This window comes from Somniosus microcephalus, chromosome 20, assembly GCF_052327205.1.
Source record: "Somniosus microcephalus isolate GS21.2 chromosome 20, FLI_Smic_1.0, whole genome shotgun sequence".
Taxonomy (NCBI): Eukaryota; Metazoa; Chordata; class Chondrichthyes; order Squaliformes; family Somniosidae; genus Somniosus; species Somniosus microcephalus.
The window spans coordinates 78,205,369-78,349,547 of NC_141006.1; the positions used below are offsets into that span (position 1 = coordinate 78,205,369).

Sequence of the window (144,179 nt, forward strand, 5' to 3'; positions counted from 1 at the left end):
GACTTCCGCCCCCTGCATCAGCGCTGGTCGAAAACACCGACAGCTGCAGGAGGCAAGCGCCGGGTGGGCGGCCGCTTCAGGGGCGATGATTAAAGGCGAGGCAGCCGAGGTAAGTGGAAAAATAACTTACCTTTCCTGTTGCAGTTTTTTCGCAGGTTGCTGCCTGCGATCGATCAGCCCAGCACGCTGCTTGAGAGCCGGGCTGATCGCGCAGGATCGCGGCTGCCTTGGTGGTCCAGGTAGGTACTTGTTAAATTGCAGAGCCTGCAGTGATGGCCCTTCCCTTTAAGGGAGGGAAGGAACCGTTGAACGTGGCAGCGCAGCACGGCCCAGTGAACAGTGCTGCTGAAGTCTCCGCCCCGCTCTCTGACGTTAGCGCCCTAAGAAGGAAGTGGCGTGCCTGATTTAGTCTCCACTTCCCTCTTGGGGCGCTAAAACTCAATTTTGCAGTCGCCGGTGCTAATAGCGCCGGGCACTAAAGTTAGCGCCCAGGCAATGATAGAGCCCCAAAATGGTCGATACCAAATTTTTCCCCCCAATTCCCACAAGATTCCACTTCCAATTAACCCATATCTTAAAACATTCCCTTCAGCCTGAATTAATGAGCCTCTCTATTGTGGATCTAATCTCACTTGATGACCTTTAACTTCACAATCTCATTAGTGTCTCGTAGAATCAACAGTGATGATGGATTATCATGAGATCACTCAAATAGTTAAGTATTCTTTCTCATCAAATGGATTGAAGCAGGTATGGATTTGCTTCTCTGTAAGGAGGTGGAGTGGGGTCCTGGTTTGGGAAGAATTACTTTAAAGCCTGCTTAGCTTCCGAAGTCAGATGTGGAATCCTAAGCCTGCCTTTCAGAAGTTGAGTTTCTTTGATGATTTGCCATTATAAGGAAATCAATGTTTATCTTCTAAATTCAACTTAAGATGCACTTTTTTGCCAATATTCACCTCTCTTCCTCATCTCCTGAAGGCACTGACTGCTGATGTCTGTTTCCATGGGCACCACTCGTCATACAGCACCTCGCCCTAGTGCCAACTCTTCATACCTGAGCCTGCAGAGCGAGCCTTGGGAAGCTGTTTGCCGAGCCCAGTTCTGCCTCCACCCAATATCCACCCATCCACACTTTTCAGGAGGGAGTCACTGCATGTAGTGATCAGAATCCTGACCGATTATTCCCTGCATAGCCCAGAGACGCAAAGACACTACTACAACCATGAATCGATCCGGGGATGATCCGTACTGTAAGGCTCAGCCTTCACCGAGTCATTAAGAAGGGGAAGTAGTCTGTGGTTTAGAAGTATTATAGTTTACTAGTCAGCATTGCTTCACACATTTGTCTGAATTTCCTCTCCATTCTTCCAGCAGAGGTATTAACCCATTCATTTTAAACAAGTTAACCAAGGTAGAAGAGAGAGGAATTTCAGACAGTGAACATATACAACCAGCCAGATCTTCCTGGAAAAATAATGCTGTGTAAAAAAAAAAAAAAATTCTTACTTTTCAATTGTCTCCTTTTCGCTCTCTCTCTCTTAATCCAGTCTTTCATTCCCTTCACTTTATTTCTCTTTCTGTGCCTGATTTGACTCTAATTCACCCGATTTCCTTCTCTGTCGTTCCTCTGTTTCTTTCTCAATCCTTAAATCTCGCTGGTTAAGGAGATAGACTGTCGGTCCCGCCGTTCAGCAGGTCCCAGATGCCGCGTTACTCTCGCCGCGCCGTTATCAGCTCGCGCTCCCGGCACGTTACAGCACAAAACAAGTTTGAGCTGATGAACCTGTAGAAAACACTGGTTCGGCCTCAACTGGAGTATTGTGTCCAATTCTGGGCACTGCACTTTAGGAAGGATGTGAAGGCCTTAGAGAGGGTGCAGAAAAGATTTACGAGAATGATTCCAGGGATGAGGGACTTCAGTCACATGGATAGGCTGGAGAAGCTGGGGTTGTTCTCTTTGGAGCAGATTCGGTTGAGAGGAGATTTGACAGGTGTTCAAAATCATGAGGATTTGGACAGGGTAGATAGAGGTAAACTGTTCCCATTGGTGGAAGGGTCGAAAACCAGAGGACACAAATTTAAGGTGATTGGCAAAAGAACCAAAGGCGACATGAGGAAAAAAATATTTACGCAGCGAAGGCATACGGGATACTTGCCTTTATTAGCCGAGGCATAGAATATAAGAGCAGGAAGGTTATGCTTTTTGTGATATATATCAATGATTTGGACTTGGATGTAGGAAGTATGATTAAGAAGTTGCAGTTGATACAACAATTGGCCGTGTGGTTCATAATGAAGGTCAGGTGGGTAGAACAATGGCAAATGGAATTCAATCTGGAGAAGTGTGAGGTAATGCATTTGGGGAGGGCTAACAAGGCAAGGGAATACACTATGGCCCAGAAATTGGTGTCGGGGGCTTCCCGCGGGTGCAAGCCCCCGACCTACACTTACATAGTGCGCCGACAGTTGAAACCTGGCCCTGCGTGGATTTCCTGTCAGTGGTCCGGTTCAGCTCCCGGCGCGCTGTGCTTGCGTGATCCAGCGGCGTAGTTAGTTCGATGAACCGGCTGGGATCACGTGAGCACTGGGCAACCAATCGGAGGTTGCAAAAGTTCATTCATGAGTTTGATAGTAAGAACTGCCAAACTCATGAAAACTGCGGGAGCCCAAAACAGTACTTAAACTTCAAATAAAAGTTTTTTTAAATCCCACTAATTAAATGAACTATTAATAACTGTAAAAAACTAATTTAAACAATTATTCAAATTTTTGAAAAAAATAATTTTTTAACAAATCGGGTCTAAAAATACTTACCTTACTGTAAAGTCTTTAAAAATAATAAACCTGTGGAAAAAAATTTCTAACTTTAATTATTAGACCACTTACCTTTTAAAACTAAGTCCTTACGTCTGCTTTCTTCATTCGTAAAAAGTTGAGGCCTTCACGCACGGACAAACCTGTCAAAAAAAAGGAGTTTCAGCGCACACGCGCAGACTCCTGCGCACACGTGCAGACTCCTGCGCACACGCGTTCGACCTCTGAACCCCTTGGTTCAGAGGAAAGGAAATGCCGGTTTCCCGCGCATGCGCTGCGCATGCTGAAAACTGACACTTCCATCGGGCCCACGCGTGAGTACCCCGTCCATACTCACGTGTTGGGACCCGAATTACTGGGCCAATAAGTGGTAGGACACTGAGAAGTGCAGAAGATCAGAGGGAACTTGGAGTGTATTTCCACAGATCCATGAAGGTAGCAGGACAGTTAGATAAGGTGGTTAAGAAGGCATATGGGATACTTGCCTTTATTAGCCGAGGCATAGAATATAAGAGCGGGGAGGTTATGCTTTTACTGTAGTTAGGCCGCTGCTAGAATACTGCGTGCAGTTCTGGTCACCACATTACAGGAAGGATGTGATTGCACTAGAGGGTACAGAGGAGATTCACGAGGATGTTGCCAGGACTGAAGAATTTTAGCTATGAGGAAAGATTGGAGAGGCTGGGGTTGTTTTCTTTGGAACAGAGGAGACTGAGGGGAGACTTGATTGGAAGATCTAAAATTATGAGGGACCGAGATAGAGTGGATAGGAAGGACCTATTTCCCTTAGCAGAGAGGCCAATAACCAGGGGGCAGAGATTTAAAGTAATTGGTAGAAGGATTAGAGGGGAGTTGAGGAGAACTTTTTTCACCCAGAGGGTGGTGGGGGTCTGGAACTCACTGCCTGAAAGGGTGGTCGAGGCAGAAACCCTCATCACATTTAAAAAGTACTTGGATATGCACTTGAAGTGCCAGAACCTACAGGGCTACGGACCAAGAGCTGGAAAGTGGGATTAGGGTGGATAGCTCTTTCTCGGCCAGCACAGCGAAACATAGAAACATAGAAGATAGGAGCAGGAGTAGGCCATTCAGCCCCTCGAGCCTGTTTCGCCATTCAATGAGATCATGGCTGATCATCCAAACTCAGTACCCTGTCCCTGCCTTCTCCCCATATCCCTTGACCCCTTTAGCCTTAAGAAATATATCTAACTCCTTCTTGAATATATTTAATGAATTGGCCTCAACTGCCTTCTGTGGTAGAGAATTCCACAGGTTCACCACTCTCTGGGTGAAGAAATTCCTCCTCATCTCAGTCCTAAATGGCTTACCCCTTATCCTTAGACCATGGAATTTGCTAGCCCAGAGAGCTGTGGAAGCTGCAACATTAAATAAATTTTAAATGGAGGTAGACATTTTCCCAGCAGATAAGGGAATTAGGGGTTACGGGGAGAGGGCAGGGAAGTGGACGTGAGTCTAGGTTCAGATCAGCCATGATCCTATTGAATGGCGGAGCAGGCCCGAGGGGCCGTATGGCCTACTCCTGCTCCTATTTCTTATGTTCTTATGACCCCTGGTTCTGGACTCCTCCACCATCGGGAACATCCTTCCTGCATCTAGTCTGTCTAGTCCTGTTAGAATTTTATAAGTTTCAATGAGATCCCCTCTCAATCTTCTAAACTCTAGCGACTATAAGCCTAATTGACCCAATCTCTCCTCATACATCATTCCTGCCATCCCAGGTATCAGTCTGGTGAATTTTCGCTGCACTCCCTCCATGGCAAGAACATCCTTCCTCAGATAAGGCAACCAAAACTGCACACAATACTCAAGGTGTGGTCTCACCAAGGCCCTGTACAACTGCAGCAAGACATCCTTGCTCCTGTACTCGAATCCTCTCGCTATGAAGGCCAACATGCCATTTGCCTTCTTAAACGCCTGCTGCACCTGCATGCTTACCTTCAGTGACTGGTGCACAAGGACACCCAGGTCTCGTTGTACTTCCCCTTTTCCCAATCTATTGCCATTCAGATAATAATCTGTCTTCCTGTTTTTGCCACCAAAGTGGATAACCTCGCATTTATCCACATTATACTGCATCTGCCATGCATCTGCCCAATCACCCAACCTGTCCAAATCATCCTGGAGTTTCTCTGCATCCTCCTCACAGCACACACGCCCACCCAGTTTTGTGTCATCTGCAAACTTGGAGATATTACATCTAGTTCCCTCGTCTAGATCATTAATATATATTGTGAATAGCTGTGGTCCTAGCACCGATTCCTGCGGTACTCCACTAGTCACTGCCTGCCACTCGGAAAAAGACCCGTTTATTCCAACTCTTTGCTTCCTGTCTGCCAACCAGTTCTCTATACAAGACAGTATCTTACCCCCAATCCCATGTGCTTTAACTTTGCACGCTAATCTCTTATGCGGGACCTTATCGAAAGCTTTCTGAAAGTCCAAATACACCACATCCACTGGTTCTCCCTTATCTATTCTACCAGTTACATCCTCAAAAAATTCCAGTGGATTAGTCAAGCATGATTTACCTTTTGTAAATCCATGTTGACTTTGTCGGATCCTGTCACTGTTTTCCAAGTGCTCTGCTATTACATCTTTTATCATGGACTCTAGCATTTTCCCCACTACCGATGTCAGGCTTACCGGTCTATAATTCCCCGCTTTTTCTCTCGACCACCTTTTTTGAATAGTGGGGTTACATTAGCTATCCTCCAATCCATGGGAACTGTGCCAGAGTCTATAGAATTTTGGAAGATGACCAGCAATGCATCTACTATTTCTAGAGCCACTTCCTTAAGTACCCAAGGATGTAGATTATCAGGCCCTGGGGATTTATCGGCCTTCAATCCCGTCAATTTCCCTAACACCATTTCCCTACAAATACTGATTTCAAGATGGGCCGAATGGCCTCCTTTTGTGCCGTAAATTTCTATGATTCTATGAGGGGTTAGGATCTGGAATGCACTGTCAGAAAGGGTGGTGGAGGCAGACTCAATCATGGCTTTCAAAAGGGAGTTGGATAAGTATCTGAAGGAAAAAAAATTGCAGGGCTACGGGGAAAGGGCAGGGGAGTGGGACTAGCTGAAGTGCTCTTGCACAGGCTCGATGGGCCGAATGGCTTCCTACGATGATGTAACCATTCTATGATTCTATGAAGGGTGCAGGAAAAAGCCTAACTAACATTGCACGCTGCGCGATGCCCCACTCCAGCAAGATCCAGCCCAGCATTTCATTAATAGTTTCTTGCCAAACCCACAGTGATAGAGCCCCTCTAGATTGATTGGGCTTGGTCTATTTTCTCTATTAGGAGAGCCTCTGGATGTTTTAAATGGAGTTTCTGCAAACCTCTATTCTTAATGTACCTCATTATTCCTACTGATGTGACTTTTTAGAAAAAAAAATTCTCAAAATGACTTTCATTCTGATTAATACGTCAGCCTGAGCGCAAACTGACACAAATATCAATAAAGATAATACAATCAATTGCACTTTAGTTAAAGCTTGATAACCGAATTTAACAGGCTAACAGCACAGCGGTGAAAAGGTTCACTCCGCCCACACATGTGATGGATTTTCCAGGTTTTCAGCCAGGCTGCTCCACGGGATGTCCTCTGAGGCGTAACATCCTACCTCAAGATAACAGCAACGTTTTATCTTACTCTGGAGCCATCAGTCCTCCTGCCAGCAAAGGATATTGGAGTCAGAGGTTATAAAAGAGCCTTGCCCAACCTACCTGCTGAAGGCACCTACTTGGAAGTGAGTGATTGTGCTTGCGAGGCGACAGATAGAAGGAAACCCAGTTAAAAATAAACCAAATACTGAGGGAAGAATTTTAACCTAAAGAAAAGGTGGGTTTGGAGCGTGAGGGTAGTTAAATTATTAAAAATGGGATTCCTGACCTGATCCCGCCTCCAGCCCGCCCACTTCCGGGACAACCAACCTGCTTCCAGGGGGCAGAACGTCAATTTAAATATTATAATGAGGCTGAAAGCCTCCTTTTTAACTTCCATTCTGTTTTTAACTGCATGTGGTTGGGTTTTACACAATTCGTCAAACCTGGCAGTTACAGCAAGACTTGGACTGCTGGATCCAGGAGGTAAGTGGCTTTATACCGACCTCCTGGATCCAGGGTCCCTGCCTAACCCACCCCCCCCGCGAACGGAGACCCCCCCCGCCCCACATGGGACCTTTGATCCCCCCCGGGCCTCCCCCTCGCTCCCGGGCCTCCCTGCTCCTACCCCACCGATGATGCTGAGATCGGTCACGATCCTCCGGTGGGCAGCCCCGATCTTCTCTTCACCCACCCCGATCATCCAGCCCCGATCCTCTCTCCCCACCCCACCCCCCCCCCCCCCGCACCCCCCCACCCCCCGGCAATCCTCTGCCCGGCCCCTGATCCCCAGTCCTCTCTTCCTCCCCCTCCCCCACCCCGATCCTTTTAACGAACGTTAAAGTCAGCAGGGCCTGTGGGAAATTCGGCCACCCCCAACCCACCTCCCTCCATTGTCCACGTGCACACAATTTCCAAAAACAGGCCGCCGGATAGCAGCCAAGAGCACGATCGCTGCAGGAATTACAGACTTGCATATTGACTCATCCCAGGCAGCACTCACTGACATTGGTGGTTTAGCAGAGGAGTGAAAGAATAGCTGGAATTCGCAGTCACCTGTGAAAAGCTGTTTCTATTCTGCAACAGTGAACGAGCCCACAGCGCCTAGCACAGCTTCTAAGGCCGATTTCATTAAAGTAATAATGCTTTCGACTTGCCAACTGTTAAGTGATAATTGGCAGATGTGTATTAGTTCTACCTTTCCCCAGTGTGAATCATCACTCCACTGGGCAATGAAGATTTGGTTCGCATCCACAGTAAATCATGTGAGTGACTCGCAGCACAGATGACATGTTTCTGTTCATTTTCAACAGTCACGAGTTACATTCAGCGCTGCTGTGATATTAAAATTTACTATTAAACAAAATTAATAGGGTATTGCAAATATTGGATGAGGTTTAACATCTAGCACAATTCACAGAACAAGTCTAGCTTCAACATGGCTGGGGAATATATTGGTAGAAAGATTTCGACTGTGTTATTTTCAGAACTCCTGTGCTGATATTAGCATTAAGAAATGAAACTGACAGAACTATGCACAAGTGCAGTATTTACCCAATGATATTAAGGCTGAAAGTCTCACAGTAACATAGTAACATAGAAGATAGGAGCAGGAGTCGGCCATTCGGCCCCTCGAGCTTGCTCCGCCATTTAATGCGATCATGGCTGATCATCCAAATTCAGTACCCTGTCCCTGCTTTCTCCCCATATCCATTGATCCCTTTAGCCTTAAGAAATATATCTAACTCCTTCTTGAATATATTTAATGAATTGGCCTCAACTGTCTTCTGTGGTAGAGAATTCCACAGGTTCACCACTCTCTGGGTGAAGAAATTCCTCCTCATCTCTGACATAAAAGGCTTATCTTTAGACTGTGACCTCTGGTTCTGGACTCCCCCGCCATTGGGAACATCCTTCCTGCATCTAGTCTGTCTAGTCCAGTTAGAATTTTATAAGTTTCAATGAGATCCCCTCTCATTCTTCTAAACTCCAGCGAATATAAGCCCAATTGACCCAATCTCTCCTCATACATCATTCCTGCCATCCCAGGTATCAGTCTGGTGAATCTTTACTGCACTCCCTCCATGGCAAGAACATCCTTCCTCAGATAAAGCGACCAAAACTGCACACAATACTCAAGGTGTGGTCTCACCAAGGCCATGTACAACTGTGGTGTGGAGATGCCGGTGTTGGACTGGGGTGGACAAATGTAAGAAATCACACAACACCAGGTTACAGTTGTAAGCTGTTGGACTATAACCTGGTGTTTCTTACATCTGTACAACTGCAGCAAGATATCCTTGCTCCTGTACTTGAATCCTCTCGCTATGAAGGCCAACATACCATTTGCCTTCTTTAACGCCTGCTGCACCTGCATGCTTACCTTCAGCGACTGGTGCACAAGGACATCCAGGTCTCATTGCACTTCCCCTTCTCCCAATCTATTGCCATTCAGATAATAATCTGCCTTCCTGTTTTTGCCACCAAAGTGGATAACCTCGCATTCATTCACATTATACTGCATCTGCCATGCATCTGCCCAATCACCCAACCTGTCCAAATCATACTGGAGTTTCTCGGCATCCTCCTCACAGCACACACGCCCACCCAGATTTGTGTCATCTGCAAACTTGGAGATATTACATCTAGTTCCCTCGTCTAGATCATTAATATATATTGTGAATAGCTGGGGTCCTAGCACCGATCCCTGCGGTATCCCACTAGTCACTGCCTGCCGCTTGGAAAAAGACCCGTTTATTCCAACTCTTTGCTTCCTGTCTGCCAACCAGTTCTCTATCCAAGTCAGTACCTTACCCCCAATCCATGTGCTTTAACTTTACACGCTAATCTCTTATGCGGGACCTTATCGAAAGCCTTCTGAAAGTCCAAATACACCACATCCACAGGTTCTCCCTTATTTATTCCACCAGTTACATCCTCAAAAAATTCCAGTAGATTAGTCAAACATGATTTACCTTTTGTAAATCTTTGTTGACTTTGTCCGATCCTGTCACTGCTCTGCTATTACATCATTTATAATGGACTCTAACATTTTCCCCACTACTAATGTCAGGCTTACCGGTCTATAATTCCCCGTTTTCTCTCTACCGCCTTTTTTAAATAGTGGGTTTACATTAGCTACCCTCCAATCCATGGGAACTGTGCCAGAATCTATAGAATTTTGGAAGATGACCAGCAATGCATCTACTATTTCTAGAGCCACTTCCTTAAGTACCCTAAGATGTAAATTATCAGGCCCTGGGGATTTATCGGCCTTCAATCCCATCAATTTCCCTACACCATTTCCCTACAAATACTGATTTCATTCAGTTCCTCCCTCTCATTAGATCGTATGTTCCCCGACATCTCTGAGAGGTTATTTGTGTCCTCCTTTGTGAAGATAGAATCAATGTATGTATTTAATTGGTCAGCCATTTCTTTGTTCCCCATTATAAATTCCCCTGATTCTGACTGCAAGGGACCTATCCTTGACTTCACCAATCTTTTTCTCTTCACATATCTATAGAAGCTTTTACTGTCAGTTTTTATGTTCCCTGCGAGCTTACTCTCATACTCTATTTTCCGCCTCTTAATTAATCCTTTTGTCCTCCTTTGCTGAATCCTAAACTGCTCCCAATCCTCAGGTTTGCTGCTTTTTCTGGCCAATTTATATGTCCTCTCCTTGGATCTTATGCTATCCCTAATTTCCCTTGTTAGCCACGGTTGCACCACCATTTTTGTTTAATTTTTATGCCGGACAGGGATGAACAAATTCTGTAGTTCATCCATGCGATCTTTAAATGTTTGCCATTGCCTATCCACCATCAGCCCGTTAAGTAACGTTCCCCAATCCATCCAAGCCAACTCGCGCCTCATACCATCGTAGTTTCCTTTATTTAAATTCAGGACCCATGTCTCTGAGTCAACTACTTCACTCTCCATCTTAATGGATATGGTGAAGGAGATGGAGGAGGAAGAGAATGATCCCACAGTCCCAATATGTTGGTGAGGAGGGAACAAGTCCCAACAAAGATTGGGGGTGGAGGGGGTTGGGGGGAACAGGCAAATACAATGACGCAGAAGATGAGGGAAGGGAAAAGAGATATTACCCCACTGCCTCAACACCCTAACTAAGGATTGGGTTGAGGAAGATGAGGAGTGAGACCCACCACTTCTCTGATTTGCTCATTCATGTTATGGTATATGGTACAAGTATCATTCAACACAGTTGGTAAAAGTATAAAAAGAAAGAAAGAGTTAGAACATAAGACGTTGGAGAAGGAGTCGGTCATTTGGCCCCTCGAGCCTGCTCCGTCATTCAATAAGATCATGGCTGATCTGATCTTGGCCTCAACTCCACTTCCCTGCCTGCTCCCCATAACTCTCGATAAGACTTGCATTTCTATAGCGCCTTTCATGACCACCGGATGTCCGAAATTGCTTTACAACCAATGAAGTACTTTTTGAAGTGTAGTCACTGTTGTAATGTAGGAAACACGGCAGCCAAATTGTGCATAGCAAGCTCCCACAAACAGCAATGTGATAATGACCAGATAATCTGTTTTAGTGATGTTGATTGAGGGATAAATATTGGCCAGGACACCGGGGATAACTCCCTCGCTCTTTTTCAAAATAGCGCCATGGGATCTTTTATGTCGACCTGAGGGAGCAGACGGGGCCTCGGTTTAATGTCTCATCCAAAAGACGGCACCTCCGACAGTGCGGCACTCCCTCAGCACTGCACTGGGAGTATCAGCCTAGATTTTTGTGCTCAAGTCTCTGGAGTGGGATCCACAACCTTCTGGCTCAGAGGCGAGGGTGCTACCTGTTAAGTCCGTGAATGATTGAGACACGGACTAGCAGGAGAAAAACAAACAGAACTTTACTGGTGAAAGGCATAAACGAATCTAACAAAACAGAGGCTCTCTAGCGCCGTTTATACAGGGGTGGTCACTGCCGGTACTGCAGTCTGAGACCAGTTATTCTCTTAACGGTACATACACAACAATTCCTCCCCTTTTAGATAGACAGTACATAACATTCATTTAACAACTAATGATAACGAATTACAATCACAATTACTGTTGCTAGATACATTGGTTAAGTTTAAGCAATTATAAGTTCAGTCTTTGAGGAGACTTCCTGATTCTGTCTGGATAACGCCTCTTTGGGGTATCAGGTTCTTCTGGCAATGTTGAGTCGGAATCAATGTCATTGTTTGGTTCACCTGCTTCCAATATTACCGGGTCTGCGGTAGCTGCAATTGGAACGTCGATTTCATTACCAGGTGTATCAGATCGTGGTGTGGAGTTGACGTTTTCCAGTGACTCTAGAATCTGGTCAGCATGTGGTCTTACAATGCTCTCCCCAATGTCCACGGTATACGTGAGAGGTCCTTGTCATGTACAAATCGTTCCTGGCTGCCATTTCTCAGTGCGGTAGTCCCGGGCCAAAACTGGTTGACCTATCTTAAAACTCCTGGTCGGCCTTTCATTCATATTCTGAAACTGCCTGTTCTCCACATCTCTTCGGACGTTTGGCTTAACCAAATCCAAGCGGTATCGTAGTCTTCGATTGAAGAACATCATGGCTGGAGCTTGGTTGGTAACCGCATGTGTCGCATTCTGCTAGGCAAACAAGAAGTTGTCCACCTTGTGTTGTAGGGGTATATCTTCATTACACATTGCCTTGATAGCCTTCTTGAATGTTTGGACAAACCTCTTGGCCAATCCATTAGTGGCTGGATGATATGGGGCAGATGTGTAATGCTTAACACCATCGTTCTTTAAGAACCTCCGGAACTCTTCAGACACAAACTGTGGTCCATTGTCAGAGCAAATCTGTTCAGGCAGCCCATTCCTGGCGAATATGGTTCGTAAAACTGTGATAGTTTTTTCCGTGGTGGTTGAGGACATTTTTATTACCTCTGGCCACTTTGAATGTGCATCCACCGCAATTAAAAACATCGAGTCCATGAAGGGACCAGCAAAATCAATGTGCACCCTTTGCCATGGAGATGAGGGCCACTCCCATGGATGCAGAGGAGCTTGTGGTGGGGCGTTTTGGACCTTCTGGCATCCTGCACAGCTCTTGGTCATCTCTTCGATTTCTCTATCGATTCCCGGCCACCACACAAACGCTCTGGCTAAGCTCTTCATTTTTACCCCACCCAGATGACCCTCATGAAGCTCATTGAGCACTCTATCCGTCAACTTAGGTGGAATTACTACTCTGGATCCACACATCAAGGTTCCTCTGCACACTGACAGCTGTTCTCTTCTCGGCGAGAATGCTGGCAGCAGTGGTTCGCCATGTGCTGGCCATCCCTTCACCGTTAAATCATAGACCCGTGATAGTGTCGGGTCATTCCGTGTTTCCTTTTCTATGTTTGCATTCGTCACAGGGAGACATTCGACTATGGTCGAGTGGAATAACTCCATTGGATCCACTGCAAGGTCTTCTTCTTCCACCGTCGGCAACGGTAGACGTGACAATCCATCAGCATTTCCATGCTGTTTAGTTCCTTTGTACTCGATGCCATATTGGTGTGCCCCTAGGAAAAGGGACCATCTCTGCAGCCGTTGTGCCGTCATTATCGGTACGCCCTTCTGAGGGTTGAAAATGGAGACAAGAGGTTGATGAGCGGTTAGTAGAGTAAATTTTTGACCGTGCAGATAGTGATTGAACTTCTTCACCCCCCACACTAGGCTGAGGGCCTCTCTGTCATTCTGGGCGTAGTTACGCTCGGCAGAAGTTAACGAGCGTGACGCAAAAGCTATCGGCCTCTCCGAACCATCAAGGAATTTATGTGACAGTACCGCCCCAATGCCGTAGGGAGACGCATCACACGCCAGCCTGATTGGCAGTGCTGGGTTGTAGTGAGCCAATACTTCCTTTGAAGTGATTAAGTCCTTACTCTTCTGAAAAGCACGCTTACAATCATCGCTCCATTTCCATGCTACCCCCGTTTGTAGCAGGGCATTTAGTGGGTGCAGAATTGTCAACAAATTCGGCAAAAACTTATGATAGTAATTCACCAACCTGAGGAATGACCTCAGCTGCGACACATTTTCAGGCGCTGGGGCCTTAACAACCGCTTCAATTTTGTCAGGGGACTTATGTAACCCCTCTTCATCAATCACGTGGCCACAATACGATATCTGTTTCTTAAAAAATTCGCACTTGGGGCGGTTGGCTCGCAGCCCATGTTCCCGTAGTCTAGTGAGCACCTGTTCTAGGTTGTTAAGGTGTTCACTGTCATCTTCACCTGTTACAAGGATGTCGTCCAAGTAACACTGAGTCCCCGGAATCCCTTGCAGGACTTGTTCCATCGCTCTTTGCCATATCGCCGGAGCCGATGCTACTCCGAATACCAGTCGATGATACTGGTAAAGACCTTTGTGAGTGTTTATCGTGAGATACTTCCTAGAGGACTCTTCAACCTCCATCTGCAAATATGCTTGTGCTAGGTCAATTTTTGTAAAACGCTTCCCTCCAGACAGCGAGGCGAAGATGTCTTCTATCCTTGGAAGAGGATATTGTACTGTGTGAAGGACAGGGTTCACCGTCACCTTGAAATCCCCACAGATGCGAATCTTCCTTGGCTCTCCGGACTTATTGGTTAACGTTTTCTTCATGACAGGAATGATGGGTGTCGCCCACTCGCTCCAGTCGACCTTAGACAACACGCCCGCCTTCTCCAGATTCTCCAGCTCTGCCTCGACGGCTGGGCGAATTGCATATGGTACCGGTCTCGCTTTGAAAAACTTGGGAACTGCATTCTCTTCTATTTTTATCGAGGCGGTTACGCCTTTAAGCGTGCCCAGTTCTTGTTGAAATACCTCTTTGGCGTTAGCTAAGATTGTTGACAATCGTCCAGGAGTGACGTCTTCATCTTTTTTACCGTCCACCGTCATTGTATGAATGGAATGCCAATCTAAGTTTATCTTCCTGATCCATTCCCGTCCCAATAACGGTGGTCCACCATTTGGCAGTATGTAGAGATACAATTTCTGTATTTTCTTGCCATTGTATTCGACAGGCACCCTTATTTTTCCTCTGGGGTATACTTTTTGCCCTGTATACGTCGTCAAGACGATGGATGTCTCTCTCAAGGGTATGTGTGAAAATAGCCGCTCGTAGTCTCGTCGATTCATGACGGTTAGCGCTGATCCTGTATCCAATTCCATTTTAACTTGGGACCCTGCTATCGTGAGAGTGACCCAAATGGTTCGGTGATCCTCTTTTGCGATTACATTGTGAAGTTTGAGACAGCTTAGTCTTCTGTTTCCGGATTCACTATCGATCATCTGGTCTTCGGAACTACTGTCCGTCATCTTTTGTACTTTCTTGTACGGTTCCTTAGTAGCCTTTTTGTTGTCGCTGGTCTTCTTCCCAGACCTACAAACTCGTGCAATGTGTCCAATCTTTCCGCATTATCTGCATATTTTGTCTTTGGACCAGCAGTCCTTCTGGTCATGGTTAGTTCTGCCGCAGCGATAACATTTTGCAAATCCCCATGTCATTTCGTGGGTGCCGTATTCCTGTGGTTTTTGTTGAATTTCTGCAGCTCCCCTGGCTGCTGCTTCATACGATATTGCCACGCTGAAAGCCTTGTCTAGCGTCAGCTCTTTTTCTGCGAGTAACTTCTTCTGTGTTCCTTCACTCAGGAGTCCACAGACAAATTTGTCCCGTAGGGTATCTGCCAGTCCTGCTCCGAACTGGCAGTGCTTTGATAGCTTGCGTAGTTCCGTAAGATACTCAGCATTGCTCTCATCTTTGTGCTGAGTTCTCCTGTGGAATTTAAATCTTTCTGCTATCAACAGCGGTGCAGGGTTTAAGTGCTCCTGTAGAACAGCAACAATTTCGTTAAAACTCTTCGCCTTCGGTTTGGCTGGAGTAATCAGGTCCCGCAATAGGCCATATGTTCTAGCGCCCATTAAGTTTAACAATATCGATGCCTTTTTCCCCTCCGCTATATCGTTTGCCTCGAAATATACCTCGACTCTTTCCACATACGTGGTCCAGTCCTCTAATGTATTATCAAAAGCAGTGATACAGCCAGTCTTCGGCATCTTGCAAATCTAAAATGGCGCCTCCCGCGCTTTGCCTTCTTCTCCGATTTAACAAAATGGCGCCTCCCGCGCTTTTCCTTCTTCCCCGCTGTTGTTAGCGCTGCTTTCCACGGTTTCCTGCACGTTAAATATTAATTCGTTTTCTTTTATTATCTTCCCGTCATGGAGCGGACCCTCTGGGACACTTCCCTCCCTCTTCTGAGGTCCGAACGCTGCCCAGCTTCGAAACACCGGCCGCGCCCTGTATGCTCCACCCTCTCTCTCTCCTTGCTTCCCGACTCGCTGCCCGGCCCCGTTGCAGCCCAGGAAGGATCAGAGCACTACCTGCCACCAGCCCGATTAGCTGGGAAACCACGGACCGAGGAACCCAGCCTGGCTCTGGACAGTCTCTCCTGCAAGTTTTGAAATCGATGATTGACGGTCGACGCCCGTTTCTCGAGTTTCAATGGCCTATTTTTTTTTTTTTCTTCTGGCTCCGACCTTCAACACGTCGTCGGAGCTGCTGCTGAGTTGCAGGTAAGTTCGTTTCTAACTCGTCGCCAGTGTTATGTCCATGAATGATTGAGACACGGACTAGCAGGAGAGAAACAAACAGAACTTTACTGGTGAAAGGCATAAACGAATCTAACAAAACAGAGGCTCTCTAGCGCCTTTTACACAGGGGTGGTCACTGCCGGTACTGCAGTCTGAGACCAGTTATTCTCTTAAAGGTACATACACAACACTACCCACTGAGCCACAGCTGATTTAGACCCAATAGTGAAGTAAATATTTCCCATTGGATGTGAATATTATCTGCTTCTGCTAAGTAAAGAATACTTTGTATAAAGCAGGGTTATTGGACTGGATTCACATGTAACCTACCACTCCCAGGGCTATATGTTCTTTATCATCACCGGTAGCTGGTACACGAAGTGTCGGTTGTCTGGTCAGTGTTGCTAGCAATTGATCACACAAAACATATGAATAGATTTGCAGCATAGATTCTGTCTCCGCAAAACCTGTTTGTGAAAATTAATGAGCAAAGAAGCCAAATGGTTCAATATTTTAGAGAAATGCCAGGGTGCCACCAACTCACAAGATACATCACTGTGAATTAATAGGTCTGTCAAAAGTATCAGGCACACAACGAAAAATATCACATTTTCTAGGAACTAGTCATCTCTTATAAATGAATTTTTCTGGCAGAAGTGAGCTACCGCATGCCACCACTCACCCTTCACAGTCTAGAGCAAGATGGGTGGAGGCAAGTGCTGGCTGCCTGTAAGCAGTTATGTTGTCAGGAATCTGTCCTGTGTGCCACATAGAATTAAATAGAATCTACAGCACAGAAACAGGCCATTCGGCCCCTCTGGTCCAATCTGGTGTTTATGCTCCACACGAGCCTCCTCCCACCCTACTTTATCCGACCCCATCAACATAACCTTCTATTCCTTTCTCCCTCATGTACTTATTTAGCTTCCATTTAAATGCATCTATACTATTCGCCTCAACCACTCCCTGTGGTAGCAAGTTCCACATTCTCACCACTCTCTGGGTAAATTGGTACTAATAATACTAATATTGGTTACATAGAAACATAGAAGATAGGAGCAGGAGTAGGCCATTCGGCCCCTCGAGCCTGCTCCGCCATTCAATGAGATCATGGCTGATCATTCAAATTCAGTACCCTGTCCCTGCCTTCTCCCCATATCCCTTGATCCCTTTAGCCTTAAGAAATATATCCAACTCCTTCTTGAATATATTTAATGAATTGGCCTCCACTGCCCTCTGTGGTAGAGAATTCCACAGGTTCACCACTCTCTGGGTGAAGAAATTCCTCCTCATCTCTGTCCTAAATGGCTTACCCCTTATCCTTAGACTGTGTGACCCCTGGTTCTGGACTCCCCGACCATCGGGAACATCCTTCCTGCATCTAGTCTGTCTAGTCCTGTTAGAATTTTATAAGTTTCAATGAGATCCCCTCTCATTCTTCTAAACTCCAGCGAGTATAAGCCCAATCGACCCAATTTCTCCTCATACGTCATTCCTGCCATCCCAAGTATCAGCCTGGTGAATCTTCGCTGCACTCCCTCCATGGCAAGAACATCCTTCCTCAGATAAGGTTGGGTTAAGGATATCAACAATGGCAGCAGCCATTTGTCTGTTCTGCAGTTCTGGAATGGAATAGATCTTTACATAAAAGCAACAATTCATAAAGAATGTTTTTGTTATATGTAAAAATACTGTCAGAGATTTGGACATCTTCATGATATTGAACCATACAGAACAGGAAGGTCCCACATTCCTGTCCCTGGTCTCTGCTTAGGTAGCTGTTGTCAGGCAAGGTGCTCATTGAAACTGGCCTTAACATCAGCAACTGGGGAGGAATAAAGGAAAACTCAGCTCAGAAGCTTCTCCTCTCAGATAGCCTGGAGACGCTCGCTCTTCAAAGCTCACACATCAGGGATGGCCACTTGGATGAGGTCCCAGTGCCTGTGCAACCATAAGCCAGCTGTGGACTCTCTGCCTCCAGGAGAGGAAGAACAAGGAGAGAAAGTCAGAGGAAAACCTGGAGGAGAATAAAAGAAAGCGGGGTGGGGTGGGGTAAAGAGCGGATGAAAACCTAAGTAGCTCCTTATCGCTCATTCCAAAAATCAGCCTAAAAGTCAATGTTTGATTATCCTGTCTGTAGCTTGTTGAAAAATAAAAATGATTTGAAGAGTATTGTATTCAAGGTTTTATTATTGAGGAGCCCGACGGTGCTAATAACCTTTGCTTTACAACAACACGTCTATTGGCTGCAGGCTGCTTAGCATTCCCGGAGGCAGGAAGTTCAGTTTGTTTGATTTATTAATGATATAAAGCATCTGTGTTATCTGTTATTCAGAAGTGACCGAGGGAGTTATTATTTAAAAACATAATTCAGGGATTTCCCGCCCACCTCCCCACCCCCACTGAGCTCTCCAAAGATATCTTAACAGAATCAAACCTGAACATTTCTGCCTGTGGTAAAATTTAATGTTCAGTAACAGTAACACAACACACCAAAAACCATAGCAGTGACTAAGTGAGATCTCACTTGTAGCAATAATGGCTTTTGAAATTACCACTTTAGCTATGAGGAAAGATTGGATCGGCTGGGGTTGTTTTCTTTGGAACAGAGGAGGCTGAGGGGAGATCTGATTGAGGTGTATAAAATTATGAGGGGCCTAGATAGAGTGGATAGGAAGGACCTATTTCCCTTAGCAGGGAGGTCAATAACCAGGGGGCATAGATTTAAAGTAATTGGTAGAAGGATTAGAGGGGAGTTGAGGAGAACTTTCTTCACCCAGAGGGTGGTGGGGGTCTGGAACTCACTGCCTGAAAGGGTGGGAGAGGCAGAAACCTTCATCACATTTAAAAAGTACTTGGATGTGCACTTGAAGTGCCGTAACCTACAGGGCTACGGACCAAGAGCCGGAAAGAGAGATTAGGCTGGATTTGCTTTTTTTCGGCCGGCAGACACGATGGGCCGAATGGCCTCCTTCTGTGCCGTAAATTTCTATGACTCTATGCTTGGAGATATTAGCGTATCAGTACTTGATGCAGCCAGATGAAATTCCTTTGCCTGCTATTTTAACAGAGGTATTAACCTATAACAAACAGGCTAATGTTAAAATAAGAAAAGGCATGTCATCTGAATATGTTAAGTGCACGTACTCTAATATCACAAGCAACGATTCCTAGGCCAAAAATACTTGCATTTATAGAATGCCTTATCACATTCCAATGGGTCAGAGCCTACCACACAATTACTTTTACAGTGCAGTGACTTGCTGTCGTGTCAGCTGTGGCTCAGTGGGCAGCACTCTCTAGGTGGGAGGGGCTAGGAGTGAGCCAGGTGTGACTGGTTGCCAAATTGCAGCTGGGTGTTGGAGGAAGTTTTGTAAAAAGTTGGTGGAGGGTTTTGGGGTTTTGTTTTCAGGTTTTAGGGCCTTTTTGGCCCACAAAAAACAGCCAGATGGCTGCTGAGGGGTCTGGAGTGCCGGGCCCCTCAGAGGACAATATTCCCAAGAGGAATTTTATTAGGGAAGAAATTGTGGTGGGAAGGGGGAAAAAAAGGCCCAAAGATTTGGGCCGGGACCTCAGGAGGTTTGGTAAAGAAAATACAGTGGTGGTGCAATGTGAAGAAAGGAAGATTCGAGCCTGGGATATAATCCAGGCGGTTCATGAGGACTGTGGTGAGGGAAGCTGTTTTGCCTGCCGACCAAAACCAAATGTGGGATTTGACGTGACGGTCAGTGGCCGTGAGGAGGTGGAAAAACTACTGCTCAGTCTGAAAGTTGGGGAGAAATTTTTGGAGGTGACTCTGCTATATTCAGAGGAGGTGGTGGTTTCATTTTTGAACTTGTCTGTGTACATCGAGGACGAAGTGCTGAGCAAAAAGTTGGAGTCGTGGGACATTAAAATCTGTTCCGAAATAAAGAGGAGGTACTATCCGGGAACACGGGTAGCAGATGGAACCCGATATGTAAAGGTGCAGTTCCCAGAAGGGGTGAGGTTTTTGCCTTACAGTATGAAGTTCGAGACACTGGAAGGAGAACAGTACTTTCGTGTGCTGCACGATAACCAAGTAAAGGTGTGTTACTATTGTCTGGGACATGACCATCTCGTAAGAAACTGTCCTGATTTGTATTGTTACAATTGTGGTGAGTCGGGACATATCGCACGGAGCTGCAAGGCGGAGAGCTGTGGGGTGTGTCGTAAAGGCCCCGCCCGCTGTGAGTGTGTGGCAGAAGGGAGCGAAATGAGTGATGAGGAGATGGGAGAAGGAGCAGGAGAGGAGTGTGGAACGGCCGGAGGTGCGGTGCAGTCGGAGGACACAGCCGGTAAAATGAAGGAAAAAGGAGCACAGGAAGAGGCAGAGGTTGGCGGAGCGGAGGTCGAGATGGAGATGGTGGAAAACACGGCGAGTGCTATGGAGGGGAACAAAGACAGCAGCGGTCGGCAAGGATCGGGTGCAGACTCGAGCCTTAGTGCAGTTCGGCTCCCCCTGGGGAGTCTGGTGTCTGCGGGGGGAGAGGAGGCAGGAGCGGGGTGTGTGGTGGAAGTGAGTGCTCCGGGGAAAAGCGGGGAGTCGGATATTTTGGTGAGCGGGAGGGGGCAGGGCGGGGAGAGGGTGCAAGAGGCAGGAGCCTTAAAGGGACAGCAGAATGGGATCGGCGAGATAGAGACGTCAGAAGGGAACAATTTAGGTGCGCCATTGTCCCATGGAGTGAGGGAACAAGGTGCAAGGGTCAGAGGTAGAGACGTGGTCGAAGGGGGCGGCACAGTGGGAGAAACTGCGATAGCAGGAAGACTCTCTATGGGAGATGAAGTATCTGACGGGGAACAGGATTATGTATCTGACGGGGAGCAGGCACAGGGGGTTGCAGAAGAGCTTGAGTGTGAAGAATTAGAGGGGGACAGAGACATGGAAGTCGGGGATGGGGTGGCATCATGTGGAAAGGGAAAGGTTAGTGAGGGGCAGAAGGAGGGAGAAAGGGCAGCTCCTGGGTCCAAACTTAAGGCAAGGAAGAGGCTGAAACAGCAGGGAGAGGTCAAACAGGAGGGGAAAAAGAGCCAGAGGCTGCAGGAAAAAGCAACAGCTGGGCGAAAAGTTGAGAAGGAGCATGAGAGGAGGGAAGAGCCAGAGATTAAATGATGGGGAGATTATTGGGCATACTTCCCTTCTTTGGAGCCATGATTACATTGGTCTCGATCAATGTGAACGGACTGAGGGGTGAGAAGAAATTGCAGCAGTTGTTGCAGGGTTTTAAAGGCACGGACTTGTTGTGTCTGCAAGAAACCTTTTGGGATAAGGATATTCTAGAAAGAGTTCAGAAGGTTTGGAAGGGAGAGGTGTTTGCAAGTTGTGCAAACAATAACCGTAGAGGGGTGGCTGTTTTGGTGAGTCCGTCCATAGAAGAGAATGTTGCCTTGGTGGACAAGGACACTGAGGGGAGATTTTTACGGCTATGGGTAAAATTGGAGGGATTTAATTGCAATCTTTTTAATATCTATGCACCGAACGACCATTGCAAGCGTCGCGAGTTTTTTCGGGGGTTATTCACTGAAGTGGCAGAGGTGGAAAATCCTTGTATAGTGGGGGATTTTAATGTATTTTTATCTTGGATGGACATTTCAGCCCAGATGACTTATAAAGAGGATAACTCCAGAGGGATGATTATAAAAATGATGGCAAATTTAAATTTGAGAGACTTATGGAGGGACCGGAACCCCATAAAAAGGGAGTTCTCCAGAGCAGGTTGGGTGGGTGATGTTTTAAAACAGAGCCGAATAGATTTTGTGTTAATGCGGGAAGGGTTAAGTTCGGAGGTGATGGAGATTTATTATAAAAAAGTATTTTTTAGTGGTCACTCGGCTTTGGTTCTTAGAATTAGGAACAGCAGAGTTAAGATCGGTTCAGGGATGTGGATTTTAAACAATCAATACCTGAAGGAATGTGCTTATAAAGAAGGGATTATAAATATAATAAAGAATGCTCGGAAGGAACTTTTGTTCTTGAAAGAAAGAAGAGTTTGGTGGGACAATTTCAAATATGAGGTAAAAGTTTTTTCGGTACGTTATGGGAAAAAGAGGGCGGCAGCTAACCGGCATCGAGAAGAGAATATAAACATAAGGTTTACGGATGTCTGTAAAGCAGTTGACGGAGGGGATAAGGGAGCTGAGACTAAGTTCCGGGTGCTAAAGGAAGAGTGGGAATTATTGCAAGCTGAAAAATGCAAGGGGGCCATTCTCCGTGCAAAGGCTAGAGATGCATTGGAGGGCGAAAGATGCACTAGATATTTTCTAGAGCAAGAGAAGCTGCGACAGAGATTATCGTTAATTGAGGAGTTGAAGGTTGGGGAGAAGATCATTCATGAAAGTGAGGAGATTTTGGAGGCGGCTAGCAGCTTTTATCAAGAGCTATATGTGATGAAATATATGCCTTCATCAGCCCATGTGTTTTACCTGCTTGTATTGTGTGAACCGCCCCCTTTTGTTCCTATTGTGTGTATTGGCTACGCCCCTGTCTTTTGCCATATAAAGGTCTCAAGAGCTGCATGAGTCATTCCTACCAGACAAGCCCGATGTGGGAAGACCTGTAATGCTGCAATGTTCTTAGTGATTAAAAGCCTTCAGTTGAATCCTTGTCTTTGAGTTATTGACGGCGTATCAATTTTAACCACTAAAACACCAAGATGGATCGACTCCTGAAACCAGAGCGCTTGGATCTGGACCCCCATGCCTCAGACGCAGCCACACAGTTCGGACACTGGTTCCAATGCTTCGAATTTTTCATTGCAAACTTATCCACCGCCATAGCAGCCGCAACCGCTACCGGAGACATGAAACTGGGAATCCTGCGAAACTGGGTGAGCCATCGGGTCTCCCCTCTCATCCAAGATGCCACCAGCTACGGGGATGCCTGCACCATTCTGAAGGCCCACTACGTGCGGCCAATAAACGAGGTGTACGCCAGGTATCTTCTGACTACTCGCACGCAGCGGCATGGTGAGTCACTAGAGGACTTTATACTAAGCCTAAAAGTACTGGGCAGAGACTGTAACTGTAAGGCCGTGTCTGCCATCGTGTACACGGAGGAGCTGATTCGAGACTCCCTTATTGCGGGCCTCAGTTCAAATTACATTCGGCAGAAACTGTTTGAAAAGGAGGGACTGGACTTAAAACAGGCTATAGATATAGCGCAATCGCTGGATATGGCCCAGAAGAACTCTGAATCCTGTTCCCCAGGCCACGCGGCCCACTCCGCCTCGTGCGCGCCGTGGGGGCCGCCATCTTGGAAGCCATCTTCACCTCCCAGGTGTCAGGCCAGCCCAGCACCATCGGAGCCCCAGCCTCCACCCAGGAGCCCCACTACTGCCGCGATGCAGCGGGGCCCGAAATGCTACTTCTGCGGCCAGGACAAACACTCCAGGCATCTGTGCCCAACGAAGGGCACCACCTGTTTTAAATGCGGTAAGAAAGGACATTTCAGCAAAGTCTGCAGAGGGAACCCCGCCTCCAACTCCACCACCGCCGCGTGCGAGCCGTGGGAGCGGCCATCTTGGAAGCCATCTTGTCCACCCTCATGGAGTCCACCATCTTGCCCCGACTACACGGACCTCCAGGACCCACTGGTGGCCTCGATCACAGTGGATCAATCCAGGCCGCATCCGTTGTCTAAATCGATGATGGACATAGAGGTAAACGGGAACAAGGTTAAATGCTTGTACGATAGCAAAATACTGCAGATGTTGGAAATCCGAAATAACAACAGAAAATGCTGGAAAAACTCAGCAGGTCAGGCAACATCCGTGGAGAGAAATTTGAGTTGACGTTTCGGGTTTGACCCTTCTTCAAAACTGGAGAGAAAAGGAACTAGATCGAAGGCAGGGCTGCGATCGGACAAAAGAATAAAAGAACCAAAAGAAGTAAAAGAGATTAGAAGCTAGACGAGATGGTAATATGCTGGGATTAGGTGTAAAGTGTACTGGCAGGGCAAAAGATAGCTGCCAGGTGTGAGAGAGAAACAAAAGGAAAGCGGGGGGGAGGAAAGGAGTGGAAAAATATAAGTAAAAATGAAATAGGGGCCGAGGTTATGATCTGAAATTGTTGAACTCGATATTGAGACCGGAAGGCTGCAGAGTGCCTAATCGGAAGATGAGGTGCTGTTCCTCGAGTTTACGTTGAGCTTCCGTGGAACAGTACAAGAGGCCAAGGACGGTGAGGTCCGAGTGGGAATGGAGCGGTGAATTGAAATGACAGGCGACCGGAAGCTCGGGGTCACCCTTACGGACTGAACGGAGGTGTTCCGCAAAGCGGTCACCCAATCTGCGTTTGGTCTCCCCAATGTAGAGGAGACCGCATCGTGAGCAGCGAATACAGTATACTAGATTGCGAGAAGTACAAGTAAATCGCTGTTTCACCTGGAAGGGGTGTTTGGGGCCCTGGACAGTGGGGAGGGGGGAGGTATAGGGGCAGGTGTTACATCTCCTCCGCTTGCACGGGAAGGTGCCAGGCGAAGGGGAAGGGCTGTTTGGGGTGATAGAGGAGTGGACTAGGGTGTCTCGGAGAGAGCGGTCCCTGCGGAATGCTGAAAGGGGAGGGGAGGGGAAGATACGTTTGGTGGTGGGATCACTTTGGAGGTAGCGGAAATGCCGGAGGATGATCCGTTGAATGTGGAGGCTGGTGGGGTGAAAGGTGAGGACAAGGGGAACCCTATCGTGGTTCCGGGAGGGAGGGGCAGGGGTGAGGGCAGAGGTGCGGGAGATAGAACTGACACGGTCGAGGGCAGTGTCAACCACGGTAGAGGGGAATCCTCGGTTGCGGAAAAAGGAAGACATGTCTGAAGCACTGGTGTGGAAGGTGGCATCGTCGGAGCAAATACGGCGGAGGCGGAGAAACTGGGAGAATGGAATAGAGTCCTTACAGGAAGCGGGGTGGGAGGAAGTGTAGTCCAGGTAGCTGTGGGAGTCAGTGGGCTTGTAGTAAATATTGGTCGATAACCTATCCCCAGAGATGCTTGATTGACTGCGGGAGCACCGAAAGCTTTATTCATCCTAGCCTGGTAAAACGACTTTCACTAACGATAGTCCCCACACAGGGCAAAATCGCCATGGCCGATAAGACTCATACCTCAAAAATTACAGGTTTCTGCGCGGTTATGTTGTCGGTAAAAGGCAATGATTACAGAGATTTTAAACTATTGATAATGCCAGATCTCTGTGTGAGCGTGATCTTGGGTCTGGACTTCCAGTGCCACCACCAAAGTATCACGCTTACCTACGGTGGGTCCCAGCCACCCCTCACAGTGTGCGGTCTGGCTACCCTGAAGGTCAAGCCGCCCTCTCTGTTCAACCTCGCACCCAACTGTCGACCCATAGTGACCAAGAGTAGGCGGTACAGCTGGGAGGATAGACGGTTCATTGCGTCGGAAGTAGAAAGACTCAAGCGGGAGGGTATCATCGAATGCAGTACCAGCCCGTGGCGCGCCCAGGTAGTAGTAGTTAAGGGTAGCGAAAAGAAGCGGATGGTGATAGATTATAGCCAGACGGTTAATCTATACACCCAGCTAGACGCCTACCCTCTGCCCCGCATAGCGGATATGGTTAACCAAATCGCGCAATACCGGGTGTTTTCCACCATCGACCTAAAATCGGCATACCACCAGCTCCCCATTAGGCCGGAGGACCGTCCATACACCGCCTTCGAGGTGAACGGACGTCTCTACCACTTCCTCAGAGTCCCCTTTGGGGTAACGAACGGGGTCTCGGTCTTCCAGCGGGAGATGGACCGCATGGTCGATGAGAACCAGTTAACAGCCACCTACCCATACCTAGACAATGTCACCATCTGCGGCCACGACCAGCAAGACCATGACTCGAACCTCGCGAGATTTCTGAAAATCGCCCTCATACTCAATCTCACCTACAACGAGGATAAGTGTGTCTTTAGCACCACGCGCCTCTGTATCCTGGGCTGCGTGGTGGAAAACAGGGAAATCGGTCCGGACCCCGACCGATTGCGCCCCCTACGGGAGCTACCCCTACCAAAGACTCCCAAGGCCCTGAAAAGGTGCCTGGGGTTCTTCTCCTATTATGCCCAATGGGTCCCCAATTATTCCGACAAGGCCCGACCCCTCCTGAAATCAACGTCCTTCCCGCTCACGGCCGAGGCCCATGCCGCCTTCAACAGCATTAAACACGACATTGAGAAGGCCGCGCTGCGGGCAGTGGACGAAAACATCCCTTTCCAGGTCGAAAGCGATGCGTCCGACTTCGCTTTAGCAGCCACCCTCAACCAGGATGGGCGGCCCGTAGCCTTTTTCTCAAGAACCCTCCAAGGGCCCGAGATCAGGCACTCCTCGGTAGAGAAGGAGGCCCAGGCCATAGTGGAGGCAGTGCGGCACTGGAGGCACTGCCTAGCCGGCAAACGCTTCACCCTGCTTACCGACCAGCGGTCAGTAGCCTTCATGTTTAACAACAAACAGAGGGGGAAGATCAAGAACGACAAAATTCTCAGGTGGCGGATCGAACTCTCCACGTTTGAGTACGACATAATATATAGGCCGGGGGCCCTCAACGAATCCCCCGACGCCCTATCACGAGGGATGTGTGCCAGCATCCAGGGGGACAGGCTACAGGGCCTCCACAATGGCCTCTGCCACCCGGGGGTCACCCGGCTATTCCACTTTATAAAATCCCGTAACCTGCCCTATTCCATCGAGGAGGTCCGGTCTATGACCAGGGACTGCCGCACCTGTGCGGAATGCAAGCCCCGTTTTTTTCAGGCCCGACCGAGCCCACCTGATCAAAGCTACACGGCCATTCGAGCGCCTGAGCTTAGATTTCAAGGGACCACTCCCCTCCACCGACCGCAATGTGTACTTTCTCAACATTGTGGACGAGTACTCCCGCTTCCCATTCGCCTACCCCTGCCCAGATATGACCAGTGCCACGGTCATCAAGTGCCTCGGCAACCTGTTTGGCATGCCCAACTACATCCACACTGACAGGGGGGCGTCGTTCATGAGCGACGAACTGCGCCAATACCTGCTGTCGAAGGGGATAGCCACGAGTCGGACCACTAGTTATAACCCCTGGGGTAATGGGCAAGTGGAGAGGGAGAACGCGACAGTGTGGAAGGCGGTCACCTTAGCACTAAGGTCTAAAGGCCTCCCCACCTCCCGCTGGCAGGAGGTCCTCCCAGACGTACTCTACTCGATAAGGTCGCTACTGTGTACTGCTACTAACGCCACTCCCCACGAGAATATGTTTGTTTTTCCCCGCAAATCAACCTCAGGAGTATCCCTACCCTCGTGGCTCTCCACCCCAGGGACAGTCCTGTTACGGAAGCATGTGCGGGGCCACAAAACGGATCCCCTCGTGGAGGCAGTACACCTACTCCACGCAAACCCACAGTACACGTACGTCAAGCACGCCGACGGGCGTGAAGACACCGTGTCCATAAAGGACCTCGCCTCGGCAGGAGGCGACGACGACGACCCATCACCACCACCCCCAGAAGAACCTCCACCATCCCCAGAGGTATCCTCACCGCCCCCAGAAGTACCTGCAACACCCCCAGCACATGGGTATGCCCAGGAGGGCACCACGGACTCCCAGTCGGAACCCGAGGTACTGTTGCGACGTTCAGGAAGGACTATCACACCCCCAGACAGACTAAATCTGTAGAAGGGGTGAATGTGATGAAATATATGCCTTCATCAGCCCATGTGTTTTACCTGCTTGTATTGTGTGAACCGCCCCCTTTTGTTCCTATTGTGTGTATTGGCTACGCCCCTGTCTTTTGCCATATAAAGGTCTCAAGAGCTGTATGAGTCATTCCTACCAGACGAACCCGATGTGGGAAGACCTGTAATGCTGCAATGTTCTTAGTGATTAAAAGCCTTCAGTTGAATCCTTGTCTTTGAGTTATTGACGGCGTATCACTATATACAAAAGAAGACATTTCCAATTTGGAGATGGAGAAGGTTACTGCTTTTATTGAAAAGGGTTTAAAGGAGGATGAGAGAAGCATGTGTGATAAAGAAGTAGGATTAGCGGAAATAAAAATAGCAATAAGTGGAATGAAGGGGGGGGGGGGGAAAGCCCAGGGTCCGATGGACTAAGTGCAGTATTTTATAAGGAATTTTTTGAGATTTTAAGTCCATTGCTCTTAGAAGATTTTAAGGAAATTAAAATTGAGGGAAGCCTGGCCCCATCTATGAGGAGAGGTATCATAAGCTTAGCTTATAAAAATAAAGGGGATAGACGGGATCTGAAGAATTGGAGGCCCATCACACTATTAAATGTGGATTATAAGATCTTGGCAAGGGTTATGGCAAATCGTTTGAAGGAGGTGTTACCGGAGATAGTTTGGCCCTCTCAGTCCTATGTAGTCATAGGCCGGGACATCGCAGACTCTGTGGTCTCAATCCGAGATGCGATAGAGCTCACACAGACACAGAACACACAGAAACCCCACAGTGCAGATAGAGGCCATTTCGGCCCATCGAGCCTGCACCGACACATATCCCACCCGATCCCCGTAACCCCTACACCAACACATATCCCACCCTATCCCCGTAACCCCACGTATTTAATCCCCCTAACACTAAGGGTCAATTTATCATAGCCAATCAACCTAACTCACACATCTTTGGACTGTGGGAGGAAACCGGAGCACCCGGAGGAAACCCACGCAAACACGGGGAGAATGTGCAAACTCCACACAGACAGTCGCCCGAGGCCGGATTTGAATCCGGGTCCCTGGTGCTGTGAGGCAACAGTGCTAACCACTATGCCACCATGCTGCCCTGGAAGAGAGTGGGAGGGAGGCTTATGTATTAAAGATAGATCAAGAGAAAGCCTTTGATAGGGTCTCTCATGAGTTTTTATTGAAGGTTTTGGAAGCATTTGGTTTCAAGGAAAATTTCATTCAGTGGATAAGGATTTTTTATTCAAACATATTTAGCTGTGTTAAATGTAATGGCTTTTTATCCAAGTATTTTCCAATACAGAGATCAGTGAGACAGGGATGTCCCCTGTCCCCACTGCTGTACACATTGGTAGCAGAACCATTAGGTTACATGATGCGAAAGAAACAAGATGTAGTTGGGATTGTGGTACCCAGTTCCGAGCTGGTGTCGGTGATACACCAATATGCAGATGACACAACCTTAACATTGAGAAATGGGGAGTCAGTGAGGAAAGCTATGGAGGTAGTGGAGGAATATTGTAGAGCTTCAGGTGCCAGAGTGAATTATAGTAAGTCCCAATGCCTGGTTGCAGGGAGGGGTAGGGGGGAATGGTTGGAGGAATGTCCCTTTAAGGTGGTGGAGGTTTTGGAAGTTCTGGGGGTGCATATGGGGTGCAAGAAAGACAGGGAAGAAGTGGATCGATTAAATTGGGAACCGAAGGTTATGAAAATTAAAAAGATTTTGGGAAGATGGGAAAGAAGGTGGTTGAAAGTGCAAGGAAGAGCGACAGAGGTGTCTGCTCTCCTGCTATCTAAGCTATGGTACTTATTGACGGTGGAGGATATTCCTGAGTGGGCAGAAAAGTCCATCCGAGAGGCTTGTGTGAGGTTTTTATGGGAAGGGAAACCAGCCTTGGTGGCTTACAATACCATCATTGGACGGAGAAATCAGGGAGGACTCAACTTCCCAGATATTGATTTGAAGAAAAAATCCTTTAGAATCAAATGGGTGAAGAGATTTCTTCAGAAGTCAAATTCAAGTTTTTGGAAGAGTTGTTTTGAGCATTTTTTAAAACAAAGTGGGATAGGAGGGATGGGGATATTGTATATGGAATACAATAATATGTTTTTGAAATCGATTAAGCTTCTCCCTAGGTTTTATAAGGGGGTTGTAGAGACTTGGGCTCAATTTTTAAAAAGTGTGCAGTTTATGCCCAAGGGGGCTGAGGGATTTTTAGAACAGCCTTTATTTTTGAACAGGTGGGTCAACATCGAAGGAGAGGTTTTATTTAATCAAGCTTTTATAAAAGCTGGGATTATATCGGTGAAAGATGTATTATACGAGGTGATTCCAGGTTGGTTGCCGGAAGCGATAGTGAGGGACATGGTGTGGGAGGAGGATCAGGATGTAGAAGGAAAAGCAATAGAAACCATGTATGAGAAGATTGTGAGGGCAATGCCACAGGATTGGATGGAAGAAATAAATGCGGAAATCTCCAAAGGAAGTAAAATGCGTCCTGCTTTTCCAAGCTTTGTACTGGAGAAAGGGGGCGAGTTAGTCCAATTTGACAACTGTAATACTCTAGATTTCTATGAGGTATTCAGAGAATGGAGATTCAAGACACCTGCTGGTCAGGAGTTTTGGCAGAGTATATACCCACAGCTGGACTTCAACAGGATTTGGAAGGGAGTGTGGGCGAATTTTAAATGCCCAGAATGGATTGAACTGGATTTCAAATTGACTCATAACCGGATTTTTACCATGACGGTCTTGTGTAAGATTGGACGAGTGGAGGCGGCAACTTGCCCAATGTGTGGGACACAGGATGAGACTCTGTCCCATTTACTGGTGTTATGTCCGCAGTTAAATGACTTTAAGTACTATGCTCGACAGTTGTATGAAGCTTTTTTGCTGGGTGGGGACCGAACAGCGAGAATGGGAATCTCGTGGGACTCAATTTTGAGATGGGGATTGCAGGAGAGTCTGCCCGAGTCTAGCGGAGCGGCAATTAATTTAATGTTCAGTTTGGCTAGATTCGTGATTGTGCAAAGAAGGAATGCTCTGTTTTTTAAGGGGAGGAGAATCAATCTAAGAGTATTTTAAATATAAGCTAAAAGACCATTATAAGGCTCTGTGGATGTTTTATTCAGAAAGGAATTTAAGGACAGTATTTTACAACCAATTTTTAAAGTACAATCGATTAATATATGTTACAGGTGACAAATTAAACTTCAGGTTTTGATGTTAAAATGTGGTGGCGGAATGGCTGTGCAGGGCGGTGGGATTGATTTGTATCATACAATGTAATGATCACGATGTTGTAAATGTTTTTAATGTTCAATAAAGTATTATAAAAAAAATTTTAAAAAGTGGGTAGCACTCTCACCTCTAAGTCAGAAGGTCATGGGTTCAAGTCCCCGTTCCAGAGCCTTGAGCACAAAAATTTAGTCTGACACTCCAGTGCAGTACTGAGGGAGTGCCGCACTGTCAGAGGTGCCATCTTTCGGATGAGATGTCAAACTGTCTGCCCTCTCAGGTGGATGTAAAAGATGTATTTCGTAGAAGAGCAGGGGAGTTATCCCCGGTGTCCTGGCCAATCTTTATCCCTCAATCAACATCACAAACTGGCTGCTGCGTTTCCTATATTACAACAGTGACTACACCTCAAAAAGTACTTCATTGGCTGTAAAGCGCTTTAGGACGTCCGGTGGTCGTGAAAGGTGCTATAGAAATGCAAGTCTTTTTCTTCTATGTAGGAAAATGTGGCGACCATTCCCTGTCAGCAACATCCTGCACACAGTCACAAGTTGAAAGACCAGTTAGTCTGGGTTTTTTTGGGGTGTTGATCGAGCAAGGAATGTTGGCCAGGAAACCAGGAGAACATCTTCAAATAGTGCCTTGGGATCTTTAATGGATCTCCTTAGTTCTTCAATCTTCTGTTACTGACAAGAATCCTCATTGTTTATCACTGCAACAAAATGAATGTAAATAATAGCCTCTAGGGAATGAAATGAGAGGGACCTCTGTTCTATGTAATCCTTTAGACCCCCTGTCAGGATATCTCACATACGAGATACCATGGGTAAAGGAGACAGTAATGAGGAATCAATTAATGCATACCAGAGGTTCAGACTTGAAACTGAACAACTCAAAACCTGGAAGCTCCAATTCCAGATCCCTAAACATAGAAACATAGAAGATAGGAGTAGGCCATTCGGCCCCTCGAGCCTGCTCCGCCATTCAATGCGATCATGGCTGATCATCCAAATTCAGTACCCGGTCCCTGCTTTCTCCTCATACACCTTTAGCCTTAAGAAATATATCCAACTCCTTCTTGAATATATTTAATGAATTGGCCTCTACTGCCTTCTGTGGTAGAGAATTCCATAGGTTCACCACTCTCTGGGTGAAGAAATTCCTCCTCATTTCTGTCCTAAATGGCTTACCCCTTATCCTTAGACTGTGACCCCTGGTTCTGGACTCCCCGACCATCGGGAACATCCTTCCTGCATCTAGTCTGTCCAGTCCTGTCAGAATTTTATAAGTTTCAATGAGATCCCCTCTCATTCTTCTAAACTCCAGCGAGTACAAGCCCAATCGACCCAATCTCTCCTCATATGTCATTCCTGCCATCCCAGGTATCAGCCTGGTGAATCTTCGCTGAACTCCTTCCATGGCAAGAACATCCTTCCTCAGATAAGACGACCAAAACTACACACAATACTCAAGATGTGGTCTCACCAAGGCCCTGTACAACTGTAGCAAGACATCCTTGTTCCTGTACTCAAACCCTCTCGCTACGAAGGCCAACATGCCATTTGCCTTCTTAACCGCCTGCTGCACCTGCATGCTTACCTTCAGCGACTGGTGCACAAGGACACCCAGGTCTCGTTGCACTTCCCCTTCTCCCAATCTATTGCCATTCAGATAATAATCTGCCTTCCTGTTTTTGCCACCAAAGTGGATAACCTCGCATTTATCCACGTTATACTGCATCTGCCATGCTTTTGACCAATCACCCAACCTGTCCAAATCATACTGGAGTTTCTCGGCATCCTCCTCACAGCACACACGCCTACCCAGCTTTGTGTTGTCTGCAAATTTGGAGATATTACATCTAGTTCCCTTGTCTAGATCATTGATATATATTGTAAATAGCTGGGGTCCAAGGACCGATTCCTGCGGTTCCCCACTAGTCACTGCTTGCCACTCGGAAAAAGACCCGTTTATTCCAACTCTTTGCTTTCTGTCTGCCAACCAGTTCTCTATCCAAGTCAATACCTTGCCCCCAATCCCATGTGCCTTAACTTTACACGCTAATCTCTTATGCGGTACCTTATCAAAAGCCTTCTGAAAGTCCAAATGCACCACATCCACTGGTGCTCCATTATCTCCCTTCCATTCTTATCCATCTAATTGCACCTGCAATGGCTTCTCTTCCCACTCCCACATCATTAACTCTAGTGTCCCGCAACAGTCTATCCTTGGCCCCCTCCTAATTTCTCATCTATATGCTGCCCCTTGGCGACATCATCTGAAAACACAGTGTCAGTTTCCACATGTACGCTGACGACACCCAGCTCTACCTCACCACCACTTCTCTCGACCCCTCCACAGTCTCTAAATTGTCAGACTGCTTGTCCGACAGCAAAAATTTCCTCCAACTAAATATTGGGACGACCGAAGTCATTGTCTTCGGTCCCTGCCACAAACTCCGTTCCCTAGCCACCGACTCCATCCCTCTCCGGGCAACTGTCTGAGGCTGAACCACACTGTTGGCAACCTTGGTGTCATATTTGGCCCCGAAATGAGCTTCTGACCACATATCCAAGACTGCCTATTTCCACTTCTATAACACCGCCCGTCTCCGCCCTTGCCTCAGCTCATCTGCTGCTGAAACCCTCATTCATGCCTTTGTTACTGTAATGATATCAGCAAATAGTGATGGTATTTGCCTGTTTGATTATGATGCCTTACCAGCATATTTGCCTGTTTGATTATTTATGCCTTACCAGCAGAGGGCATGTGAGAGAGGCAGAGTTTAGTTTTAGTTTTGTTTTAGATGGATCTCTAACATGGTGTCTCCTGTTTAGCTGTTAACATAGTTGAACAAACTTTAGATTAAAAGACATTGGCCTAGAAATTCAGTTGCGTGCGCCAGCCGTTAGCGCCTTAAGAGGAGTAGGCTTCGAGCGCTAGGCACTTAGCGGCCGGGCGCAGCGCGATCTGCGCCTACGCCCAACTTCAGTAGACATTTAGCACCGGCGCAAAGTGTTTGCGCGCGCTCAGCTGCGCGCGCAGCTTATGACGTCATTTCGTCGTGCAACGCCCTTTGTGCGCCCCAAACCGGAACTTCAGTCGCGCCCGTCCAATGTGGGCGTGGCGGTGCTAAGAACTGTGAAGTGGAACGCAGCAGAGGCCCTGCGGGCCTCGGGGTGCGCTAATTAAAGGGCACTTACACTGAACTATAAAGGCCAGCCAATTTGCTGCAATGACTTTTCTGCAATGGATTTCTGGACAGAGACCAAGGAAGAGACCTTACTGATTTGGCCCAACATAGGAGAGGTATTTTTGGCTTCTGGCCAGAGCTTGGAAATTTGCCTCATTGTGATTTCATTGTTTGCCAGTATATTATGGGGGCTGCATGGGGTGCCAACCCTCAGTTCCAGCATTATGTGCGAAGGGCTCGCAGACGCTGTGTGAGAGGGGCAGCCATGCCTAGACGCACAGGGGGCATCAGGCGTCGGCAACGTAGGCCTTACCCACTCAGGGAATACCGCCAGCAGGTGTCCTATCTCACCATGACTGCCGCGCAGTGTGTTAAGAGGCTGCGCTTCAGAAGGGAGGTGGTTGCAGAGATCTGCCAGCTGCTTCACAGAGATCTGCGTCCACAGCTGATGTGCAGGACGTCTCTGTCGGTGGAAGTGAAGGTCACGGTGGCTCTGAACTTTTATGCAAGCGGCTCCTTCCAAGCCGCTGCTGCGGACATAGCTAACATATCCCAGTTCGCCGTGCATCGCTGCATCCGGCAGGTCACCGATGCCCTTTTCACAAGGAGACACCAATTCATCTCCTTCCCCATGACCCTGGAGAGGCAGGAGCAGCGTGCAGTCGGATTTGCGAGGATCGCGGACTTCCCCATGGTGCAGGGCACCATTGACTGCACGCATGTGGCTTTGCGGGCACCTATCAACAATGCCGAGGATTACCGCAACCGGAAGGGCTACCATTCCCTCAATGTACAGCTGGTGTGTGACAACAGGCAGCGCATCCTAGCTGTCAATGCCCGCTTTCCAGGCAGCAGCCACGATGCATTTATCCTGCGCCAGACTACTGTGGCTGACATGTTCCAGGCACAGCCTCCCCCAAGAGGATGGCTTATCGGGGACAAAGGCTATCCTTTGTGTACATGGCTCATGACCCCGCTCCGCGCGCTCAGGACCCCTGCTGAGGAGGCATACAATGAAAGCCATCAAGCCACAAGGAACATCATAGAGCAAACGATTGGCGTCCTCAAGCAACGGTTCCGCTGCCTGGATCGCTCCGGCGGATCTCTGCAGTCTTCGCCGGATAGAGTCTCCCAGTTCGTCGTCGTTTGCTGCATGCTGCACAACCTGGCTATCCGCAGGACTCAGGCACTGCCACCTCACGTTGGACCACCACCTCAGGAGGAGGAGCAGGAGGACCATGAGGAGGAGGAGGAGGAGGAGTACCAGCCCAGGAGGGAGCCACAAGGTCCAAGGGCTGTCCGTCGGCGGCTTATTGAACGACACTTCTAGGCCCCCTGTCAGGGAATGGCTTGTGGCAATGAAGGGACATGAACGCAGCCGCTCCGCAAGCCCTCAGCCAGTTAACGCAACAACCACTTCAAACATCAAACATGGACAAGCTGAATAAAGAAAAAGCTTTATTGAACAAACTCAGGGCCCTTCCCACATGAAACCCAAAAACAGACAACACCCCCAAAAAACAGTCAAACACATGACTCACTCCCACAACCTGGGGAGGAATAACAAAACTTTTTCATCCAAATGGCCTTCATCCTCGGCCTTACCAAAACAACCACCCCCATAGACAACACAACCACACCCATATAAAAAAACATTTGGCAACACCCTCTACTTTGTGTGCCGAGAGGGCGAGTCCTTGTCCAGCCTTTTCCGGCCCCTGGCCGACCTGCTGCTCCGCCTCAACCTGGGCACTGTGGGTGCTGCAAGGCTGGGGGAAGGCTCCTGAGGGGCACATGGCGTGACGGCAGATGCCCTTGGGGGTCGGCCTAGACGAGCTCTGGCCCTCGAGGGGCCGGCTGCTGACTGCTGCAGCTGTGGCTGGGCAGCATCAGTCTCTCCAGCAGCTCGTGGCAGCTTCACTGGGGGAGTGGCAGTGGCGGCTGCAGCAATGGGGGCAAGCTGGCTGATGCCAGGCGCTCGCTGCTCGCCTGAGACACTGGCACTCGGCCGGGCTGGCACTGCAGCAAGCGCAGCAATCTGCTGAAGGCCAGACCGCTGTGCTGCTGCAGCGCGGCGGGTGCCCTGGCGATGCCTGGCTGACACAGTGAGTGTGGCAGCAGTGAGTGCCCGTACTGCCCTGGTCTGTGCCCGCATCAGACCAGCCAGTGACTGCACGGCACCACTGATCAACTGGCCACTCGCTGCCTATGCTGCCCTGAAGTCGTCCCGACTCGCGTCCTGTGCTGCCCTGAATTTGGCCCGACTCGCGTCCTGTGCTGCCCCGAATTGCTCGAAACCCCTGGCCTGTGCTGCCCCGAGTTGCTCGAAACCCCTGGCCTGTGAGGCCCCGAAATCGGACACACTATGAGCCAAGGACTCGATGGCCTCAGGCAACCGTGCCACAACCCCCATGAACTCGGTGTGCCGGCGATCCGAGTCCGCGGACATTTGATCGAGGAGGCGCACCTCCTGGGCGAGGACCGTCTCCGGACTGGAGGCCGGACTCTCCCTCTGATGAGAAGGCCGCCGAGCTGCCCGACCCTTCCCGCGTGGCTGGACGCCACTGGGCCCAGCAACTACACTCCCCTGCAACACTTCCCCCCTCTGGGGAGAAGGCCGCCGAGCTGGCCGACCCTTCCTGCATTGCTGGACGCCACTGGGCACAGGAGCTACACCCCCCTCCGACACTTCCCCCTGGCTCTCCTCCAGGGAAGACGTGTCCCCTCCATTGCCATCCCCTGGCGCGGATGAGGGTTCCCCCGATGGGCCGCCTTCCTCTTGCTCCTCCTCGTCCTCCTCTTCCGAGGGACTGTCACTGGCAGCTTCAGGGACCTCCTCCTCACCAGCTGAAAGCAGGAAGGCACAAGAGTAGCTTTAGAGTGAGGACAGGGCGTCAGCGAGGGAGGCATGAGTGGTGGCATTCAGCACATTGGTCGGACAGTGGCAAAGGATGTAGATCTGAAGCGCAAGGGGAACGAGAGAGGTCCAAAAAGTGATGTCCTTACCATTGGGGCCCAGCACAGGGTCGGCATCTCCACATGCAACGGGGCCAATCAGCCGGCCACCCATGAGTTGACCCATGCGCTCCTCCAGGTCACTGAGCTGCTGGAACTGGGGACGGCCTCCCCCGGTGTCAGTCCGGCTCCTCAGATTCTGGGCCAGCTTGGCCTGCAAGAGAAAGGACGGCCTCTAAGTACAGTGTGGTGCCCTGTTGTTGTGTGCACTGCCTCCCATGGTCGAATAGCTTGGCCAGTGTGGTGCCCTGTTGTTGTATGCACTGCCTTCCATGGTCGAATAGCTTGGCCCGTGTGGTGCCCTGTTCCTGTATGCACTGCCTCCCATGGTCGAATAGCTTGGCCAGTGTGGTGCGCTGTTGCTGTATGCACTGCCTCCCATGGTCGAATAGCTTGGCCAGTGTGTAAAGTGCAGAAAGTGCAATTGATGTTCATGCCAGTGCCATAGCTGCTGGATGAGGGCTGGCCATTAGGGCTTTGAGGTCCCTTTGCCCATAATGTGAGGTGCACATGCAAGGATGAGGAGGACACTAGAAAGGGTACTCACCCTGACAATCCGAGTGAGGTCGTTAAACTTTTTCCGGCATTGGACACCAGTCCTGGGGACATCGCAGGTGGCTGTGACCCTCTGGGCAACATCCCTCCAGGCTTTCCTGTACACCCTGGTGGCAGGCTTCTTGCCACTGTCCGGGAACAAGATATGGCGTCTCCTCCCCAAAGCCCTAACCAGCACCTTTAAATCATGGGCAGAGAAGCGCTGCGCTCGCTCACGGGCCCTCTGCATCCTTCCTGGCGCTATTTCTCTCCAGCAACAGTGTTTAGGCCTAGCTGGAGGGCTGCAGTATCCAGGGCGTGGCAGCAGACGAACTCGACCCTTCCCCCTTTAAGAGCTGGCCGGCGCCAGGGTGTCTGCTGTCAATCAAGAAATGACCGCACCTGCGCTGCACCCGGCCTCGGCGGTATCACTCTGCACCGCCGGCTTAGCGCCTAAAGATAGCCGTGCATCGCCAGTTTTAGCGCTCGAGCAAACTCTTTGGCCAAAGCTACTGAATATCGGCGAAGTGGCCTCCACTTTGCGCCGGGCGCAAACTTTAGCGGCCGCCCGACTTTACCGCCCCAAAAGTGGCTATACTGAATTTCTAGGCCATTCTCTTTCATGAATGTGTCGTCATTGAACCCACATAGAAATCAATACATGGTGTCAGAAGTGGGATTGATTGAAAGAGATGAAGAGGAAAAATCTGAAGTTAAATCAGCTCTCCACATATTAGCAAGCCAAAAGAGAACATCATTACTTACCATTGGAGAATAGCTAACAAAGTGAAAAATGGTAGGAGTACACCCACCGGCGAAGCTTCAGTTGACAGGTAATGTGGCTGAAAATTGGAGAAGGTTCAAACAACGTTTGGAGTTGTATTTAGCGGCAATCGGAGCTGACGAGAAAAGTGATAAAATGAAAGCGTCAGTGTTCTTACATGTCGTGGGTGATGAAGCGCTGGAGGTGTATAATAACCACATTCGCTGCTGATGGAGACAAAATGAAGCTGGATAAAATAATGGAACAGTTTGAGGCCTACTGCATACCTAAACGTAACGTGATGTTTGAGAGGCATAGATTTTTCACATGTGTACAGAAAACGGGAGAGACTATTGATCAGTATGTGACTGAACTGAGAAATCGAAGCAAAACGTGTGAATTTGGGGGACTGACAGACTCGCTGATAAAAGACAGACTGGTGTGTGGTATTCCAGATAATGGTCTAAGGGAAAGACTGCTAAGAGAGCAAAATCTAGACCTGGGAAAAGCCATAGCACTGTGTAGGGCTACAGAGACTGTGAAGTCACAGGCAAAGGAGCTGTTCAGTGACAGTAGCTGCAACGTGGATGCAGTGAGTAAGAACGGACACAAACCGTTTAACAAAAAGAGCGCCAATGTGAAAAAAGAGGCGTGGCCAGCGAACAAAAATGAAAGGGGCAAACGAAAGTCATGTAGTCGATGCAGTACACAGCATCCACCAAAAAAGTGTCCAGCATATGGTAAAACATGCAATAGTTGCAACAAAAACAACCATTATGCCCGTTGCTGTAAGAACCAAGCGCAACAAAGTAAGGTCCATACAGTAGATGAAAGTGACATAGAGGAGTTCTATGTGGATGTTGTGTCTGAAAACAAAAAAGAAAAAAGAGACTGGATGTTGGCACTAAAAGTGAATGACATACACATTCCATTTAAATTGGATACTGGAGCACAAGTTAATGTGATATCAGAGACTGATTTTAAGAAAATTAGACCCAGACCAAAGATACATGGAATAAAAGTGAAAGTGACAGGATACTCAGGTACTGATATACCAGTGAAACAAAAATGCATTGTCAAAGTAACACACAAGGACAGAGAGCACACGCTAGCATTAATCGTGGTGCCAAAGGATGTGCAAGCCATACTAGGTTTAATAGCCTGTGAGAGACTGAACCTGGTAAAGAGAGTCCTCGTTGTGGAAAGCGAAGGAGAGACAGTCTATGATGAACTCATGAAAGAGTACAACGACCTATTTCAGGGTCTAGGCTGCCTTCCAGGAGAACACATGATCAGAGTAGATAAAAGTATGCCAACGGTCATACATCCATGCAGAAAAGTTCCGTTTGCTCTTCAAAAGCAACTGAAGGCAGAGTTGGACAGGATGGAAAGCCTGAACGTGATTCAGAAGATAGGTGAGCCAACTGAGTGGGTGAGTTCCCTCGTCGTTGTGGACAAAAAGAATGGAAAGCTCAGAATTTGCCTGGATCCAAGAGATCTAAACAGAGCAATAAAGAGAGAGCACTTCAAGCTTCCTACACGTGAGGAAATCATGTCACAGTTTGCAAATGCAAAGTATTTCAGCAAGTTAGATGCATCATCAGGATTTTGGCAGATGAAACTGAACGAGGCAAGTTCAAGACTGTGCACGTTCAACAGTCCATTTGGCAGATACAGATTCCTAAGGTTACCATTTGGCATTGCCTCAGCTCCTGAAGTGTATCACAAAACTATCCATATGATCTATGAGCACCTGGAGGGAGTTGATACATCAATGGATGACATCATAGTATGGGGAACCATGAGAACTGAGCATGACGAGAGACTGAAAAAAGTGCTGGAAGCAACAAGGAAAACAAACCTGAAGCTGAATAGAGAGAAATGCCAGCTCGGGGTGACAGAACTGACATTCGTGGGAGATATCCTTAGCAGTGAGGGCATCAGACCAGATCCCAGAAAGGTGTCCGCCATTGAGAATATGCCAAAGCCACAGTGCAAAAAGGACGTGCAGAGGTTTAATGGAATGATCAACTACATGGGTAAATTCATATCCAACCTCTCAGAAAAGATGGCGCCACTGAGAAGACTAACTGAAAAGAACATAGAATGGGAATGGAATCATGAGCATGAGAAGTCATGGAGCGATCTAAAGAAACTGCTCACAGAGGAACCAGTTCTGAGGTTTTATGACCCAGCGAGACCCATCAAGATATCATCAGATGCATCACAGAGTGGGCTCGGTGCCGTTCTTCTGCAAAAATATGACTACTGGCAACCTATTGCATATGCATCACGCTCAATGACAGACGCGGAGACGCGATATGCTCAAATAGAAAAGGAGCTGCTCAGCATCACATACGCCTGTGAAAGATTTCACCAGTTTGTGGCAGGACAAGCAATCAGTGTAGAGACTGACCATAAGCCCTTGATTGCACTGTTCCAAAGGCCACTAAATAGCTGTCCGCTTAGAATACAAAGAATGATGATCAGGCTGCAACGCTACACACTGAATGTTGCGTACACACCGGGTAAGCTGATGTATACAGCAGACGCGTTGTCCAGAGCTGTAGACCCAAGAGAGCCCGCAAACACCAAAATGGATGAAAAAGTGAACGCCCACGTGGACATGATCACAAGTGCACTGCACATAGCAGATGCAAAAATGGAGCTCATAAAGACTGAGACAAACAAAGATGAAACAATGAGATGACTGAGGAAAAGCATCTTGGATGGATGGCCCAACATGAAGCAAGACTGCTCACCTGATATGGCAGAGTACTGGAACTGCAGGGCGGAACTATCAGTGGTCGAAGACATCATCTACAAAGGAAGTAAAATAGTTATCCCAAAGAGTCTGAGAAGAGAGATGCTAAAAAGGATCCATGGAGGACATCTGGGAATCAAAAAGTGTAAGAAAAGAGCACGAGAGGTGATGTATTGGCCACGAATCAACCAAGATGTGACAAATGAGGTGTCAAACTGCACAATATGCCTGAAATATCAAGCAAGCAATCCGGTAGAACCACTAAAGCCACACCCAGCGCCAGACAGACCTTACCAGAAGGTAGGCGCTGACCTATTCGTATGTCAAGGGAAGGACTATCTTGTAGTCACAGACTATTACTCCCTGTATCCAGAGGTGTGTAGACTGTACACCACCACTGCAGATGCTGTGATAACATGTATGAAAGCCATATTCTCCAGACATGGCATGGCAAGCGAGGTCTTCACAGACAACGGACCCCAGTTTTACAATGCAAGTTTCCGACACTTTGCCAAAGAGTGGGACTTTGTCCACACAACATCAAGTCCTCACTTTCCACAGTCCAATGGACTAGTGGAAAAATTGGTCCAGACAGTGAAAAGACTGATGTACAAGGCAATCGACAGTGGAACTGACTTCTACCAGAGCATGCTTGTATCCCGCACAACGCCGCTCGAGTGTGGTATGTCACCAGCCCAACTCCTGATGGGACGTCGGCTAAGGTCAAACCTACCCATCCCGGGGAACCTCCTGAAAACAAAAGAGGGGGAGAAAGTGAGGAAGTTCAAAGAACAACAGAAAGAAAAGCAAAAGTACTACTATGACAGAGGAACACAAAACCTATCTGAACTCCACACTGGTGACCAAGTAAGGTTCAAAGACAAAACAAACACATGGACTCAGAAGGGAACTGTCCTGAGTGAAGTCCAACCAAGATCATACACCATTCAGACAGATGAGGGTGCTGTTCTGCGAAGAAATCGTCGGGATCTTCTCATGGGACCAGCCACAGCAGGTCAAAAGACTGATACTGTTGAACAACCTGATCACACAGCAGGTCAAAAGAAATCGTCGGGATCTTCTCATGGGACCAGCCACAGCAGGTCAAAAGACTGATACTGTTGAACAACCTGATCACACAGCTGAGAAACCATCATCGGAGGCAACAACTCAGATTCAAGGACAATCAATCAGAAAATCCTCAAGACACATGAAGCCTCCTGAGAGACTCATTGAGCAAATTTAAGGACTCTTGTTATAGAAGGAAGTAATGTTATCTTATTCTTTCTTCAAGTTCTAGTGTATTTACATATTTCATGTGAACACACAAAGCAAGGTTAAAAAACCTTGATAATGTTAATGATAATGTAAGTTCATTAAGTGTTACAGTTAAAATGCAGAGTAATACAAAGAAAACATGTTGTTAGATAAAAGTAAAATACTTTTGTTTTAAGAAAGGGAGATGTAATGGTATCAGCAAATAGTGATGGTATTTGCCTGTTTGATTATGATGCCTTACCAGCATATTTGCCTGTTTGATTATTTATGCCTTACCAGCAGAGGGCATGTGAGAGAGGCAGAGTTTAGTTTTAGTTTAGTTTTAGATGGATCTCTAACATGGAGTCTCCTGTAATGCTGTTAACTGAGTTGTAATACTTTAGATTAAAAGACATTCTCTTTCATGAATGTGTCGTCATTGAACCCACATACAAATCGATACAGTTACCCCTAGACTTGACTATTCCAACACACTCCTGGCTGGCCTCCCACATTCTACCCTACGTAAACTTGAGGTCATCCAAAACCCGGCTGCCCGTGTCCTAACTCGCACCAAGGCCCGTTCGCCCACAACCCCTGTGCTCGCTGACCTACAACGGATCCCGGTTAAGCAATGCCTCAATTTTAAAATTCTCATCCTTGTTTTCAAATCCCTCCATGGCCTCGCCCCTCCCTATCTCTGTAATCTCCTTCAGCCCCACAACCCTCCGAGATCTCTGCGCTCCTCTAATTCTGGCCTCTTGCACATCCCTGGTTATAATTGCTCCACCATTGGTGGTCGTGCCTTCTGTTGCCTGGGCCCTACGCTCTGGAATTCCCTGCCTAAACCTCTCCGCCTCGCTACCTCTCTCTCCTCCTTTAAGACGTTTCTTAAAACCTACCTCTTTGACCAAGCTTTTGGTCACCTGTCCTAGTATCTCTTTATATGGCTCGGTGTCAAATTTTGTTTGATAACCGCTCCTGTGAAGCGTTTTGGGATGTTTTACTACGCTGTATAAATACATGTTGTTGTTGTTGTCGTTAGGTTTAAGATACTGATCAGCCATGATTTAATTGAATGGCAGAACAGGCTTGATGGGTTGAATGGCCTCCTCCTGTTCCTATATTCCTAAAATAGGCCAGTGACAGCAAGGAACTAATCAGCCACATGTGATAGGTGCTAGTAATTCAAAAAAAACTCATTTACACTCTAGATTTCATGTTAAAGTAAACCCAGAATTGATTTGCTCTTCTATAAAAAAAACTCTGATTTACAAACTGGCACAAACTCTTGCCTTCTCCTGAAACTTTAGGTTTTATACCAATTTCACACTTGAGCCTTAGCAATATAAACAGAGAGGAGCGCAAAGAATAACTATCCCAGCAGTCCTCAGCGTTTCTAAGCAACACCGACAGTGATGCCTGGAATTCCATTGCACATTGCATTAGGCTCCATATAAATGTCACGACACAAGTTTCATTGTCTCGTCTTTATGGCACTTGCGTGCTAACTGAATATTGACATCTTTCTCGTTAGAGCTGCCCTACTGTGACTATAGAGTCAACAGGACCGGTCTGAATCTCATCCAGGACCAGCACTCAAAGCAAACCGTTTCAGGGCCGCTCTGGGCACCAATCCAAGCAGGGTGGTGGGGATTTATACCCTGAGCTCTAAATTTGTATTTAGAATCATAGAAATTTACGGCACAGAAGGAGGCCATTTCGGCCCATCGTGTCCGCGTCGGCCAACAAAGAGCTATCCAGCCTAATCCCACTTCCCAGCTCTTGGTCCGTAGCCCTGCAGGTTACAGCATCCCAAGTGCACATCCAAGTACTTTTTAAATGTGGTTCGGGTTCCTGCCTCTACCACCCTTTCAGACAGTGAGTTCCAGACCCCCACAACCCTCTGGGTGAAGAAATTTCCCCTCAAATCCCCACTAAACCTCCGACCGATTACTTTAAATCTGTGCCCCCTGGTTTTTGACCCCTCTGCTAAAGGAAATAGGTCCTTTCTATCCACTTTATCTATGCCCCTCATAATTTTATACACCTCAATAAGGTCTCCCCTCAGCCTCCTCTGTTCCAAGGAAAACAAACCCAGCCTATCCAGTCTTTCCTCACAGCTAAGATTCTCTACTCCCAGCATCATCCTTGTAAATCTCCTCTGTACCCTCTCTAGTGCAATCACATCTTTCCTGTAATGTGGTGGCCAGAACTGCACGCAGTACTCTAGCTGAGGCCTAACTAGTGTTTTATACAGTTGAAGCATAACCCCCCTGCTCTTGTATTCTATGCCACGGCTAATAAAGGCAAGCATTCCGTATGCCTTCTTAACCACCTTATCTACCTGGCCTGCTACCTTCAGGGATCTGTGGACATGCACTCCAAGGTCCCTTTGTTCCTCTACACTACTCAGTGTCCTACCATTTAATGTGTATTCCCTTTCCTTGTTAGCCCTCCCCAAATGCATTACCTCACACTTCTCCGGATTGAATTCCATTTGCCACTGTTATGCCCACCTGACCATTTTATTGATATCTTCCTGCAGTCTACAGCTTCCTTCTTCAGTATTAACCACACAGCTGATTTTAGTATCATCTGCAAATTTCTTAATCATACCCCCAATATTCAAGTCTAGATCATTGATATATACCACAAAAAGCAAGGGACCTAGTACTGAGCCCTGCGGAACCCCACTGGAAACAGCCTTCCAGTCACAAAAACACCCATCAACCATTACCCTCTGCTTCCTGTCTCCGAGCCAGTTCTGATTCCAACTTGACACTTTGCCCTGGATCCCATGGGTTTTTAACTTTGTGACCAGTCTGCCATGTGGAACCTTATCAAAGCCTTGTTAAAGTCCATATAAACTACATCAAACACACTACCCTCATCTACCCTCCTTGTTACCTCCTCAAAAAATTCAATCAAGTTTGTCAGACACGACCTTCCCTTAACAAATCCGTGCTGACTATCCTTGATTAATCCGTGTCTTTCTAAATGAAGATTTATCCTGTCCTTCAGAACTCTTCCCAATAATTTTCCTACCTCCGAGGTTAGGCTGACTGGCCTGTAATTACTCGGTCTATCCTTTTCTCCCTTTTTAAACAAGGGTACCACATTAGCAGTCCTCCAGTCCTCTGGCACCACACCTAAAGCCAGAGAGGATTGAAAAATGATGGTCAGGGCCTCTGCTATTTCCTCTTTTGCTTCGCTTAACAGCTGGGCCTGGGGATTTATCCACTTTTAAAGCTGCTAAACCCCTGAATACTTCCTCTCTCACTATGTTTATTTCATCTAATATTTCACACTCCTCCCTCCCTGATAGCAATGTCTGCTTCGCCCCTCTCCTTTGTGAAAACAGATGCAAAGTATTCAGTAAGAACCCTACCGACATCTCCCGCCTCCACACACAGATTACCCTCATGATCTCTAATAGGACTTACCCTTTCTGTAGTTATCCTCTTACTCTTAATATATTTATAAAACATCTTTGGGTTTTCCCTGATTTTACTTGCCAAGAATTTTTCATGCTCTCTCTTTGCTTTCCTAATATCCTTTTTAATTATACCCCTGCACTTTCTGTACTCCTCTAAAGATTCTGCAGTATTTAGCCCTCGGTATCTGTCATACGCCTCCCTTTTTTCTTTACCCTACCCTGTATGTCCCTAGACATCCAGGGTGCCCTAGATTTGTTAGTCCTACCTTTTTTCTTTAAGGGCACTGTGGTGATTATTCTTTATGTTTAGTAAGAAGTATTGTGATTGGTTGTTTGTTTCCTGCCTTGGGATATATGCTGTAATCTCATTGGTAGTTGATGTCATGTGATTTGTGGTGGCCATCTTAAATTCAGTTCTTTCCAGCCTTTAGTTGGGACTGGGTGTTGAAGATGTGCTACAGGATTTTTATGTTAATAAAGCCTAGATTAGAAAGGCAAATCTATTCTTTATTTCAATTTATTAACTTTATGTCAGAATGGAGCGATATCTTCAACCAGAACGATTCAATGCTGACCCTAATTCTGCAGGAGTGGATGATAAATGGAAACACTGGTATTGTACATTTAAAAACTTATTGGGCGTGTTGGATCAAGAGTCTCTAAATAAGCTGAATATGCTGATCAACTACATTGCTCCGGATGTGTATAAGTATATTTTGGACTGTAAAACTTACGAAGTGGCTATTTCTACATTGGAAAAGATTTTTGTTAAACCAAAGAATGAGGTATTTGCACGTCACCTTCTATCTGCCCGTAGGCAGCAGGTGGGAGAATCTTTGGATACTTATTTACAAGCACTTCGGTGCCTTAGTGTTAACTGTAATTATAAGGCCGTGACGGCTGAAGAATATAAGGAAGAATCGGTACGGGATGCTTTTATTAATGGATTACTGTCTAGATCAATTCGTCAGCGGTTGTTAGAAAATAAGACTTTGGATCTTAAGAGTGCTTTTGAGCAAGCTTCTACATTGGATGTGGCTCAGAGAAGTTCGGATTCTTATGCTCTTTTTAATCGGCCTGTGACTGTGGTTTTGGCAGTTCCGGATGAAAAGGAATTATGTGGACTTAATAGGAGTGGTTTACTAGATTCTGAAACAGTTTCTACTTCAGCGGCTGTTGCCTCTAGGATTCAGAAGTGTTATTTTTGTGGGAACGTCCGGCACCCTCGTCTGAAGTGTCCTGCTCGGGAGGCTGTGTGTAGTAAATGCGGCAAGAGAGGTCATTACGCACGTGTGTGTAAATCATCAGGTTCAATTACCTCCTCTGTGACTATTCAGCTTTTAGATAGGGTGTTTATTGCATCAATTTCTGCTGCATTTGCTCATGGCCTAAACAAAGCTATAGTTACGGCCCAAGTTAATGGGTTGGAAGTGAAGGCCCTTATAGATACGGGCAGTACCGAGAGTTTTATAAGTCTTCAGTTTGCAAAGGAGAAGCATTTGAAAATTTCGCCTGTTTCCTATCAGGTGTGTATGGCTCAGTCGACTCTCACTTCACAAGTAGCTGGTTGTTGCCTTGTGAAATTGATTCTTCTAGGTAATACGTATACTGATATACGCCTATCTGTTTTGCCTAATCTCTGTGCGGATATTTTGATTGGTCATGATGTGCTTCAGTTACACGAGTCTCTCAGTCTTTCATTTGGAGGGACTAAGCCACCTTTATCTATTTGTGGATTAACCTCTTTATCCATTTCTCCATTATCACTTTTTTCCAATTTGATGCCGGATTGTAAGCCAATTGCTACCAAGTCAAGAAGGTATAGCAGTCAGGATAGAGAATGTATTAATTCTGAAGTTCAACATCTCTTATTGGAAGGAATCATTGAACCTAGTTGTTCGCCTTGGCGGGCACAGGTAGTTGTCACGACTAACGAGAGACATAAGAAACGAATGGTGATAGACTATTCCCAAACTATTAATAGGTATACTCAATTAGATGTGCACCCTTTGCCTAAGATTGATGAGCTTATCAATAAAGTATCTCAGTATAAGGTTTTTAGCACTATTGACCTAAAGAGTGCTTATCATCAGATTCCTATTGTTAAGAAGGATCAACCATATACGGCCTTTGAGGCTGGTGGAAAGCTGTATCAGTTTTGCCGAATACCATTTGGTGTTACTAATGGTTTTGCTTGTTTTCAATGGGCAATGGATGCTTTTATAAGTGATAACTCTCTCTCTGACACCTTTTCATACTTAGATGACATCACGGTGTGTGGCAAATCAAGGGTGGAGCATGATTCTAATTTAGAAAGATTCCTTCAAGCTGCGGAAAAAGTTGGTTTAACTTTCAATAAAGAGAAGTGTACCTTTTCGACCACTGAGGTAAATCTACTGGGGTACATTATCTCGGGAAACAAGATTAAACCAGACCCAGAACGTCTGCGACCATTGATTAATTTACCTTGTCCTACTAATTCTAAAGCTTTGCAACGAGTTGTTGGACTGTTTTCTTACTATTCTAATTGGATTGCAAATTTTTCACAGAAGATCCGGCCTCTTATTCGGGTTACGACATATCCTCTATCATGGGAGGCCAGGATGTGTTTTGATAATTTTAAAAAGGATATCCTTGGAGCAGTTGTGCATTCTATTGATGAGCAGGTTCCTTTTGTGATTGAGACGGACGCTTCTGATTTTGCAATTGGGGCTACTCTGAACCAAAAAGGAAGACCTGTGGCCTTTTTCTCACGTACCTTGAACAATAGTGAAAAAAGGCATTCTTCAATAGAGAAAGAGGCGTATGCAATAGTAGAAGCACTGCGTAAATGGAGACATTATTTATCGGGATGACATTTTACGTTGGTAACTGATCAAAAGTCTGTGTCCTTTATGTTTGATGTCAAACATTTTGGAAAGATTAAGAATGATAAAATAATGAGGTGGAGGATTGAGTTGGCATGTTACCATTTTGATATAGTTTATCGTCCGGGGAAAGATAATGTTGCTGCTGATGCGCTGTCGAGGGCTTATTGTTCTGTGATTCACGGAGATACGCTTATTAATCTTCACAATGCCTTATGCCATCCTGGGGTTATGAGGATGATACACTTCGTACGCAGTAAGAATTTGCCCTTTTCAGTTGAAGACGTCAAGCGGATGACTTCATCATGTTTTATCTGTGCTCGGTGTAAACCGAATTTCTTTAAGCCTCAACGAGCTCATCTTATAAAGGCTACTTCTCCTTTTGAACGTTTGAGCATCGATTTTAAGGGGCCTCTTCCTTCAACTACTCAAAACCGATATATATTTACTGTTGTGGATGAGTTTTCAAGGTTCCCTTTTGCTTTTCCTTGCGCAGATGTATCAGCTGCTACAGTTATCAAATGTCTGACTCAACTTTTTGTCATCTTTGGGATGCCTGCGTATATCCATTCGGATCAGGGAAGTTCTTTTATGTCTTCCCAGTTGAAGGAATACCTTCAGAGTCGGGGAATTTCTACTAGCAGAACTACCCCGTATAATCCCCAGGGTAATGGACAGTGCGAACGATACAATGGGGTGATCTGGAAGGCAGTTATGTTGGCTTTGACATCCCGGAACCTTAAGAATACACAGTGGGAAATGGTACTGCCTGATGCCCTGCATTCCATTAGATCATTGCTTTCAATGGCTACTAATGTGACCCCCCATGAAAGGCTCTTTAACTATCCGCGGAGATCTACTACGGGATATTCGGTACCTTCATGGCTTACTATGCAGGGACCTGTGCTGCTTCGACGCCATGTTAGATTGTCAAAATATGATCCTTTAGTGGAGGAGGTGGAGCTGTTGGAGGCAAATTCCCAATATGCTCATATTTGATTCCAAGATGGGAAAGAAAGTACCGTTTCAATTAAAGACTTGGCTCCTTGTGGTGGCCAGCCCTCTTCTGAGGATATTAACAATAGTCATGATTCAGATAATGTGGATGCTGTTACAGATACTACGAATATTTCCAATCCGACTGCAGATAATTATACTTCTATTAGTCAGCCCTCGATGGATGTTCATGACCGTCCCAGTTTACCTCCTGATGGGATTTCTAATCCGGAAACCATTGAAAATCGGGATATGGATAGCCTTCCTGCAGAAGATACTTCTGTGTCTCCTGGTGTGGGAGGGCAAGGAATTTCACCAAGGTTAAGAAGGTCGACACGAACAAGATATCCGGTCGACCGATTGAAAATGGACTTTTAAATTGATAGTAATGTTTTAAAATTGTTGAAATATTATATTATATTGTTTTAGTTGAGAGATATTTAATACTTATGTGCAATGTTACTATTTGTTGTTGCTCACTTAGTATTGTGTCATGTTGAATAGTTTTATTTTGTCTGTGCATAGTTTTAGTTGTAAATAATTAATTATAAATTGTAAAGGTTATTTAGGTTGGAGTATATTTTAAAAGGAGGGGTGAATGTGGTGATTATTCTTTATGTTTAGTAAGAAGTATTGTGATTGGTTGTTTGTTTCCTGCCTTGGGATATATGCTGTAATCTCATTGGTAGTTGATGTCATATGATTTGTGGTGGCCATCTTAAATTCAGTTCTTTCCAGCCTTTAGTTGGGACTGGGTGTTGAAGATGTGCTACAGGATTTTTAAGTTAATAAAGCCTAGATTAGACAGGCAAATCTATTCTTTATTTCAGGCAGATATTTAGTCTGAACCCTTCGGATCTCCTCCTTGAATGCCTCCCACTGCTCTGACACTGATTTACCTTCAAGTAGCTGTTTCCAGTCCACTATGGCTAAATCCCCTCTGAGCTTAGCAAAATTTGCTTTTCCCCAATTTCAAATTGTTATTCCTGGTCTATCCTTGTCCTTTTCCATAACTACCTTAAATCTAACTGAATTCTGGTCACTAGCACCAAAATGCTCCCCCTTCTTCCTTCTTGATACGCCTTCTACCTGCCCAGCTTCATTCCCTAAAACTAAGTCCAGAACTGCCCCCTCCCTTGTTGGGCTTGCTACATATTGGCTAAAAAAGTTCTCCTGGATGCATTTTAGGAATTCCGCACCCTCTATACCCTTCACACTAATTTTATCCCAGTTAATATTGAGGTAGTTGAAATCCCCTACTATTACTGCCCTATAGTTTTTCCACTTTTCAGTGCCCAAGCCATTCCTTTCACACTCATCACCATTGCTGGGGGTACCGTTACGTCTCACCATTCACTGCAACTCACTAAGCCACTTCCAAGGTGCACAGAGATCTGTCCAAGAACGCAAAGTGTTGAAAATAAAGGTTTCAATGTTTGATAGCACATTAACAGAAAATTTACATGAGCATTGCACAAAACACCCAAGTGCCTACCCTTGTGTGTGCTGTTACTTGGTATGATTGCACTAGGATGAGGGTGAGTGTGAGGGGTGGCTAGTGAGATGGGGAAGTGATAATGTAGATAGAGAGGGATGGGTGGAGGTGCAAGGTAAGTTGGTGTGAGTAAGGATGTGCAGGAGTAGGGTAGGGAAGGCAGAGTGATGAAGATATGATGAGAGGCACAGCAGGATGAGGTTGAGTGTGGCTTTGTACTAATGTTTCATAATCTATTGAGATCATTGAAAGGTTGGCGCCACTGCACCCAGGTCCTCCTAACAACATCCCTGCTTGTGCCCTTCTGTGCAATGTGCAACCAGGCTGCATTGGTCTCCTGGGGAGGTCTCTTTCGCCCATGGGAAGGGAACAGAATCACCCTGTGTGTTGTGACTCCCTCCATTAGCATCTGGAGGGAGTCATGGGAGAGCCTGGGTGTAGCCGTGCACCTCTGTGCAGTGCTCGTCAGTGTTTGCAGCACCTCAATGCTGTAGAACACAGACAGCACAACTGCCAAAATAAATTTGGACATGGCCCCTTTAAGAAAACCAGCTGATGATGCGTTATCAAATGACATCACCAGACCCCCTTCCTCTAATTAGCTGGGAAACACGCTGGGCGGGGCTTAACAAGCCCCAGCAATGGAAAGTCATTTCAGACAGCGGGCTGGAGCCAGCAACAGGGTCGGGACTCGTCACCAATATCGCCCACCACGAACCCGCCGAGGTGAGCAAAATGTCGGCCTATGGGTCAAATGGCCTCATTCTGTGCCGTAAGTTTCTAATGATACTACGATTCTACCAGTCAGCTTTTTGGGGGGCAGGGGGAGAGGGGGTGGTGTACGGAGGGTATTTATTGTGATCAGATTTCATGGTAGGGTCTGCCGCTGCACGGGCTGCAAGAAGGCGGCTCACCGCCACCTTCTCAAGGGCAACTAGGGATGGGCAATAAAAGCCGGCCTTGCCAGCGACGCCCACATTGCAAAAATGAATTTTAAAAACCTCTTCCACCTCCAAGGCTGTCTGAGGATATGAAGCTGGAGATTTGCATCAGGTTAAAGCAAATGCCTACTGATGCAAATCTCTTGATGATTTCAGCCAGAAAATCAAAAGTCAGCACATCCATCGGAAGAGATCTAGAGCAGCCATTCATTCGTATGAACCCAGAGGGAAGGAAATTATATTCGGTTCAGGACAACCTAATCCCAGCTCAAAGTAATCTTTGTGAAGTACAAAAGCAACTTAAATTTATATAACCCTTTTACCAAAGCAAAACGTCCAAAGGTGCTGCACAGGAGCAGGGGGGAAATTAGGAGAGATGGTCAAAGGAGTGATGAAAGAGGCAGGTTTAAAGGAGGCTTTAGAAAGGGGGAGGTGTCACAAGCAGAGGGATTAAGGGAGAGAGAGTTTCAGAGTGCGGAAGAAAAAAAGATGGCTGGGGGTTCTACCATTAATGGTGCAGTCCGGGGGGAGGGGAGGAGGCAGGGTTTGGAATGCACGGAATGGGGAGAGTAAAGGGTGTGAGCAGACATGTCGGGCTTGGATGTGGTTGCAGAGATAGGAAGGAGCAAAGCGATGAAGAGATTTGTAGACAAAGGCAAGGAATTTGGAGTTGATGCACTCGGGTGGAAAGTCAATAGAGACTGTGCAGCATAGACGAGCCAGAGTTTATGTAGAGTGGAGCTGGCGAGGAGGGCATTGGAAAATATAAGCCTCCGGGTAATGAAAGAGATGAAACGAGGATTTCCGCATCAGTGGGAATCAAGTAGGGAAAGAGACAGATGATATTTTGGAGGCTGAAGTAGGTGATCCTGGGAATTGAATAAGAAGCAGATACCAATTATGCGGAAACCTGATGAAGCGATATAAAGGCCCATTACAAGTTTATCAATATTGCACCAATAGCTTTTCAAACTGGGTCCATGACCCCTCAGGCATTCGCAAGGGAACCCCCAGATCATCAGACTCCTGTCCATTTCTTATCAGCTTTGTATTTGTTGATACTGGCAGGTTATTTGTGATGCTGTGTGCTACGACACTGCTGCCACTACTTTCCTTCAGGAAGTTAAGACAGGAAGACCTGGAAGTTTATCAATAACTTTACACAGAAAACTTTGAGAACCAAAGCTGTTTTCGATCGAATGGAAAACTATCACACACAAAGGAGGAAGGTTTCGTAAGAACATAAGAATTAGGAGCTGGAAGTGGCCATTCGGCCCTTCGAGTCTGCTCCGCCATTCAATAAGATCATGGCTGATCTTCTACCTCATCCTCCACTTTCCTGCACTATCCCCATATCCCTTGAGTCCCTTAGTATCCAAAAATCTATCGATCTCTGTCTTGAATATACTCAATGACTGAGCCTCCACAGCCCTCTGGGGTAGAGAATTCCAAAGATTCACAACCCTCTGAGTGAAGAAATTTCTCCTCATCTCAGTCTTAAATAGCCGACCCCTTATTCTGAGACTGTAACCCCTGGTTCTAGACTCCCCAGCCAGGGGGAAACATCCTCCCTGCATCTACCCTGTCAAGCCCTGTTTCCTCTGTACTATCCCGATTGAAGTTATAAACCTGTCTTTAAAGAATGAGTTTGCAATTTTATTACATGATTACAGATGAAACCTTTGCTCATATTGTCTTTTTTCACTTATCATAAGTGTGTGTGTGTGTTTTTGTATATACAGCAACCACATGCACGTTATATTGCCTCCCAGTCTCAGACTGGCCAACCTTTGCCACAATGATTAAGTGTAACCACAGCCATATCTAATTAGAAGATGTCCTCGTGGTCATTACAAAAAGTTCCGGACCCAGCTGATCAACACTTCAGTAGCGTCCCAAAAATAATCCAGAGAGTTTACATTATCTACATCCTGTACAGCGAGAGTACTCTACTACCCTCCGATTACTACGTTACTACTGTCAGCTCTCCCACATTTATCAGGCTGCTCGAACACCCTGCAGGGAATCAGAGCTCTGGTAATTAAAGATGGATAGAAACCCATCAAAAAAGCAGCTTATCTTCTGTACCACCAGCCATCAGAACACATCCTCCCACCTGTTAGCCGAGTCTTAATCCCACAGAATGAATTGCGCTGAATCCATAATGATGTGGACTCTTAAGTCTATTTGCCTAAATCTATTGCGGTTCCTACTGAACTATGATGCATGTGCAAGCAATACAGCTGTGCTCTCAACCATGTGGAGTAATCAGTAATGAGCAGAGACTCCAGAGCAATCGGGCAAAGTCAATGCAGCGCACACCAGAGGCCTCTTCTTAATGCATAGTCGGGGAACTGATTAAATGGAATTCTTCCTCACAGGCAAAACTGGCGCACCTTGCAGATTGAATGCGCGCTAACTCATGACTGAAGTCCGACATGCTAATCTAAACCCTCGCCCGTGTGTTTTTATAGGGAGGGAAGTATTGAAACTGCAGTGTTGTCGAGGCAAGTCAGGGAGCTGCTACTTTGTGGTTTGGTTTGGCCCTCCTTCCATTCCCCCAATGTTGGGGCGATTGTCTGTGTCTCTGGCAGATCTGTAGGTTCAGGTGGTGACGGTGAGGTGTCACTCTGTTACTGTAATCAATCTGTCGAGGCAGCTGGTGTGTCGCAACCTGCCAAAACGCACGGTTTTCCTTCAGTTTCTTTTTTACCCTTCACGTCCTGACACGAGTGTAGTGTCCGAGGATCAATAATACTCAGACTGCAGGAGAACAATAAAACAGGTATTTACTGAACAGAGAGTAATTGAAGACTGAAATACAGAAGCCTGCTATGGCTTTATATACAGGGGTGGTCACTGCCAGTACTGCAGTATAGAATCAGTTCTTCTCTTAAAGGCACATACACAACAACGAGAAGCTCAGGCTACCGTCATTTCAGCAAACTTGTCTGAATCAAGTTGTGCAGGCCAGGAAAGGCTCGGGTTTGCTCCTCTTCTCTGTTCTGAGCCAGGTGTTGATAAAGGCACCACAGTTAGCACCCGATACACTGGGCAGGATTTTCATTGGGCCGTGGAGGCGGGATTGGAGGCATGTGGGGGGTTAAAATCCCGAAATCGGGGGGGCACGAACCCATCCCACCCCCAACCCGCCTCCATGCCGCTTTCAAAGGAGGCGGGTACCCGCCCCGCACTGGGACCCGCCTCCCCGAGGTGGGAAGGGGATTAGTGCCAATTAACTGCCTGTTAACAGGTAGTTAACAGGCAGTTTTTAGCCTAATCCCTATTTTCATTGTTGAAATGTGGGATTCCCGATGGCTCCAAACCACGCCAAGTTAGCGAGGCGGGCCGTCGGGCTGAAGGGCTTGGAGGGGTCGAGATGTCCGGTGTTCAGGTGAGTGATGGGTGCATGAGTGTAGAGGTAAGTGTGTTTGGTCTGTGTAAAGTGTTTAAATAAGTTTTACTTACCTTTACTTACCTTTACAGCCTTCCTTCCTTCAGATCTCAGGAGTCCCTCATCTCACCGGCACAGAAAGCAGAATGGCCGCCAGCTGTCAAAATCTGCAGCCTCTGCTTTCTGTTCTGGGGAGATCTCTAAATCATCCTGAGAGGAAGGAATTAACCTGGAGTACAGATTGTCAGTGTTTGACAGCTTCAAACAGCTGTGAAACGCTGATATTTCATCTGTCAAAAGGTCTTGACAGATGAAATGTCAATCTGTGACGTCACCTGTTGCCGGGTGGCCCTTAATTGGCCTGCTGAGCCCGCTGGGCGGGGTCAACAAGGTCAATCAAGTGAAAATCGCGTGGGTTGGCAACAACTCGATGGAGGCGGGACTACAACCCCGAAAGTTCTAGTCCCGCCTCCTCAATGAAAATCCAGCCCAAAGAGTTAGAAAGGGGAAAATTGGCCAGAGTTAGTATTTTTGGTTCCTGTCTAGCTGAAAGTGGTAAAATAGTCTGCAAACATTCACTGTCAGTTTTTAAAGTAATTAGCCGGAGGATTAGAGGGGAGTTGAGGAGAACTTTTTTCACCCAGAGGGTGGTGGGGGTCTGGAACTCACTGCCTGAAAGGGTGGTCGAGGCAGAAACCCTCATCACAGTTAAAAAATAACAACAGAAAACGCTGGAAAAACTCAACATTTCAGGTCGAAGGGTCTGATGAAGGGTCTTTGACCTGAAACGTTGACTCTGTTTCTCTCTCCACCGATGCTGCCTGGCCTGCTGAGTTTTTCCAGCGTTTTCTGTTGTTATTTCAGATTTCCAGCATCCGCAGTATTTTGTTATTACATTTAAAAAGTACTTGGATATGCACTTGAAGTGCCGTAACCTACAGGGCTCCGAACCAAGAGCCGGAAAGCGGGATTAGGCTGGAGAGCTCTTTCTCGGCCGGCACGGACACGATGGGCCGAATGGCCTCCTTCTGTGCCGTAAATTTCTCTGATTCTCTGAGGGTTCAAGGTGGACATGTTGAACGAGGTACTGGAGAACGATCAGGGCTGGTGGAACTGTCTGTGGAATCTGCAAGGAGTCAGCACCTTGGGGAGGGAAGACAATTGTTAGAGAAGAGGAGAATCTGAATCAAATTATATCCTAATTCAGTGACGCACCATGTTAAGGGTGCAAAAATGCTTCATTAACTCCGCCTTAGAGATTCTGGCCTAGAAACCCGACTGTGCTGCACCTTTTATCAGGCGCAAAACAGATGTTTAACGATCCTACATGGTGGGCAGGGTGCATGTTCTGTACGTGCCGGAGGTGAGTCACCCGCCATATTGGTAAATTCAGAAAAAGAAGCGTTTGGGACCCGCACCGGAAACAGGCGTTCGGCCCCCTATCGGCACAGGCAAAGGCCATGACACCTGTTTGAAGCCTGCTTTGTAAAATTGGGCTGCCCAGACCCCAGGCTGGCTGTGTTCAGAAAAACATGGCCTACATGCGGCCTACCCGGGTCCACTGGAGGCCACCACCAAAAAGATCATTTGGAATAAAAAATACTCACCTGAATGTGGAGCAGGGAGACTAGGAGTGCTTCGCCCAGCACTGCCAAAGACCGTTGCCAGTCCCCAATCGTCCCCTTCCCGCTCACGATCACATTCCCCTCCCCTCCGCTCCAAGTTTGCAGACGACACAAAGCTGGGTGGGCGTGTGTGCTGTGAGGAGGATGCCGAGAAACTCCAGTATGATTTGGACAGGTTGGGTGATTGGGCAGATGCATGGCAGATGCAGTATAATGTGGATAAATGCGAGGTTATCCACTTTGGTGGCAAAAACAAGAAGGAAGATTTTTATCTGAATGGCAATAGATTGGGAGAAGGGGAAGTGCAACGAGGCCTGGGTGTCCTTGTGCACCAGTCGCTGAAGGTAAGCATGCAGGTGCAGCAGGCGGTTAAGAAGGCAAATGGTATGTTGGCCTTTGTAGCGAGAGGGTTTGAGTACAGGAACAAGGATGTCTTGCTGCAGTTGTACAGGGCCTTGGTGAGGCCACATCTTGAGTATTGTGTGCAGTTTTGGTCGCCTTATCTGAGGAAGGATGTTCTTGCCATGAGAGAGAGAGAGAGGGGGAGGAGAGAGAGAGAGAGGGGGAGGAGAGAGAGGGAGGAGAGAGAGAGAGGGAAGAGAGAGAGAGAGAGGGAGGAGAGAGAGAGAGAGGGAGGGAGAGAGAGAGAGAGAGGGAGGGGAGAGAAAGGGAAGAGAGAGAGAGGGAGGGGAGGGAGAGAGAGAGAGAGAGGGAGGAGAGAGAGGGAGGAGAGAGAGGGAGAGAGAGAGGGAGAGGGAGAGGAGAGAGAGGGAGGAGAGAGAGGGAGGAGAGAGAGGGAGGAGAGAGAGAGAGAGAGAGAGAGGGAGGAGAGAGAGAGAGAGAGAGAGGGAGGAGAGAGAGGGAGGAGAGAGGGAGAGAGGGGATGAGAGAGAGAGAGAGCTAGTTGAACATCTTACCCTGTAGAAAGGAGAAAGGATATAAAAAGACTCGTGGGTAGGAGAAATACTTGGATTGTGTTTTAAGAACAGGTACTTTCAAATGAATGAGACTCAGGGCTGGATTTTCTCAGCCCCGAGGAGGCGGGTATGGAGGCGGGACTGCCGGTAAAGTGGCAGGATTTGGGGGCGGGTGGCAAACCCGCCCCCAACCCGCCTCCGTGCCCTCGTGCCAGGAGGCGGGAAGCCGTCCTGCCCCGGGTCCCGTCTCCTCGAGGCGGGAAAGTGATTAAAGCCGATTAACTGCCTGTTAACAGGCAGAAAATAAGATTACCCCTATTGTTAGCTCCGAAGTGCAGGCTTCCTGACCTCGGGGAACCCCGCCAGGGTGTAGGAGATGTGAAGGAGGTCTGCGGGGGTCGGGGGGTCTGAAAGTGAGATGTAGAGGTGAGTGATGGGTGCAAGTGTGGAGTGGTAAGTATGTAAGGTGAGTGTTAAGTGTTATAAAATGTTCACTTACCAATTCCAATTCCAATTCCAATTCAAATGCTTTATTGGCATGAAAGTTTACAGAGAACCATATTGCCAAAGCTTACATAGCAAAAAGGTACATTTTCAAACATTCTGTAGGTGTCAATCGATTTGACATTTGTTGGGTACATACAATATTACTTTTAAACAATATTAATTTTAAACAGTCTTTGTACTTCATTTGGTACGTTCAATATTAATTTTAAACAGTCTTAATTTTAAACAGTCCTCAGGTTGTGACATGTTGTTACATATTTGGCCCCAAGGTATGGTCTGTCTCCTTCTCCCAGGACTAATCTCAATTTTGACAGGTCATCCAATTCCTTGAAGTCTGGGGTTGTTTAGCTTAGCTTGTTGAATAATATGTTTCTTGATGTGTTGAATTTTTCGCATTTGAGGAGGAAATGCATTTCTGTTTCAACCTCGCCGGCCAGACATTGATCGCATATTCTATTCTCTCTAGGCTGCCAGGATTTCTTGTATCTGCCTTTTTCAATTTCCAGTTGGTGGTCGCTTAGTCTGTACCTGGTGAGGGTCTGTCTCTGTTTTGTGTCTCTGATGGTCGTGAGGTAGTCTGCCAGTTTATATTCTCTTTTTAGGGCCCGGTAACATTCTAATCTGCTTTGGCTTTCGGTTATTTTGTTCCAATGTTCCAGGTAGGTTTCTTTGCATTGTTTAATGATTTGGTTCACTCGGATTGGTGTTTGGACGGCTGTGTTGGTCTGGGGCTGGTCAGGGTCCAGCTGAGTACTTAGTTTCAGTAGCAGCTGACTCAAGGGACTCTTTTCTGGGTTTAGCTCTTGGGTCTGAAAGGCTTTGAAATGAAGGGTGTCTGGGGAGCTAGATTTGAGGTGATTTAGGAAGTTTAGTGCTCGTTTTTGGATGTTTATTATCAGTGGGTATCTGCCTAGTTCGGCTCTGCATGCATTTGTTGGCGTTTTTCTTTGGATGCGAAGGATGCTTCGGCAGAATTCTGCATGTAGGGCTTCTATTGTGTGTTTTTCCCATTTAGTGTAGCTTTGGTGATTTAGCGGGCCCCATACTTCACTACCGTACAGTGCAATGGGCAGGATTATGCTGTCAAATATTTTGAGCCAGATTTTGATTGGGATTTGGATGTTGTAGAATTTTCTTTTTATTGCATATAGGGCTCTTCGGGCTTTTTCTTTTAGTGCATTCACTGCTATGCTGAAGCTCCCTGATGCTGTAATAGTTAGACCAAGGTAGGTGTAGCTCATAGTGTGTCCTATAGTGGTATCACTGAGGGTAAACTGGTATTTGTTTTCCTGACATCTGGGCCTTTTTTGAAAAATCATGATGTTGGTTTTCTTTAGATTTACTGTTAGAGCCCAATTTTGGCAGTATTTGTCGAGTAGGTCTAGTTGTTGCTGTAATCCCTGTTCTGTGGGAGACAGCAGAACCAGGTCGTCCGCATAGAACAGGGATTTCACTTCTCCATCCAGGAGACGGAGACCTGGTGACTCGCTTTGCTCCAGCATGTCTGCTAATTCATTTATGTATATGTTGAACAGGGTCGGGCTCAAATTGCAGCCCTGCCGGACGCCTCTTCTCTGGGTGAAGAAATCGGTGCGTTTGTCTCCAATTTTGACCCCGCATTTGTTTTTCAGATACATTGATTTAATAAGGTCATAGACTTTGCCCCCTATTCCACACTGAAGAAGTTTATAATAGAGCCCTTCGTGCCATATAGAGTCAAAGGCTTTCTTGAAGTCGATGAAACAGGCGAATATTTTCCCATTTTTTGTTTGGTGTATATGCTTTTCAATGAGGGTGTGAAGGGTATAGATATGGTCGGCGGTGCGGTGTTTTGGAAGAAAGCCTATTTGGTTTTTTCTGAGGATATTATGTTTGTTAAGAAAATCAAGTAATCTACTATTTAGAATACTGCAGAATAACTTCCCTAGACAACTGTTGACACAGATGCCGCGGTAGTTATTTGGGTCTGATTTGTTTCCACTTTTATATATGGGGGAGATTAGTCCTTGGCACCAGATATCGGGAAAACAGCCTGAACGTAATATGATGTTGAATAATTTGAGTACCGCACCCTGCATCTCCATATTCCTTTGTTTCTGCCTACAGCCTTCAGCCGCTGTGGATCCGGGGTCCTGACATCTTCATTGTAGATTTCACAGACTGGCTGTTGGATCCTCCGATCCAACAGCCAGGTGATTTCTGCAAAGTTGAAAGGTTTGATGAGTCCTGAACACAAGGGTTCATCAAACTACACAGAATGTCAGTGTTTGACAGCTTCACAGAGCTGTCAAATGCTGTCATTTCTTCTTTCAAGAAATCTTGACAGATGGCACGTCACACGTTGACGTGCTCTGTCACTGACTTCCCCCTAATTGGCCTGCTGAGCGCTTAACAAGGTCAATCAGGGGAAAATCCCACTGGTTGGCCAGAAGCTGATGGAGGCGGGATTGAAAGCCGGCAAACAGCAGTCCCGCCTCCAAAAGCTTCTCATTGACAAAATCCAGCCCTCAGCCTTTGAACCACTGCTACATGAGATTTGTTGGACTCACAGACATTGCCAGAAATTGAGAATGCCGAGGAGGAAAAATTCATGTGGCTTTTGGCACACGTTAGCGCCACGAGATGTTGACCGCTGAAACGACAGCTGATGCCGGTTCCAGCGCCGCACGCCATATCGGTCTTACCAGTAGTGCTGCCAGTAAACTCGCTCGCCAGGGACCTCACCGTCATGGAGATCGTGACGTCAGTGACTGTGCAGGAGATCGGGTGTCCAGTGTGCAACACTCACTGGACACCCGATCTCCCAACTTCCTTACAGCCAATGGACTTACCGGCTGGAGTTAACAACGACAGGTTGAGGAGACGTGCAGCGGCAGGAAGCCAGCTCCAGCGACGCTATTTCAAGGGGTCCTCACCAATCACTCGCACCTGGCGGGTTTGTGAAGTCTGAATGGCTGTGTGTTAGTTCCTGCTACTGCAACAGTTTTCTTATGTCATTTCAAGGTTCTTTGGTATCAGGAGTGTTCTGGCAAGTACAAAACTGCATAATTATTTCTGGAGAGATTCAAACAGCAACACTTGCTAAGATTAATGGGGGCTGTACTGGCAGTCGACCTCGCCCTCCGGGATCTACGGTGGAGGGAGCGGAGGCAGCGAAAAACACAGGAACATGTAACCAGAGGGAGGAGGAGGGCCATCAGGGCTCTCAACAGGAGACCTTACCCTCCGAGGATATTCTGAGAGCACTTCTCCTACCTCCAATTAAGCGAGGGTCAGTGTATTCGAAGGCTCCGCTTCACCAAGGAGGTGGGCACAGAACTCTGCCACCTCCTGCAACCAGACCTCCAGCCTCAGATCAGGGCGACCACGGCTTTATCAGTGGGAGTCAAGGTCACCGTCACCCTCAATTTTCTCGCCAGCGGATCCTTCCAGTCTGCAGCAGGAGATATAACTAACATCTCGCAGTTTGCCATCCATCGCTGCATCCGGGAGGTCACAGAGGCTCTCTACAGCAGGAGAAGGGATTACATTTCCTTCCCCATCACCAGAGAGAAGCAGGACGAGCGTGCATGTGGCTTCGCCAGGATAGCGGAATTCCCAATGGTGCAGGGTGCCATTGACTGCACCCACATGGCTTTGCGGGCACAGCATAACAATCCTGAGATCTTCCGTAACCGCAAAGGCTACCACTCACTTAATGTGCAGTTGGTGGGCGACCACACACAGCGAATCCTCAATGTCAATGCCCGCTATCCTGGCAGCAGACATGATGCCTTCATCCTGCACCAGAAATTAGGGCAGCACTCTTGCAGCCACCATATCAAGCCGAAGGTGGTTGCTCGGAGATGAGGGCTGTCCGCTCTCCACCTGGCTCATGACTCCCCTCCGCAACTTCAACAGTCCTGCACAGCACTCCTATAATGAGAGCCATGCCGCCACCAGAAACATCATCGAGCAATGGTTCCGCTGCCTTGACCGCTCGGCATGAGCACTCCAGTACTCGCCAGAGCGGGTGTCCCATTTCATGGTGGTCTGCTGCATGCTCCACAAATTGGCCATCATGAGGGCCTAGCCATTGCCAGCAGGGATTGCAGGACCACCTCAGGAGAAGGACGAGGCCGAGGAGGAGGATGAGGAGGAGGAGGATGAGGAGGAAGAGGATGAGGAGGAGGAGGAACAGGATGGAGGGATGAAGCAGCGAGACAATTGGCCTTCCAGACGGGCTGTCCGTGACCGGCTGATCAGACTGCTATTCGAATGAATGAAACCCCAGATCCCCATTGCTCATCACATTCCCATCATACCATCTATGTCTCACGCCATATCACAGCGTCCTCCTGGGTGCAAAGGTGAAATGAGAGTGAACACAATATATTCCAAACATCATTAATAAATTTACCTATAAACATATCACACATATCACATGAATTCTAATAAGTAATGATCCTTGTGCCTGCCATAGTTGAATAGCTGTCATGTGCAAGGTGTGAGATGTGGGTGTGAGTGTTGCTAGGTAGAGATTGTTGGTGGGCGAGTGCTGGGGTGTGGTACATTGAGCAGCGTGTGAAGCTTGTGATACAAATGGTGGTATGTAGCATTTGTTGAAGCCTTCACTCACCCTGACCACCCGTGTGAGCTCATTAAACTTCCTCCTGCACCGGGTGTGGGACCTGGGGACCACAGTGCTGCCCGTGATGTGCTTCGCCACTTTCCTCCACATAGTCGGGCAGATTTGTGCCGAGGGCATCCTGCCAGTTGGTACAGGACCGCCCGCCTTCTCTCCACCGCTAAAACCAATGCCTCCAAAGCGTCATTATAAAACCTCCAGGCTCTCTCCCTGGGGCGGTGATCTGCCATCAGCATTTGTAAATGAGTGTTCCTTCTCCTTGTCCTTCTTATAGTTGTTGAGGCAGCTGCACACCCAACAATGCTGAGAATGAGGTGCTGCAGCATCAATGAACCTCCCCTTTAAGTAGTGAAAAAAGTCTGTGGCAATCATTACTTGCATTTAGACTACACCCGATACTGGTCCATCTTTTCAGTGCAACGCCATAAGCTTGGGTTTTTAGACGAGAATCATGACTGCAATCATTTTAATGAGGAGTGAGGATGAATTTTGCGTGCAGTCTAGACAATTTTCAACTGGCGCTACTTAACTATTTTAAAGGGCTAGAAATTCAGTATAGCGCCGTTTGGGGCGCTAAAACTTTAAAAGTTGAAAAATTAGCGCCAGGCACTATTCATTCTCGCCTCCTGCGAAATTAATTTTAGCGCTCCAAGAGGGAAGCGGAGCACTAAATGACGTGCTAAACACTTCGCTAAAGTCCGAGAGCGGGACGGTAGCAACAGAGCACTAAACAATCACAGAGGCTGCATCCCTCGCTTAACGGGCAGGGCCAATGATGCTGCACAAGCCGGTTGTCGTCAGTTCTGTTTTACAAGGCGACTGAGCCTTTACAGCCCCAAACACTCTCACAAAGTGGAGAGCTTGGACATCTCGCACCAATGAAACATTAAAAACTTTGTGCAGGCACCAGACCGGTGCAAATAATAAAGGTTGCGCAAGCTGAAAAGCATCCCCTTTAATTACCGCTCCCGAAGCGGCCAGCCGAGTTCACAGCGCCTCCTCTTGCTGGCGTTGTCGGCTCGAGGCGATAAAGCAGGAGGCGAGAGTCAATTTTCCATCCGGGGCGATAACGGGGCACTGCGCACTTTATGACATCACTATTTGCGAGGCGCGAGAGGCACAGGCATTAAGAGTTAGCACCAGTGCTAAACCGGCACTGAAGTTCGTGGGCGTCGCGGCATTCGCCGCGCCCAGTGCTAACCCCTTAGCACCCCTGCCAGGCGCTGACATACCGAATTTCTCCCCCTTTTAGTCTAAACACTGCCCATTCCTTGGCTATAACGAATTTCTAGTCCCTAGAGTCTGGTGATTGCTGTTTTGTCTCTTTCACTTTTGCATTAACAGTGTTTTTTATAATTAGTGATAGTTGGACTCCTACACATTACTGAAAACCCAAAATACCCCTGAAGAAGAGGGCTTGACAGGGTAGATGCTGAGAGGTTGTTTCCCCTGGCTGAAGAGCCTAGAACTAGGGGACATAGTCTCAGGATAAGGGGTCGGCCATTTAAGACTGAGATGAAGAGGAATTTCTTCACTCAGAGGGTTGTGAATCTTTGGAATACTGTACCCTAAAGGGCTGTGGATGCTGAGTCGTTGAGTATATTCAAGGCTGAGATCGATAGATTTTTGGACTCTAGGGGAATCAAGGGATATGGAGATCGGGCGGGAAAGTGGAGTTGAGGTTGATGATCAGCTATGATCTTACTGAATGGTGGAGCAGGCTCGAAGGGTTGTGTGGCCGGCTCCTGCTCCTAATTCTTATGTTCTTATGAAAATAATTTCTGGTTTAATTATCAATCCTAAAAATCATGATCATCTTCACGTAAGTGGCCTGTCCCTTTAAAAAAAAACTGACTGACACAGAGATTGTTTTTCCGCACAGACACGCTCCCTCTGTGCATATCCTGACATAAGATTCCCTGCTGTGGCCATATATGAGTAACAGCTTGTGTGACTGGAGCCACAGCAACGTAGTTATTTTATAAGTGCACGATCGACAGTCTAGATAGGCATCAAGATCCTGACTGAGTATGTGTCTAAAACTAATAGCAGGGACATGCAATCCTGCAGTAATGACGTATTCTGCTAATCTTTGATGGTCCAGTGGGGTGCCGAGTAATCAGCCTTGCTGTGTCCCTAAAATAGGCAGCTCAGAGATAACCCTCGGATTCTTGGAACACTTCAAAATAATGGTAAGCAGTTGCTTCAAATTCACCGTCACGAATATCCAAAATTTGGAATGAAGCTACATTTCAATTGACTGCTAGTGACAATTATATTGCTTTTCTACAAATGTAAGAGATGGGTAACTATCTCACCAAATGTAAATGTATCTCTTTTCCACTAAGCCCTGTTCCTTTTGCAAATTTTCAACTGAGCATGAACAGTGCATCAAAATAAGCTGCGATTTAATTTCAGGGTGAGGCATCCTTGTAGACCCAAAGTAAATCAGTGGGGGAGGATCCAACAGACGGATGGGTGAAGCTAGTAGGACTCTTACTGTGTGCTGTAACAGGATAGATACGACAACTGTGGGATACAAAATGGTAATCACACCCTCTAAATGAGAATTTGTACTATGCAACAACAACAACAGCTTGCCTTTATATAGCGCCTTTAACGTAGTAAAACGTCCCAGGGCGCTTCACAGGAGCGATTATCAAACAAAATTTTACACCGAACCACATAAGGAGAAATTAGGGCAGGTGACCAAAAGCTTGGTCAAAGAGGAAGGTTTTAAGGAGCGTCTTAATGGAGGAAAGAGAGGTGGAGAGGTTTGGGGGGGAAATCCCGAGCTTGGGGCCCGGCGGCTGAAGGCACGGCCGCCAATGGTGGAACGGTGAAAATCGGGGATGCTAAGAGGGCAGAATTGGAGGAACGCCAAGATGTCGGAGGGTTGTTGGGCTGGAGGAGGTTGCAGAGATAGGGAGGGCAAGGCCAGGGAGGGATTCGATGTGAATTTTAAGTTGAAGTGCTGTCAGACCGGGAGCCAATGTAGGTCAGTGAGCACAGGGGTGAAGGGTGAACAGGACTTGGTGTGAGTTAGGATACGGGTAGCACAGTGTTGGACAAGCTGAAGTTCACAGAGGGTGTGATACGCTTATCAATTACTTCATAAAAGGTGATGAGTCGAAGAAGAGATGATGAGTCGAAAGAAGAGATGAATAAGGCTTTTATTAGCTAAGAAGAGACCATGCTTCTTCGTGAGTGACTGAACAAGTCTGAACGAAACCCACACAGTGGTGGGTGGAGTCAGCTGAGGCATGCCTCCATACACAGCGCCACCCAGAGGTGGCAATATACAATACAGTGGTTTACCACATTCACCCCTTGTTTAATGTGAAGTCCGGCGGGGTGAAGGGTACTACAAGTTAAGTCTATCAGGAGGCCTTGTCTGACGTCCTGATCGTCGTGGTGGCGGCGGTGGTGTTGCAGCATCCGACGTCGGGTCTGGTGTCTGGGTGGTTGGCGAAGATTCCTGGGGCTTTGGCATGCCGTCTGCAGGGGTTGGGTTGGGAGGGGTGGTGGGGGATAACAGTGGTAAGGGGGATAACGGTGGTAAGGGGGATAACGGTGGTAATTCAGGGGTACCCGAGGGTGCGAGATCTCGTATGGAGACCGTGTCCTCCCGCCCGTCTGGGTATGTCACCCAGGCATACTGGGGGTTGGCGTGTAGGAGGTGCACCCGCTCGACCAGGGGGTCCGTTTTATGCGTCCTCACGTGCCTCCGCAGTAGGACGGGCCCAGGAGAAGTCAACCATGCCGGTAGCGAGGTTCCCGATGTAGACTTCCGGGGGAAAACGAACATTTTCTCATGAGGGGTCGCATTAGTGGCAGTACAAAGCAGTGACCGAATGGAGTGAAGCGCTGCAGGGAGGACCTCCTGCCAGCGGGAGGTCGGAAGGCCCTTAGATTTTAGTGCTAAGAGGACTGCCTTCCAAACCGTCGCGTTCTCCCTTTCCACCTGGCCGTTCCCCCGGGGGTTGTAACTGGTGGTCCTGCTCGTGGCGATACCTCTTGTTAGCAGGTACTGCCGAAGTTCGTCGCTCATGAACGATGAGCCCCTGTCGCTATGTATATAGCTGGGGAACCCGAACAGAGCGAAGATGTCATTCAGACACTTGATGACCGTGGTACTGGTCATGTCTGGGCAAGGGATGGCAAAGGGGAAACGGGAGTACTCATCAACTATGTTGAGGAAGTACACATTGCGGTCAGCGGAGGGGAGGGGCCCTTTAAAATCGACGCTCAGGCGTTCGAAGGGGCGGGTGGCCTTGATCAGGCTTGCTCTGTCCGGCCTATAGAAGTGCGGTTTGCACTCGGCGCAGATTTGGCAGCTCTTGGTCATGGTCCTGACCTCCTCGATGGAGTAGGGCAGGTTACGGGATTTGATAAAATGGAAAAACCTGGTGACCCCCGGGTGGCAGAGGTCATTGTGGAGGGACTGCAGCCTATCACTCTGCGCGTTGGCGCATGTACCACGTGATAGGGCATCTGGGGGCTCATTGAGTTTCCCTGGCCGATACAAGATATCATAATTGTAGGTGGAGAGTTCGATTCTCCACCTCAAGATCTTGTCGTTCTTGATTTTACCCCTCTGCTTATTATTAAACATAAAAGCTACTGAACGCTGGTCAGTGAGCAGGGTAAATCGTTTCCCGGCCAGGTAATGCCTCCAGTGACGCACCGCTTCTACAATAGCCTGGGCCTCCTTTTCGACGGAGGAGTGTCTCGTCTCGGGGCCCTGGAGGGTCCTTGAGAAAAAGGCCATGGGTCTGCCCGCCTGGTTAAGGGTCGCGGCTAGGGCGAAGTCGGAGGCATCGCTCTCCACTTGGAAGGGGATGGACTCATCCACCGCGTGCATTGCGGCCTTCGCGATATCGTTCTTGATAAGAGTGAAGGCTGCACACGCCTCTGGTGTCAGGGGGAAGGAGGTGGCTTTGATGAGGGGCCTGGCTTTGTCTGCATAGAGGGGCACCCACTGGGCGTAGTAGGAGAAAAACCCCAGGCATCTCTTCAGTGCTTTTTGGCAGTGGGGAAGGGGTAGCTCCATTAGGGGGCGCATTCTGTCGGGGTCGGGCCCGATGACTCCGTTCTCCACCACGCAGCCGAGGATGGCCAGGCGCTTGGTGTGAAACATACATTTTTCCTTATTGTACGTTAGGTTCAGCCGTTGGGCCGTACGGAGGAAATTTGCTAGATTAACGTCGTGGTCCTGCTGGTCGTGGCCGCAGATGGTGACGTTATCCAAATAGGGGAAGGTTGCCCGCAGCGCGTTCTGGTCAACCATTCGGTCCATCTCCCTTTGGAAGACCGAAACCCCGTTGGTGACGCCGAAGGGGACCCTAAGGAAGTGGTAGAGGCGGCCGTTTGCCTCGAAGGCAGTATACTGGCGGTCCTCATGGCGGATGGGCAGCTGGTGGTACGCTGACTTAAGGTCGATGGTGGAGAATACTTTGTATTGCGCAATCTGATTGACCATATCAGATATGCGAGGGAGGGGGTACGCGTCCAGCTGGGTGTACCGGTTTATGGTTTGGCTGTAGTCGATTACCATGCGGCGTTTTGCAGTGGTTTTAACGACTACAACCTGGGCTCGCCAGGGGCTAGTGCTACCTTCGATAATGCCCTCCTTCAAGAGCCGCTCCACCTCAGAGCTGATAAAAGCTCTGTCCCCGGCACTGTACCGCCTGCTTTTGGTAGCGATGGGTTTACAGTCGCGGGTGAGGTTAGCGAACAGGGGAGGGGCGGGGACTTTTAATGTGGAAAGGCTGCAGGTGGTTTGCAGCGGGCGATTTAAAAGTTGTTGGTTGCAGACTGTGAGTGGGGGGAGGGGTCCACCGTATGCTAGTGTGACACTCTTAAGGTGGCACTGAAAATCCAACCCTAGCAGGACGGCAGCGCAAAGACGGGGCAGGACTAGCAGTTTAAATTTTTGATATTCAGTGCCCCCTACTGACAGGGTCACCACACAGTAGCCGCTGATGTCCATTGACTGGGACTTGGACGCCATAGAAATGCGATGGTGCGTTGGCAGAATCGTGAGGGAGTGGCTACGTACCGTGTCGGGGTGGACGAAACTCTCTGTGCTCCCGCTGTCGATCAGGCAACTGGTGGCGCGGCCGTTTACCGCGATATCCATCATGGAGCTGGATAGATGGTGAGGGTGGCCTTGATCCAGCGTCACGGAGGCCAGTATGTGGCTTAGTGAGTCACTATAGTCATCCGCCGAGACGGTGGTCGGTTCCGGTGACGAAATGGCGGTTGAGTGCGTTGGATACGATGGCGGCGGATGCCATGCGGCCGGGGGTACACAAAATGGCGGATAAGATGGCTGCTCCCACGGCCCGCACGCTGCGCTGCTGGCTGGCTTCCCCTTGCAGGCGTTAGCGTAATGGCCTTTCTTCCCGCAGCCCGAGCAGGTAGCTGTCTTAGCTGGGCAGTGCGCTCTGGGATGTTTTAACTGGCCACAGAAATAGCATTTTTGGGCCTGGTTACTGGGCATCGAAGCAGTTCTTACCGGAGGCTGCTGTCTCGGTTGGGTCGCTGCAGCGGTTGGTGCCGGGGGCGGCGGTCCCGTGTCCCACGGTTTCGATTGCCATGTCTCGGCGCCGTTACGGGGGTATGCCTCGAGGTTTCGGTGGGCCTCCTCTAACGAGAGCGCAAGGGCAATGGCCATCTTCAGGTCGGGTTCCTTGCTTTCTAGCAGTCTCTGCCGGGTGTGGTCTGACTGGAGGCCCCTGACGAAGGCATCACAGGCGAGTCCCTGCGCATGCTCCACAGCCGTTACCGCTTTACAATCGCAGTCTCTGCAGAGTGCCAGTAGCGCCCGTGCAAATGCCCCTACCGATTCTCCCGGTTGCTGCCTGCGGGATCCCAAGAGGTGTCGGGCGTAAATTGTGTTCACTGGGCGCGTATATTGCCCTTTTAGTAGCTCGAGGGCCGCCACGTACGTATTAGAGTCCCGGATTAGCATATATACTTGATGGCTCACCTGGGCGGTCAAAATTTTCAGTTTGTGATCCTCCTCTGTAACCTGTGAGATTGCGAGGAAGGATTCAAAGCAGCTCAGCCAGTGTTCAAACTTGGCTGATGCACCCACATCTTGAGGGTCGAGGTCCAGGCGTGGTGGTCTGAGGGCTCTCAGCAATGTCTGCTGTATCCGTTGCTGTTGTTGCTCCTCAGGTGTCGCCATTTAACTTTTAGCTAATAAAATTGATACGCTTATCAATTACTTCATAAAAGGTGATGAGTCGAAGAAGAGATGATGAGTCGAAAGAAGAGATGAATAAGGCTTTTATTAGTTAAGAAGAGACCATGCTTCTTCGTGAGTGACTGAACAAGTCTGAACGAAACCCACACAGTGGTGGGTGGAGTCAGCTGAGGCATGCCTCCATACACAGCGCCACCCAGAGGTGGCAATATACAATACAGTGGTTTACCACAGGGTGCAAGGTGGGGGGCCAGCCTGGAGAGCTTTGGAATAGTACTCTACACCAATCATACTAATGTACCCTTTTTATGTTGTTTTAAAGTGTAAAATACAGTTTGGATTGAAGGCGGCAAGTAGACCTGTGAAATGCTCATAGAGTGCAATGTAAAAGGAATCATTTTTGGTCCATTCACTGAAATTTATGCACATGGAGCTGAGATAATTAACAGGACATTCAGCAGAATAACAAAGTCAATTCACAACTACCAGAGCAAAGCAAAACTGAAAAACTGGTCTTCATTGATCAGTGTGAGATTTTGCAGTACAGTTGTGAGCAGGGGAGTTCTCCCCGGTGTCCTGGGGCCAATATTTGTCCCTCAATCAACATCACTAAAACAGATGATCTGGTCATTATCACATTGCTGTTTGTGGGAGCTTGCTGTGTGCAAATTGGCTGCTGCGTTTCCCACATTACAACACCTCAAAAAGTATTTCATTGGCTGTAAATCACTTTGGAGCGTCCGGTGGTTGTGAAAGGCGCTAAAGAAATGTAAGTCTTTCTTTTTCTTTTATAATACATGTTAGCAATGTACCCCTATTTTTGTGGGGGGTACGCTGTCCCTTTAACGGGCAGCGTGGCTCATTTAAAGTTTTGCTCATGCACAAAATTTCCCCCTGGAAAAGCTGGTCCCAGGCTGCGTGACCGTGCAGCTTAGAGGGAACATTGCACACTCGTCATAAATTGGAAGCCTCTTGGACTTTTACCTTGTTGTTTCTAGCAGGATAAACTTCCTCCTGCAGTTATGAGGTTTGATCATTGATATTAAATAACACCACAATGCCCTTAAGGAGCTAGTCGATAGCATTCTCTTTGTTTCCCCCCTCCTTCTTCATTTCCCAGAACTCAATGTAATGAAATGATCCTCTCACCTCAGCTGCCTGTTTAAAAAAAAATGTTATTCTCACGTTATTTCTTCTTGTATTTGCTTTTCAGGTCACCTGTACTATTTTTCAAAGTGGAACCACGCTTCCTGACCAACTCTTCATTTCCCAAGCCAGCTGAAATTGGAAATTAAGAATGAATAAAACAAAAGGGATTGATTTACAGGGAAACTGAAAAAGAAACCCTTTAGTTCCAGAAAGACCATTTCCATACATTCGAAAGAGTTGGTTTCTTTCCCAATAGGCTTGGACTAGTTGATGAAATAGTTGAACCAGACTCTTTCTAACTGATGTTTTATTGACAAAGCTCGAATCTCCTTAGCATTAATCCAGGAAAACTGCAGCTGAGCTTCTGCCGTAAGCCAAATTTTTCTAAAGTTTAGTGTCTATTTATCATCCTTTGTAGGAGTGTGATGGAATACTCTCCACTTGCCTGGATGAGTGCAGCTCCAACAACACTCAAGAAGCTCGACACCATCCAGGACAAAGCAGCCCGCTTGATTGGCACCCCATCCACCACCTTAAACATTCACTCCCTCCACCACCGGCGCACCGTGGCTGCAGTGTGTACCATCTACAAGATGCACTGCAGCAACTCGCCAAGGCTTCTTCGGCAGCACCTCCCAAACCCGCGACCTCTTCCACCTAGAAGGACAAGGGCAGCAGGCGCATGGGAACACCACCACCTCCACGTTCCCCTCCAAGTCACACACCATCCTGACTTGGAAGTATATCGCCGATCCTTCATCGTCGCTGGGTCAAAATCCTGGAACTCCCTCCCTAACAGCACTGTGGGAGCACCTTCACCACACGGACTGCAGCGGTTCAAGAAGGCAGCTCACTCTCAAGGGCAACTAGGGATGGGCAATAAATGCTGGCCTTGCCAGCGACGCCCAGATCCCATAAACAAATTTTTAAAAAGACATAAGTTTTCTGATCTTGTTGATCAGATACTAAAATAACCATACAAGTTGTGTCAACTAGTCCAAGGCCAGCAGTTCAATACACTTGTTCTTGCCCATGATTAAAATCGGGGAAGCGCAAGAGGCCAGAATTGGAGGAGTGCAGAGATCTCGGAGGGGGCTGTGGGGCTGGAGGAGATTACAGAGATAGGGAGGGGCGAGGCCATGGAGGGATTTGGAAACAAGGATGAGAATTTTGAAATCGAGGCGTTGCTCAACCGGGAGCCAATGTAGGTCAGCGAGCACAGGGGTGATGGGCGAACGGGATTTGGTGCGAGTTAGGACACGGGGCAGCTGAGCTTTGGATGAGCTCAAGTTTATGGAGGGTAGAATGTGGGAGGCCAGCCAGGAGTGCATTGGAATAGTAAAGTCCAGAGGTAACAAAGGCATGGATGAGGGTTTCAGGAGCTAAGGCAAGGGAGGTGGAAGTAGGCGGTCATAGTTAAGGAGTGGATATGTGAAGCTCATCTCGGGGTCAAATACGACACCAAGGTTGCAAACAGTCTGGTTTAGCCTCAGACAATCGCCAGGGAGAGGAATGGAATTGGTGGCTAGGGAACGGAGTTTGTGGCGGGAACCAAAGACAATGGCAATATTTAGTTGGAGGAAATTTCTGCTCATCCAGTACTGGATGTCGGACAAGTGGTCTGACAATTTAGAGACAATAATCAAAAGCTGAAGGAATGAGACTCCATACTTGTACACATTAATTTTCAGTGCCAAAGAGGTTGTTTGGCAGTAATTAAGGCTTATCACAGTGTTAAAAATTTACTGACACTACAATGGACAAGCCCTGGCAAGTTTAGTGTGTATATATCACAAGTACCCCAACTTCTCGCCGTTCCGTGTGTTTCAATGCCAAGTCAGCTTGTGGAGGAGCAGGGCAGCTCAGACAGCAACTTCCTGATCTCCGCGTTTAACTGCGCATATTAGTTGCGGTCCGATTTACACTTTAATAACGGTGAGTGCCATTTGCCTCACCATTATTTCTGCAGGAAAACCCATCCCTTTCTCCTCGTATGCGCCCTGCAATTCAAGAAATATGTCCTGAAAGATAATAAGCTGGAATACAGAGAGTGGAATGTGTCAGTAGGCCTGGGTGCCTCCTAACTCAAAATGGCAGCTTGTTCAGAAGCTCTGCATCCATCTCTTCCTGTCACCAACAAGCAGCCATCCCATTGCCTTGTCCAGCTGCTTTTCAATAATTCTTGGTGATGCACCTGTTGCTGTGTTGTCAGTGTAATACATCAATCACCGAGTGCAGGAAAAATCTTTGAGACACAGCAGTTATGAAATGCAATGGTCAAAGCCTTGGCAAAAGACAGAAAATGCAGTGCCATATGGCCCCAGCCTTCAGTAAAAAAAAGGATACAATCCATGCTCTAGTAAGGCTGCAAGACAATTACAAACTATTGATTCACAAACTGCAGAAATATACTCTGGAGCTCGGACAAATGGAACAGGAACCACTTTTCAAGGTTGAGCAGGACAAAGAGTCTATTGCAATCATTTTTAATAACATTGAGTCTGCTTTTTATTGTCAACTTTCAATGCTGTGCGGTTTGCTGGCATCTCTGTAATACAACAATAACTCTCTCCCCAGTTGGGTCTGGAAGCAAAGTCTAATGTTCTCGACTGTTTTTTTTTTACTATTCCCTCATACCAGCTACCAATGTTGACAGCTGGAGTTGACAAGGGAGTTGGCTCACCTGTTACTTTTTTTTCATCATGGAAATTAGTCCCAGTGATAATTTATTGCCAGCAGTAACATCTCATTTTCTGTCTCTCTGTGAAATTTGACCTACTGTAGTCCTTTTATTACCATTTTCAAAAGAGCATAAAGGTGAAATTGGTTGCAGTGTTAAAATACAGTCTGTGCTCTCGTGCTTGATGCTAGCACTTCCTGCTGTAGGCATAATTGAACTAGAAAAAAACAACACCCCATGATAGCGATTTTATTATATTAAAAAAACTTGCACCATCCATGTTGCCGTTTAATAATCTTATATTCTTATTTATTTCTAAGTAAACATCATAATATTGCTTTGACAAAATCAAAAGATACCAACAGACTTATCCCCGTGCCTAAAAATTTCAATTAACAAGCCGTAGCTTTAAGGCTTGTATTAAAACAGCTGCAAAGTGGTGGAGGTTTTTTTAAGGATTAAGAGAACCAAATGCTGAATATTACATCGAATGTACAGCACAGAAACAGGTCATTCAGCACAGCTGCTGTGTGCTGGTGTTTATACTCCGCGCGAGTCTCCTCCCTCATCTCAGCCTTTCAGCATATCTTTCTAATCCTTTTTCTCTCATGCGCTCGTCTAGTTCTGGGTTCAAGTCCCACTCCAGAGACTTGAGCACAAAAATCTAGGCTGACACTCTAGTGCAGTACTGAGGGACTGCTGCACTGCCTGAGGTGCCGTCTTTCAGATGAGATGTTAGGTGGACATAAAAGATCCCATGGCACTATTTCGAAGAAGAGCAGGGGAGTTATTCCCGGTGTCCTGGGGCCAATATTTATCCCTCAACCAACATCACCAAAACACATTATCTGCTCATTGTCACATTACTGTTTGTGGGAGCTTGCTGTGCGCAAATTGACTACCGCGTTTCCTACATTACAACAGTGACTACATTTGAAAAGTACCTTGTTGGCTGTAAAGCACTTTGGGACGTCCGGTTGTTGTAAAAGGCGCTGTAGAAATGCAAGTCTGTCTTTCTTTCCTTCTTTTTGAAAGCATCTAAGCTATTTGCCTCAACCACTTCCTGTGATTGGGGGTGGCAGGGGGGAGGGGCGGTTTCACATTCTCGATATTACTGAAAGTTTAATTAGAATCATAGCATGGTTACAGTATAGAAAGAGGCCATTCAGCCCGTCGAGCCATAGAAGTTTCCCATTGCTTTACAGAACAATTGATACAGGATACCAATGAATTTCCCAGGTCATTGCTCACAATAAATCAGTGATGCACTGTTTTATAAAGGCAGGAGTGTTGTACTATGTGTTGCGCAATGTATTACTTGGTTGCTAAGGTGAGGCGCAGTCACTTTAGGACCACAAAGTCTACTTGTTGTTAAGTAATTAAAAACAGTGTTTAATTGTTGGTGAAGACACTGCAAATTGAAAAATGCTTGTAAGTTTCATGCTCCAGGTCCAAAGCACAAGAGATAGAGCTCTGACCAGACATTTTAAAAATACAATGGCCTGGAATTTGCGGTCCGCGGCGAAGTGACGCCGCTCACCACTCGCCGCTGAGCTCGAAGAAAGCTGCTGTGCGCAAATTGGCTGCCGCGTTTCCTACATTACAACAGTGACTACACATCAAAAAGTACTTCACTGGCTATAAAGCACTTTGGGACGTAAAAGATGCTATATAAATGCAAGTCTGTCTGTCTTTCTTTCTTTCTTTCCTTGCTTTTGAAAGCATCTAAGCTATTTGCCTCAACCACTTCCTGTGATTGGGGGAGATTTCACAAAGTTTGAGTGATCTCTGCGGCGTGAATTTCAGCTCTCCCGACCTTAGTTCAAATCTGGCGTCAAATCAAGCGAATTTTCAGCATCCAGCAACAGTGATGTCATCAAGCAGACTGATCAGCCAATCACATTGAAGGATTCTCACAGACAGCAAACCAGGAAGTAAAATGCACAGATTCTAATCTACATTTAAAAAATTTTACGGAGAGCAATATAAAGATTGTGACATACACATAGGATTAAGGTAGAAGCTGAAATTTCAAACAAAATTTTTACAAAAATCATTTAAAAAGTCACGTAATTCTTAATCATGTTAATGGAAAAAATTGACATTCCACAAATATAAAATTAGTTTTTCAGGGCCAGAATGGGTGTTCAGCAATCAATACACTTATAAACCTGGTTACACCTCTTTCAACAAGGGGGGGGCGCGTTAACAGCGATATTCCAGCGTAATAGGGGAAGTTTACGTCTTTCAGTGTGATTTCAATTGATTGTCGGCTCCGGGGGAGTTCCACAGTGCAGCCTGTGCCGGAGCAGGGAATGACTGACTGCATCGTCTGGATTTTTCATGTTTATCTGCGCCTGCACTGAATCCTGAAGTTGCAGTCAGTTTCAGAGGAGTAACGGCAGCGAATGCTGACAGTTTCGCCGTCAGTATCCCTGCAAAATCCAGCCCATATAGTTCTAAAGGATGTGTGGTAGATGTGATTTTTCACTGATGGCTCCCCAAGATGACGTTCAGGAGAGGCTAACCCCCGCACTCACCCTGTGCCAGGATTCTTGTAATCACATCCAGCTGGAGTCAGTAATGCCGAGATCCTTTTAAAACGGATAAAAAAATAGCCTTCACCAAACCTTTTACCACTTGGTTTACAAAGACACGCGATCAATAAGATCATGGCTGATCATCGACCTTATGTCGCAGCAGGGTAGGGAAATGGCACAGACCCTTTCTCCCTCTCCAGACAAACACTGCTGTAGGATTACAGTGCCCTTTAAATGACACAACTACGAAAGGTAAATACAGCAATATCTGAAGAGATGTGCACAGTTCCCAGCGCTGACAATTACACTTTTGGGTTCGGCTTTTTCTACAGCAGCTTTCTCCAGTTATTCTGAATGTAGACGCACGATCCCATGGATAATGCAGGGCTATGTGCCGCAGCAGGCAAAGTTCTATTCTTTAGACTTAAACTGTTATTGATTTTCCATAGCCTTGGAGGAAATAGGAAAAGAAATGGATATTAAGACAGTGACATGCCTGTAATTATGATCCAATAACACCAATCTTGATAACATTGATGTAAAACAGCAACACTGTATTGTAAAGGGATATATAATCCATCGAGTTGTGTGCCACATAGTGAGTGGAGAAAGGAGGAGAAACCATTTGTTGTTGATTGCGGTGATGCCAGTTCACCTGCTGCCCTCACATCAACTGTGTAGTTCATTTATTAGGTTGCAATGGGTCCAATTTTCCTTTGGCTGGCACAGAGTGTTTTGCACCCATATAGCCTAAAGTGAAGCCTCGCTGCCAGTGTCATGTTGATTTTCCATCCAGTGAGACCACTGGGATTTGGGACTATGTCACACAGAATGGGGCATGTGTCACAAGGGAATGTGAAGAAGTGACTCGGTGTTGCACGTCACATCACCAGCAGCTATTTATAATCATAATCATAATCAACTTTATTGTCATTGTTAGTGCACAAGTGCAGTGCAACGAAATGTAGGCTTGCGGCTCCCGAGAGTGTACATTTAGATTAAGGCATTTAAACATTCAACATTCATTTGGCTTGTAATACATTAACATAAACATAACCATAATAAAGTGCATTGGCAGATGTGCAGGCTTTAGAGTTTATTTGTGGAGTTCAGTAGGATGACAGCCCTGGGAAAGAAGCTGTTCCTAAATCTGGTCGTTCGGGTGCGAATGCATCTGTAGCATCTCCCAGATGGCAGGAGGGCGAACAGACTGTGGCTGGGGACCTTAGGAACTTAGGAAATGCTGGATAAAAAAAGACCAAGGTCTATCTAGCTTGCCTTCTACAATCCTGGTAGTCCCATGATCCAACGATAACAGAGTTATTGGCCAATCACAGTGATCAATCTCTATCAATGAATCTACAACAGACCCGGTCAGGACACAAGGAAAACCAGTGGTGGAGAGCTTTGGGAACCATAGATCTAAAGTCACCTGTTCCTCCCCAGCATGCTACACTCACCACACGTCATGTTTCCAATGACTCATTCACCTTCCCTGCATCATAACTGTCACATTAGGTCATTGACACAGTTAAGAGACCCAGCTCTCTAGGCCACAGCTAATGCATGTATGGATTTTTTAAAGAAACTAATTGAACAGAATCTAGTCTCTAGGCATTAAAATCCTACAATAGTTGGGGATTTAGCTGAAGACTCTCTCAAAGGGTTATAACAACAGAAAATGCTGGAAAAACTCAGCAGGTCAGGCAACATCCGTGGAGAGAAATTTGAGTTGACGTTTCGGGTCGAACCCGATTTCGGATTAAGGTGTCAGCTGTGGCACTGTTGGTAGCACTCTTGCCTTGGAGTCTAGTGGGTCATGGGTTCCAGTCGGATTTCCAACATCTGCAGTATTTTGCTATCTCTCTCAAAGGGTTGTTGGGTGCCAGTAACCCTGGCACTCACAGACTGACTTTAAAACATGCAACAAATGCGGGCAGGATGATCACACTAAAGAAAAAATAAAAATAAATGATTGCTCCAGATTTCAGATTCTTTATTTTCTGTGGCAATGTGGAAGAAAAGTTCAGCTGGCAGGAAGTCAATGGCTGCACTGTTAGCTGGAGGAAGCACCAACAGTTTTTATTCACAGAATCACAGAAATCACAGAAACCCCACAGTGCAGATAGAGGCCATTTCGGCCCATCGAGCCTGCACCGACACATATCCCACCCGATCCACGTAACCCCTACACCAACACATATCCCACCCTATCCCCGTAACCCCACAGTTGGATTATGCTCAGGATTAATGTGCTTGGCCATCAAGCTGAGACCTAGAAGGATCCAGATTGTCTGGGTGACATGCTGCTGAATACAGATAAAGCACCCTGGGGCGTAAGTGTTGATGTTCAAGAATCTGAAGTTTGATAAGAGCTTAATAAGGAAGGAAACACTCGCCTCTCGTGACCTCAGGACGTCCCAAAGCATTTTACAGCCAATAGGGTACTTTTGAAACGTAGTCACTGTGGTAATGTAGGAAACATGGCAGCCAATTTGCGCACAGCAAGATCCCACAAACAGCAACGTGATAATGACCGGATAATCTGATTTTAGTGATGTTGGTTGAGGGATAAATATTGGCCCCAGGACACCGGGGAGAACTCCGCTGCTCTTCTTCGAAATAGTGCCGTGGGATCTTTTACGTCCACCTGAGAGAGCAGACGGGGCCTCGGTTTTTGTGCACAAGTTCCTGGAGTGGGACTGGAACCCATGACCCACTAGACTCCAAGGCAAGAGTGCTACCAACAGTGCCACAGCTGACACCTTAATAAATAAGCATCACTTACACCACAGCACCCAGTAAAAAACAAGCCTAAGACCAAAAAAAGAGTCAAACCCTTGCTCTTTAGCTTGAGGATATGGGGAGCCATAGCAGGTAAATATAAGAGTTAAACATTCGTGCGGTGAATGTTGATTCGCTGAATTCCTTCTAGCGAGAGCTGAACCAGTTTCTGGCTGAGCCGGAGATCACCTCGTACTGCATGACATTATTCAGAGCCAGAGTCATCTCCTGGATTGGTTTTGATTGCCTAAGGGGGGGTCGGAGAGGAAATTCCCAGATTTGTTTTCCTAAATTGGCCTGGGTTTTTAAACTGGTTTCTCGCCTCTCCCAGAAGATCGCCCGACTTGTGGATGAGGTGGGGAGTGTATACATTGTGACACGCGAGGCTTCGCAGTTGTGTGGGACGGGCTGGATGGACCAGTGGGCCATTTCCTGTCCGTCATTGTTCGTACGTTCATCCAGTGAGTGCTTCACAAAGCTGAGCCAGATGTATTTTCTTCTCCATCGCCGACAGTATTCCTCGCTGCAAACCCACCAGCAAGATATAAAAATATTCAAACAGCTCCTTTACCTCCAAGGAAATGAACTGCAGCAGTAGCCAGGCCTACACTCTGTGAGCAATAGGCCCTACTGCACAACATTTGAAAAATTCCTAAATATTTGAAAAGTTAATTAAAAAGTAAGATGCTACACAGTTTATTAGGAATATTTTAAATCTCTATCCCAATTTTCACCCTCTCTCATGCTCGGGTATAGTTTCTGTAGTGCATGTACCTTTAAGGGGAGAACTACTTTTTACAGCTCCTGTATACTGTAGTACTGGCAGTGACCACACCTGTATATAAACCCTGAGTAGGGATCTGTATGTTTAGTTTTAGAGTAACCCTCATCCAGTAAATACCTGTTGATTGTTCCTGCAGTCTCGTGTCTAGTTATTGAAGGACACACAACATCAAAAATACACGGATCTAACAGTGGCGACGAGGCAGATTCGAACCTACCTGCAACTCTGCATTACCTCCCAGGGATTCGCTCCTGGAGAACAGTGGAAGAAAGTTGAGGCCAGAAGCACAGTCGTCGACCACGAGCAACTGCCCAGTCATCCAGCAGAGATTTGAGCATCGCAGGGGAGGCTGTTGAGAGCTGGGCTTGGTTCTCCAGTCACGGTGGTCCAGCGAAACGGGCTGGCAACAGGTACGGCGCAGACCCTTCCCGGACAGCAGCGGCTAGAGCCGACTGACGGCACAGAAAAGGCCGAGCAGCGTCAACGGGAGAAGAGAGAGGGTAGAGCACACAGGGCGCAGCCGGTGTTCAGGACCGAGCAGCGTCGACGGGAGAAGAGAGAGGGTAGAGCGCACAGGGCGCAGCCGGTGTTCAGGACTGAACGGCGTTGACGGGAGAAGAGAGAGAGGCGTGAAGGAAAACGCGCAGAGCGCAGCCAGTGTTCAAGGGACGAGCAGCGTCAGCGGGGAAGAAAGGGAAATGTGCAGAGCGCAGCCGGTGTTCAAGGGCCGAGCAGCCGCAGCGGAGAAGAAGGGAGAGCGCGGGAAACGCCATTTTGAGCCGCAGCGGAGAAGAAGGGAGAGCGCGGGAAAATGCCATTTTGAGCCGCAGCGGAGAAGAAGGGAGAGCGCGGGAAAACACCATTTTGAGCCACAAGAAGAAGGGAAAGCGCGGGAAAACACCATTTTGAGCCAGTCTAACCACACCCAGGGATGCCGAAGAGTGGCAGTATCACAGCGTTCGACAATGAAGTCGAAGAGTGGACGACATATGTCGAACACATAGAAGTGTACTGCAAGGCGAATGAAGTGCCAGATGAGAGGAAAGCGCTGGTATTGTTGAATTCCATGGGTGCAAAAATGTATGGCTTACTGCGAAACCTAGTAACCCCAGAGAAGCCAGTGGACAAGGATTTTGGAAACATAGTGTCAATCCTACAGAATCACTTAAATCCCACACCACTGCTGACAGCAGAATGATTTAAGTTTCACAAAAGGAACCAGCATAAAGATGAAAGTAATGCTGAGTATTTAACGGAACTGCGCAAGCTATCGAAACACTGCCAGCTTGGAACGGGACTAGCAGATACTTTAAGGGACAAGTTTGTGTGTGGGCTTCAAAGTGAAGGAGCCCAGAAACGGCTTCTATCAGAAAAGGATCTTACGCTGGACAAGGCTTTCAGCATGGCAGTATCACACAAAGCAGCCGCACGGGGCGCTGCAGAGATACAACGGAGACCGCAAGAATATGGCACAAATGAAATGTCATACGGAACAGTGAAGTGCTATCGCTGCGGCAGAACAACACACGACCATAATGATTGCTGGTTTAAGGACAAAGTGTGCAGACAGTGTGGAAAAGTAGGACACATAGCAAGAGTCTGCAGGTCGGGAAAGAAAACCAACAGCAAGAAATCTCCACAGGAGAAGTACAAGAAGGTACATAAGGTGACAGAGAGTAGCTCAGATGAACAGAAAAGTGATACAGACTCCGGAAGCAAGGAGCTGGGTTGTCTGAAACTACATAAGGTGATCCAAATGGAGGATCACCAAACTATCTGGGTCACGCTCAAGATAGCTGGAGTCCAAGTGAAAATGGAATTGGACACAGGATCAGCCCTAACAGTCATAAACCGAAGGGACTACAAGCGGCTATTCTCACATATACCCTTGAGAGATACAGAGATTGTCTTGAAGACGTACACGGGACAAAAAGTCTACCCCAAAGGAAAAATAAGGGTGAACGTTGTATATAACGGTAAGGAAACACCAAAAATGGACCTATATGTATTGCCAGATGGAGGACCACCACTACTAGGACGTGAATGGATCCGGAAGATACAGCTAGATTGGCATTCCATACAAGCACTGACTGTAGATGCCAAAAAGGATGACGACGCCACACCTGGACGACTGTCAAAAATGCTAACTGACGCACAAGAAGTGTTCCAGGAGGGACTTGGAACACTAAAAGGCATAACAGCGATGATCAAAATAGAGGAAAATGCAAGCCCAAAGTTTTTTAAGGCCAGACCGGTGCCTTATGCGATCCGCCCAGCTGTCGAAGCAGAGCTGGAAGGTTTGGAACGTTCAGGAGTACTGTCCAAAGTGGACTGGAGTGAGTGGGCCACACCCATTGTTCCTGTAATGAACAGGTCGTTGAGTAATATGCCTGGGGAACCAAAGAAAGTGCGCATCTGTGGGGACTTTAAGGTGACAGTGAACCCAGTCCTTCACACGGTACAATATCCGCTTCCGCGGATTGAAGATATTTTCGCCTCGCTATCTGGAGGGAAACGCTTCACTAAGATTGATCTGGTCCAGGCGTACCTGCAAATGGAGGTAGAAGAAGCCTCGAAACAGTACCTCACGATCAACACTCAAAGGTCACTACCAATACAACCGGCTGGTGTTCGGGGTAGCATCAGCTCCGGCTATTTGGCAAAGGGCAATGGATCAAGTCCTGCAAGGGATTCCAGGGACCCAGTGTTATTTGGACGACATCCTGGTCACGGGCGAAAATGACAGTGCTCATCGTGCCAACCTGGAGCAGGTGCTCACTAGATTGAAGGAATATGGGCTGCGAGCAAATTGCCACAAATGCGAGTTTTTCCAGAAGCAGATCTTGTATTGTGGCCACGTTACATAAGTCCCCTGAAAAGATTGAGGCAGTAGTCAAGGCTCCAGCACCGGAAAATGTGTCACAACTGAGGTCATTCCTCGGGCTGGTGAACTACTACCATAAGTTCTTGCCGAATTTGTCTGCAGTACTACACCCACTGAACACCCTACTGCAAACGGGGGTACCATGGAAGTGGAATGACGAATGTAAATGAGCTTTCCAGAAATGCAAAGAATTGATCACATCAAAAGAGGTGTTGGCTCATTTCAACCCAGCACTACCAATTCGGTTGGCGTGTGATGCATCACCCTATGGCATTGGAGCGGTGCTGTCGCACAAGTTCCCGGACGGCTCGGAGAGGCCGGTAGCCTTTGCGTCTTGGTCACTAACCTCAGCCGAGCGTAACTACGCCCAGATTGACAGGGAGGCCCTCAGCCGAGTGTGGGGAGTGAAAAAGTTCAATCACTATCTGCACGGGCAGAAGTTCACCTTGCTGACGGACCACCAACCACTTGTCTCCATCTTTAATCCAAAGAAGGGCGTGCCGGTGATGACTGTGCAACGGCTACAAAGATGGTCGCTTTTTCTAGGGGCGAACCAATATGAAATCGAGTATAAGGGCACGAAACAGCATGGAAACGCTGATGGGCTATCATGCCTGCCACTGCCTACTGCGGAGGAAGCACCAGCAGTGGACCCTGTCGAAATATTTCATTCAACTATAATTGAATGCTTGCCAGTAACTAACGCTGATATAGAGAAGGAGACCCGAAATGACCCGACACTGTCTCGGGTATATGACTTGACGGTGAGGGATGGCCAACACATGGCGACTCACTGTTGCCAGCATTCTCATCCAGAAGAGAACAGCTGTTAGTATGCCAGGGGACCTTGATGTGTGGATCCCGAGTGGTAATTCCACCTAAGTTAAGGGAGAGAGTGCTCAATGAGCTTCACGAAGGCCATCTGGGAGGGGTGAAAATGAAAAGCCTTGCTAGGGCTTATGTGTGGTGGCCGGGGATCGATCAGCAAATCGAGGACCTGACAAAGAGCTGCTCAGGATGCCAGAAGGTCCAAAATGCACCACCACATGCCCCTCTACACCCATGGGAGTGACCCTCATCTCCATGGCAACGGGTGCATATTGATTTTGCTGGTCCATTCATGGACTCAATGGCCCTGAAATTAGGATCGGGAGCTTGCCGCGCGTGCAAGCCCCCGATCTGCACTCACCCTGCGCGCCGACATCTGAAGCCCGGGCCTGCTCGCATTTCCTGTCACTGGCCCGGTTCAGATGTCGGCGCGATGTGCTTACCTGATCCAGCGGCGTAGTTAGTGTGATGTGCCGGCTGGGATCAGGTGAGCACTGTGCAGCCAATCAGGGGAGGGAAAACTCATTCATGAGTTTGACAGTAAGAGCTGTCAAACTCATGAAAAGTATGGTCTGCCAAAACACTACTTTAACATTAAATAAAATTTAAAAAGACATCCCACTGATTATATTAACTATAAATAAGTTTTTTTAAAATGTTTTAAATTAATTTTTTGTAAAAAATAATTTTTTTTAAAATAGGGTCTAAAACTAAACTTACCTTACTGTAAATTCTTTAAAAATAACAAACCTGTGGAAAAAAAATTTCTACATTGTACTAAAAGCCCACTTACCTGTAAAACTAAGTACTTACGTCTGTTTTTTCCACGCGTAAAGACCAGAGGCCTTTACACTCGGGCAACTCTGAAAAAAACAAGGAATTTCACTGCACACGCGCTGCCTGTGCAGTCGCACGCGTTCTGCCTCTTAACCCCTTGGGTCAGAGGACAGGAAATGCCGGTTTTCAGCGCATGCGCTGTGCATGCTGAAAACCGGCAATTCCTCCGGGCACACGCGTGAGTACCCCGTCCGTACTCACACATTGTGGCAGGAATTACTGGGCCAATGTTTCTAATAGCCATGGATGCGCACTCGAAATGGCCTGAGGTGATCAAAATGTCGTCCACCACCACAGAGAAAACTATTGCAGTCCTACGGACCATATTTGCCAGGAACGGCTTGCCAGAGCAGATTTGCTCTGATAACGGACCACAGTTTGTGTCCGAAGAGTTTCGAAGATTTATGAAAAGGAATGGGGTAAGGCATTACACATCCGCCCCGTATCATCCAGCCACAAATGGATTGGCTGAGAGGTTCGTACAAACCTTTAAGGAAGCAGTAAGGGCCATGTGCGATGATGACATTCCACTGCAGCATAAGGTGGACAATTTCCTGTTAGCCTACAGAAATGCGACACATGCAGTCACCAACCAGACCCCGGCCATGATGTTCTTTAACCGAAGGTTGAGATCTCGTCTGGATTTGCTCAGACCAAATGTACGAAGAGATGTTGAGAATAAGCAATTCCAGCACATCAATGAGAAGCCGACAAGGAGCTTCAATGTAGGGCAACCAGTCTTGGCCCGCGACTACCGAACAGAGAAATGGCAACCAGGAATGATATGCACACGGCAGGGGCCATTAATGTACACAGTGGATGTTGGGGAGAACATTGTGAGATGCCATGTCGACCAGATCCTAGAGTCACAGGAACGAGTCAACCCCATGTCTCGCGCACCTGGTGATGAACCCGACATACAGGTAGCATCTACCCCAGAAACAGTAGCATCGGAAGCTGATGAACCAACTGACGACAGGGGGCCTCCGCACCAAGAACAAGACACTCAGGAAAGGCGCTATCCAGAAACAATCAGGAAGCCGCCCCAAAGACTGAATTTATAAATGGACTATTTTCAGTTAATGTGCATGTTAAAAGTGTTAATTGTTAAATGAATGTTATGGTACTGTCAATCTAAAAGGGGAGGAATTGTAGTGTATGTACCTTTAAGGGGAGAACTACTTTTACAGCTCCTGTATACTGTAGTACCGGCAGTGACCACACCTGTATATAAACCCTGAGTAGGGATCTGTACGTTTAGTTTTAGAGTAACCCTCATCCAGTAAATACCTGTTGATTGTTCCTGCAGTCTCGTGTCTAGTTATTGAAGGACACACAACATCAAAAATACACGGATCTAACAGTTTCATACTCATCAGCATCCACTGCTACCTTACCCAAGTGGCCATTCTTCATAGGCAAGCCCAGACAACGAGCGACTGTGTGTTATTCAATCATGGGAGGCATCGCCGCCAAGCCCCAGTCTCTCCTCACCTGATATCCACTTTCCCACCTGGTCTACTGGATAGCAATCAGCAACGCTAAACCCGGCAGATTTTCCTCTCTAGCTTTGGGACACTCTGGCTGATTGTGGCAAGCTGGGGACTTCCTCAAGTGAGCTCCGCTAACTCAATACAGACTAGGGTTTGAACTTGGGACGTTCCTGGTCCAAATAGGCCATAGATTGAATAGAATGGGCCTATATTCCCTAGAATTCAGAATGAGAGGTGATCTCTTTGAAACATTCTGAGAGGGCTTGACAGGGTAGATGCTGAGAGGTTGTTTCTCCTGGCTGGAGAGTCTAGAACCAGGGGTCACAGTCTCAGAATAAGGGGTCGGCCATTTAGGACTGAGGTGAGGAGAAATTTCTTCACTCAGAGGGTTGTGAATCTTTGGAATTCTCTACCCCAGAGGGCTGTGGATGCTGAGTTGTTGAGTATATTCAAGACTGAGATCGATAGATTTTTGGACTCTAGGGGAATCGAGGGATATGGGGATCGGGCGGGAAAGTGGAGTTGAGGTCGATGATCAGCCATGATCTTATTGAATGGCGGAGCAGCCTTGAAGGACTGTATGATCGACTCCTGCTCCTATTCCTTATGTTCTTATGTTCTTATTTGATGGATTTTTATTTATAGTTTCTTTTATTTCCTTTCCCTTCTCTTTGACTCTCCCGACACCACATAATTCCCCCCCCCCCCCCCCCCCCGAGCAAGCAATCCACACTCAGGCCTCGACAAATTCTGCCTTGACCCTTCCACTTGGGAGTGTGAAGACGAAGCATCAATGTTCACCCCTCCCTTCGGGTAACTAACTGGGGTTGTCTCGTTGCTTCCTCTAGATCCTTAACCCTAACACACCACACTGGAGCCCAGTCATGTGGCTTTTAGGAATATTGGTAATTCTTCATTACGTCACGCACTGCAACAGAATCAACTTAGCGTGATTGTCCTCAAGGACTGTTAATTTGATCAAATTAATTGGTTGATTACACTAACTCAACAACAAATTTAAATTGTGTGCTGTTGCATACTGCACAGTCCTTGGAGGCAGACAGCTATTTGACTGACACGTGTGTATATTAGACCGTCATTGCGCACTCTTATTCTTTCTCCCACTTGCCTTCACATTTCTAGGTCGGATGTTTCAGTAAAGTTACAGCAATTTAACCGTAATAAGCCCAAAGAATTAGGAAACCCACGTGATTTTTTTGGAGGGGGGGTGGGGAGTCAATCAGGAGCTAATCACACAAATTGAATTAGACTTGGGAAAGCTGATTGTACTGCCAGGGGCTTTAAGCAAGAACAAAATACAATCTGCGCTCGTGAATGTTATTACAGTTGCATATTGATTGCACTTGCTGCCAATCACACAAAACGGCTTTCACTGTATTAGTAATAACACCTCATCACTGGAGGGAGGCGAGCCAACAGGGCAGAAGAAACTGGGTGATTTGCAAGGAACCTCTGTTCGCTTTGAAAGACAGACTTGCATTTCTATAGCGCCTTTCACGACCACCGGACATCTCAAAGCACTTTACAGCCAATGAAGTACTTTTGAAGTGGAGTCGCTGTTGTAATGTGGGAAACGCGGCAGCCAATTTGCGCACAGCAAGCTCCCACAAACAGCAATGTGCTGATGATCAGATAATCTGTTTTTGTTACGTTGGTTGATGGATAAACATTGGCCAGGACACCGGGGAGAATTCCCCTGCTCTTCTTCGAAATAGTGCCGCGGGATCTTTTACGTCCACCTGAGTGAGCAGACGGGGCCTCGGCTTAACGTCTCATCCCAAAGGTGGCACCTCCGACAGTGCAGCACTCCCTCAGCACTGCACTGGGAGTGTCAGCCTGGATTTTTTTATGTTTTCAAGTCTCTGGAGTGGGACTTGAACCCACAACCTTCTGACTCAGAGGCGGGTGTGCGACCCACTGAGCCACGGCTGACACACTGACTTTGCGTTTAAAGTCAGGAGTTTCCAAAGTTTCGGCATTCGGCAGCAGCCTGGCCTAATTACCAGCTACGTGGAATGATGGAAAAAAGTTCAGGAGGCAGCTCAGGCCTCGGCTGATGTGATAACTTTTACGTCAGCTGATAACTTTTCCATGTTTATTTCTGCTGTGGTTTGCCACATGCCATTCTGCTGACACAAAGGAACGATTCACATGCACAGGACTGTGTGTGAAGTTGGATATTCCCTTTGGGAAAAGGGGATTGTTCCCATTTTTTTTCGAGCCAAACATAGAGGCTCGACAGCATCATATGTGACCAGATCATCCAATGGCGTCCAAACTAAAACTCAATTGCATTTTTAAAATTTTATTAAGGACTCAGTTAGCTACAGAACAAAGGGCACGGGAGCCGGCTCGATGAGATTGACCGGACACCCCAACTCAAGCACAACTGTCAACTCTTTGACCACAGACAGACTACAACACCACAATGAATTGTTTCACGAGCCAGTTTAGTTCAGTTGAATTGCTGAAGATTTTAAGTGTAACAGTGTGGAGAAGGATATGAATGCACTGATTAACCAAAAGACAGCAGGTAGATTGCTGAAGACTTGGGCACTGAATTTTCAACAGTTCAAGGACACTGCAACGTAGGTGTAGCATGCAATCACGATTCGAACTAGAAAAGCAGGAGAGAGCTATTTTTACAACTGTCTTGTGAAACTCACATGGAAACTATTACATTAATAGTGACACGGATGATTGGATTATGTTGAGAAAGGCACAGAAGGAAGGGGTTTTCAGTATTACCAGTCTCCAGCACAACGGTTGCACAAGATGCTATGTAGGGACTTGCCAAGTCATAGGGTGCTATCCACTTCCATAGCATTTGAAATAAATTGCATTCAGCCATCTCACTTGGCACAATTTCACTCACTGTTGGAGTTTACAAGGAGTTTACAAGGGGAGCAATTCGCCAGAACCCCATATCTCAAACATTGTAGGCAGAGGTGAAACTACAATCACTTTCTAAGTCACCAACCATCTCACTTCACCGCAGTTTCTTTAAATTCATCTCCTTGAGGTCTAAATAGCCAACAAATGTGGTAGCACCTCAAACAAATATATTGCACCAATAGAAAAGTCCCAATTTTAATCTGGGTTAGGAATCGGACCGGAGGGGGCCTGAGCTGAGCTGAGCACCTCACGCCAATGACCTGGGCTGTGCGAGGCCTGGACGATCTTAACTCCCTGATCTCATCTGCAGCTCCCTGGTCAGTTGCCTGCCTAAAACTGCCGGGAAGTGCCAGTTGGCCGGGTGGGCAGGAGCGTAATATCGAGCGACAGGAAGCCACCAGTCAATCAAAAAGGAAGGTAAGTCATGGGTGAGGATTTCTGGAGGTTTTCACAATTTGGAAGGGCGGGTGGGGAGCACAGAGGAGGAGAGACTTAAACTTTCCTTGTGGAACATAGGAACAGGAGCAGGCCATTCAGCCCCTTGAACCTGTTCTACATTCAGTGAGAACATGGCTGATCTGTATCCTAACTCCATCCACCCGCCTTGGCTCCATATCCTTTAATACCCTTGGCTAGTAAAAATCTATCGGTCTCGGATTTAAAATTATTAACTGAGTTAGCATCTACTGCTTTTTGTGGCAGAGAGTTCCACACTTCTACCTCCCTTTGCCTGTAGAAGTGTTTCCTGACTTCTCCCCTGAATTACCTGGCGCTGATTTTAAGGTTGTGTCCCCTTGTTATGGACTCCCCTATCAGCAGAAAAAGTTTCTCTCTATCCAGCTTATCAATTCCTTTCAAAATCCTAAAAAGCTCAATCAAATCACCCCTTAACCTTCTGGGAATATAAACCTAGTTTATGCAATCTCTCCTCAGAATCTAACCCTTGGAGTCCTGGTAGTCTTCTGGTACGTTGCACTCCCTCCAAGGCCAATATACCCTCTCTAAGGTGCGATGCCCAGAACCGTGACACAGCACTCCTGCTCCTCTGGGCTCCACAAGGAAAGTAAAATAAAGTTTTTTTTAAATGACCTATTTGGGCACCTTCTGGCTCCAGCTCCTCTTCGCGCTGGCAGGAAAGCCACAATGCTTCTCTGCTCAAGCCACCACTTAACATTGCAGTCAGGACCTGATGATGCCATCGGACCCCAATCTGCATATTTAAAGAAGAACCCCACCTGTTTCAGGTATCCTTGCTGGCCACTCATAAGAGGTTAAAATTGAAGGCGGCGGGCATGGAGTGGGATGTCGGCGGGTAAGTCTCCTGGTCGATACTAACTGTCTGCCCGTCTGTTATCTGCTGGGCAGGCTGGGTGAAAATCACCCCTCACATCTATGAATCATAGAATGGTTACAGTGTAGGAATGGCTAGATTCCTAACTAAAGGACTGAGGAGGTCGAGTCAGTCTATCAAACAAACGATGTTTAATACTAATCAACAGAGTTTAAAACGAAAACACAGGAGAACTACATTACAGGTCTGTACTCTTTGCTGGCTCCACGAGGACTGGCTAGGGCGGCTCCCCAGCCTGACGTCATGACGTCATCACGTTTTCCCGCCGCTGGAGGATCACGTGATCAACGTGATGACGTCATCGCGTTTGGTCTCATTCTTAAAGGGACCGCGCTATGTACATGCAATGATATGAACAAAGATACAGATTCATTCTGTAGCTAATAATTTGTTAAAGATAATTATGTACATTAGATCAGAGTCCCCCTGGTGGCTCCGCCACAACAGCACAGAAATAGGCCATTCGGCCCGTCGAGCCCGTGCCGGCTCTCTGCAAGAGCACTTCAGCTAGTCCCACTCCTCCCGCCCTTTCCCCGTAGCCCTGCAAATTTTTTTCCTTCAGGTACTTATCCAATTCCCTTTTGAAAGCCACGATTGAATCTGCCTCCACCACCCTTTCAGGAAGTGAATTCCAGATCCTAACCACTCGCTGCGTAAAAAAGATTTTCCTCATGCCGCCTTTGGTTCTTTTACCAATCACCTTAAATCTGTGTCCTCTGGTTCTCGACCCTTCCACCAATGGGAACAGTTTCCCTCTAACTACTCTGTCCTGAGCCATGAACGGAGATGTCTATACATTTCCTAAGGTCTTTCAGGAGCAGTACTTCATGATGTCGCATTGGGGGGATTCTACACAGATGGGCTGCTGCAAGAAGCCTCGAACCAACATTCTAAAGCAGTAGAGAGGAAGAGAGACCCCAGCAAGTGTCAAATAACTCGTTATATGATATGTAAGAATTATGGAGCAATTCAGTACAGAATTTGTCTCCTTTGGCAATGTCACAATGACCTCCTCCCCCCTCCCCCACCAGCACTATTAGCATGACATTGAATCTCGTTAGTTAGAAGAGCACTGTGAATAATACTGGGGGGCAGGATCCGTGAAAACACAGATTAGAACTCTGCGCAGGGCTGACGTATAACGCTGGATGAACAGTGTAAAAGCTCGTGGATTGTTCAGTATTGATACTCGGCTTTCCAATCTCTCTCTCTCAAAGTTTCACTGGCAAAGGCTGTGCCCCAAAGTCTGTTCTGCTTACAGTTTTTGTAACCCTGCCCGTCGGCCTTGCTTTGATGCTGCTAAGTTTTGCTGGCGACAATTTCTAGCCAGCAGCAAAAACATGCTGTCATTGATAAAACGTTAACTTCAAGCCTTGTACACGTGATAGGTGAAGAGTTATTACCGGCAGACTTTTACGGTTTGACGGATACACGAAACAGTAACATCGGCCCGGAATTTGCGGTTGGGATGACCGTGAACTGGCAGCGTCCGCCATCATTCCGCCTTCGAAACTGACCGCAACGTCAGGATGTGGCTCGGGCACTGGTGTGTGCGGAAATCCCAAATCTGCGGTCTGTCATTGGCTGCTCCTCCGCAGGCTGCGCTGTGTGCCCCCCCCCCCCCAATAGAGCCGGCAATCAGTGCAATTGGGGAAATCAGTGAAACTGACGGAATCCTGGGCTCTCCCGCAGTAATTACGATGTTAAATCCCCCAGTAAAAGTTAGACCCAAAGGGATTAGGTTTTAACAGCATATTGACTGCTAAACAAAGGTTATGGCCCTGAAAAACTCACTTTAATTTTGTGCAGTGTCAAATTTATCCATTTTAATAAAAATTAAAATTTTTAAGTAATTTTTAAAAAATTGAATTTGTTTTTAAAGTTTGTCCATCTTTATTTCAGCTTTGCCTTTTCCCCGTGTGAGAACCCCAACCTTTGTTTTGCTCTCTCTAACATTTTTTAAAAGTTAGAATTTTGAGAGCTTACTCACTTCCTGGTTCGCTGTCATGTGAAAATTCTGCGTTTTGATTGGCTGCTTGGACAGTTTGTTGACGTCACGGCAGCTCGCACTAGGGAATTCCCACTAAACTCCCTGGATTTGAATTGAACGTCGGAAAACCCGAAGTTCTCGACACAGAGATCGCCAGATCCTTGTGCGAAGCTTACTTGGAGGCCAGCGGTGAGCTGACCGCAAATTCCGGGCCATTAAGCTTCAGGTACATCAATGCATTCCTGTCTTCCATGCACGTGGTGTACCTGGAGACACCCGAGGCCGACGCAGCCTGGCGTGAAATATTTGCAACGGGTGCAGAAACTAAAGCACGCAGAGGTGTTTTAGAAGGCGTAAATCCAGGGTGCACCTGTGTGCAGATTGGAATGGGTCCGCGCCCCCTCCCTTTGTACATCCAGCACACCACGGTGATAATGTGGGTCCAGCTTTGCTCTTCTGTGACAGAATCCGCACAGCACAGATGCATACTTAATGTCATTATGAAAATGAGTTTATCAACATCGCCCCGGACAAAATTAATGTTGACTCTAATTTTGTTTGCAGTGGGTGGCATTGTGCCTTATGGAAATTAGTGAATCATACGTCCATTAATTAAATATTTTTGTCTGTATTTTGAGTGGAAGTCATTGCCAAGATCCTTTGCAAACAGAATTGTGTTTCTTACTGCAGATTTCATTTTCCCCTTTGTTAAAAAAAAGAGAGGAAACCCACCTGCAGGAGCGACGGCAAGCTGGCCACTTCCCACCAAGGTGCTTCCAATGAGATTGCGCTCGCTACCTTTCTACGGTGTGGAGAGCCATGTCTCCAGTATTGTCCGTGTGACCTGGCAGCACTGGAATGAAGGCGAGTGGGGACAACCAGTGCAACTGCAAGGTGGCAATGACCCCGGTGCCAGCTGGAGGCCGCTCTCAGATTTAGGGCCCATTTGTGGAAGTAGAGCCCATGAAACTTAAAAAGATTTGCATTTCTATAGCGCCTTTCACATCCTCAAGATGTCCCAAAGCGCTTTACAGCCAATGAAGTAGGTTTGAAGTGTAGTCACTGTTGTAATGTAGGAAACGCAGCAGCCAATCGCGCACAGCAAGCTCCCACAAACAGCAATGTGATAATGACCAGATAATCTGTTTTATAGGTGATGTTGATTGAGGGATTCCAAGGAGAACACCCCTGCTCTTCTTCGAAATAGTGCCATGGAATCTCACCTGAGAGAGTGGACAGGGCCTCAGTTTAACATCTCATCTGAAAGACGGCACCTCTGACAGTGCGGCGCTCCCTCAGTACAGCCCCTCCGACAATGCGGCGCTCCCTCAGTACTGCCCCTCCGACAGGGCAGCGATCCCTCAGCACTGACCCTCCAAAAGTCCGGCGCTCCCTCAGTAATGACCCTCCGACGGTGCAGCGCTCCCTCAGCACTGACCCTCCAACAATCCGGCGCTCCCTCAGTACTGCTCCTCCGACAGTGTAGCGCTCCCTCAGTACTGCCCCTCCAACAGTGCAGCGCTCCCTCAGTACTGACCCTCCGACGGTGCAGCGCTCCCTCAGTACTGACCCTCCAAAAGTTCGGCGCTCCCTCAGTACTGACCCTCCGACAGTGCGGCACTCCCTCAATACTGCCCCTCCGACAGTGCGGCGCTCCCTCAGTACTGCCCCTCCGACAGTGCGGCGCTCCCCCAGTACTAACCCTCCGACAGTGCGGCGCTCCCTCAGTACGGCCCCTCCGACATTGCGGCGCTCTCTCAGTACTGCTCCTCTGACAGTGCAGCGTTTCCTTGGTACTGCCCCTCCGACAGTGCGGCACTCCCTCAATACTGCCCCTCCGACAGTGCGACGCTCCCTCAGTGCTGCCCCTCCGACAGTGCGGCACTCCCCCAGTACTAACCCTCAAACAGTGCGGCGCTCCCTCAGTACTGACCCTCCGACAGTGCGGCGCTCCCTCAGTACTGCCCCTCCGACGGTGCAGCACTCCCTCAGTACTGCCCCTCCGACAGTGCAGCACTCCCTCAGTACTGCCCCTCCAACAGTGCAGCGCTCCCTCAGTACTGCCCCTCCGGCAGTGCGGCGCTCCCTCAGTACTGCCCCTCCGACAGTGCGGCGCTCCCTCAGTACTGCCCTTCTGACAGTGCGGCGCTCCCTCAGTACTGCCCTTCTGACAGTGCAGCACTCCCTCAGCACTGCACTGGACTGTCAGCCTAGATTTTTGTCCTCAAGTCTCTGGAGTGGGACTTGAATCCACAACCTTCTGACTCAAAAGGCAAGTGTGCTGCCCACTGAGCCATGGCTGACACTTAAAGGAGTAACTGTCTTAATTGTGAGGCTTTTGGCAAATAATTTTTTTTGTTGTAAATGCTGGAATCTGTTGATTGTCTGTTTGCAAAAGCCATTGTTTTATACACAGCAGCACTGTATTTGCACAATGAATGTGACGTCAACTACATGCAGCCGTCACCCCCAGCACCCGAGGATAAATCCTTTGCCTCTTTCAAGTGAATGTATCTTGGAAATGTAACTGCAGTAAGTAGGTCGGCAGTCGGAGGTCATGAGCTCTACAAACCTACCTCACCTAGAATCATAGAAACATAGATAACACAGAAGACGGCCATTCGGCCCGTCGAGCCCGTGCCGGCTCTCTGCAGGAGCACTTCAGCCAGTCCCACTCCCCCGCCCTTTCCCCAGAGCCCTGCAAATTTTTTTCCTTCAGGTACTTATCCAATTCCCTTTTGAAAGCCACGATTCAATCTGCCTCCACCACCCTTTCAGGCAGCGCATTCCAGGTCATAACCACTTGCTGCGTGAAAAAGCTTTTCCTCATGTCACCTTTGATTCTTTTGCCAATCACCTTAAATCGGTGTCCTCTGGTTCTCGACCCTTCTGCCAATGGGAACAGTTTCTCTCTATCTACTCTGCCCAGACCCCTTATAATTTTGAACACCTCTATCAAATCTCTTCTCCACCTTCTCTGCTCTAAGGAGAACAACTCCAGCGTCTCCAGTCTAGCCACGTAACTGAAGTCCCTCATCCCTGGAATCATTCTTGTAAATCTCACCTTCTATGCAAGTAACTTAATGAGCTTAGATAAGAGCATATCCCAGCTCAAATGTTCTTTAACATTCCAGTCTATAATCTTGATGAGGTCAAACCCACTGGCAAATTTTAGGAGGATGTAGGACAGGGTGTGTGCACCATTGTATCACAGGAAAATAAACCACAGAGTCCCACTGGTGAGACTGAAAGGTCAGTGAGTTGATCAGGGCCCCATTGTCCAGAAACCTTGCGGTCTTTACGAATGTACAGACAGACAGGAATTATTTTATTAACTTAAGAAAAATGATCACCCACACCAAGCAACAGTGCCTCATATACAGGGCGGGGTGTGGGGAAAAGTGGACAAGGTTTCTACTATTCAGGATGTCAGTCTATTGCCCATTATACACAGTCCGCTCAAATAAGCAAAGATCTATTTCAAAAGGATACATGGCAGAGCTGGGGGACACATGTGGTTTACAAAACTCTGAGATACGCTCGCTTGCTCGGTGGTTTATTATTCTATCAACCACGAAGCACAAATCACACATCCGTTTTATGCAATAGGAGATTCATCCATTTATATCGGTGGCTGTGCAGAGATAGAAGTGCAGTGGGAATTATCAGCGGAGAGGCGAAGCATCACTGTTTGAGCTCATTGCTGGCCGAGACGGAATACTTGTGTCAGCTGCACTGTAGCAGTTAATGTGTGCAGATCATGGGCTCCACAGTTTATTTAAAGCTGTCAGCTGCAGTTGGACAACAGAGACAGGGGAATGGGGAAGAGGAACTGAGCAAGTGCGCAACAGGATAAAAGGAGGAGCACAGGGAAAGGAAAACCAATGTCCAAAGAAGCAGATCAGAACCTCTGCTCCCATTTTTTCAGATGGCAGCTGCTGATGATTCTGCCATTGCCATTTACACCTCCTCTAGACCCATCTTTTGTTTCTTTACCATCTCCTTTTGCCTCGCACCATCATCCCTTTTGTCTCTCAATCTCTCCGGCCTTCCAGCCTATCACAGACCTCCCCTTTTGTTCTTTCCTCCCCTCCCCCCTCTCCCGGCCCCTGCCCTTGCTTAAAAACCTGTTACATCTCGAAATTTTTCCAGTTCTGACGAAAGGTCATCGAGCTGAAGCGTTAACTCTGTTTCTCTCTCCGCAGAGGCTGCCTGACCCGCTGAGTATTTCCAGCATTCTCTGTTTTTATTCCAAAGAAGCAGAATCAATAATTGAAAATGATACAAGGAGAGGCACAACCACAGCAAGATCCGAGACAATGGTTGATGTGTGACTGTAGGAATGTTTAGTTCCTATCCAAAAGACTGAGGTCCACTCAGGCGATCAAATAAACGAGGTTTAATGAAAACTAACAGAGTTTAACGGATAACTACAGGAGAACATTGAATATAGGTCCAGTCAGTTCGGAGGCTCCACGAGGACTGCTCGGGCGGTCCAGTGGCTGACGTCATGACGTCATCATGTTTTTCCCGCCGGTGGGGGATCACGTGATGAACGGCGTGACGTCATCGCGTTTACCCGTGCTATTAAAGTGATCGCGCTCTGTACATGTAAACAGTGAAAACAAAGATACAGACTCAGGCTGTAGCTAACATATTATTAAAGGGAATTATATACAATTGATCGGAGTCCCTTAGTGGCTCCGCCACATGCGCCCCCCCAAGAATTGTCTTTAACAGCAAAAGTAAAACGGCGAGGAGGCCTGACAAGCCTGTCAGATCGACTTCTGTAGCCTTGAAGTGGAAGCTGATGGACGGCGGGCGAGCTGGCGGGCGGTTGCGTTTGATGTGGCATGGCGACTGTGGGCGGTCGGCCACTTTTCGGTGGTTGTGCGATCTCGACTGAGCCGGCTTCAACCGGTCAACCGAAATGTGGTCCGGTTTACCTCCGATATCGACCGAAAAAGTTTTGTCTCCCGGCTCTATCACGCGGAAAGGACCAGTGTAAGGGGGTTTGAGCGGATCCCGATGAGCGTCGTGGTGGATAAACACATAGTCGGCGATCTTCAGCTCAGCTGGGACGTGGGAGCTCTGCAAGCCGTGCTGCAACGTAGGCACTGGAGCGAAACTTCTGGCAGCCTCCTGGTGGCTGATGAGCTGCTGGGATGTGGACCATGGCTCTGTTGGAGTCGGAAGGAAATCCCCTGGTATGCGTAGCGGCTGGCCAAATACGAGCTCCGCCGAGGACGATTGAAGACCTTCTTTAGGTGCTGTACGAAGACCCAAAAGGACCCATGGAAGCCTGTTCACCCAGCCCATGCCTTGAAGGCTGGCTCGCAGTGCGGCTTTGAGCGACCTGTGGAATTGCTCGCACAGGCCATTCGCCTGTGGATGGTAGGCAGTGGTGCGATGTAGCTTGACGCCGAGCCCCTGAGCCACAGCGTTCCAGAGCTCTGAAGAAAACTGCGGCCCATGATCAGACGAGGTGTCCACCGGTACCCCGAAACGGGCGACCCAAGCGGAGATGAATGCCCTGGCGACGTTTGCGGAAGTGGTGGATGATAAAGGAACCGCCTCAGGCCATCTAGTGGCGCAGTCCACCATTGTAAGAAGATGAGTAAACCCGTGCGAAGGTGGAAGTGGCCCCACCAGGTCTACATGCACATGATCAAACCTATGTTCCAGAACAGCGAAAGTGGCCAATGGAGCCTTGACGTGATGCTGCACCTTGGCCTTTTGGTGTTAGGGGGATTAAATACGTGGGGTTACGGGGATAGGGTGGGATATGTGTTGGTGTAGGGGTTACGGGGATCGGGTGGGATATGTGTCGGTGCAGGCTCGATGGGCTGAAATGGCCTCTATCTGCATTGTGGGGTTTCTGTGATACTGTGTGATACCACGCAGGTGTTGGCCCAGTCGCGGACATCCATGTGCATGCCCCGCCACACGAATTTGGACGACATCGGCCGTTGCGAGGTCTTTATGCCAGGGTGCGACAACCCGTGTATGGCATCAAAAACTTTTTGGTGCCAGGCGACCGGCACGATAGGGCGAGGATCTCCCACGGAGACGTCGCAGAGTAGCGTAGTGCCCGCGGCATGGAATTTGACATCGGCCGCTTGGAGGCTAGAGGGGTTGGTTCTGTAAGATTGGACTTCCGGATCCGAGGCTTGATCCGCAGCCATGAGGGCATAGTCGATGCCGAGCTGGACTGCATGAACGGTCGCGCGGGAGAGGCAATCCGCCACCAGGTTGTCTTTACCGGACACATGCTGAATGTCAGTGGTGAATTCTGAAATAAACGTCAACTGACGTTGTTGCCGAGCTGACCATGGTTCGGCGGTCTTGGCCATAGCGAATGTTAGTGGCTTATGGTCCACAAAAGCCGTGAACGGATGGCCCTCTAGCAAGAACCGGAAATGGCGGATGGCCAGAAAAAGGGCCAGCAACTCCCGGTCGAACGTGCTGTACTTCCGTTCGTTTCGCCATAGTTGACGGCTGAAAAACGCCAGCGGTTGCCACGTCTCATTCACCCACTGTTCCTGCACTGCGCCGATGGCGTAGTCTGACGCGTCGGTGGTAAGGGCGATGGTGGCACCTGGCAGCAGGTGCGCCAGCATGGTTGCATTGGCTAAGGCGCCTTTTGTGTCGACGAACGCCCGGTCCATGTCGACCGTCCAGCTAATCGGATCCTTGCCGGACTTGCCTTTGAGGGCCTCGTACAGGGGCTGCATGAGCAGAGCTGCATTAGGGACGAACCGGTGATAAAAATTTACCATACCGAGGAACTCCTGCAGGGCCTTGACAGTCTGCGGGCGCGGGAAAGAAGTAACTGCCTCCACCTTCGTTTGCAGGGGAATTGCGCCGTCCGATGTGATGCGATGGCCTAAGAAATCAATCTGCTGCAGGCTGAACTGGTACTTGGCCGGGTTGACGATCAAGCCGTATTGACTGAGGCGTCTAAAGAGGGTACGTAAATGGCAGATGTGCTCCTCTTTATTAGGGCTGGCGATGAGGATGTCGTCGAGGTAGACGAATAGAAACTTGAGGTCCCGAAGCACGGAGTCCATCAAGCGCTGGAAAGCCTGTGCAACATTCTTCAATCCGAACGGCATCCGCAGAAATTCAAACAGGCCGAATGGGGTGATGACTGCAGTTTTCGGGGCATCTTGCGGGTACACGGGGACCTGGTGGTAGCCACGGACAAGGTCGACTTTTGAAAAAATGGTATTTCCCGCTAAATGTGCAGAGAAATCCTGAATATGAGGGATCGGGTACCGATCAGGAGTAGTGGCGTCGCTCAGGCGTCGGTAGTCGCCGCAAGGCCGCCATCCGCCGCCAGGCTTCAGAACAATGTGGAGAGGCGAAGACCAGGGACTATTCGGCCGGCATATAATCCCTAGCCGCTCCATCGTGTCGAACTCTGCTTTCGCAGCCGCGAGCTTGCCAGGTTCGAGGCGCCGAGCCCATGCATAGACCGGGGAGCCAGTAGTGGTGATGTGATGTTCGACACCATGTTTCGTGGCAATGGAAGAGAAAGTGGGCCTGGTCAGATCTGGGAAATCTCCAAGGAGGTGAGTGAAGTCATCCGGAGGTGGGAACGCACAGGAGACAGTGCGCTACACGGCGTTACCGCGGTGGCACGGGATGGAGTGAAAAGTGACCACATTGATCAACCGGCGGTGCCGTACATCCACCAGGAGGCCGTTGGCGCACAAAAAATCCGCCCCGAGGATGGCTTGAGAGACTTTGGCCGTGATGAAATCCCAGTAAAACTGCTGGCCGCCGAAGCACACCTGGACCTGCCGTCTTCCGAAGGTCTGAATGGCCCCGCCATTAGCCGCCTCGAGGGAGAGGCTGTGCCCCCCGGCTTGTATATCAAGATCTGACGTGGGTAGGATGCTACACTGCGCCCCAGTGTCGCAGAGGAAACGTCGACCAGATAGGGAGTCGGTGATGAAGAGGAGTTTTCCTGAATTGCCGATTGCCATTGCAGCCGCGGGGCGCTCATTATACTCGGTCCTCTTTCGACAGGGTGGCTGTTGGTTTTTTTGAGCGAAAAGCTGCAGGGAGGGCGGCAGAATCTTGCTTTCACGCCAAAACGGGCATGGTAGAAGCACAACCCCGCAGGTCGAGGGGCTGGAGTGACGTCTGTGGGGGATGGGTGCCTCGTGGCAGCGCAGCCCTGCTGTGTCACCGCGAAGATCTTGTCCGCATCGGCAGCCAGCTCTGCGCAGTCTGTGACTTCCGACCTGGCTAGGGCAGCCTGAACTTGCTCCGGTAGCTGGCTAAGGAATAGCTCCCTGAAGAGGAAGCATTCCGGTTCGGAGCCCAGGAGCATGAGCATTTGGCTCATGAGCTCGGACGGCTTGGAGTCCCCGAGGCCGGGCATAGCGAACAGCCGGCGGTCGCGCTCTGACTTCGTCAGCCCGAAGACCTGTATCAACCGCGCCTTTATCGTTTCATACTTGCGATCTTCTGGTGGATTACCAAGCAGGCTGACGATCCGCGAGGCTGTGGCGCTGTCGAGGGCGGAGACCACATGATAGTAACGGGTCTGATCTGCAACGATGTTCCTGATTGTGAACTGGGCTTCAGCCTGGATGAACCACGCGGCTGGCTGTTGCTCCCAGAACTGTGGTAGCTTCAAAGCAACGGCGTTCGTTTCCATGTTCAGTAACTTCTGCGAAAACCGTTCGCAAAAGTCGGGGTCACCAATGTAGGAATGTCTAGTTCCTATCCAAAAGACTGAGGTCCACTCAGGCGATCAAATAAACGAGGTTTAATGAAAACTAACAGAGTTTAACGGATAATTACAGGAGAACATCGAATATAGGTCTAGTCAGTTCGGAGGCTCCACGAGGACTGCTTGGGCGGTCCCGTGGCTGACATCATGACGTCATCATGTTTTTCCCGCCGGTGGGGGATCACGTGATGAACGGCGTGACGTCATCACGTTTACCCGCGCTATTAAAGTGATCGCGCTCTGTACATGTAAACAGTGAAAACAAAGATACAGACTCAGGCTGTAGCCAACATATTATTAAAGGGAGTTATATACAATTGATCGGAGTCCCTTAGTGGCTCCGCCACATGACAATATTGGAGTTTTTCAATGGTTGTCACCCCTGTCGCTATGGCCATGTTTGAATTTAGTTCCACTAGTTGGTGTGGGCAGCTGATGTTTGACAGTAAAGCAGCACAACCGCTTAAAAGAAAAATCTGGAAGAAAGATTAATTTTCAACATCAGCTAGAATTGCATCATTCCTTACATTAACCTCTTCAAAGTTCTTTTCAACTTTCCCTTACAGTACTTGTTGACTATCAGTCTTTGCCAGTATTTAGCCTTAGATGGAGTTTACCATCCGCTTTGGGCTGCATTCACAAGCAACCCGACTCCAGGAATGCTTGATCCCAATGAGCCGGGGGGGCAGGAGGGCGGGAGGGGGCGGCGCTACCGGCCTCACACCATCCACCGGCTAAGCCTCGAACAGAAGGCTTGAACAGCAAGACCTGGATGACGTTCAGGCTTGGGCTGATAAGGCAGGTAACATTCGCGCCCACAGAAGTGCCAGGCAATGACTATCTCCAACAAGCGAGAGTCTAACCACCATCCCTTAACATTCAACGGCATTACCATCGACAAATCCCCCACCATCAACATCCTGGGGGTCACCATTGACCAGAAACTTAACTGGACCAGCCACATAAATACTATGGTTACAAGAGCAGGTCAGAGGCTAGGTATTCTGTGGTGAGTGTCTCACCTCCTGACTCCCCAAAGCCTTTCCCCCATCTACAAGGCACAAGTAAGGAGTGTGATGGAATACTCTCCAATTGCCTGGATGAGTGCAGCTCCAACAACACTCAAGAAGCTCGACACCATCCAAGACAAAGCAGCCCGCTTGATTGGCATCCCAACCACCATCTTAAACATTCACTCCCTCCACCACCAGCGTACCGTGGCTGCAGTGTGTACCATCTACAAGATGCACTGCAGCAACTTGCCAAGGCTTCTTCGACAGCACCTCCCAGACCCCCGACCTCTACCACCTAGAAGGACAAGGGCAGCAGGCGCATGGGAACACCACCACCTCCAAGTTCCCCTCCAAGTCACGCACCATCCTGACTTGGAAGTATATTGCCGATCCTTCATCGTCGCTGGGTCAAAATCCTGGAACTCCCTCCCTAACAGCACTGTGGGAGTACCTTCACCACATGGACTGCAGTGGTTCAAGAAGGTGGCTCACTACCACCTTCTCGAGGGCAATTAGGGATGGGCAATAAATGCTGGCCTTGCCAGCGACGCCCACATCCCAGGAACAAATTTTAAAAAAAATTAACCTGCTATTGTTACTTCTCTTTTGCAGTCATTGCCAAGAACATATGAATAGTGTGATCTCCTGGATGGAGCACAGGGAGTTTGTAATGTCAGTGCCCTCCAGTAAATTCACAGCTGGGTATCAGAATGTCACCTAGGGTTACAGGCAATGTTCCCTATAAATTGTCCATGTTTTGTGCGGCCCCTTTATATTTCTGTGCACGAGCAGTATTTCCAATGGAGAAGCTTGTGAGCGGCCTGCGTGGGACCCTGCAGATTACTGGGTGGCCGCGCCGTGGGCAGCTTAGAGCGAACATTGGTTACAGGGGATCTTTACTTCTACTTTGATGCCCACATGGATAGTCTGTTTTTAGAGCCATGTCCCCCCAGCTCCTGTGCTAAACAGTGCCCACAGCCCAGGGATTAATCTGCTTGAATGGTATCAGAAATATTTGAAAATGTTCTGGACATTGAGTCAGTCTAAAATCAAATAGTAGAACATTGCTTAGATAGTCCACTGTTTAACTGAAAATCTTTGATGCTGAGATATTAGGATGGTTAATGTTGGGTTCACAGGCAAATTTACATTCTATTCTCTAAAGCCCACCCTTGATCCCTCCTTGTAAACTACAGCCCTATCTCCAATCTCCTTTCCTCTCTAACGTCCTCCAATTTGGTGCTGCCTCCCAAATTCATGCTCATCTTTCCCATAGCACCATGTCCAAATCTCTCCAATCAGGATTCTACCCCTGCCACAGCGCCAAAATCACCCTAACCAAAGTCACAAAGGTCATCCTCTGTGACTGTGCTGCAGTAATCCCGGTCATCCTTGACCTCTCTAGAACCTTTGACTTGGTCAACCACATCATCCTCCTCTAGTACCTGTCCTCCGTGTCCAAATCAGCGTGATTGACCTCCTTTGGTTCCACTTACCTAACCAATCGTAGCCAGAACATCTCCAGCAATGGCTTCTCTACCTGCCCCCATACTGTTACCTCTAGAGTCACCCAAGGATCTATCCTTGACCAGTCCTCTTCAACATTTACATGCTGCCCCTTGGCAACATCATCCAATGGGTCAGTTTCCACAGGTATGCAGGCATCACCCAGCCCTACTTCACCACCAATCTCGACCCGTGCCCTTCCCCTGTGCTGTCAGGCTGTTTTACAACATCCGGCCTTGGATGAGCTGCAATTTCCTCCAAAATCAGTAAGACCGAAGTCATCATGTTCAGTCCCGACCACAAACTCCATGCCCTTGCCATGGATTCCATCAGCCACTATCTCAGGTTGAACCAGACTGTTCACAACCTTGATGCCCTATTTGACCAAGATGAGTTTCCAAACCCATATCCTCGCTATCACAAAAGAATGTCTACTTCCAACCCCATAATATTAGCTCCCCCGCCTCCGCCATCTGCTGCTGAAACCCTCATCCAGGCCTTTGTCACCTCTGGACTTGACTATTCTGGTGTTCCCCTGGCCGGCCTCCTGCCTTTCACCCTCTGTAAACTTCAGCTCATCCAGAATCCTGCTGCTCATATTCTCTCACACACCAATTCCCGTTCACCCATCACCCTCCTCCTTGCTGGCCTACACTGCCTCCTGGGGCCCCAGTGCCTCAAATTTAAAATTCTCAACCTCAGTTTAGATCCCTGCATGGCCTTACCCTTCCCTATCTCTGTAACCTAGTTCAGCCCTACAACCCCTGCCCCCAAGACCTCTTGTGTGCCCCCTCCCATTTTACCCTCAGCGCCAAGGCCCTACACATGGGAACTGTTGCTGTATGTCAATGATTCTGGATGAGGATTCAGTAAAGTCAACTTCAACCCTTCGCCTGACTGAAAATAGAAATACATCTGTTCTTTTGAATAAGTCTTCTCAGATTACCAGTATACTAATGAAGGATTTGGACTGATTCATCTTTCCCCAAGATAGCAAGAGACCTTGGCCAATAAAAAAAACCCAAGAGAAACAGACGCCACTGACGTCCTCCCTCTCCGGAAAATGGATGCCCAAGAGACCACAAAATCACAAATAGAATGAATACCCTAGAAACTTCAGCACAATAAAAAAAATCAACCCATCATGCATGTGCAGTTACTAGCTATTCCACGTAAGCTCTCTACTCTATCCCCATCTCCCTGGCCATTCCCCGTACCCTTTTATGTCCATACTTTTAAAACACATTGGCCTTGAAATTCAGTTGGTAGCGCCAGCCGCTAGCGCCTTAAGAGGGCGATAAGTGGGGCGCGAAGCGGCTAGCGCCCGGGCGCAGCGCGATCTGCGCCTCTCGCGAACTTGAGTGAAGATTTAGCGGCAGCGCAAAACCGCAACGCCCGCTCAGCTGCGCGCGCAGATCCTGACGTCATTTCATGGTGCAACGCCCTTGGTGCGCCCCGAACCGGAACTTCAGGGGCGCCGCCCTTCTTTCCACCTGGCGCTCGCAGCGACTGGTTGAGTGGAACGTTTCCCAGTCGCTGTGGGGCTGGGGGGGCGCTATTTAAAGGGGACTCTTCCTGCATTCTTTGTGGTAGCCATTTTGAACTACTCCTTCTGTGTGAGAGAGAGATTTGGAAAGAGACAAAGGGAGAGAGCTTTCTGCTTTGACTCAGTGCTCGCACAGGTACTTCTGGCTTCAGGCCAGAGCTTTGCAGTTGGATACATTTTTCAGTGCCATAGCCTTGAGTGGCCACATATAATGGGGGCTGCAATGGGTGGAAATGTTGGGTTTCTGCATTGCATTGAAAGGGCTCAGAGACGCCGAGAGAGAGTGTCAATCATGGCCAGATGGAGAAGGGCCAACAGGCGTCGGCACAGGAGGCCTTACCCTCCCAGGGTATACCGCCAGCACTTCTCCTACCTCAACATGTCTGAGGAACAGTGCATTCGGAGGCTTCGATTCAGAAGGGAGGTGGTCACTGAGATCTGCCACCTGCTTCAGAGAGATCTGCAGCCTCAGCTGAGGAGCAGGACGTCTCTGTCGGTGGCAGTGAAGATGACAGTGGCTTTCAACTTCTATGCCACCTGCTCCTTCCAATCCGCTACTGGGGACATTGCCAATGTCTCCCAGTTCGCGGTGCATTGCTGCATCTGCCAGGTCACGAATGCCCTCTTCAGAAGGAGGCGTCAGTACATTTCCTTCCCCATGACCCTGGACAAGCAGCAAGAACGTGCAATAGGATTTGCAAGAATAGCGGGCTTCCCCATGGTGCAGGGCGCCATTGACTGCACGCATGTGGCTTTGCGGGCACCTCTAGAGAATGCCGAGGATTACCGCAATCGGAAGGGGTACCATTCGCTGAACGTGCAGTTGGTGGGTGACCACAGGCAGCTGTCAATGCCCGCTTTCCGGGCAGCAGCCACGACGCCTTCATCCTGTGCCAGACTTCTGTGGCAGACATTTTCGAAGCCCCGGCTCACACAGGAGGCTGGCTTCTCAGGGACAAGGGCTATCCTTTGTGCACCTGGCTGATGACCCCGCTCTGTGCGCCCACCACCCCTGCTGAAGAACGATACAATGACAGCCATCAAGTGACCAGGAACATCATTGGCCACACGATCGGCGTGCTGAAGCAACAGTTCTGCTGTCTGGACCATTCCGGGGGAGCCCTACAGTACTCGCCTGAGCAAGTCTCCCATTTTGTTGTAGTGTGCTGCATGCTGCACAACCTGGCTATCCTCAGGACTCAGCCACTGCCAGCAGACATTGGAGCACCACCAGAGGAGGAGGAGGAGGAGGAGGAGGAGCACCAAGATGGGAGGGAGGCACAAAGTGCAAGGGCCATCCGTCGGCGGCTTATTACAAGTCGGTTCTAGGTCTCCTCTGAGGGAATGGCTTGTGCCATTGAAAGAATATGAATGGAGCCGCTCCGCAAACCCTGAGGCGGTCAAGGCAACAAATAGTTCAAAGTGCAAACATGCACAATCTGAATAAAGACAATTTTTTATTTAACAAACTCTGGGCCCTTCCCGCATGACAAACAAATACAGAGAAACCCCCCAAAAAACAGTCAGACACATAACTGGCTCTCACAACCTGGAGACAATGAACAAAACAGTAAAACAAAAATGACCATGATCCTCGGCCTTCAGAAAAAACAAACACAACGTCGTCGGCCTTCATAAAAAACAAACACAACATTTTGCCACACCTCCTACTTTTCAGCCTGCGAGGGTGATCTGCCTCGCTTACGGGATTGGCCCCTTCCCGCCCTGCAGCTCCTCCGCAATGGGGCCCCAGTGGCTGCAGCAAGGCTGGGGGAAGGCTGCTGAGGGTCAGATAGTGAGTCGGCAGATGCCCTTGGGGGACGGCCTGGACCAGCTCTGGGCCTGGAGAGCCCGGCTGCTGACTGCTCCAACTCTGCTTGGGTGGCAGCAGTCAGTCCTACGGGTGGTGGCAGCTGCAGTGGAGGAGTGACAGCGTTGGCAGCAGGAATGCTGCCAACCTGACAGAGCACAGGCACTCCCTGGTCGGACGAGACACTGGCACTCGCACGGGTCAGCACTGAAGCATGCGCAGCAATCTGCTGAAGGACAGACTGCTGGGCTGCTGCTGCTGCGGCGCGGCGAGGGCCCCGGTGATTCCTGGCCGATCCAGCAAGGGTGGCAGCAGTTAGTGCTCGTGTGGCCCTGATCTGTGTCTGCATCAGACCAGCCAGTGACTGCATGGCACGAATAAGCACTTGGCTGGAAGCCGCATGTGATGCAGCTACGTCCTGCTGACTCCTGGCCTGTGCTGCCCCGAAGTCCTGCAGACTCCTGGCCTGTGCTGCCCCGAAGTCCTGCAGACTCCTGGCCTGTGATGCAGCGACGCCCTGCTGACTCCTGGCCTGTGCTGCCCCGAATTCCTGGACACTCCTTGCCAGTGACTCTATGCAGTCAGGCATTCTTGCCACTGCAGCCATGAGCTCAATGTGCCTGCGCTCAGCCTGGGCGCCCATTTCACCAAGGAGCCCCACCTCCTCTGCGCTCACTGTAGCAGGACTGGAGGCTGCACTCACCCTCCGGGGAGAAGGCCGCCGAGCTTCCCTACCCCTCCCGCGTTGCTGCGGCCCGCTGGGCCCCGGAGCTTCACCCTCCTCAGACCCTTCCCCCCTGCTCCCCTCCAGGGAAGACATGTCCCCATCATGGCCATGGGCTGCCTCGGCTGAGGGTGGCACTGATGGTCCGGCTTCCTCTTCCTCCTTCTCGCCTTCCGATTCACGCACAGTGCCAGCTTGAGGGCCCGCCTCCTCACCTGGCGAATCAGCATCTGAAAGCAGGGAGGCACAAGAGTTGCTTTAGAGTGAGGACAGGGCGGCAGCGAGGGAGGCATGAGTGCTGCTATGCACTGCATTGGTTCGAGAGTGGCAAAGGATGCTGGTGTGAGGCACAAGTGGAAAGAGAAAGGTCAAAAGGTGATGACCTTACCATTGCTGTCCAGAACGGGGTCGGCATCTCCAGTGGTGATGGGGCCACTCACCGGCCTGCCATGATCCACTCCCCTCGCTGCTCCAGGTCGCTAAGGTCTTTAAGTTCAGCACGGCCTCCCCCGGTCCATTGCTGCTGCCTCCTATTGTGGGCCAGCTTGCCCTGCAAGAGAAAAGACAGGCTCTGAGTACAGTGTGAAGCCCTGATCTTGTCTGCACTGCCTCCCATGGTTGAATAGCCCTGACAGTGTCAAGCCCTCATCTTGCCTGCACTGCCTCCCATGGTCGAATAGCCCTGACAGTGTCAAGCCCTCATCTTGCCTGCACTGCCTCCCATGGTCAAATAGCCCTGACAGTGTCAAGCCCTCATCTTGCCTGCACTGCCTCCCATGGTCGAATAGCCCTGACAGTGTGTAAAGTGGTGATTGTGCATGTGATTTTCATGAGAGTCCCATAGGTGTTGGCTGAGGGCTGGGCATTGGGGCTTTCAGGACCCTTTGGCCATAAAGTGAGGTGCACATGCAGGGAGGAAGACGATACTGGAAAGAGTACTCACCCTGACAACCCGAGTGAGGCCGTTGAACTTCTTTCTACATTGCGTTGGTGTCCTAGGGACCATGCTGCTGGAGGTCACTCTGTGTGCCACCTCCCTCCAAGTTTTTCTATATTCGCTGGGCAGCAGCCTCCTGCCACTGTCAGGAAAGTGGATAGGTCGCCTGCGCTCCACTGCGCCAACCAGAACCTTCAGGGCACCCTCACTGAAGCACTGCGCTCGCTCCCTAGCCTTCTCCATGGTCGTGGGCATAGCGTTGTCAAAGCAGGTCTGTCCAGGCCTAGAATCAGGGCTCCAGTGTGCAGGGCATGGCTGCAAACCAAATCGACCCTCCCTCTTTAAGAGCAGACCGGCGCCAGCGTGTCTGCCTGCAATCGTTAACTCGCCGCACCTGCGCTGCGCCCGCCCTCAGTGGTAGCGCCTCAGCTTGCCGGCTTAGCGCCTTATGATAGTCATGCACCGCCTGCTTTAGCGCAGCAGCAACCTCTTGGGGCGATGCAACTCAATTTCGGCGAAGGTGGCGCTAAGTTGCGCCAGGCGCTAAATTTAGCGAATGCCCGGCTGTAGCGCCCCAAACGTGGCGATACTGAATTTCTAGGCCATTTAATTCCCTTCTAGTCGATGTTGTAGGCTCCCCATCATTAGCCCCGTGATAAAGTATTCCATGCTCAAATAGCCCAATGTTTGAAAACATCTCTTGGGAGACGCAAGCACTGGACTGCACGCAAATTGAACAAATCAGTCAGACACCGATACAAATAAAAAACTTAAATCACCGATCATTAACGCACGATATTAACAAGGCAGTATCACACATGTATCGGGCAATTTTTTTAAAAATTACAAATGCTTTGTACCCGTTTCTTAAAGATACAAGTGTGCATCCAATTTGGACCATTATATATTTTCAAGATAAATCAAAATCAATCCAATTCATATTAAGCATGGCTTGACATAAATAATTTGGAACTCCTCGCTCGCCCAATCAAGTCCGAAAACTGAACTTAAACCACAGCATAGTTCTTTAAAAAGCTAAAAATGGAAAATAAATCAGGAGAACAAACTTGCTGCCAAGTCCATTTCAAACTAGCTTTGCCTGCGATACTTTTTAAATAAAATTGGCAATTACTTAAGTAGCAATGTTTACACACACCTCAATTCCAGTCAAGTATTGATCTTTCCCCAGACAGACATTCTCAACTCCATTCTAATTATAGGTTTGAGACTTCAGCGCTCAAGGACCTGCACAATTACAGCAGAACACCGCCTAACTAATACGATAGCAAAATACTGCAGATGCTGGAAATCTGAAATAACAACAGAAAATGCTGGAAAAACTCAGCAGGCCAGGCAACATCCGCGGAGAGAAAATAGAGTCAACGTTTCGGGTGAAAACCCAAAGGGTGTTGCCTGGCCTGCTGAGTTTTTCCAGCATTTACTGTTGTTATACTGTCTAACTAATGTCCTGGACACCACAGCACAGAAGATTGAAAGAACTATGCTGACAGATTCGCAATTTGATCATTTTAGGGCTCTATTTGGTGCATTAAAATTTTCACTTTGTTCAAAAGGGCCGCGTCCTTACTTTGCCCACCAGCACCGATCTCAGTTAAATGCATTGGTGCTTTGTGGGGGAAGGGCACCCTGCAATGCTGCACCATTGCTTTTCCCTCATGCAGTACGTTGCAGGCGGATTCAAATCAAGTTTGAATGGTGCTCCTTTAATGAACAAAAACTCCAGAGCAATACTTTAACATGTAATAATATGGACATGTTTTTCTTCCATCAAAAATTTGGACGTTGCCAATTTTTGTTCTGCCAGGGCTCTGCTTGGAATCATTATAACAGTTGGATGCTGTGAACTGAGGAGGAGGAGGAGGAGGAGGAGGAGGAAAGTAGGTTTGTTCTGGCTACGTGGACCGAATGATCTGTCCTCAGCTATCAATCTTGTGTACGAGGCGCACACTCCAACTCCTTCAGCAGTTTCCCCGACTTTACACTTTAACAACTTGCCCGAACAGGCAGATTAATGTTAGAAGGGAACATTTTCACGTGGATTGTTGTGCTGTTGTGCACAAATGTAAAAGCTCCAGGTGGGATATATCCGCTAAATTACCTGCTTAGTAAATCTCTGCCTCATTATATGATTAAATGAACAGTATTTGGCATCTAAAAATACCTTGGCTAATATCTCCCACCTGGAACCTTTTAACTGGTTCATAATAGTCCAAGAGAAACAGTTTTCCTGAATTATTCGAGACAGACTGTTCTCTCTTGCGCTTTATACATCAATTTATCTTTTGTTACATTTATTGTGGAGGCTGAGAATTTCCCCACCCACCATTGTTCTCATGGCTTTTTTCGTCCTAGAGAAAAGCAGCGATGGACTCCACCCAATCCTGCAAATGAACAGTTAGCGGTCTCAAAGGGTAAAAAAAAAACGGAAAGCAAATCAGGAGAGTGCACTGTTCAGTTTGGGAAGATTTCTGGGAACACTCAGTTCTTGGAACAGCTTGTGTTACAAAATCCAATATGTTAGCACTTCCCTCAGGAATCCATCGCTGAGACTTGATCGAGGTGTACAAGATTATGACGGGTTTAGATAGGCTAGGCTAGACTAGACGGGGAAAGGCTGTTCCCACAAGTTGATGGTACAAGGACTAGGGGACACAGATCTAAGGTTTTGGGCAAGAGATACAGGGGGGATGTGAAGAAAAACTTTTTTACGCAGCGAGTGGTGAGGACTTGGAACCCGCTGCTGACGGAAGTGGTGGAAACGGAGATACTCAATGTTTTCAAGGGGAGACTGGATAGGCACTTGAGGGAAATAAATTTGCAGGGCTACGGGGATAGAGTGGGGGAATGGGACTGACTGGATTGCTCCTCAGAGAGCCGGCACGGACTCGATGGGCCGAATGGCCTCCTTCTGTGCCGTTATGACTCAATTACCTCTCCTTGATGAGCTTAGCACCAGTTCCAATAACATACAATTCACAACACATAAGAAACCATGGCAATGTGACCACTTCCACTATGCTAAACATTGTAACGCACATTGTAAAACAATCTGCTTCTGCTGCCTTGTCTTTTTAAATCATTTCACGACTGGATTGTTAGACAGTCCTCTTTTACTTGCCTTAATCGTCTTATAATTATCAAAATATTAAGACAGAACATGTGCTTCTACTGTAGAACAGTTTCATTGTTTTTGTGGAAGACTTGTTAATAGTTGGGAAACGACTGGAGTTTTGTTCTTTCAACCCTGGAAGTTTAAGAATGTAGAATCCCCACACCAGAAAGCTGGAGTGTGGAATCCTTTCCTCAAATAACGTCTAAAGGTCCCAAATATTTGTTTACACTAAGAGTCCGTGCAGTAATCCAGGGTCAGTAAATGAATCCTTGCTGAAAGATAAATGCATAAACCTGTGAGGAATGCTGAGAGTTTTCATTAATTTTCTGAAGACTATAATCCTCACCAATAAGGGATTTCTTCTCTTGCATAATGTGCTGAGATGTAAATAGCCAGTGCAGAGAGGGGAGAAAGCTTGTTAAGGGCTCGTTAACAGATTATTAATGTCTGGAAATATGCCTGTTGAAATCGGTTGGATGGAAACATTTGGAGCTTACCACATGGGAGATCAAACCTGTCCTCACCTTTTGAACACAACTCATGCATTCTCCATGGAGCACACCATCAGAAGCAATGTGGCTGCTTTCAATGGGAGGCAGATGGTTGCCACTGTCATTTCTGACCTATCCCTGCTCTCACACATGGGCCCTAATGTTAATCATGGTCCCCATTGTCAAAACTGACTCGCAGTGTCAAAAGCAACTTCTTTACTCAGTGTAAGAACATGAAGTACATGAGATATCTCCATAAACTTGAGGTCATCCAAAACTCTGCCACCCATGTGCTAACACGCACCAGGTCCTGCTCACCCATCTCCCCTGTGCTTGCTGACCTACATTGGCTCCCAGTTAAGAACATAAGAACATATGAATTAGGAGCAGGAGTCGGCCATTCGGCCCCTCGAGCCTGCTCCGCCATTCAATAAGATCACAGCTGATCTTCGAACTCAACTCCACTTTCCTGTCCAATCTCCATATCCCTGATACCCCTAGAGTCCAAAAATCTATCTCAGCCTTGAATATGCTCAATGACTGAGCATCCACAGCCCCCTGGGGCAGAGAATTCCAAAGATTCACAATCCTCTGAGTGAAGAAATTCCTCCTCATCTCAGTCTTAAATGGTTGACTCCTTATCCTGAGACTATGTCCGCTAGTTCTGGAAACAACACCTCGATTTTTAAATTCTCATCCTGGTGTTCAAATCTCTCCTGGCCTCACCCCTCCTTATCTCTGTAATCTCCTCCAGCCCTATAATCCTCCCTAGACCTCTGCGCTCTGCCAATTCTCGCCTTTTGAACATCCCCGATTTTAAATGCTCCAACATTGGCGGCCGTGCCTTCAGCTGCCTGGGCCCTAAGCTCTGGAATTCCCTCCCTAAACCTCTCTACCTCTCTTTCCTCCTTTAAGACGCTCCTTAAAACCTACCTCTTTGACCAAGCTTTTGATCATCTGCCCTAATATCTCCTTATGTGGTTCGGTGTCAATTTTTCTTATAACACGCCTGTGAAGCGCCTTGGGACATTTTATTACATTAAAAGCACTGTATAAATACAAGTTGTTGTTGTATTTTCTGCTGGCCAAACATCCACTCTTAGCGTAGCAAGAGAAGGAGGAGCAGGAAGAAGAATCAGAAGAGGAGGAAGTGGAAGGAAGGAGGCAGACCTTACAGCCCCTTCCTGGCCGGGATATCCGGGATCTAATCATCCGCCTGCGGTACCAGTGACCACAACCCCAATTCCCCTTTCAACATCTGTCCCACACCTTACCCTCCCTCTGTTACGGACCGTCACAGCGTCCTTTTGGCCACTGAAGTGAGATATTAAAAATTGGATAACAGGGCAAGACAAACCAGGATTCACTTGCAACATCAATATACAAGGTGGAGGGAATGGGTTAATTCATGCTCTGAGTTGAACAATAGAGGTCTGTAAAATTGTATAAACCCAGCTAAGTTTTAAACATGATTAAGGGGCTTCAAATGCTGAGAGATTAAAACTGCCAGAACAACTCCTGGAAAGATTGAGAGAGATGGGTATGTTCGGCCAAGCGAGTCGACCCCTATGCACTTAAGGGTCTGTTTCGAGTAAAGCACAACAGGGTTCTATTCTTCAAAGTATACTGAAGATTAACTAAACTGTTTTTGCTTTGCAGAAGTGACCCAAGAGTAAGACAGAAAGTCTGCGGATTGCCCGCTTTGAAAAGAACTGCTATCTTAAGAAAACACTTAAACAGACCGAACCATCTGACCACGGGCAAATGGATGGTTGTAAAGTAATTAAGATGAGGCCCATGGTCACAAGAGGTAACGGGACCAACTGATAACGAAATGTGGGATTTGTAAGCGGCTGGAAGGATGGAATGTCACGGTTTTATAATTACAATTTAGCTATAACTCTGTATATGCTAATAAGCTTATCCCCGCCTCTAGGGCAGGGCCTTAATTTTTGTATAACTGTGTGGACTTTGAGAGGCTTGTTGGAGTTGGATTCAGACGTGTCTGAAAGGCTCTCCCCCAGGCCTGAGTAAACCATTTTGACTTCAATTAGTTGGTCTGTCTTTCTTTCAACAAGCCAGTGACGTCAACACTGTATATCACTTGGTCCGCACTTTGGGGGCTTACATCAATTGGCGATGAGGATGGGATGTGCGATCTGAACAAGACTCTCGGACAACGATAACCTAAGACGGGTGAGTATGTTTTAATTACCACCTGTAAATTAGAGGTTAATCGCTGGCGAGACGTTAAGTCAGAATCGACGTATAAAAGAACATAAAAAGAAAGACACCTTTAATTGAAGGTGGTTAAAAAGTGAACTGCAGTTAGGGGCAGGGTGTTCCCTAAAGCCGTGAGGCGGCGAAACCTCAGATAGGGGCAGGGCGTTCCCTAAGCCGAGTGGCGGCAAACCGAGAGGGGCGGAAAGACCCCTACCCCGGGAGGCGGGAAATCCTTTTAGCCGAGTGGCGGCAAACCGAGAGGGGCGGAAAGACCCCTACCCCGGGAGGCGGGAAATCCTTTTAGCCGAGTGGCGGCAAACCGAGAGGGGCGGAAAGACCCCTACCCCGGGAGGTGGGAAATCCTTTAAGCCGAGAGGTGGCGAAACCTCAACAAATGAATGAATGGGAGCACTGTAGTGAGTGAATGAAATAAAACCCTACAGTCACAAAGATGTTAAAATGGACAAGGGTGAGGTCTGTCTCAACGCCTAGCCTGAGCCTGAATTAAGAGGACAGTAGTCCCCACATGATGGCCAGGATCAAGTAGGACGCCGGGAGCCACAGACCCCACAGTATCAAAACCTCGGGACTAAAGGGTTGGTGTGTGTGTTTAACGAAACGGAGTGATTGACAGGAAGTGAGCAACCAATTAGAGTAACGCTATAGGGGTGAGCCAAGTAGTGAATAACCCTAATTCACCAACACTTTGAATTAAGCATTAAATGTAGCAGTTAGTTATGACTAAAAGGGCGGAAGAAGTATCCTTGGGGGAAATTTGGGGAGACCCGGGAACTGTAACACGCTACGTCTTTGACAAAAGTAAAAGGCTCATAGAGAAAATGAAGAAGGCAGGGTGGGACCCGGACGATAGACCAGAGGTACAGAGAGAATGGTCACGGGACAAACAATCCAACAATTAACTATTGAATTTGACCAATTTAAGGCTGCGGTGGATGTCGCTATGGGACAAGCCCCCGTAAATTGGGCAGCTATAAGTGGAATCACACAAAAAAGGGAGAAAGCGCCATCGATTATGGGAAACGAAAGTGGGCGGCCTTTGAGGGGAACTGTGGAATCCCGGGCCCCCTAAACAAAGACAACGTTTGCTTTCTGCAGACGTTTAAACAAGGACTAAGTTCGATGCACCAGAATGCAATAAAGATGGGGCTAGTGGTCCACAATACTTGGGATGATTTGATACAGTGGGCGTGTGAAGTAGATAATCAGGCCCAAGAACAGGCTAAACTGAAAATAGCTGCCCTAAAGACAGATAGCGATGATGAAGGCGCAGTACGTGTAGCGGCGTGTTTCGGGTGCGGGCAGGAGGGTCACATGAGAAGGGATTGCCCTAAGCAACAAAGTGAGGGAGGTAATCAGATATCACAGCAACAGGGTTCCTGCCATAATTGTGGGAAACCAGGGCACAAGCAACAACAGTGTTGGAGGAAAGGAGGAGGAAGGGAAGGTCAGGGACCTAGACAAGGAGGAAAACCGGAGTCTAACACTGGAGGGACAGAGGCTAGTGAGGAAAAGGTGGCAAAATTGATCAAGAAGGGAATACAGGAGTGGGAAGACGAGATGGAGCGAGAGGAAAAGAGGAGAAGAAAGAGTAGGAGGTCTAAAAGGGATGGCTCTTCAGATACCTCAGAGGGAGAGGAGATAGAGGAACTGGCGAGGAAAGTGGAGAAGGGCAGCGCCTGAAGGGTAGCGGCCCTCGGAGACCCGGCAAAAGGAGACCCTAGAATGTTTATTGGTGCGCTGGTAGGGGGCCGACAGTGCGAAATGCTGATAGACACAGGGGCCACGATATCTGTGATGAATTTACCTTTGCCACGAACTAAGACGAACATGTTTATCTCCGGTGAGACAGTATTATTAGATTTAGGAAAGATCGCTATACCTACAAGTTTTTGGATCTGTGAAAATACTGAGGGAACCATTATGGGAATAGGCATATTAAGGGAAGTGGGAGTTTTAATCGACCCCAAGCAGGACAAGCTGCTATGGCCAGATAACCACAAGGAAGAGAGGAATAAATCCAGGGGACCCAAAACGGCGTGTGCCATCGGCGCTATCAGAGCTATGGGGCAAAAAGGGAAGATGGGAGGAATTGTGCCATCAATTCCCCGAAATATGAGCCAAACATAAACAGGACTGCGGACTGGTTAAAATGAATCCCGTTAGAGTCCCCGGACCATCTCACCGACCCCATAAACAGTACCCACTCAAAGCGGAGGCACAGATAGCCATGCGGGGTATTGTATTGGAATTAGTTAACCAGGGAATCCGACTCTATCCATATATGCATCAAATATTACATCAAAAAATTGACTAATCACCCTTGTGCATTCCCTTAGTGACTGTCTTGTTTGTGCCTTTGCCTATCCTAGTGATGTCATACAGTGCTACCCCAGTGGCTGCAGCATGGCTGGTGGAAGGCCGACGATACAAAGATGGGAGGGAAAGCAGTGAGTGAGGAGGACATAAAAAACCTGCAAAAGGACATAGACAGGCTAAGTGAGTGGGCAGAGATTTGGCAGATACAAAATAATGTTGGAAAGTGTGAGGTTATGCACTTTGGCAGAAAAAATCAAAGAGCAAGTTATTATCTAAATGGAGAGAAACTGCAAAGTGCTACAGTACAAAGGGATCTGGGGGTCCTGGTGCATGAAACACAAAAAGTTAGTATGCAGGTGCAGCAGGTGATCAGGAAGGCCAATGGAATCTTGGCTTTTATTGCAAGGGGGATGGAGTATAAAAGCAGGGAAGTCTTGCTGCAGTTATACAGGGTATTGGTGAGGCCACACCTGGAATACTGCGTGCAGTTTTGGTTTCCATATTTAAGAAAAGATATACTTGCTCTCGAGGCGGTTCAGAGAAGGTTCACTCGGTTGATTCCGGAGATGAGGGGGTTGACGTATGAGGAAAGGTTGAGTAGGTTGGGACTCTACTCATTGGAGCTCAGAAGAATGAGAGGCGATCTTATCAAAACATATAAGATTGTGACGGGGCTTGATCGGGTGGATGCGGTGAGGATGTTTCCACTGATGGGTGAGACTAGAACTAGGGGGCATAATCTAAGAATAAGGGGCTGCGCTTTCAAAACTGAGATGAGGAGAAACTTCTTCACTCAGAGGATAGTAAATCTATGGAATTTGCTACCCCAGAGAGCTGTGGAAGCTGCAACATTAAATAAATTTAAAACGGAGATAGACAGTTTCCTAGCAGACAAGGGAATTAGGGGTTACGGGGAGAGGGCAGGGAAGTGGACGTGAGTCTAGATTCGGATCAGCCATGATCCTATTGAATGGCGGAGCAGGCCCGAGGGGCCGTATGGCCTACTCCTGCTCCTACTTCTTATGTTCTTATGTTCTTATGACTTTCAGTGGGGGACACTGCAGATGGCCTTGCTGGGCGACCTCAAGGAGCTGGTGGCTGGAGTATTGTTAAGTCTGTGTGTTATAGTGAGAATTACTACACAGACCACAAGAGTAAATTCAACAAGTCTTTACCGGTTGGAGGTCGGACTATACTGAATACAATATTATTACACTGTGCTTATATACCGGTGTGGTCACCACCAGTATTATGTATACAGCAGCCAAAGAAAGTAGTACCTTTCTTAAGGTGGACCAGGCTTAAGTTCTCTTAAGGTGGAACAGGTTACATACACCACAATCCTCCCTTTTTAGCTTAACAGTCATATCCCCAAATAAACATAACATATATACATATATAACTTCAGGTATAACAGTTCAAAGGTTCAGTCTCTCAGGAGGCTTTCTGATTCGGCTTGGATAACGCCTTTCAGTGGTCTCTGATTCTTGTTGTTGAGGTGCCTCCTCTAGTTGGTTGCCAATGTATTGGGTGTCATCATCATCAAATACATTCTCGGCCGAGGTAGATGCTTCAGGTTCATGAACGTCTTCCACAGCTGTCTCTGTCACAACCATGGGTTCGACCCTTGCTCTCGACTCTACCAGTTGATCCGCATGACGCCTTATCACATTATGACCAATATCTACGGTGTACATCAGAGGTCCTTGTCTGGCTTTAAAAAATTTTGTTTGTGCATGTTCATCAATCTTGATGTTTGCCGTAATTCCTCTCAGTGTTCCCAGTCCCGGCTGGAACACCTCTTTAGCCTCATCCAATATTCTGGACAATCGTTTAGGTTTGACAGCTGTTTCCCCGGAATCTACCGTTAGTGCTTTCAAGGAGTGCCAGTCCATATTCATTTTCCTAATCCACTCCCGTCCTAGTAGTGGTGGACCTCCTTCAGGTAGCACATATAAGTCCATTACTTGGCTTCCTTCGCCCTTGTGGACCACTTCTACCTCTATTTTTCCGATGGGGTACACTCTTTGCCCCGTGTACGTTTTCAATATAATCTCCGTATCCTGTAAGGGAATATGTTGGAATAACCTTCTGTAATCTTTCTTATTCATGACCGTCAATGCCGATCCAGTGTCCAATTCCATTTTTACTTGGACTCCTGCTATCTTAAGAGTGACCCAAATTGTCTGGAGGTCTGTATCCTTACCAACGTTGTGTATTCTTAAGCTATCCAGTTCATTACTGCTAGCGTCTGAATCTGACTTCTGTTCAGTCAAACTGTTCTTTGTCACCTTGTGTACCTCTGCATATTTTCCTTGCGGTGACTTTTTATTGCTGGTCTTCTTTCCTGACCGGCATACTTTAGCTATGTGGCCAAACCTGCCACATGTTCTGCATTCTTGGTTTTTAAACCAACACTGGTTCTGATCGTGCGTTGTCTTTCCACAACGATAACATTTGACAGAACTCAAACCCAATTTGTTTGTACCTAGTTCCGGTGGCCGTAGCTGCATTACTGCCGTGCCTCTCACTGCGGCCTCGTGTGCTGCTGCCATAGTGACCGCCTTCTCGAGAGACAGCTCATTCTCCTCGAGCAGTCGCCTTTGTGTATCCTGTTTAAATAAACCACACACAAATCTATCTCGAAGTGCCTCTGTCAGTCCCGTTCCAAACTGACAATATTTTGCTAGCTTACGTAATTCCATCAAATATTCAGCATTGCTTTCATTTTGCAGCTGTCTTCTATCGTAAAATTTAAATCGTTCCGCTAGCATCAGCGGCGTGGGGCTAAGATGATTTTTTAGGACCGTAACAATCTGTTCGAACGTCTTATCCGCCGGTTCATCTGGTGATAACAGGTGTTTCAATTGCCCGTATGTCTTCGCACCCATTAAGTTTAGTAATGTTAGTGCTTTATCTGTCTCAGGAATTTTATTTGCCTTACAATAGTTTTGTATGCGTTCTACATACATAGCCCAGTCTTCTATATCACTGTCGAAGGCATTAATGTTCCCATGTTTAGGCATCGTAGCAATTTATCGTATTTTTAATGTTATCTAAGATGGCGGCTTCCCGCTCTTGCCGTCGTCCTCCGCCCACAAAATGGCGGTTTTCCCGCGCTTGGCGGTCTTCACCCGTCCCCCGACGCTGTCTCCGCTTCACCGCGGCTCTCGCGCCTTCAGCTTCCCCAGACGCTGCGCCTTTAGCCCGAATGCGGCCCTTATCTCCGGTCGCGATCGATGTCCCGCGCTGCGCCTCCCGCTCGAAAGCGGCCCGGCCCTTATCTCTGGTCGCGATCGACCTCACCGCCCTTATTCCTCCGTCTTCCCAGCCCCGTCTGTACAGCCAACGCGGTTGACTTTCTGTCGCATCGCTGCCCGGCTTACCCACCACGAGGTAGTAGAAGAAGCTGACAGTCGCTGATGGAGGCTTCAAGGTCAGGATGTCTTCTGCACTCCGGTTGCTCGATGCCTGCCGCTCGGCGTGTCTTCCCGTAGGTGATGAGGGTGGAAACCTCTCTTCGACGTCCTGTCTGTGGACGAAGTCGCCGTGGAAATTACTGCAGCAGGGTAAGAATCCCATCCTCGTCGCCACTGTTAAGTCTGTGTGTTATAGTGAGAATTACTACACAGACCACAAGAGTAAATTCAACAGGTCTTTACTGGTTGGAGGTCGGACTATACTGAATACAATATTATTACACTGTGCTTATATACTGGTGTGGTCACCACCGGTATTACGTATACAGCAGCCAAAGAAAGTAGTACCTTTCTTAAGGTGGACCAGGCTTAAGTTCTCTTAAGGTGGAACAGGTTACATACACCACAAGTATGAAATCGAGTGACAGTGTTTCTTCTTCTTTACCCTCCTCTCCCTCTTCTTGTTCGATCACTGGCTGGGCTGGCTGGATTTCTTGGATGTCTGAAATGAGGGAGGCACAAGTGTAGGTTTGTGGTGAGGGGAGGGGAGGTAAAGCGAGAAGTGCATTTTTACACCATGTGCAGCTTGTAAATCTGAAGATATTGTGGGATGAAGGGGAAGTGGGATGTGAGAAGGAGAATAATGTATGAGGACACCGGCATCTTCTATTCTTTCAGCTCCGCCGTGGGCCACAGGCTCAGCCACGCCAACAGCATCTCCTCCAAGGGGGCGAGCCTGTCCCCGCTGGTTAATGCCTGCTGCCACCAGTTAAGTGCCACTTTTTTCCACAAGAGAAAGGGAAGTGTGTCAGTGAGTGTGGTGCAGTGTGTTTGGGTGAAGTGTGTCAGTGAGTGTGGTGCAACGTGTTTGGGTGAAGTGTGTCAGTGAGTGTGGTGCAATGTGTTTGGGTGAAGTGTGTCAGTGAGTGTGGTGCAATGTGTTTGGGTGAAGTGTGTCAGTGAGTGTGGTGCAATGTGTTTGGGTGAAGTGTGTCAGTGAGTGTGGTGCAATGTGTTTGGGTGAAGTGTGTCAGTGAGTGTGGTGCAGTGTGTTTGGGTGAAGTGTGTCAGTGAGTGTGGTGCAGTGTGTTTGGGTGAAGTGTGTCAGTGAGTGTGGTGCAATGTGTTTGGGTGAAGTGTGTCAGTGAGTGTGGTGCAATGTGTTTGGCTGAAGTGTGTCAGTGAGTGTGGTGCAATGTGTTTGGGTGAAGTGTGTCACTGAGTGTGGTGCAGTGTGTTTGGGTGAAGTGTGTCAGTGAGTGTGGTGCAATGTGTTTGGGTGAAGTGTGTCAGTGAGTGTGGTGCAATGTGTTTGGGTGAAGTGTGTCAGGGAGTGTGGTGCAATGTGTTTGGGTGAAGTGTGTCAGTGAGTGTGGTGCAATGTGTTTGGGTGAAGTGTGTCAGTAACTGTGGTGCAACGTGTTTGGGTGAAGTGTGTCAGTGAGTGTGGTGCAATGTGTTTGGGTGAAGTGTGTCAGTGAGTGTGGTGCAGTGTGTTTGGGTGAAGTGTGTCAGTGAGTGTGGTGCAATGTGTTTGGGTGAAGTGTGTCAGTGAGTGTGGTGCAATGTGTTTGGGTGAAGTGCGTCAGTGAGTGTGGTGCAATGTGTTTGGGTGAAGTGTGTCAGTGAGTGTGGTCCAATGTGTTTGGGTGAAGTGTGTCAGTGAGTGTGGTGCAATGTGTTTGACTGAAGTGTGTCAGTGAGTGTGGTGCAATGTGTTTGGGTGAAGTGTGTCAGTGAGTGTGGTGCAATGTGTTTGGGTGAAGTGTGTCACTGAGTGTGGTGCAGTGTGTTTGGGTGATGAGTGTGTCAGTGAGTGTGGTGCAATGTGTTTGGGTGAAGTGTGTCACTGAGTGTGGTGCAATGTGTTTGGGTGAAGTGTGTCAGTGAGTGTGGTGCAATGTGTTTGGGTGAAGTGTGTCAGTGAGTGTGGTGCAGTGTGTTTGGGTGAAGTGTGTCAGTGAGTGTGGTGCAATGTGTTTGGGTGAAGTGTGTCAGTGAGTGTGGTGCAATGTGTTTGGGTGAAGTGTGTCAGTGAGTGTGGTGCAATGTGTTTGGGTGAAGTGTGTCAGTGAGTGTGGTGCAATGTGTTTGGGTGAAGTGTGCCAGTGAGTGTGGTGCAATGTGTTTGGGTGAAGTGTGTCAGTGAGTGTGGTGCAATGTGTTTGGGTGAAGTGTGTCAGTGAGTGTGGTGCAATGTGTTTGGGTGAAGTGTGCCAGTGAGTGTGGTGCAATGTGTTTGGGTGAAGTGTGTCAGTGAGTGTGGTGCAATGTGTTTGGGTGAAGTGTGTCAGTGAGTGTGGTGCAGTGTGTTTGGGTGATGAGTCTGTCAGTGAGTGTGGTGCAATGTGTTTGGGTGAAGTGTGTCTGTGAGTGTGGAGCAATGTGTTTGGGTGAAGTGTGTCAGTGAGTGTGGTGTAGTGTGTTTGGGTGAAGTGTGTTAGTGAGTGTGGTGCACTGTGTTTGGGTGAAGTGTGTCAGTGAGTGTGGTGCAATGTGTTTGGGTGAAGTGTGTCAGTGAGTGTGGTGCCATGTGTTTGGGTGAAGTGTGTCAGTGAGTGTGGTGCAATGTGTTTGGGTGAAGTGTGTCAGTGAGTGTGGTGCAATGTGTTTGGGTGAAGTGTGTCAGTGAGTGTGGTGCACTGTGTTTGGGTGAAGTGTGTCAGTGAGTGTGGTGCAATGTGTTTGGGTGAAGTGTGTCAGTGAGTGTGGTGCAGTGTGTTTGGGTGAAGTGTGTCAGTGAGTGTGGTGCAATGTGTTTGGGTGAAGCGTGTCAGTGAGTGTGGTGCAATGTGTTTGGGTGAATTGTGTCAGTGAGTGTGGTGCAATGTGTTTGGGTGAAGTGTGTCAGTGAGTGTGGTGCAATGTGTTTGGGTGAAGTGTGTCAGTGAGTGTGGTGCAGTGTGTTTGGTTGATGAGTGTGTCAGTGAGTGTGGTGCAATGTGTTTGGGTGAAGTGTGTCAGTGAGTGTGTTGCAATGTGTTTGGGTGAAGTGTGTCAGTGAGTGTGGTGCAATGTGTTTGGGTGAAGTGTGTCAGTGAGTGTGGTGCAATGTGTTTGGTGAAGTGTGTCAGTGAGTGGGGAGCAATGTGTTTGGGTGAAGTGTGTCAGTGAGTGTGGTGCAATGTGTTTGGGTGAAGTGTGTCACTGAGTGTGGTGCAATGTGTTTGGGTGAAGTGTGTCAGTGAGTGTGGTGCAATGTGTTTGGGTGAAGTGTGTCAGTGAGTGTGGTGCAATGTATTTGGGTGAAGTGTGTCAGTGAGTGTGGTGCAATGTGTTTGGGTGAAGTGTGTCACTGAGTGTGGTGCAATGTGTTTGGGTGAAGTGTGTCAGTGAGTGTGGTGCAATGTGTTTGGGTGAAGTGTGTCACTGAGTGTGGTGCAATGTGTTTGGGTGAAGCGTGTCAGTGAGTGTGGTGCAGTGTGTTTGGGTGAAGTGTGTCAGTGAGTGTGGTGCAATGTGTTTGGGTGAAGTGTGTCAGTGAGTGTGGTGCAATGTATTTGGGTGAAGTGTGTCAGTGAGTGTGGTGCAATGTGTTTGGGTGAAGTGTGTCAGTGAGTGTGGTGCAATGTGTTTGCGTGAAGTGTGTCAGTGAGTGTGGTGCAATGTGTTTGGGTGAAGTGTGTCAGTGAGTGTGGTGCAATGTATTTCGGTGAAGTGTGTCAGTGAGTGTGGGGCAATGTGTTTGGGTGAAGTGTGTCAGTGAGTGTGGTGCAATGTGTTTGGGTGAAGTGTGTCAGTGAGTGTGGTGCAATGTGTTTGGGTGAAGTGTGTCAGTGAGTGTGGTGCAGTGTGTTTGGGTGATGAGTGTGTCAGTGAGTGTGGTGCAATGTGTTTGGGTGAAGTGTGTCAGTGAGTGTGGTGCAATGTGTTTGGGTGAAGTGTGTCAGTGAGTGTGGTGCAATGTGGTTGGGTGAATTGTGTCAGTGAGTGTGGTGCAATGTGTTTGGGTGAAGTGTGTCAGTGAGTGTGGTGCAATGTGTTTGGGTGAAGTGTGTCAGTGAGTGTGGTACAGTGTGTTTGGGTGAAGTGTGTCAGTGAGTGTAGTGCAGTGTGTTTGGGTGAAGTGTGTCAGTGAGTGTGGTGCAATGTGTTTGGGTGAAGTGTGTCAGTGAGTGTGGAGCAATGTGTTTGGGTGAAGTGTGTCAGTGAGTGTGGTGCAATGTGTTTGGGTGAAGTGTGTCAGTGAGTGTGGTGCAATGTGTTTGGGTGAAGTGTGTCAGTGAGTGTGGTGCAATGTGTTTGGGTGAAGTGTGTCAGTGAGTGTGGTGCAATGTGTTCAGGTGAAGTGAGTCAGTGAGTGTGGTGCAATGTATTTGGGTGAAGTGTGTCAGTGAGTGTGGTGCAATGTGTTTGGGTGAAGTGTGTCAGTGAGTGTGGTGCAATGTGTTTGGGTGAAGTGTGTCAGTGAGTGTGGTGCAATGTGTTTGGGTGAAGTGTGTCAGTGAGTGTGGTACAGTGTGTTTGGGTGATGAGTGTGTCAGTGAGTGTGGTGCAATGTGTTTGGGTGAAGTGTGTCAGTGAGTGTGGAGCAATGTGTTTGGGTGAAGTGTGTCAGTGAGTGTGGTGCAAGGTGTTTGGGTGAAGTGTGTCAGTGAGTGTGGTGCAATGTGTTTGGGTGAAGTGTGTCAGTGAGTGTGGTGCAATGATTTTGGGTGAAGTGTGTCAGTGAGTGTGGTGCAGTGTGTTTGGGTGATGAGTGTGTCAGTGAGTGGTGCAATGTGTTTGGGTGAAGTGTGTCAGTGAGTGTGGTGCAGTGTGTTTGGGTGAAGTGTGTCAGTGAGTGTGGTGCAATGTGTTTGGGTGAAGTGTGTCAGTGAGTGTGGAGCAATGTGTTTGGGTGAAGTGTGTCAGTGAGTGTGGTGCAATGTGTTTGGGTGAAGTGTGTCAGTGAGTGTGGTGCAATGTGTTTGGGTGAAGTGTGTCAGTGAGTGTGGTGCAATGTGTTTGGGTGAAGTGTGTCAGTGAGTGTGGTGCAATGTGTTCGGGTGAAGTGTGTCAGTGAGTGTGGTGCAATGTGTTTGGGTGAAGTGTGTCAGTGAGTGTGGTGCAATGTGGTTGGGTGAATTGTGTCAGTGAGTGTGGTGCAATGTGTTTGGGTGAAGTGTGTCAGTGAGTGTGGTGCAATGTGTTTGGGTGAAGTGTGTCAGTGAGTGTGGTACAGTGTGTTTGGGTGAAGTGTGTCAGTGAGTGTAGAGCAGTGTGTTTGGGTGATGTGTGTCAGTGAGTGTGGTGCAATGTGTTTGGGTGAAGTGTGTCAGTGAGTGTGGAGCAATGTGTTTGGGTGAAGTGTGTCAGTGAGTGTGGTGCAATGTGTTTGGGTGAAGTGTGTCAGTGAGTGTGGTGCAATGTGTTTGGGTAAAGTGTGTCAGTGAGTGTGGTGCAGTGTGTTTGGGTGATGAGTGTGTCAGTGAGTGTGGTGCAATGTGTTTGGGTGAAGTGTGTCAGTGAGTGTGGTGCAATGTGTTTGGGTGAAGTGTGTCAGTGAGTGTGGTGCAATGTTTTTGGGTGAAGTGTGTCAGTGAGTGTGGTGCAGTGTGTTTGGGTGATGAGTGTGTCAGTGAGTGGTGCAATGTGTTTGGGTGAAGTGTGTCAGTGAGTGTGGTGCAATGTGTTTGGGTGAAGTGTGTCAGTGAGTGTGGTGCAATGTTTTTGGGTGAAGTGTGTCAGTGAGTGTGGTGCAATGTGTTTGGGTGAAGTGTGTCAGTGAGTGTGGTGCAATGTGTTTGGGTGAAGTGTGTCAGTGAGTGTGGTGCAATGTGTTTGGGTGAAGTGTGTCAGTGAGTGTGGTGCAATGTGTTTGGGTGAAGTGTGTCAGTGAGTGTGGTGCAGTGTGTTTGGGTGAAGTGTGTCAGTGAGTGTGGTGCAATGTGTTTGGGTGAAGTGTGTCAGTGAGTGTGGTGCAATGTGTTTGGATGAAGTGTGTCAGTGAGTGTGGTGCAATGTGTTTGGGTGAAGTGTGTCAGTGAGTGTGGTGCAATGTGTTTGGGTGAAGTGTGTCAGTGAGTGTGGTGCAATGTGTTTGGGTGAAGTGTGTCGGTGAGTGTGGAGCAATGTGTTTGGGTGAAGTGTGTCAGTGAGTGTGGTGCAATGTGTTTGGGTGAAGTGTGTCAGTAAGTGTGGTGCAGTGTGTTTGGGTGAAGTGTGTCAGTGAGTGTGGAGCAATGTGTTTGGGTGAAGTGTGTCAGTGAGTGTGGTGCAATGTGTTTGGGTGAAGTGTGTCAGCGAGTGTGGTGCAGTGTGTTTGGGTGAAGTGTGTCAGTGAGTGTGGTGCAATGTGTTTGGGTGAAGTGTGTCAGTGGGTGTGGTGCAATGTGTTTGGGTGAAGTGTGTCAGTGAGTGTGGTGCAATGTGTTTGGGTGAAGTGTGTCAGTGAGTGTGGTGCAATGTGTTTGGGTGAAGTGTGTCAGTGAGTGTGGTGCAATGTGTTTGGGTGAAGTGTGTCAGTGAGTGTGGTGCAATGTGTTTGGGTGAAGTGTGTCACTGAGTGTGGTGCAGTGTGTTTGGGTGATGAGTGTGTCAGTGAGTGTGGTGCAATGTGTTTGGGTGAAGTGTGTCAGTGAGTGTGGTGCAATGTGTTTGGGTGAAGTGTGTCAGTGAGTGTGGTACAGTGTGTTTGGGTGAAGTGTGTCAGTGAGTGTAGTGCAGTGTGTTTGGGTGAAGTGTGTCAGTGAGTGTGGTGCAATGTGTTTGGGTGAAGTGTGTCAGTGAGTGTGGAGCAATGTGTTTGGGTGAAGTGTGTCAGTGAGTGTGGTGCAATGTGTTTGGGTGAAGTGTGTCAGTGAGTGTGGTGCAATGTGTTTGGGTGAAGTGTGTCAGTGAGTGTGGTGCAATGTGTTTGGGTGAAGTGTGTCAGTGAGTGTGGTGCAATGTGTTCGGGTGAAGTGTGTCAGTGAGTGTGGTGCAATGTGTTTGGGTGAAGTGTGTCAGTGAGTGTGGTGCAATGTGGTTGGGTGAATTGTGTCAGTGAGTGTGGTGCAATGTGTTTGGGTGAAGTGTGTCAGTGAGTGTGGTGCAATGTGTTTGGGTGAAGTGTGTCAGTGAGTGTGGTACAGTGTGTTTGGGTGAAGTGTGTCAGTGAGTGTAGAGCAGTGTGTTTGGGTGATGTGTGTCAGTGAGTGTGGTGCAATGTGTTTGGGTGAAGTGTGTCAGTGAGTGTGGAGCAATGTGTTTGGGTGAAGTGTGTCAGTGAGTGTGGTGCAATGTGTTTGGGTGAAGTGTGTCAGTGAGTGTGGTGCAATGTGTTTGGGTAAAGTGTGTCAGTGAGTGTGGTGCAGTGTGTTTGGGTGATGAGTGTGTCAGTGAGTGTGGTGCAATGTGTTTGGGTGAAGTGTGTCAGTGAGTGTGGTGCAATGTGTTTGGGTGATGAGTGTGTCAGTGAGTGTGGTGCAATGTGTTTGGGTGAAGTGTGTCAGTGAGTGTGGTGCAATGTGTTTCGGTAAAGCGTGTCACTGAGTGTGGTGCAGTGTGTTTGGGTGATGAGTGTGTCAGTGAGTGTGGTGCAATGTTTTTGGGTGAAGCGTGTCAGTGAGTGTGGTGCAATATGTTTGGGTGAAGTGTGTCAGTGAGTGTGGAGCAATGTGTTTGGGTGAAGTGTGTCAGTGAGTGTGGTGCAATGTGTTTGGGTGAAGTGTGTCAGTGAGTGTGGTGCAATGTGTTTGGGTGAAGTGTGTCACTGAGTGTGGTGCAATGTGTTTGGGTGAAGTGTGTCAGTGAGTCTGGTGTAATGGGTTTGGGTGAAGTGTGTCAGTGAGTGTGGTGCAATGTGTTTGGGTGAAGTGTGTCAGTGAGTGTGGTGCAATGTGTTTGGGTGAAGTGTGTCAGTGAGTGGTGGTACAGTGTGTTTGGTTGAAGTGTGTCAGTGAGTGTGGTGCAATGTGTTTGGGTGAAGTGTGTCAGTGAGTGTGGAGCAATGTGTTTGGTGAAGTGTGTCAGTGAGTGTGGTGCAAGGTGTTTGGGTGAAGTGTGTCACTGAGTGTGGTGCAATGTGTTTGGGTGAAGTGTGTCAGTGAGTGTGGTGCAATGATTTTGGGTGAAGTGTGTCAGTGAGTGTGGTGCAGTGTGTTTGGGTGATGAGTGTGTCAGTGAGTGGTGCAATGTGTTTGGGTGAAGTGTGTCAGTGAGTGTGGTGCAATGTGTTTGGGTGAAGTGTGTCAGTGAGTGTGGTGCAATGTGTTTGGGTGAAGTGTGTCAGTGAGTGTGGTACAATGTGTTTGGGTGAAGTGTGTCAGTGAGTGTGGTGCAGTGTGTTTGGGTGAAGTGTGTCAGTGAGTGTGGTGCAATGTGTTTGGGTGAAGTGTGTCAGTGAGTGTGGTGCAATGTGTTTGGGTGAAGTGTGTCAGTGAGTGTGGTGCAATGTGTTTGGGTGAAGTGTGTCAGTGAGTGTGGTGCAATGTGTTTGGGTGAAGTGTGTCAGTGAGTGTGGTGCAATGTGTTTGGGTGAAGTGTGTCAGTGAGTGTGGTGCAGTGTGTTTGGGTGAAGTGTGTCAGTGAGTGTGGTGCAATGTGTTTGGGTGAAGTGTGTCAGTGAGTGTGGTGCAATGTGTTTGGGTGAAGTGTGTCAGTGAGTGTGGTGCAATGTTTTTGGGTGAAGTGTGTCAGTGAGTGTGGTGCAATGTGTTTGGGTGAAGTGTGTCAGTGAGTGTGGTGCAATGTGTTTGGGTGAAGTGTGTCAGTGAGTGTGGTGCAATGTGTTTGGGTGAAGTGTGTCAGTGAGTGTGGTGCAATGTGTTTGGGTGAAGTGTGTCAGTGAGTGTGGTGCAGTGTGTTTGGGTGAAGTGTGTCAGTGAGTGTGGTGCAATGTGTTTGGGTGAAGTGTGTCAGTGAGTGTGGTGCAATGTGTTTTGGTGAAGTGTGTCAGTGAGTGTGGTGCAATGTGTTTGGGTGAAGTGTGTCAGTGAGTGTGGTGCAATGTGTTTGGGTGAAGTGTGTCAGTGAGTGTGGTGCAATGTGTTTGGGTGAAGTGTGTCGGTGAGTGTGGAGCAATGTGTTTGGGTGAAGTGTGTCAGTGAGTGTGGTGCAATGTGTTTGGGTGAAGTGTGTCAGTGAGTGTGGTGCAGTGTGTTTGGGTGAAGTGTGTCAGTGAGTGTGGTGCAATGTGTTTGGGTGAAGTGTGTCAGCGAGTGTGGTGCAGTGTGTTTGGGTGAAGTGTGTCAGTGAGTGTGGTGCAATGTGTTTGGGTGAAGTGTGTCAGTGGGTGTGGTGCAATGTGTTTGGGTGAAGTGTGTCAGTGAGTGTGGTGCAATGTGTTTGGGTGAAGTGTGTCAGTGAGTGTGGTGCAATGTGTTTGGGTGAAGTGTGTCAGTGAGTGTGGTGCAATGTGTTTGGGTGAAGTGTGTCAGTGAGTGTGGTGCAATGTGTTTGGGTGAAGTGTGTCACTGAGTGTGGTGCAGTGTGTTTGGGTGATGAGTGTGTCAGTGAGTGTGGTGCAATGTGTTTGGGTGAAGCGTGTCAGTGAGTGTGGTGCAATGTGTTTGGGTGAAGTGTGTCAGTGAGTGTGGTGCAATGTGTTTGGGTGAAGTGTGTCAGTGAGTGTGGTGCAATGTGTTTGGGTGAAGTGTGTCAGTGAGTGTGGAGCAATGTGTTTGGGTGAAGTGTGTCAGTGAATGTGGTGCAGTGTGTTTGGGTGAAGTGTGTCAGTGAGTGTGGTGCAATGTGTTTGGGTGAAGTGTGTCAGTGAGTGTGGTGCAATGTGTTTGGGTGAAGTGTGTCAGTGAGTGTGGTGCAATGTGTTTGGGTGAAGTGTGTCAGTGAGTGTGGTGCAATGTGTTTGGGTGAAGTGTGTCAGTGAGTGTGGTGCAATGTGTTTGGGTGAAGTGTGTCAGTGAGTGTGGTGCAATGTGTTTGGGTGAAGTGTGTCAGTGAGTGTGGTGCAGTGTGTTTGGGTGATGAGTGTGTCAGTGAGTGTGGTGCAATGTGTTTGGGTGAAGTGTGTCAGTGAGTGTGGTGCAATGTGTTTGGTTGAAGTGTGTCAGTGAGTGTGGTGCAATTTGTTTGGGTGAAGTGTGTCAGTGAGTGTGGTGCAATGTGTTTGGGTGAAGTGTGTCAGTGAGTGTGGTGCAATGTGTTTGGGTGAAGTGTGTCACTGAGTGTGGTGCAATGTGTTTGTGTGATGTGTGTCAGTGAGTGTGGTGTAATGGGTTTGGGTGAAGTGTGTCAGTGAGTGTGGTGCAATGTGTTTGGGTGAAGTGTGTCAGTGAGTGTGGTGCAATGTGTTTGGGTGAAGTGTGTCAGTGAGTGTGGTACAGTGTGTTTGGGTGAAGTGTGTCAGTGAGTGTAGTGCAGTGTGTTTGGGTGAAGTGTGTCAGTGAGTGTGGTGCAATGTGTTTGTGTGAAGTGTGTCAGTGAGTGTGGAGCAATGTGTTTGGGTGAAGTGTGTCAGTGAGTGTGGTGCAATGTGTTTGGGTGAAGTGTGTCAGTGAGTGTGGTGCAATGTGTTTGGGTGAAGTGTGTCAGTGAGTGTGGAGCAATGTGTTTGGGTGAAGTGTGTCAGTGAGTGTGGTGCAGTGTGTTTGGGTGAAGTGTGTCAGTGAGTGTGGTGCAATGTGTTTGGGTGAAGTGTGTCAGTGAGTGTGGTGCAATGTGTTTGGGTGAAGTGTGTCAGTGAGTGTGGTGCAATGTGTTTGGGTGAAGTGTGTCAGTGAGTGTGGTGCAATGTGTTTGGGTGAAGTGTGTCAGTGAGTGTGGTGCAATGTGTTTGGGTGAAGTGTGTCAGTGAGTGTGGTGCAATGTGTTTGGGTGAAGTGTGTCAGTGAGTGTGGTGCAGTGTGTTTGGGTGAAGTGTGTCAGTGAGTGTGGTGCAGTGTGTTTGGGTGATGAGTGTGTCAGTGAGTGTGGTGCAATGTGTTTGGGTGAAGTGTGTCAGTGAGTGTGGTGCAATGTGTTTGGGTGAAGTGTGTCAGTGAGTGTGGTGCAATGTGTTTGGGTGAAGTGTGTCAGTGAGTGTGGTGCAATGTGTTTGGGTGAGGTGTGTCAGTGAGTGTGGTGCAATGTGTTTGGGTGAAGTGTGTCAATGAGTGTGGTGCAGTGTGTTTGGGTGATGAGTGTGTCAGTGAGTGTGGTGCAATGTGTTTGGGTGAAGTGTGTCAGTGAGTGTGGTGCAATGTGTTTGGGTGAAGTGTGTCAGTGAGTGTGGTGCAGTGTGTTTGGGTGATGAGTGTGTCAGTGAGTGTGGTGCAATGTGTTTGGATGAAGTGTGTCAGTGAGTGTGGTGCAATGTGTTTGGGTGAAATGTGTCAGTGAGTGTGGTGCAATGTGTTTGGGTGAAGCGTGTCAGTGAGTGTGGTGCAGTGTGTTTGGGTGAAGTGTGTCAGTGAGTGTGGTGCAATGTGTTTGGGTGAAGTGTGTCAGTGAGTGTGGTGCAATGTGTTTGGGTGAAGTGTGTCAGTGAGTGTGGTGCAATGTGTTTGGGTGAAGTGTGTCAGTGAGTGTGGTGCAGTGTGTTTGGGTGAAGTGTGTCAGTGAGTGTGGTGCAATGTGTTTGGGTGAAGTGTGTCAGTGAGTGTGGTGCAATGTGTTTGGGTGAAGTGTGTCAGTGAGTGTGGTGCAATGTGTTTGGGTGAAGTGTGTCAGTGAGTGTGGTGCAATGTGTTTGGGTGAAATGTGTCAGTGAGTGTGGTGCAATGTGTTTGGGTGAAGTGTGTGTCAGTGAGTGTGGTGCAATGTGTTTGGGTCATGTGGCTGTCATGGTTATACGTGCATACGAACAAGCTGTGAGATGCGGGTGTGAGACTTGCAGCAGTGTGAGGGTTTGGGTGAAGTGTGCGTGCCTTGTGTTTGGTAGCGATTGTTGGTAGGTGAGTGAAGCGGGGATCGTGGATTGAGCAGTGTATGGGGCTAGTGGGGCAGTTGGGAGGAGATGGCTTTTGAAGATGCATTCACTGACCTTGACTACTCGTCTGAGGTCATTAAACTTCTTTGGGCACTGGAGCCATGTCCTGACAGCCTCGGCAATCTGATCCTGCATCCTTCTTTCTGGAGGGCCTCCTGTCCCCTGTGGGTAGAGGACCTCTCTTCGAGTGTTCACCCCTGCATAAAGGTCTCGAGTGCTGCATCTGAGACCCTGAATGCCTTTTCCTTGGCCCATTGAGCCATTTGGGTTTGTGCTGAAGCATTCTTAACATTTTTCATCACCAGAAGGCAGCTCACCTTTAAGAGGTGCAGACCGCCTTTAAGTGAAGCTAGCCTTGCTCGAACATTGCGAACTTCGGCCCCCTGCTGAGCACACAGCCTGTCAGCAGCGCATCACGAGCCCCATGCCTGGAAAGGCTTAATCAAATTTCACCCCATCCCCCGTCCACCACCACCCCCGCCCCCCACCCCCCGCCCCCCCTGCCCCATTCCGTCTGCCTTCCCATCAGCAGTGAGGTGTAAACGTCTGCAGGGAGTGCACAGTTTACTACATATCGCACAACATTGTCATGGCAACGAGTGACTTGGGCAACAGGAAGACAGCAGACCATCAGCGGCAGACTGGCCAGATCCAGCTGCAGGGAGTGGAGGGCGGGGCGGTCACACCTCACCTCTCTTTTGGAGAGGGGGAGGTTGGAGATAATTCAATTGGCTGGGTTTTTTCACTTGTAACAGAAGGAATGGATTCCTTTTTTTCTTTGTCTTAAAAACTATACATTTTTTGCCCTGTTATGAACAGTTAAGTTAAGTTCAATTTTGTTTGCAATAAAATGACAGATTCCAGCTTATGCCGAAAGTTATGTGTTTCGATTGATCTTTTCTGTGCATTGTACCGTCTAAGTGCATTTTCGATGTATCTATGTTTAAGTGCATAAAGGCCCTAAGTGCACAGGTGTTAACATAGAAACATAGAAGATAGGAGCAGGAGTAGGCCATTCGGCCCCTCGAGCCTGCTCTGCCATTCAATGCGATCATGGCTGATCATCCAAATTCAGTACCCGGTCCCTGCCTTCTCCTCATACCCCTTGATGCCCTTAGCCTTAAGAAATATATCCAACTCCTTCTTGAATATATTTAATGAATTGGCCTCTACTGCCTTCTGTGGTAGAGAATTCCACAGGTTCACCACTCTCTGGGTGAAGAAATTCCTCCTAATTTCTGTCCTAAAAGGCTTACCCCTTATCCTTAACTGCTCAATGCGTTTTCCCAGTATGCTTACCAGCACCTGTGAGTCATGCTCTTTTATGTATATATAAGGTGTTTGTGGCCATAATCTATGCACTCCCCAAGTGAGGAGGCAAAAGTTGGTATTTCTGTTTATTCTTGAGATTCAACGTGCCCCCTGGTTTACTACCTCTCTATACCTTCACCAGTGCAAGGAGTGTTGTGTGTTTGAGTTGCGGGGATGGCCCTGCTATTAGAGGTGCAAATGTAAGCCAACAGGATCTAGTGCCTAGTTAGACAGCTGCTCCTGTGCCTCTGCACGCAAGCCATTGCTGGAGGCCAACTCTTCAGGATACCCATTTGGCAGGGTAGATGCTGAGAGGTTGTTTCCCCCTGGCTGGAGAGTCTAGGACTCGGGGGCATAATCTCAGGATAAGGGGTCGGGCTTTTAAGACCGAGATGAGGAGGAATTTCTTCATTCAGAAGGTTGTGAATCTTTGGAATTCTCTACCCCAGAGGGCTGTGAATGTTGAATATTCAAGGCTGAGATAGATAGATTTTTGGACTCTATGGGCTGGATTTTCATTGAGGAGTCGGGTAGGAGGTGGGACTACAACTTTCGGGGTTGTAGTCCCACCTCCATCAAGTTGTAGCCAACCCACGCGATTTTGACTTGATTGACCTTGTTGAGCCCGCCCAGCGGGCTCAGCAGGCCAATTCAGGGCCACCCGGCAACAGGTGACGTCACAGATTGACATTTCATCTGTCAAGAACTTTTGACAGATGAAATGTCAGCGTTTCACAGCTGTTTGAAGCTGTCAAACACTGACAATCTGTACTCTAAGTTAATTCCTTCCTCTCAGGATGATTTAGAGATCTCCCCGGAACAGAAAGCTGAATGCTGCAATTTTTGACAGCTCGCAGCCATTCTGCTTTCTGTGCCGGTGAGATGAGGGACTCCCGAGACCTGAAGGAAGGAAGGAAGGCTGTAAAGGTAAGTAAAGGTGTGTAAAACTTATTTAAACACTTTACACACACCAAACACAGTTACCTCTGCACTCATGCACCCATCACTCACCTGAACACCGGACATCTCGACCCCTCCAAGCCCTTCATCACGACGGTTCGCCTCCTCTAACTTGGCGTGGTTTAGAGCCTTCGGGAATCCCACACTTCAAAATTAAAAATAGGGATTAGGCTAAAAACTGCCTGTTAACTACCTGTTAACCGGCAGTTAATTGGCACTAATCCCCTTCCCGCCTCGGGGAGGTGGGTCCCAGTGCGGGGCGGGTACCCGCTTCCTTTGATACTGGCATGGAGGCGGGTTGGGGGTGGGATGGGGTCGGGACCCCCGATTTCGGGATTTTAACCCCCCGCACGTCTCCAAACCCGACTCCACGGCCCAATGAAAATCCTGCCCTATGGGTATCAAGGGATATGGGGATAGTGCAGGAAAGTGCAGTTGAGGTCGAAGATCAGCCATGATCTTATTGAATGGCGGAGTAGACACGAGGGGCCATATGGCCGACTCCTGCTCCTAATTCTTATAGAATCATAGACGTTTACGGCACAGAAGGAGGCCATTCGGCCCATCGTGTCTGTGCCGGCCGAAAAAGAGCTATCCCAGCCTAATCCCACTTTCCAGCTCTTGGTCCGTAGCCCTGTAGGTTACAGCACTTCAAGTGCATATCCAAGTACTTTTTAAATGTGATGAGGGTTTCTGCCTCTACCTCCCTTTCAGGCAGTGAGTTCCAGACCCCCACCACCCTCTGGGTGAAAAACGTTCTCCTCAACTCCCCTCTAAAGCTCTGACCAATTACTTTAAATCTGTGCCCCCTGGTTATTGACCTCTCTGCTGAGGGAAATTGGTCCTTCCGATCCACTCTATTTAGGCCCCTCAGAATTTTATGCACCTCAATTAAATCTCCTGTTCTTCAACCCCTGGAGGCGCTGTGCACCCACTGTCCCTCTGGCCTTGTGCGATTTTCCCCCAGTCCCTGTCTTCCCCCCACCCCCCAGACCCTGCACCACTGTCTCCCGACATTGTACCGTCTCCTCCCTGCCCACCCCAGCCCTGTACCTTGATGCGGCTTTGATATTCCAACTGGACGGTTTGCTCCTATAACCGCGAGAGCTCCAGAGCATCCTTGGCGTGACGGGATGAGTCCAGGTCTCATGTTCTTATTTATCTAGCAGCAAATTGTGGATCATGCACATCCAGAATCTCCATGGAGAATGACGTTAACCCTTCTTTGATGGCCTCCATTTTGTGGGCTACTGTAGCAGCCACTGCAGTTGTGATTAAGGCTGTTCTTTCATCAACAGCAGGCTGCATATCATACCTTCCAATTCTTCACCAGTAACAAACAGTAGAGCATCACATTACAACTGTGACTACACTTCAAAAGTACTTCATCGGCTGTAAAGTGCTTTGGGATGTCCTGAAGTCAAGAAAGGCGCTATACAAAGGCAAGTCTTTCTTTATGCCATCCATCCTTTCAAGTACCACAGGAACTGAGTCAATTGGCTTCTTTCCACGGCCATTATGTTCAATAAGTCTCTATTGGAGTGCGCAAAGACTAAACCGTTTAGGGCAAGGTCCCTAAGTATGGTCAGCCAATGCAACGGGCCTCTGCCCTACGTTTGCTCGTCCCTCATCAGCCCCCACCTCTTCCACCCCTTCCTCGTAATCATGTCATGCAACACCCAATGCTTCCTAATGCCAGCAGTTCACCTTAAATCCCACGATACCAAATTGTAGGGCTTTCGCTCAGTGTAAGTGCGAGGGTAATGTTGGATGCTTTGCTGCTCAGAGTCCCACTTCAGATCACTGGTTTCTACCCCATCAACTGTGAAGAGCACAGGGTACGTTTATGGTTATATAAACAACTACCCCAGTTTTCTATATCTTTTTTGCAAAGTGTTACAAAATAGAGAGTATAGTAACATTTGTTGTTGTTTTGTATGAGGGGAAAAGCTTATTATGGGATGTCTGGTTTGGCTCTCCGTTTGATGGCCTCCTGAAATGCCGAGTGGAGAAATGAGGTGCCTCTCACCACAGATCTCAGTGGGCAGGTCGATGTGATGTGCTCCATGGTCTGGGACTCGTGGCCACAGTCTCACTTCGGGTCGTCCCTCCTCTCCCACTGGTGGAGCAGGAGGCCGCATCGTCCGCGCCCTGTGCGGATTGGGTTGAGCGCCGCCCACCGTCTCCGAGGGAGGTCGAAGCCAGGGACCTCTGCTGCTGGGTCAGTGATGAGGTGTCGACTCTTTATGTTGTGTGCGTCCCACGATTCCATCCATCAGGACAGTGGGTCGACACCAGCGGCGTGAATATTAGCTGCTGTTTCCCAGAAAGTAACATTCAAAGCCTGTCAGTCCCCTCGGTGCCACCCTTGCATTTGAATATCAGTCTTATCTGGAAAAGTTATTTCAGTGGACATTATGGCTGGATTAGCTGAGCAAGGCTGATGTAATGTTGTATAATCATGGCGCACACAATGCAAATGGAATGAAACCTCTTTAGTAAAGTACTGTATACACCTCTTTATGTATGATCTCTTTGCTCTAAGTCATGTACAAGACTGTTCCTTTTAATGCAGTTTAGAAAGCCTTGAGCTGTAACAATCAAATATATGCTTACTATCCATGTTAAATATTGCCCCGGGCTCCGCCCAATCCCTCCAGAGAACCCTCTCCCCAATCCCTCCAGAGACCCCTCTCCCCAATCCCTCCAGAGACCCCTCTCCCCAATCCCTCCAGAGAACCCTCTCCCCAATCCCTCCAGAGAACGCTCTCCCCAATCCCTCCAGAGAACCCTCTCCCCAATCCCTCCAGAGACCCCTCTCCCCAATCCCTCCAGAGACCCCTCTCCCCAATCCCTCCAGAGAACCCTCTCCCCAATCCCTCCAGAGAACCCTCTCCCCAATCCCTCCAGAGAACCCTCTCCCCAATCCCTCCAGAGAACCCTCTCCCCAATCCCTCCAGAGAACCCTCTCCCCAATCCCTCCAGAGAACCCTCTCCCCAATCCCTCCAGAGAACCCTCTCCCCAATCCCTCCAGAGAACCCTCTCCCCAATCCCTCCAGAGACCCCCTCCCCAATCCCTCCAGAGAACCCTCTCCCCAATCCCTCCAGAGACCCCCTCCCCAATCCCTCCAGAGAACCCTCTCCCCAATCCCTCCAGAGAACCCTCTCCCCAATCCCTCCAGAGACCCCTCTCCCCAATCCCTCCAGAGACCCCTCTCCCCAATCCCTCCAGAGACCCCTCTCCCCAATCCCTCCAGAGAACCCTCTCCCCAATCCCTCCAGGGACCCCTCTCCCCAATCCCTCCAGAGACCCCTCTCCCCAATCCCTCCAGAGACCCCTCTCCCCAATCCCTCCAGAGACCCCTCTCCCCAATCCCTCCAGGGACCCCTCTCCCCAATCCCTCCAGAGACCCCTCTCCCCAATCAACAGACCGCTGGGAATCGTTCCCATGGTTCCCCGCCAAATTCCCACTCTGGGAAAATTTACGTAAATGAAGCCCGGCCGTTAATTTTCAGCCGTGCCTCCACTTCCCCGAACTCTCCGGGTTTCCCGCCCGCTTCGGGGCTTGCGCGCACCATACCCCCCCACCCACCACCCCGCACCCCGGCTCTCCCCTCATTTAAAATCGGGGCCTATGAGGGAGGTAACGCACCCACTATTGGTTTAAACTAATCTGAAACTAGGCAGGATGTGATCCAGCTTGCGAAGTGTCTGGTTCCTGCTGGTACTGATTTAGAACTCATTCAGGCAGTTTACCGTGGTTAAGTGGAGGTCAGGTATCAGGATGTCTCTGACCCGGATCTGTCACAATATACAAGGAATCTCATTCCAGGTACGAGTGAACAAGCAACCACATGAACTGCAGTCTAACTCCAGCGCTAATTGGCACTAATTACAGAGTGTGCTAAACCAAGAAACTGAAGAATGGAGGTCGCAGGGCAACACCTTTAATCGACTAGCCTGCCCTCAATTTCTCACTACAGCAAGTAGAGAAATACGTTACTGCTATCTGATTACATCGTCAACTGTAAACCGTGGCTGTTTAACTTCAACCTGAGGACAGTGCAGCCTGACTCGCAAGCGCACCTTTGGCTGAATTTGGGTGGGTGGCCAGCAACCAATCAGGAAGCAGGACTGTGCAGCAATCTGATTGAGCTCAGCAGGCGCAGAGGACTGTGGAGGCTCGAAATAACAACAGAAAATGCTGGAAAAACTGGCCAGGCAACATCCGTGGAGAGAAAATAGAGTCAACGTTTCAGGGCAAACCCTTTGTCAAGACTGGAAAAGCACAGGAAATGAAATAGATTAAGAGGCCAGGCTGGGAGAGAACAAAAGAGAAGTGAAGCGACATTAAGAGGTGTTCAAAACAAGACGAGATGGTGATAGGACAAGTGGAGACAAAAGACGGCTCTAGATTAGGTGTGAAATGCGCTGGCAGAATGGGAGACAGCTGCCATGTGGGAGAGAGGAAAAAAAGGGGGGGAAGGGCCAAAACAAAGGGGTGGATAAAAAAAGTAAAAATGTAATAGGGGCCGAGGTTATGATGTGAAATTGTTGAACTCGATATTGAGTCCGGAAGGCTGTAAAGTGCCCAATTGGAAGATGAGGTGCTGTTCCTCGAGCTTACGCTGAGCTTCCGTGGAACAATGCAAGAGCCTGAATACAGTGAGGTCCGAGTGGGAATGGGGCGGTGAATTAAAATGACAGGCGACCGGAAGCTCGGGGTCATCCTTACGGACTGAACGGAGGTGTTCCGCATTCAAGGCTGCGATCGATAGATTTTTGGATATGGGGATAGGGCAGGGAGGTGGAATTAAGGTTGAAGATCAGCCATTATCTTATTGAATGGTGGAGCAGGCTCGCGGGGCCGTATGGCCGACTCCTGCTCCTAATTCTTGTGTTCTTATATATTAAGCCCACTCGGAGAAGCCACTAGGAAATGCGGGAAATGGAAAATGTCCCACTGGGGGGCTGGAGTGCTGAAGGCCAGGTGCTAGTCGGAGCAGCTCCATATTATTACATCTGCCCCAACATTTTCCTCTGATTGTTGGTTTAAACCCATCCATAAACGCGTTGTTTGAGAATGTATTTACGGATTTGTCAAAACTAATGCTTGGAGGATAATATTCGTGGTTTCAGACCATAGGATGCCTGATCCTATCACCAGCTGCGAAGCAGAATAATATTCCGTTCCACCGCTCTCTCATCCCTTTTATCAGAAAAAATGCAGCAGAAAACTAATTTTGAAAGAAATCACATAAACCTCTTTGTTTATTGCGAGTGATATTGGACTGAAGGGTTTTTCATAGTTTTGGATTACCTCCACAAATCAAAGCATCTTTGTTGTTTCTCAGTCTTGACATAAATTAAGGAATTTTAAGTGAATTGAATCAGAGAGGTGACAGCGGGACTTCATAACTCAGATACTTGCTTCCTTTTGCAGCCCTTAACCAGTGTATATTGCACCATTTAAACCATATTCTCTGAAAACTAAGTGCCATTACTTAGGGGATTTGTGGAATTTTAATAAGATGTGAGATGACCATCTGATCCTTTCTAAAGAATGTTCTGCTTTCGGAGAGAAAATGGAGCCTGTTCATCAGCGTAGTTAATTGGAATGTCTGTTTAAAGGGACCAATTCAGAGCAAATGTATTCTACTGACTGCGCTCAATAGGAATAGATGGATAATGGGGACCATTATACTCACTGACTACATACCCCGTTAAAAGGCTTCTACTGTGCAATCGCTGGGGTAGAATTCACAAATAGTTTTTAACGATGAAGCTTCTTCCAGATGTGCCGACCAGGATCACCAGCAACAGCTGGCCAACTGCGTCAGAAAAAAAACCCGCCGCGGCCTCCAACTGCAGCCCTGAATATTTAGGGTTAAGCAATGTGAAACGTGCAGTGAAAACGTGCTTCTTGTAACTTAACTTGATGGCCTACCCTACATTCCATGACTTGTATTGGAAGAAATCAAAGCTAAAATACACAAAAGCACATTTTGAGCCGGTGGCAGATTTGGGCGTTTCCGAAGAAGGACGAGAGTGGTGAAGGTGCAAGATTTGTTAGTGGGGTGCTGGTGGGGAGAGGGGGGGGGATTCCTCCCCAGATGTGTTCATTCTTGACGTTTAATTTGGTGCATTTTCCAGCATTTTGGAATTTTGCAAACTTGGTGTCATATTTGACCCTGAAATGAGCTTCCGACCACATATCCTGCAACATAACTAAGACCGCCTACTTCCACCACCATAACATCGCCCGTCTCCGCCCTTGCCTCAGCTCATCCGCTGCTGAAACCCTCATTCATGCCTTTGTTACCTCTAGACTTCACTATTCCAACGCACTCCTGGCTGGCCTCCCACATTCCACCCTATGTAAACTTAAGGTCATCCAAACCTCTGCTGCCCGTGTCCTAACTCGCACCAAGTCCCGTTCGCCCATCACCCCCGTGCTCGCTGACCTACATTGGCTCCTGGTTAAGCAACGCCTCAACTTCAAAATTCTCATCCTTGTTTTCAAATCCCTCCATGGCCTCGCCCCTCCCTATCTCTGTAATCTCCTCCAGCCCCACAACACCCCAAGATATCTGAGCTCCTCTAATTCTGCCCTCTTGAGCATCCCTGATTATAATCGCTCAACCATTGGTGGCCGTACCTTCTGTTGCCTAGGCTCTAAGCTCTGGAATTCCCTCCCTAAACCTCTCCACCTCGCTACCTCTCTTTCCTCCTTTAAGACGCTCCTTAAAACCTACCTCATTGACCAAGCTTTTGGTCACCTGCCCTAATTTCTCCTTCTGTGGCTCGGTGTCAAATTTTTTGTCTTAAAATATTCCTGCGAAGCGCCTTGGGACGTTTTACTATATAAGTACAAGTTCTTGTTGTTACAAAAGCAGGAGTCTGGCCAGGAGTCTTCCCCCCGCACAGCGGACCCTTTCTCCCGTTTTCAGAATTCTCGTTCTACCTGGACCCCTCCCTCTGGCCTGTTAACCTCTCCAAGGCCTAGAAATTCAGTGGGCTGCGCCACCAGTTAGCGCCCAAAGAAGGCACTCAGTGGCTTTAGCGCCACTGGCCACGCCTCCCGTGATATTTAGCGGGGCACTAATGGCAGCGTTAGCTTGTAGCGCTGCGCCGCCACCGATGACGTCATTGGTGTGCGCAGTGCCCCGCTCCCACCCCGATCGCGATATTTGGTCGCGCCCGCCTCTGTAACGCCGGTCGCAAATCGCGACCGGTTCACAGGGCCTACCTGTGGCGGTAGTGGCGCAAATTAAGGTGGAGGTGCGGGGCGGCCATTTTTTCTGGTGGCCGCCTACCAGCACCTCCTCGCGCCGCCCTCCCCAGCCTCCTGATCCACCCCCCGGGCAGTGCCGGCTGTGTCCCAAAAGCTCGGCACTTCTCCTCGGTGTCAGGCTCTTTTGCTGGCACTCGCGATCAGTGATCGCGCTGGTGCAGGCCCCTCCCCCTTAAGAAGGGGAGGAAGGCCTGCAGTACAGCAGCGCGCCGTGCCACAGCATGTGGCGCTGTGGCACGTAGTGCGCCAATATTCAGCTTGAGCGCCCCAAGCGGGACGCGGGGAGCCTCGAGCAGCGCCCCGAGTCCCTCTTGGGGCGCTCCCACTGAATATCGGGAGGGCGCAAGTGGCTCTGGCCGGAGCGCAAATTCCGGCGCCCAGGCGAGCTTGGCGCCCCAAACGCGGCGCCACCGAATTTTTAGCCCCTAGATCTTTTCATTGCAAACTGCCAGCATGACATCGGCAGTCTCAATTTCTCTGCTCCCCTCACTCACTCCAACCTACCTCCCTCTGAATTTGCAGCACTCCATTCTCTCCGATCCAACCCTAACATTATTATACCTGCTGACAAGGGTGGTGCTGTTGTTGCTTGGCGAACCGACCTCTACCTAATGGAGGCTGAACGCCAACTCTCCGACACCTCCTCCTACCTCCACTTGGACCATGACCTCACTGCCGAACATCAAGCCACCGTTTCCAAGACGGTCACTGACCTCATCTCCTCTGGATATCTTCCCCCCACGGCCACCAACCTCATAGTTCCCCAACCCCGCACAGCCCGCTTCTACCTCCTTCCCAAGATCCACAAACAGGACTGCCCTGGTAGACCCATCGTTTCAGCCTGTTCTTGCCCCATGGAACTTATCTCTTCCTATCTTATCTCTATTTTTTCTCCCCTTGTCCAGTCTCTTCCCACCTATATCCGCGACTCTTCCGACGCCCTCCGCCACTTTAACAGTTTCCAGTTTCCTGGCCCCAACCGTCTCCTTTTCACTATGGACATCCAATCCCTCTACACCTCCATCCCCCACCAGGACAGCCTGAGGGTGCTCTGCTTCTACCTTGAACAGAGGTCCAACCAGTCCCCATCCACCACCACCCTCCTCCGCCTGGTTGAACTTGTTCTCACATTGAACAACTTCTCCTTTGACTCCACTCAGTCCTAATCAGATCCCCTCCCTCACCTCTTTTTCCGGTACATTGATGACTGTATCGGTGCTGTTTCAAGCTCTCGCCCTGAACTAGAAAATTTTATTCACTTTGCTTCCAATTTCCACCCTTCCCTCACCTTCACATGGTCCGACTCTTCCCTTCCCTTCCTCGACTTCTCTGTCTCCATCTCTGGGGATAGGCTATTGACAAACATTCACTACAAGCCCACTGACTCCCACAGCTATCTGGACTACACTTCCTCCCACCCCGCTTCCTGTAAGGACTCTATTCCGTTCTCCCAGTTTCTCCGTCTCCGCCGCATCTGCTCTGATGATGCCACCTTCCGTACTAGTGCTTCCGACATGTCTTCCTTTTTCCTCAACCGAGGATTCTCCTCTACTGTGGTTGACACAGCCCTTGACCGTGTCCGTTCTATTTCCCGCACTTCTGCTCTCAACCCTTCCCCTCCCTCCCGGAACCATGATAGGGTTCCCCTTGTCCTCACCTTTCACCCCACCAGCCTCCACATTCAAAGGATCATCCTCCGCCATTTCTGCCACCTCCAGCGTGATCCCACCACCAAACACATCTTCCCCTCACCTCCCCTTTCAGCATTCCGAAGGGACCGCTCCCTCCGTGATACCCTGGTCCACTCCTCTATCACCCCCAACACCCCTTCCCCTTCGCCTGTCACCTTCCCGTGCAAGCGCAAGAGATGTAACACCTGCCCTTATACCTCCCCCCTTCCCACTGTCCATGGCCCCAAACACCCCTTCCAGGTGAAACAGCGATTTACTTGTGCTTCCTGCAATCTAGTATACTGTATTCGCTGCTCACGATGTGGTCTCCTCTACATTGGGGAGACCAAACGCAGATTGGGTGACCGCTTTGCGGAACACCTCCGTTCAGTCCGTAAAGGTGACCCTGAGCTTCCGGTCGCCTCTCACTTTAATTCTCCGCTCCACTCCCACTCTGACCTC

General features: G+C 48.3%; 1 protein-coding gene across 2 annotated transcripts; it reads left to right on the forward strand.

Moving 5' to 3' along the window:
• The first annotated feature begins 19,369 nt into the window (after window positions 1-19,369).
• On the forward strand, window positions 19,370-114,721 carry LOC147103454 (uncharacterized). 2 transcript variants are annotated; one of them, XM_085963053.1, is made up of 2 exons: window positions 19,370-20,119; window positions 71,743-80,595. In XM_085963053.1, the coding sequence occupies exons 1-2, from the start codon at window positions 19,502-19,504 to the stop codon at window positions 71,809-71,811; spliced, it is 687 nt and encodes a 228-aa protein (XP_085819179.1). In that variant the 5' UTR covers window positions 19,370-19,501; the 3' UTR covers window positions 71,812-80,595. The 2 variants fall into 2 exon arrangements, with proteins under 2 accessions (XP_085819179.1, XP_085819180.1); XM_085963054.1 differs by lacking the exon at window positions 71,743-80,595 and adding an exon at window positions 114,331-114,721 and having other exon boundaries at window positions 19,375-20,119.
• Window positions 114,722-144,179: the final 29,458 nt, after the last annotated feature.

Bases quoted from the DNA above. Each gene is read 5' to 3' on its own strand.
- LOC147103454 (XM_085963053.1), top strand. From the start codon at position 19,502: ATGGCTGCTGAGGGGTCTGGAGTGCCGGGCCCCTCAGAGGACAATATT. The intron at 20,120-71,742 runs GTGTGTTACTAT...TTTGCTTTTCAG, and splicing joins TGCACGATAACCAAGTAAAG to GTCACCTGTACTATTTTTCA.